Consider the following 138,762-nt stretch of genomic DNA (forward strand, 5'->3'; position numbering starts at 1 on the left):
ACTGGGAGGGACAGTCTTGCAAAAGCCCAGGCAAAAAATATTAAGGATCTCTGACATGGGGATGGTGAGGACAGGATGAGCCAGAAGCATTTAGAAATAATGGGTAGTGGGACCAGCTGAATGTGGGGGATAAAAGAAAACATCTGAGGGCGCATCAGTCGGTTAAGAAGCTCTGGGTGGCTCAGTCGGTTAAGCAACTGCCTTCAGCTCAGGTCATGATCCTGGAGTCCCAGGATCAAGTCCCGCATCGGGCTCCCTGCTCAGCTTCTCCCTCTGACCCTCCCTCAGCTTCTCCCTCTGACCCTCCCCGCTCTCATGCTCTCTCTCTCTCTCATTCTCAAATAAATAAATCTTTAAAAAAAAAAAAAAAAAGGCAACACACTGAAAATAAAACATCCGAGGTCAAGGTTAGAATTTCTTTCATGAACAAAACTTGGGTAGATGATGATGTCAATTACAGGAATACAAGAAGAGGAGCAGATTGGGGGATTCAAAGTGAGGACAAGAGGCTCAGTTTGAGAGTTTTTTAGACACGCTGAGTTTGAAGGGCCTGTGGAACGACCAAGTTGGAAATACTAGTGTGAAGCTCAGCAGGAAGATGAAAGCTTGACATCTGGAAGATGAAAGCTTGACATCTGGACAGAGAGGGCATAGGCAGAGACAAGTAATCCAAGGAGACAGAAGCACAACCCAGGAGACCACAGGAGGACAACAAAAGAGTGTCACGGAAGCTGAACAGAAGAAAGGAAAAGTGGTTATCAGGGAGGTCAAGTTAGAGGAGGACCAAAAAGAGACTGATGGATGTGGTTACAGTTCACAATTTTTAAAAGGTCAAGGGAGAGAAAGGCCACTAAAATCAGCAGTTGCGGGGGGGCACTGGTGACCTTTTTAGGAGCACTGTTTGCTGATGGCTGAGCCTGCTCTAATGGGACACAATCCTTCATTCTGCAATAAGAGACAAATGCTTAATACTGAAGTGCCTCCTGAAGTTAAAACAGTAACAAACTCATCTTTTCTAAAATATAAGCTCTACCTGGCTGCCTCAGTTGGTAGAGCGTATGACCCTTGACGTCAGGGTCATGAGTTTGAGCCCCACATTGGGCAAAGGTTTACTTATAAAGTATAATGAACCGCACAATTTTAGAACTGGAAGGGTGCTTACTGATCATCTATCTGATCGATCCCCCTCATTTTACAGTTGAGGAAACTCTGGTATAGGGCAAGTTTCAGGAGAGAAGCAGACCAGGCCCAGAGCTACTGCAGAGTCCAGACCGCAGAACCCATGAAGCCCCCCTGTGCTTCGCTAAGAAGACAGAAGTGCGTGTTGAGAACTAAACATGACATTGGAGAGTAGAGGCTTTATTTACAATGATACTCAAACAGGACTTAGTAAACGGTATCTCTTCCTCCTCGTATCTTTTCAGCACAAGCTGTACTTCATACACAAAACGGAGACATATCCTGGGGTCGGAAGTGAGCGCTCTCCTCAGATAATTTCTCTAAATCCCGAGTCAGTTCTGAGCTCCCCGGCTCTTAGTAGGGTAGTTGGTAGACACTTGGTTAGCAGCTGGGACCAAATTCCTGCATCCCGCAGGGAAACGTGTTCAGGGAAGACGTCGACACCAGCAGAGAGAACGTCAGGCTTTTACCTCACTCATGGCTTCCATGAGGCGAGCGCTGTTCGTGACCGCCGTCGTTAGAAAAATGAACCTGCACCCTGTGGAGTCAAAAGCACCAGCACACGTGACTAAGAGCAGACCAGAGGCCCCCGCGACGAGCCCCGGCCAGCCGTCCAGTTCCAGAGCCCTGACTGGACCAGAGCAGCAGGTTACAGACACAGACGTGTCAGTGCCACCCTCCCGGGCATGACGACTTGCTGCACGTGGTGGAACTGGGCTCCCTGCACTGGAACCCGCAGCCGGACTACAGCAAGCGGCGCCCAGAGGCCCGCCGGGAAGCCTTCTGAGCACCGCCCTGTGTCCCCCAGGTCCCTCTTTCTGTTCTCTCTTACCTTTCTCTCTGCCCAGGAACCGGAGGGCTGAGATCTCCGAGAACGTGCAACCGCCCAAGAACACCACCAGGATGAGGCGCAACGACTCGCTGGAAGCCTTGTCCTCCTTGGTCATGTCTGCGGAGATCAGGCCAGACTCCGATCTCCCGTGGCGCCCCCAGCCCCCCTCCCGCCCCACCCTGACCGCAGGGCCAGCCGCGCACCTGTGAAGGCCAACTCACTGCAGTTGAGTAGCCGCACCACTTCGTCCAGACCCTGCCAGCTTCGTCGTTCCAGCACCTGGGAGGCCCGGGGTTCAAGTCTGAGACCCTATCCGGCTGAGGAAGGGGAGGTCGCAGCAGCCAGACTGTCACGTCTCTTGTTAGTTACGGGGGTGGCTGAAAGTTGGAATAGGCCAGGGACCAAGAGAAAGCAGAGAGTGAAACAGGAACGGCAGCGGGTCGCTTATTCTCACCTGCTCGATGAGTCGGCAGCTCAGGGGCACGTAAGCGCCACTGAAGACATACGCCATGTCCCGTGGCACTTTCAGATCATACTCGCCATCCACACGTGGGATCTAAAGGGCAAAGGGGACTACGTGAGGCACGTGACAACTCACCTCCCCAGCCTTTTACCCGGTCAGAGAAAAGTACATCCCCCCAAACGGGTCTTATTTCAGCTAAAGGGAAAACCGGCAAAAGCCCTAAAAAAACCCCAAAAAACAAAAAACCATAACCAAAGATTGAAACTTTTGTTCAGTACCCACTGATTCTCCTGAACGAGTTCCCCTGTGCTCCCTATGAAGGGCTGGAAATTAAAGATGCCCTGCTGCCGATCCCCTGGTGACAGGGGACATGTCTGTCACTGATGCGGCACTCAGCCTATCCTCTGGCCTTGGTGGGTGCTTGTTACAGGTTTATTAAGGGAATGCATCTTTTGTGTCTTGTCTCATTATTAAATTAAGCTCATGCTATGATGCTACCAAATGAAAGGATCTTTATAAAAACAAAACAGCAAAGAGATGTTGGGGATTCAAAGTACTCTGCAAAGGACTGGACCCACGGCTTCCCCATCCATCCTGAATCTACGTACCAAATTCAGCTTCTTGCTGATGGCACGGAAATTGCTCCTCTTGGCCAGAGAACTGAAGGCATCAGTAATCTTTCCTGGGAAGGAAATCTGTGCTGGATCTCATCGAAGATTGACGGATTCGTGACCCTAACCCCAGGTGATACCACTCAGGAAATGACAAATAGCAGGACCTTGCAAGTAGCAGGACCGCTCCCGGCTCGAGGCCCTCCTCAAAGCCGTTCCCCTAAGATTCCCTGGAACTGATCAAGACACTTGCCACCCTTCGCCCCACCAGTCTTCCTACAGGGTACCGGCCGTCCACTCAGTGCAATCTACAGAGTGATCCAAGCTCACTGGTGAAGTGTGTGGGCCTCAGAGTCAACCGACCTGGGCTCAAATCTGACTTACTCACGGAGGGACCTTAAACAAGTCACTTAACCTCACTCAGCCTGTTTCCTTCTCTAGAAAATGGAGGTTAGAAGCTTACGTTTGTGAGGATTAGGTGAGAAACTGGTATCTACAGGTCTCAGCACATGGTAAGTGTTCAATAAAGGGAACGTGCCCCTGCTAGCAGACGCGGTAGTAATGCCAGGAAGAGTGAAGGATCACACCCTCCTTCCCCAGCTCGTTCCCTCCCTCCCAGGGAGCTCTGGCTGCTGCGAGGAGAGAGGACTCTGGCCAGGGAAGGGGTTCCCTGCGCTCCCTGCTCACCTGCAGCCTTGTCTGTCACCAGCTTGCTCACTTTACTCTCCACAGCTGTGAGGGTGTCCCCCGGGGCCTGCTCCGTGAGGAGCCCCGCTCGCCGCAGATTGGAGAAGGTCAGCAAGTGCTCAGGGCCGTAGCTCTGAAGAAAATGCAATTCAGTCATTTACTGAGCATCCGCCACACCAAGGTCTAACACTGTCAGGGGATATGGAGGTGAGGGACAGAAGGGCTATGCATTCTGTGCCCTAAAGAAATAACCAAACACCAAACGAAGGAGGAAAAAAAAGAAAAGCATGAAATTATGAGAGAAGAGAGAAAGCCATTGATGGGAGGGTGCTGGGGAGGGCTTCAGAGATGAGGTAAGACTAGAGAAAGACCTGCAAGGAAGGCCGTATCAACCCCTCACAAGATGCTAAAGTGAGGGAGAGCCCCAGGGGTGAGGACTCACCACCTGGTCCGACAGCTCAATGGCCCCAGCGCTCCCAGCACCAGCCGCCCGCCAAGAGAGCAGGGAATGGGGGAGATGGGCAGGGGGAGGGTCTCTGCGTGCTGAGAGGCTGACTGTCCCGAGATGCTCTAAGAGGGAGGCCAGATTGGGAGCAAAATGGGGATGCAGACAGGAAAGAGGCCATTTCTTCTGCCTCTTTCAGAAGTGCCAATGACCTCCCTCCACCCAGTTCCCTCCAGAGTTCATTGTCATGGACTTACCTGCAGATACTGTGTTTTCAGAGATCGGTAATCCTTGGGAATCAAACCTGAGGGTCAGGAAGATAAGACAGGTTCACGCGAACACCAGCTGAGGTGTCCTGAAATCGACAGCCATACCAACCCACCCACCCACCCTCTTGCTCCCCAAACAACCTTTATCAGGAGGAAGGAATCAGTAAATGTTAACCTTGCATCCAGCCAGCTGATTCTAAAGTGACTCCTAAATTTCAGCTTGCTTATCGGCAGGGAAGGTGGAGGGAGGCGGTAGGAGGGAGGCAAAGGGACTTGGGCACGTTCCTTCCTGGCTTGGGGCCGGTGCCCCTGAGTACTGCTTTACAGGCTACCGAGGAACAGGACAAGTGTTCAGAGGAGGTCGAAAAGTGCGGTCTGAGGCGCTTTCCTCCAGTGAGGTACAAAGAATGCGCGTGCAAGTCACGGGGTGAGCAAGTCATGGGGACGAACGGGTACAGGGAGCAGGGCCGATGGTACTGTGCTCGCCGCACTCGCGGGGAGCCCGGGACAACGCACACACTTGTCCCATCCCTGTCCGTACACCTGCAACTAATGTCCCATCGTGTGTCACCTCTACTTCCAATTAAAATTTAAAAAAAAACAGATGAAAGGGTTGCATAACCAAGTTAAAAGTTCTACCACAGGAGGTCGCAGAATCTGAGCTTTTGGGAATGTTTATGAAATCGTTTGGCTGTCCCCTTTTCCTGGACTCTTTATTATGAAAGCTCGTGGAAGGTAGGCGGCCAGATGGAATAGAGAGAGAAATGCCACTCTGCGCTATGCCCTTGTGGTCCTAAGATGTGACAGAGCTTGTTCCACGGGGGGGAAGGGGGGGGCTGAGTGTGGTCCTGCTCAGGGTCGGGACACTAGATGACCCCAGGCCCTCGGGATGTCTCACGCGGAACAAAGACTGCTTTAGCTTCCAGGGGAAAGAATCCATGAAATTACTGGGAAACGTTCTGTCGGCTAGGATATTCTCTTTGTCATTCAAAATGCTTTCTTCTATGCCTAAGGTACAGCTTTTCAGTCTGGTGTCTGGTTCCAGGGGCTCACCGTTCTCCGTGATGGACAAAAGGCACATGAGGCGGAGGCTTTCTATTGGCGACACCTGCATGGGAAGAGAGTCCTAGAGAATTCAAGGTCCAGGACACACGTTCTTTCCTCTTCCTTCTGCTGGAGGCCGAGCCCGCCGCGACACATGGCTCCCAACAACCCCGGCCACCTGCTCACCTGCCGGTCTATGTGTTCCTCGATGTAGCTGGTGCTCTCCCGGATGTTGAAGCCCTCCAGCAGCGCTGTGAGGAAGCAAGAGGAGAGCCCGTTACGGGGGGGAGCAGCTCAGCTCTTGCCATCTATGCTCACAGGTGTCTGTCTCCCCATCTTTCTCCATGCTTGGGGGTGGGGGGTTAAGGGACCCCCAGGACTTCTAGCAGGAACCAGCATTCCACCCAGCCAGCATCAGCTGGAAGGAGCCAGAGAGCATCTTTGCTGGGTGGGACGGTGCTGGGAGCAAGGGAAGCACAGGAAGGAGCCAAGCACGGCCCCCACGGCTACCATGCTCAGTCTTGATGAGCTCCTGGAAGTCCTGCTTGGTCTTCTTCTTCATGATGGATTCACAGGCCCCGATATCTGCAGACAGGACAAAAAGCAAGCTGACATGTTCCCGGTTCTAGTAGGATATGCCTTTATTGTCCAGAAGAATAAAAACTTTTTTTTTTTTTAAGATTTTATTCACTTATTTGAAAGAGAGAGAGAGAGAGCGAACACAAGTTGGGGGAGGGGCAGAGAGAGAGGGAAAGGGAGAAGCAGACTCCCCGCTGAGCAGGGAACCCCACACGGGACTCGATCCCAGGACCCTGGGATCAGGACCTGAGCTGAAGGCAGAGGCTCAACCGACTGAGCCACCCAGGTGCCCCAAGAATAAAAAGTTCTTAAGGCAAAATGCAGAAGTACTTCTTCCCATTTCAGACAAAACAAGATCATTATTTGCTGGTGAACAAAGACCCCCCCCGGGGCAGATCTCCTGTGTAGCATCCCCTTGCCCTCCCCTCAAGCTGAAACCTACGGACACTCAGCAGGCGGTGCTCCTGTTTCAGTCCTTTGAGCTCCTGGGACACGAAGTTCTTCATCTGCTTGATGTCCATGCCTCTCCGGCGCTGGGGGAAGTCCCCATGAGGTCAACCGCTCCCTGCCCTCAGACATGCGCAGCCACCACCCTCCCTCAGGTCCCCCCGATTCCAAGAGAAAAGACGGGGGGGCTGTCGTCATATCAGAAGGGAGCCAAAGGGAAGCCAACAGAGGGGAAACAAAACAGAGGAGCCCGGGCTTGGAGCCTCACGTCATACTGAGCTTGCAAGTTCCGGGCCTTCTGGCTCAAAAAGCCGAAGACGTTGGAGAAGTGCTCGTTACGAATCTCATTAAACACCTGCAAGGGCAACAAGCAGCAACAAGTGACCAGAGAGAACCCTAACTAGTCCCTCCTCCCTCAGTAGTGGGACAGGAGCACAAGAGCGGTGCCCAGCTGTTCTAGCAGAAGCACACAGAAAGCTGAGCTGGTATCACAAGTGTATGTTAAACACCCAGATATTGTGCTCCGGGGTACGCTCACTCCTGGAGGGGGATCCGTCTCCCACAGGCTCAGCCTCCCCTCCCAGAGCCGGGCCCACAGCCTCGGGCCAACAGTGGCCCCCGGGCCATCCACCACCAGCACCCGTACCCTCACCTTGTCCTCAGCATTGAGTAGAACCTTTAAGCTCCTGTCAGAGGATGTGACTTCTGGGCCAAAGTCGACACTCCCTTTGAGAGCAGAGGGAGTAGCTCTGAGGACCTCCAGGGAGGCCTTCCCTCTCCTCCCCTTTCCTGAACTGCCACTCAAAGTCCCCAAACTGTCTGGAAGCCAGCAGCCTGTTCAGAGTCTGAGGCTCTCCCACAAGCCCCGCCCCCTGCGAGAGGCCCCGGGAGCTGAGGAACCCGTCCATCTCGCCAAGACGCCACTTACCACACTTAATGCGGAAGGTGTCATCCACCAGGCCCTCGTAAACCACCTGGGAGCAAAGGGCCGTCACGAAGTCCACGTCTGAAACCGAGATCCCCGGCCGTGAGGGTCCTCCCTGACCTACGCGGCTACCCAGTGGGCGCGGCGTCAGCTCACGTGCCTCCACGGGGCCCAAGTGCCGGGCTCCCGATCAACGCCGCCATTCACAGCCCCGACCTGAGGATCCTAACTGGGCCGCCACGTTGGCCGGATCCCCATGTCTTCGAGGGTCCAGAGATGACAGGAGTGCTGAGCATCATTTACCTCTGTCCAGGAGGAAGATATGTCCAATCTCTGGCCTTCGGCCCTTGGTTTCGCCATCTTCCTCCTCCTCCAGTTTTCTCCACAATTCATATGACATCTGCCAGGAACCAAGATATTCTCAGTCTCGTGTCCAGGTCCCTGCTGCAGCCCACACCTACTGAAGCCAACTCTTTTCCATGCGACACCTCTCCTTGACCCCAAGAGGGGAGCTAATTATTAACACCACTACCCACTGCACTCCCGTCTGTGCCCACCCCGCCCAGCCTTCCCCCTGCTGATGAAGGACTATCTCTGCCCCCGAAGAAAAGACTCAGGAGTGCCATCCAGAGGCCCTGGCTCTTGCTCTTCTGTCAGTCACACAAGTCCTCCTCCTCTCTGAGGAACTCTTCTAGAACAATAAAAGCAAGCTAAAGAATATAGCTCTTATCACAGATGCCCCTGGGCACTCCATGGTGGGCAGAGAACGGGTACAATAGGGGCCATCGGGACCGCAGACCTGCTCGTGCCCACCTTGGTGCACCTGCCAATTCCATAGCAGTTAGGAAAGGGCCCGTAGAGGGTGCCGAGAAGATGCAAGGCCTGCGCCACAGTGCTGATCCAGCGCTGATCTCCTTCCTGCAGGAACCGTATGGGCCACAGAGGTATGGCGCAGCCCAAGAGACCAGTCGGGAAAGGGGCTAGCCCTAGCAGCCCGGGCGCAGGAAGGCCGGGTATGTGTGGGGACTGCCCGACCGCTCTCATTCTGGCCCCAAAGGAAGTCCTGTGGACATCAGCCATTCAGTCTGCAAAACGCTCTTCCTCATAATAAATTATAGGAATTACGGGAAGGTTACGTCCACGTTTCTAGCCCACAGGACCCTGTGTGTGTCCCCACCTGTCGATGCCAAGACCCAAGGACCCTGCACTTACCAGGAAGTAGTCCCTGAAAAATTCTGGGAGCTCCATGCTCAACAGATCCACATCAAGAGGCAGCAAAGAAAAGGCCCATTCGTCACAGCTCACATCTGCGGGTACAGAGAGCATCGGCCTCCCCGCAGAAGGCACAGGGCTCCAGATTGAGAGAGAAGGTCCACCACGGCGACGCAGAAATATCTGAGCGCCTGCCACATGCCCAGCCCTACACTAAGCACGGGACACTCAAAGATGAGTGACAGTCTGTGCCTTAAAGGAGTTCGTGGTCGGATAACAAGAAGAGACATGCACACCACAGGCTGTCATACAATGTGAGAGGGGCGTGTTTTCATTCGAGTGCCAACTGGAAGTGCCGAGGAAACACTCATTCGCTGGTCGACAAACACTGACAGAAAGCCACGTCTGTGCGGGCACTAGGCCGGGTACTGGGGGTGCGGGAATGGAACGGACATGCTCCCCATTTTCTGCGAGAGAATCCCAATCCAGTGGAAACACACCAGACACATCTCATTACAGTTGTGCTGCAGAGAAGAACAGCGGTCTGGGAGCACAAATATTGCAGGGATCGAACCTCAACTACGTGGGGCATAGGAGAAGTACAGAAGCATAGGAAAGACTTCCCTAAAGAAGTGACACTGACGCTTAGAATTTGAGTAAGATTTGGGTATGAAAAAAAAAGGCTGAGGGTAGAGAATATTCTAGGCCACAGGAAAAGCAAGTGGGAAGTGCCCATGGCTGGCAGGTGGAGAGTGAGAAGGAGGGAGCTGCACATGGTGAGGCTGAGGGGCCAGGAAAGGGCCAACTGCAGAAGGCCGCCGAAGATTCTGGCACCAGGGCGGGATCTCCAGCAGGGAGCACGGTGCTCAGGTCAGCGCTGCATGCAGAATGGAGGGAGGGAAGGCACACTTTTTCCTTGTGGGAGTCTCGGAAAGGGAGGAATGGCAGCACCTGGCACCCCCTTCAGCCTTCCCTTTAAGGCGCTGTCCCGCTCCTCGTGGTCAGGAACCTCCCCTCCCCCCAGGCCAACAGGCAGAGAGGAGGCTCCCAGCGTTATTTCCTTCCCTTCTTCCGCATATTTTCCCCTCCCCACTCACTGCCACTTCCTCTCACCTCCATAGACTCCCTCTTCCTCCAGCACCATCTCACACGCATGAAACTGAAAGACAAGAAGAGGGAGTGGTTGCTGACCACCTTCTTCTCTGTTCTTTGCATCTCTCTGGAGTTCCTCCGCAGTCACTACTTAGGACAATACCTACTGAACCCAGTGACAACGACAAGAGAGCGTGGACTCTTTAGGACAACAGGAAGGACCACTGGGACCATCTAGCCCAGCACTTTGTTTCCCTTTATCCGCTTTATTTAGGTATTAAGTCCAATGCTCTTTTCTCCCTGCGAGACTGGAAAGCTCCACAAAGGATCAGCAAAGCATCCGCAAACGGTGCACCCCGCAGACAGACATGGGAGGGAGGGCACAAGCGCACCTCAGAAACAGGGGAAGCGAGGCAGGCAGCAGGGAAGGAGCGGTGGGGGGGGGGGGGGCGTCGGGGTAGGACATGTCCAGGGGACGCCTGGAGTCACTGAGAGAGGTCTGGAGATCCAGCCTGGGGTCCCCGGCACAGGACATTTAAAGTGGGTGGTTTGTCCAAGAGAAAAGAACACAGAGGGACATGACCGCTAAGGACAGGATTGTAGGGGACACCGCAATTAAAAGGGCGCACAGGACAACGCCTGGAGGAGAAGACGGAAAGATGATATGGAGGCAGGAAAGGGGGACTCGGCACCTCTAAAGGCAGCAAAGGTGAGTCTCAGGAGGAATGGGCAACTGTGTCAAATGCAAGGACATTAAGTAGGTCAAGTGGGAACCAGGCATCGCCGAGTTTGACAACAGAGCCCTGGCGGGGGACTCGAATTAAAGACGAAGGCAGGGGTGAGGACACAGGAGCAGTGGCGGAAAGAACTGTTGACACAAGTCTCCACACAACAGAAGGGAGAGCCCCTGACAGGAGAAGACATGAAGCAGGGAGAATTACTAAGAAGGGGTAGACATGGGGCGCCCGGGTGGCTCAATCGGTTGAGCGTCTGCCTTCGGCTCAGGTCATGATCTCGGGGTCCTGGGATCGAGTCCCACATCGGGCTCCCCACTTCACACGGAGTCTGCTTCTCTCTCTACCCCTCCCCCCTGCTTGTGTGCTCTCTCTCTCTCTCCTGCTCACTCTCTCAAATAAATAAAGAAAATCTGTAAAAAAAAAAAAAAAAAAGGGGGGAATAGACATGGTTGAAGACAAAAGAGAAAGAATCTACCCGACAAAGTAAGACAGTAGAAAAGGAACGCGGGCATGGGCCCAGGAACACAGATGAACCGGCGGATCGGGGAGGGGACGAGGCCAGGGTCACTTCCTCCTTTGAGACAAATGGGAAGAAGGCGAAATACTTGGAGGCAATGAGGAAGGAAGGAGGAGCACTCCCGTCTGATAATGACGATGATGGTAAGAGTTGATGTGCATTAAATATTTCACATGTGCTAGGCATCATCCTTAGTGTTTTTTTTAAAGATTTTATTTATTTATTTATTTGTTTGTTTGTTTGTTTGTTTGAGAGAGAGAGAGAATGAGAGAGAGAGAGAGCACATGAGAGGGGGTTGGGTCAGAGGGAGAAGCAGACTCCCCGCCGAGCAGGGAGCCCGATGCGGGACTCAATCCCAGGACTCTAGGATCGTGACCTGAGCCAAAGGCAGTCGCTTAACCAGCTGAGCCACCCAGGCGCCCGGTCCTTAGTGTTTTATAAGGATTACCTCTCGTTGTCCTCATGATGATTCCACGAGATGTGGAAGATTCATGCTACATATTCCTTATTTTACTTAACACAGAAGAATCCTATTCATCCCTAACCCATTTCTTTTTTTTTAAGTAGGCTCTACGCCCAATGTGGGGCTCACACTCATAACCCTGAGATCAAGAGTCACATGCTCTGCAGACTGAGCCAGCTGGGCGCCCCGTCCCTCAGTCAGGTCCGTCAGTGAAACTGAAACTGGAGGCCCACTTTTAGTGCTAACTAATGGAATTCCAGAGCCCAGATCGAAAACTGCCAATCTTCATAATTAACAAAAGGAGTCTCAGAAAGAGAGATTCCCTCTTCCCTACAGCTACTGAGGGAGAGACTGTCCTGCAATATAAAATTAGGTCAAAGAATCTAGTTAGATATGATGTGAGATGGAGAAAATTCATCGAAGTATCAATTTTGTTTTTCTGTATAACATGGAGGCTTGTAGGATTATCTGAAACTGTTACCAACTTGTTCTATTCCCTGTTTAAACAAATCTCTCCTTGGAAATATAATTTGAAAAAACGGGTTTTATAAGACTCCAAAAGCTAGAATTTATTGCCACAGCTCATTAATAACATTTAAAAGTAACCTGTAAGTCCAACCGGTTATCTTAATAATTTCTTGCCCTGGTAATGATGTTATACTTGATATACTTGTATTTCTCAACAGGAAAAATAGCCATAAGATTTTCTATGAATCTTCAAATGATCTTCAAAGGAAGCTCATTAGCTCTTTCTTCTTATTCCTTTCATGTGATGAGAAAACAATATAAGCCTGTAATTTCACTAGATTTCCTAATAAAAGCGGAGTCATTTAAGTTAAAAGGGGTAAGTACTTGCCATTTGCAACAACATGGATGGAGCTAGTGAGTATTACGCTAAGTGAACTAAGTCAGAGAAAGACAAATATCATATGATCTCACTCATATGTGAAATTTAAGAAACAAAACAAACGTACAAAGAAAAAAAGAGGCAAACCAAAAATCAGATTCTTCACTAGAGAGAACAAACTGATGGTCACCAGAGGGGAGGTGAGTGAGGGGATGGGAGGAATGGGTGAAGGGGATCAAGACTGCACTTATCGTGATGAGCACTGAGTAATGCACAGAACTGTTGAATCCCTACATCATGCACCTGAAACTAATATAACACGGTAGGTTAACTATACTGGAATTAAAACAAAAAATTAAAAATTAAAAAAAATGTTCAGCCCTGTTTTGTTTAAAAAAAATAAAAGGTAAGTACTACTGTCAACTCCATTTTATAGATGAGAAAACTGAGACACCAAGAGAGCAGTTAAGTAACCTATCCAAGATCACACAGGTAACAAGTGCTAAAGCAAGGATTCACACCCAGTCTGGCTTCAGAGTCTCAGACTGAGCTACTGCTTCTACTTTCTCCAGAGTTTTTTGGGAAAGATTGAGAAAGAATAAATCCCTATCCTTTCAACCGCTCCATGCGGTGTGCACTCCTTGGTACAGCTTCCTAGGCCTCGGGCAGGCCGTGTACGTAAGACCTCGCACCTTGCTGACATGGGGGTGAGAGCAGAGCCTGATGGAATCCGGGAACGGACATGCTGTGATCACCGAACACTACAACTATCGAGCGAAAATAGATGGAAGAGACCTAGCCTGGCGAGGCTACCTCACTGTGTGACCCTGGGCTTTACTTCCCTCAGAGGCTCAAAGCGGGGCGGGAGTAAAATGGTCTCTCGGCTCCTTTCTTGTGTAAGAAAGGGCCTTTCCAAAGTACAGTGGTATGGTTCTACAACCTGGGGGCAGCCGCCCACATGCCTTGGATGAGCATGGAGGAGTAATGACTTACCGTATTTATTGTTAAAGGGATAAAGGGACAAAATCACTGAAGCCCCAGAACACAGTGCATATTACCATACAGAAATCTGAGTTAGAAGGGACACACAGTAGGTTATGCTTCAGAAGTCTACACAGAGGCCACCTCTCACAACTCCACAGTCTATAACTGGGGCAGTCTGACAAAGGGCCTCTGCTAAACAACCGGGGCCACGGTAATGACAAGACAGTGACAGGCATTTTATTCAGTCACACATAACTTGCTTTGGGGGAGACACAGCTATTGGCCCCCTGCCCCTTCCCAGCCTTCCGTCCTGATCTACCTTCTCCTACTCCCACCAGGACCCAGACTCACCTTCTGAGGGCTGAAGATCACTTTGTATTTTCGAGTTCGGCCAGCCAATTTGTCAGCATTGACAAGACCTACAGACAGAAGGAAAGCAACCCAGAAAGCCATGGGCCATCTGTTAGACTGGATGCAAGGAAGCAGACATCCTCTCCGAGTGGTACGGCCCATTCGAACCATCTTTTCTCATTAAAAGGTCCTTATGGCCTCGGCCCTTCATCTCGGCCACTCTTTCCCAGGTCTTAGTTATGCGTGGCGCCACACCATACTCACTGGCAACATATCGCATGTTCTTGATGCGGGGTCGGACCAAGAAGCACAATCTGTGGGAGGGAAAGTAAAAACAAAACAAAACAAAACAAAAAACCTCAGTGAAGAAAAATCCTGAAGTTGGTGATAGCACCTTAGAAGAAACGGAAACAAGGTCAACTCTTCCAACATTTGCTCTTCTCGCCAGGCCTTTAGCTCTCATCCTAGCCACAGTGATGCCCGCTCTCTCGGCCGACCACATCCCGCGCACAGAAGACTCCCTTCGACGCCACAGGTACCCGGGCACTGCGGGTCCTTACTGGCCCATGGCGGCCCCAGGAGCTCCTGCTCTCACACAATTTACAATCCACTGGGCAAAGTCAGATACACACGTATGGAGTATATTGATAATCAGGTGTTAAAAACAATACAAGAAGTATACAAAACTGTGTTTTTCAAACGGGAGTTCCTGGAGGTACTCTCCATGTATCCAGGAGAATTTTTTCCTCTAAGGAGGCATGAACATTACTTAAGATCGAAAAATATAAAAGATAAAAACGGAGGCTAGACACAGGCTGTCTGTGACAATGTGCCAAGTGACCAGGACAAACACTAAACACCATGGAAATCCAGAGGAGGAGAAAAGCAGCCCGGACCGGAATGGCGACAGAGGGCTTCATGGAGGAGGTGGGGCTGGGCTCGGAAGGCTGGGTGTTTTCTGCAGGAGGCAGGCAGAGTGGGCGGAGGGCAAAGGCATGGGCGCATAGTTGGGCAGCATGAGAAAGTGCGAGTCAGGGTGCCCGGCAGGCTCGGTCAGTGGAGCACGTGACTCTTGATCTCGGGGTCAGGAGTTGGAGCTCCACATCGGGTGCAGAGATTACTTAAAGAAATAAAAAGTAAAAAAAAGAAAAAGAAAAAGAAAGTGTGTGTCAAGCAGAGGCTTGAGGGGACACGTGACAGAGCAGGCTGGAAAGGCAAGGTGAGCCTCACTGGAGGCAGCCTTGGAATCTGTGATGAGCAATCTGGACTTTAGTCAGCAAGTAAAGGAAGCCTTGAAGGTTCCCGAGAAGAGCATAATGAAAATATTTTTGAAAGATTAATCGATCTGGCTAGAGATGGTGGACTGGATTAGAGAGAGAAGAGGACAGGGGAGGGAGAAAGTGCGGAAGGGAGACCAAGTAAGAGGGCAAGCATAACCTAGGCGTGAACTTGCGGAAGTGCAGAGAGGTGAACCACATCACAAACATGGCGCCAGATCCCAGCCAAGGACAGACGGGAGGCAGAGCTGCGGGGACTTCCTCCAGCCTGGAGCCCAGATGGACTCTCCCAGATACTCACTGTTCATTGGAGCTGAGGGCTGGCTTGTTCTCCACTTTGTACAGTTTGTCGACTTCATGTTGCTAAAGAGAGAACCCAACAGGACAATGCACATAAGTTCTTGGAAACCCAAAGCAGGACACAAAGAGGACTTCTGTAAGGGATCCTCTTTGTGCTTCTTCTGGGAATCAAACTGCCCCTGACAACCATCCCGCTGAACTTTCCTCAAACTGTCAACAGAACAAAACCAAACAATTCAAAACCAATCCAAACAACACAATCATCCCCCTTTGTCCACCCAATTCAGCTACCCTGCAATTTCCCTAAAAGGGCAGTCACTCATTAGTAATTTGTACTGTTCATTAAGAGAAAAACTGCTTCGTGAGCAAAGAGGAGCCCAAGTCCACTGGGAAAAGGGGCAGGTACCTTCAGGATGGAGACATTGGCAATCCGATCCAAAGGGCTCATGAGATCTGCCTCAATGAACAAGTCCTTTTTTCCTGGAAGCTGAAGGACACAGTACATTGGGTCACTCCTAGGTCACATACGCTCCCTCAGCTGAGCTCGTCCAGCCATCCACTTAATAAAAGCACAGACTGAGTTGGAAGTGCCCTAGTGCTATCATCTAACCCAGCATCTTATTTATCTGTATCCACAGCAGACGTTTCTTTATATATTCACCTAGTTTGTCTTCTCATTTTCTGTCCCAGTGGAGAACTATTTCACCTTCTTGAAGGTTAAGTCCTCGTCACTCAACCACTCAACGCTTGCCCATGACCTTGTTCTGCATCATGGCTCTGTTCTCCACTCTGCCTCCCAATAACCCCGATCACCTGCTGAACTAATCCAAACCAAACAAAGCCCCACTTTGCATCTGTCAACCCCTCAACTAACTGCCATCTCTTTTTAAGTAGCGTTTTTCTTCTAATTACAAAAATAACCCACGTTCAATGCAGACAACTTAGCCCAGAACAGTCCAAAGCCACCCACCCACTCTCCCATCCAAATCCCTGCCATCTGATTCCTGCATCCCTTCTGATGCTGCTGTCTCATGTGTCCAGGGGAAGGAGGGGTCCCACTGAGTGGCAGAGAGAGGGAAGTCATCAGAAGTTTGCTCTCCAGGGGCGCCTGGGTGGCTCAGTCAGTTAAGCGTCTGCCTTCGGCTCAGGTCATGATCCCAGGGTCCTGGGATCAAGCCCCGCATCGGGCTCCCTGCTCAATGGGGAGTCTGCTCCTCCTACTTGTGCTCTCATGCTCTCTTTCTCTCAAATAAGTAAAAAAAAAAAAAGAGAAGTTTGCTCTCCACTAGGCCTCGACAAATGGGTAGGGTGTTGGCAGTGATAGAAGATGGCAATCCAGCAAAGGCCGGGGCAAGAGAACAGGCTGATTGGTAAGGACAGAACAAGCAATTTGGTTTGCATAAGGTAAGTGTAGGGCAGTCGTTCTCCAGCAGGGATGATTTTGCCCCATGGGGACATCTGGCAGTGTCGGGAGACATTTTTGGTTATTTGACTTGGGGCAAGGGGTTTGACTGCCATCTACTGGGTAGAGGTTAGAGATGCTGCTAAATATCCTGCGATGCTTGGGACAGTCCCACAGCAAAGAATTAACCGGCCCCAAATGTCAGTGGCTGGGAAATCTTGATGTAGGGCAATGGTGGGAAATAGGATTGAAAAAGTTGACTGGAACTGGAGCATGAAGGACCCCAATGTCAGGTTAGGGAGTTTGGAGTTGATCCTCTATGAACAAGGGAAGAGAAAGCTTTCGAGCCTTGAAGAATCCACTCAGCTGGCAATTTTAGTTAGATAATTGGGCAAGCACTGTGAGTACAATGGATTGGAGGCATTGGAAACTGAGGCAGGGAGTCCATGTATGTGGTTAAAGCAACAGTCCAAGCAGCCCAAGCGTGTAGCAATAAATGAGGACCTGATTTAAGCTGGTGGTGCTATGAACAAAAATACGTTAAGGATACATGGAATGTGTAAGAGAATTTTTTAAATAATTGAAAGAAATTAACAGTGTTAACAGCGCTTGTATCTGTTAGTTGAATGTGATTTTTTTCTCTTTATACTTTCCCTCATCTTCTACCTTCTCTGTCATGTGTAAATGTTATTGTATAATCTCTAAAGTCGGGTGTGAGGAAATATCCTTGGGACTCAGCGACTGGTTCAGTTAAATATGAGGAGGGAAGGAGAGTCAAAGATGATTCTGAGGGCTCGAGCCTGAACAGCAGTGCCAGTCAACAAGTCAGGGGCACCTGGGTGGCTCAGTCGGTTAAGGGTCTGCCTTCGGCTCGGGTTGTGATCCCGGGGTCCTGGGATCGAGCCCCACATCGGGCTCCCTGCTTGGTGGGAAGCCTACTTCTCCCTCTCCCACTCCCCCCTGCTTGTGTTCCTGCTCTCACTCTCTCTCTGTCAAATAAATAAAATCTTTAAAAAACAAAACAAAACAAGAATTAAGTCAGAAGAAGTCAGTTTGAAGAGCAAATTATTGCACAGAAACCTGCACCGGCCATGGTAAGTCAGCCTTGTGGGCAGCCCCTCCCGAGCTCCATGTACAAGTGCCTATCCTTGGTCTCATTTACTCTCTTTCATGTGCTTCTCACCTATAAGCAGCCTTAACTAGCATCTCTTTTCAATTCCTCACACGTTTGAGCATCTTTTATGTGCCAATCACTGTGCTACCACTACGGGGCATATAAATGAGATATAAAATATGGTCCCAGATCCCCTGAGGTTCTCCGAGGTTCTTCCAAGCACCCATCTTCATCCCGACTGCAGCTCTATGTTTCTGTCTGCTGGATGTTCCTCCTAGCATCTTCACTTCACCCTTCCCAAACCGAAACTAATCAGCCCCTTCCTCTAATTTTTTTTTCCATTTCAGTTCAATGTTCATTTAAAAAATATTTATTAAACACATGCTATGTGCTTGACTCTACACGAGGTACTCCCTGGGTGCACAGCGCTGAACAAAACAGACATGTTCCCTGTCCTCAAGGACCTTCTAATCTAGTAGGGAACGTGGACATTAAATAAGAAAATATACATATAACACATTACAACTATAGCAACAGCATTGTTTTCCTATTAACATAAGATAAAAATCTCAAACTCAGCTTTGCTTCTCTGTCATCCTTTACAATCAGTAAATCTTTGAGTCTTCTTTCACCATGACTTCAAAATCCATCCCTGCCTTTCGTTCCCACTGTCACTAATTTCACCTGATCTGTGGTCTCCTAACCAGCATTCTTGTTCCCCATTCACCCCACTCCACACATGGCTATAAGAATCATCTTCATTTTTTTTAAAGATTTTATATTTATTTGAGAGAGAGAGTGTGTACAAGCTGGGGGGAGAGGCAGAGGGAGAGGGAGAAGCAGGCTCCCCAATGAGCAGGGAGCCCGACTAGGGGCTCGATCCCAGGACCCCAGGATCATGACCTGAGCCGAAGGCAGCCACTTAACTGACTGAGCCACCCAGCGCCCCTAGAATCATCTTCGAGTATTGCTTCACCCCTTAAGTGGGGAAAGAAAATCTTCAGTGGCTGCCTAATGCCCACTGCGTAACTTCTGATTGCTCTCTTCCCTGTACGGGCCTTCTCCTTCCCTGGTTCCTCAGCTTTGCTTCTACCAACCAGTCCATCTGCCTGGAACATGCTCCCCCTTCTCCAAGGAAAATATGCTTATTCTTCACAATCCAGCTCCTTAAAATTCCTAGATCACTCCAGCTAGAAATGACCGCTTATTCTGAATGCTTCCGGCACCCCAGCTATCACCCATTTACCACACACTACCCCGTGTGTGGTAATCTGTATTTCAGAGGCTCCTACTGGAGTCGATCCTTAAGGACAATGATGTCTTAACCATCCTTCCATCCCCGAGCGATGCGGGGAACGACTGGTGTCTCCCCTCGCCTGTACCAAAAAGAAGTTACTTCTCTGCCAGGTCCCAAGCAGCTCCTAACTGCCCTCTGGTTTTCCATTCTAAATGCTTCATTTTGGACCTGCCCCAGAAGCTCCAAGGACAATACCAAGGGCCTGGAACACGATCAAGGGGACTCCGCAAGGAAGAACTATGCGTCCAGTGAGCGCTAAACTGTTGATGCCCAGAAGGCCCCAGGCGTGGCGGGCACTGACCTGCTCCAGCAGATAGATGAGCTGGTCCCGGGCCAGCCTCTTGAGCATGGAGAAGTCAGGCAGCTCTGGGGCGTCCGGCCGATGGGGAAAAGCCATGGCAGCGGGCACCGGAGCAGCGGGGTGGAAGAAGGGCGACGCCCTCCGCTCAGAGAAGGTCGGCAGCAGCCCGGGGTCAGCGCAGGACCGCGCTCCTTCAGGCCTGGGCACGGTTCGAAAGAGCCCCCGAAGGGGCCCTCGCTCCTGCGCGCGAATGAATGGCCACCTCTCGCTCAGACAGCCGCAGCCTCGGAGGACCCTCGTCCAGATCAGCAGCCGCGGGACCGACCCGCCCCTCCCCGGTCCACTCCGCCTGTAACCAGGATCCCGGTCTACCTACACCCACAGATTTCGCGGCGTGCGGGGAAAACCCCGCCTCCTGCCAGAGAGAGAAGCGACTTCCTAGACCTCCCGGAAGTCCCGTGCGCCCGACCAGCGCTTAGCCTTCCGGGACGGGGACGGCGCGCGGGAAGGGACATCTGAAAGCGGGAGGCAAAGGGTCAGCGTTCCAGTCTCCTACCTGGCCAGAGGGAAGTGTTCCCATCATCACTAATCTTTAAGGGTACACCCAATTCTCCTCGCTCGCTCAAGCGAGGGTTGGGCACTTTTGCTCGATTTCAGAACTTCGTAAAATGGGCGAAAGCCACTCCGGGCCCGGAGGGCACTGATCCCTGGGGATTTGGCTGTCAGTCAAATCTACTCCACAAATTTAGCTGCCAACTGGGAGCTCTCTGGCTTCCCAGCTGCAGGAGGCAAGACGCGGAGAGATGGGACACGGCGGGAGGAAGAAGGGGAACACGTTAGGATCCAGTGGAAGCTAAGTCCCGCCAGCTGTGACCTTTGGATTCAGGAGTTTTGACTCCATATCCTTTGTGGGGAAATGGACAAAATAAACTGTGGCATATTCATAAAATAAAAATAACTGAATAGGGGCGCCTGGGTGGCTCAGTCGTTAAGCGTCTGCCTTCGGCTCAGGTCGTGATCCCAGGGTCCTGGGGTTGAGCCCCGCATCGGGCTCCCTGCTTGGCGGGAAGCCTGCTTCTCCCTCTCCCACTCGCCCTGCTTGTGTTCCTGCTCTCGCTATCTCTCTCTCTGTCAAATAAATAAATAAAATCTTTAAAAAAAAAACTGAATAAATGAAAGAACCCAGATACAGAGTGGCATCTATATGATGCCATTTATACACGGTTCTAGAACAGGAAGAACTAATCAATGGTGAAAAAAAATTTCAGAAAGTGATTGACTTTGGGGTAAGAATTGACTGGGAAGAGAAACTAGGGAATTTTCAGGGGTGATGGTAATGATCTAGAGTCACCTTGTTTAAAAAAAAAAGCCATTATAAGGGATAGATCCGCTGACAATACCTGATCTCACTAATCCATCGTAACATCACATCATCATCTCCTTGTGAGATGCATAGGAAGTACAAAGCTTCACTCATTGCCAAAAATTGAACCAGATCAAGTCTCAAGATGCAAATACCAGTTGATAGGAAATATGGAGGGTAGTAGGAACATGACAATAAATAAACATCGTAGGAATGAAACCTACTATATCCAAAATACAGGAATTAGGGGCGCCTGGGTGGCTCAGTCGGTTTCCATTGGACTCTTCATTTCAGCTCAGGTTATGATCACAGGGTGGTCGCATCCGGTTCCATGCTGGGCATGGAGTCTGCTTAAGATTCTCTCTCCCTCTCCCTCTGCCCCTCCACCTGCGCTCGCACCCTCTCTCAATAAATGAATAAAGTTTTTCAAAAATATAGGAAATATATGGGTCAAATAACCTGTAAAATAGGGGAATAACGTGGAAAGGGAAACCACTTTAGAATATAAGACACTTCTGGGACATAGCTACATCATGCAATGTTGCAATGTGTGGACCTTGTTTGGATCCTAATTCCAAGAAATGAACCATAAAAGTAATTTATGAAATAGTAAGAGAATACGATCAGGATATTAGCTGATACTAATTACTAAAACTTTTAAGGTATAGTAATGGCTTATGTGTCTATGTTAAAAAGGAGTTAAGAGGGCACTGGGGTGGCTCAGTCAGTTGATCATCTGACTTTTTTTTTTCTAAGATTTTATTTATTTATTTGACAGAGAGAGAGAGAGAGACAGCAAGAGAGGGAATACAAGCAGGGGGAGTGGGAGAGGGAGAAGCAGGCTTCCCGTGGAGCAGGGAGCCCAATGCAGGGCTCGATCCCAGAACCCTGAGATCATGACCCGAGCTGAAGGCAAATGCTTAACGACTGAGCCACCCAGGTGCCCCAATCATCTAACTCTTGATTTTGGCTCGGGTCGTGGTCTCGGATCGTGGGATTGAGCCCCATGTCAGGCTCTGCTCAGCATGGAGTCTGCTTGTCCCCCCTCTGCTCCTCACCCCCGCTCTAAAAAAATAAAATCTTAAAAAAAAAAAGTTTGGGGTGCCTGGCTGGCTCAGTCAGAAGAGCATGTGACTCTTCATTTCAGGGTCCTCAGTTCGATCCCTACATTGTGTGTAGAGATTACTAAAAAATTAATAAACTTTTTAAAAAAAAGGGAGTCCTTATCTCTTTCAGATACATAGTATACAGATGAAATAATTAAGTATTTACAGATGAAATAATATGAAGTATACAGGTTTCGCTTCATTTTTTTAAAGAGATTTTATTTATTTGCGGGGGGCGGGGCGGGGAGAGCAAGCGCACAAGCAGGGGGAGTGGCAGGCAGAGGGAGAAGCAGGCTCCCCACTGAGCAAGGAGCCCAATGCCCCAGGACCCCGGGATCATAACCTGAGTCGAAGACAGGCGCTTAACTGACTAAGCCACCCAGGCATCCCATAGGATTCACTTTAAAATAAGCCAGGGGGAGCTGTGGGGCAAGTATGGGAGATAATGAAAAAAGATTGGCCATTTGTTAAATGTTAAAGCTGAGCAATGTGTACACAGGGGTTCATTGCATTACAATATTATCCCTACTTTCCTGTGTTTGAGAAATCCTATAATACAAGATTAAGCAAAAAACAAACAAGAAACTTTTGGGCTTCAAGAGCTTATCTAGTGTTTTATACTGAGCTTTTTCTACCACCTCCCCATTAGATCAAATCTCTGCAGAGGTGGAAACAGCCCTGAGCAGATTGGTGACACATAGACCCTCCAAGGCACAGGGACTTAAGTGTCTTCTGTCTGTAGTTTGCTAGCCTCTTGAGCTTGATCCCAAGGTTGCCAGGAGGTGTCCATTCCACCCACAGCCACTTTATCTCCAATTTTGGCAGGGCCCTGTCAACTGTTGCTTCCTCCACCAGACCCTACACCTATGCCCCAAAGTGCAGCTCACCTCATGCGTTGTGATGTCGTCTTTCATCATGTCATGAAACAGGACTGCCTGGGGATAGGGCACCATAGAGTCCTATGACCTCAGCCCATTGGAACACAGGCTGGGTGAATCTCTCAGCCCCCTTTCCACCTTGGGCTGGGGTAAGGGATGCAGGTTCCCAAAACACTGCAGAGCTGGTGAGTTAGGATCTGAGACATGCTGACAGAATAAAGCAGGAACAGGGGCGCCTGGGTGGCTCAGTGGGTTAAGCCTCTGACTCTTAGTTTCAGATCAGGTCATGATCTCATGAGTTGTGAGATGGAGCCCTGAGTTGGGCGGGGGGGGGGGGGGGGGGGGGCGTGCTCAGCAGGGAGTCTGCTTTAAGATTCTTCCCTCTGCCCCTCCCCCAACTCGCTGAAGCACTCTCACTCAAATAAATAAAAATCTTTAAAAAGGAATAAAGCAGGAACAGGTCAACCTGGAGGAAACTTAGGTCTTGTTGTTGGCTGAGGCCTGGATGGGTAGGCTGGCAAAGGTAAAAGGCAGGGCTTTCTGCCATACTGGACTGGCTGATTGGTGAGCTTCTCCAACCATTTCTTTACTCAGCCAATACTGAAATCTATGTTGGGAGCTGAAACTACAGCAATGAACACAGACAGGTCTCCTGCCCCCATGGGCAAGGTGCGTGATGACAAACAATACAGCAGTAATCTATTTCAAATGCCAGGGAATATTAAACACGGTGTGGTGATAGAATGTGAAGGGCGTTGCTTTAGACTGGGTGATTAGGGAAAGCTTAAGAAAGTAACATTTGATCTGAGGCTTGAATGACATGGAACCAGCCATGTGAAAATCTGGAGACAAAGAACGAGTAGGTGCAAAACCTTAGATTGGCATTTGCAAGACTGGAAAAAAGATTTAAGCTTAGTATGCAATAGGATGGTAGAGGATGAGGTAAATGGAAAACATATCAAAGCCTTTTAACGGCTTCTAATTTTCCATAACCCACTGGGGAAAGTCAAATGACTTGCAAGAGTTAAAAATTAGTCAAACAACATCTTCCACCTCTTAAAATGACCAAAAGGTTCTAATGGCAAATTACCTTGTTTTTTAAATCATAAAAAAATTGATAAGTGTCACGACAGCGACAGAGCAGGGAGAACAGGGCCTTATCTGCCCACTGCTGTATTACCAGCACCTGGATTCTCTTAACTTTGGCATGTGACAGGGCCTTGCCATTCATATTGAACAAATGCCCAAGTTAACAGTAATCAATGATACTGTAATCGCTATTAATGACATTTGAAATAGCAATGAGACTCATGAACAGACTCAATGACGGTTTGGAAAATCAATTATTTTCATTAACCATCCTGCATATATTTAAATTCTGAATAACCAGTTTTTTGCCAGTGACTTGTTAAAATGAGGTATGGCTGAAAACTGTCCTCGGACTCTTCTGTTGCTTGCATGTGTCTCATTTTATTTGTCTATTGATCATCACTTTCTGGTTATAATGAAGTATCTCTAAAAGAATCCATAAATTAAGGAGCCTATTGCCCGTTCTCACCCACTTCACAGCTCCCTTGGAAAAATCTGATGACAACTGTAAAATCAGATGCTATTCAAGCTTTTGAAAGTAGCTAGAGATTATGCTGAGGGCCCTAAAGGCTTTGCCTGCTTTTTTGGGGGGGGAGGGGTCAATCCCCCATACTCCAATCTCTTTCAAAGCCCCAGCAACTGAAGGAAAGAAGACCTACTTTAGACCAGGTGATCAGGGAAGGCCCATTTTTAGCTGTCAAAATCTATTACTAAGCAGGGTGAACTGCATAGGGCCCTTTGTTGGGAACTCCTCAGGCTCCATCTCTCTCCCAGTGTTTAATGTTCAAGGACAAGGGACCCTTTGCCTCTTGCCCTCCCTCACTCCCCAGGTTCACAGGTAAACCCTCCCACCCCAGAGAGCACCAATCAACACAAACTGCTACATTTTACTTTATTTTTGCACATAATGAAAACAACCAATTGACTAAGCAGTTCCAGAATTATTAATGTTCATTAATCAAGAAGTAAATGAGGTCAGAAGGTAAACTTTTCATTTTTCCCCAAACATATATTGCAAGTATCACAGAAAGTCCTAACAATACATGCAACATGGGCTAGTTTCAACATAGAGAGCCCAAGCAAGAAGGGTGAGTACTAAAGATCCACGTGGGTCAGACCAGGAGCAGTGCTCCAGGAAGCTAGAAATCTACCCAGCCAGTCATTAACCCTGCCCTGCCATACACATTTGCCCTGTGAAGTTCACTGCATTTTGTCAGATTCAAATGAGCAGCTCTTTCCTCCCACATTCCAGGCTCATCATTTCCTCCTATCCCAAGGTGGATAATCCATACACAGAAGTCCAGGCAGCTCCAAATATACTCCCCAGCTGTGTTTCACTTGGCATCTACATAAGCCATGCTCCAGCTCAAATTCTGTACAGGAAGTTCCCATTGCTATCGAAGAACTCTCGCCCCCTCTGGACTACTTTGCTGCTGAAGTTCTGATCACCTGGCTCCTGTGACTTCACATCTTCCAGCTTGTCACTTGGCAATCCATAGCCGTCAGTTCCTCTCTTGCCTGCACCGTCACTGGTGGAGTATTTCTGCCGCTCTCGCTGATGACCTACAGCTGCTGCAAGAGGCACGGAGCGCTCCTCCTCCAGGACCTGGATTCCTTTACTCCCTCCCTTCTGTCTCCTTGGTGTATTTGTACCATGAGTGTTTGATTCTATCACGTGCAAAGCTGTGCTGTGACCCCAGCCTTTGAATGAGGATTCACCCCTTTGCAGCAACAAAGAGCCTGATCCAGAGTGGCTTGCAGATAGTGACTTTAAGGTATCCCCAGAGCTGGGGAGCTGCTGGAGTGAGTGGGCAAGCCCAGCTTTCTTAAGGACTTTTTGATCCTGCTTCAGCTTCTGCTCCAATGTGGGTACAAACTTGCTTTTTAAAACCCTTCGGATCACATCCGTGCTGACACCAAAGCCTTCAGCTAATCTAGGAACTGACCAGGACTCTGCAAATTCTTTATGTAAATACCTATGGGAAAAAGGATTAGGTTTTCAAGGTGTGAAGTAGTCTGCTATCAAAGTAGCTAACTGATAATACTAGTGATATTTACGTGAAAAGAGGGCTCGGAAAAACTGCGAATATAGCCTCTACCTTGTGCCACTAAATGGCTGTATTCCATTCCTATGAGCCCATAGCAACACCCAACCACTCCTAAGTCACTTTCTTTCTTTTTCTTTTCTTTTTTTAAAGATTTTATTTGACAGAGAGACACAGCCAGAGAGGGAACACAAGCAGGGGGAGTGGGAGAGAGAGACCAGGCTTCCCGCTGAGCAGGGAGCCCGACTCGGGGCTTGATCCCAGGACTCCGGGATCATGACCTGAGCCGAAGGCAGACGCTTAACGACTGAGCCACCCAGGCGCCCAGGTCACTTTATTTCTGTCAACTAAACTCCTCCCACTGTGCACCAGGCCCCAGGTAGATCCTGGAGATGCATGAAGACTGTCCTTCCTTTCAAAGAACATACAATCTAGGGGCGCCTTGGCGGCTCAGTCATTAAACGTCTGCCTTCAGCTCAGGTCATGCTCCCAGGGTCCTGGGATCGAGCCCCACATAGGGCTCCCTGCTCGGCGGGGAGCCTGCTTCTCCCTCTCCCACTCCCCCTTCTTGTGTTCCCTCTTGCCTTGTCTCTGTCAAATAAATAAATAAAATCTAAAAAAAAAAAAAAAAAGGAACATACAATCTGGTGGTGGAGACAGAATATTAACATATACAACACCAGTGTGATAAGTCCTAGGAGAGGACGCTGTCAGAGCACCCAGGAGAGACCCAGGGATAAGATATCCCAACACCTGAGGCGTGGCTCGGGAAGTGCTTCAGAAGTCCACCTACAGCTGGTCTGAAAGTATGAAGAGTACTAAGCTGGCAGAGGGGAGGAGAGGAAGAAGAGAGCAAAGGTACTGATGATAGCCAGGGCAGCACATCACCATTGCCGGCACCAGCTCAACTTGTCCAACAGTGAGGACAGGAGGAAGATCATGTCATGCTTACGAGTCTGGAGTTTATCCCAAAGCAACAGTGAACCAAGGAAGGATTTTTAAGTGGGTGTATTCAAAAATAGAAGAATTGCAATTCGGAACACGCAAGCTATGGCAAACCATTTGCAGGTACAGGAAGGATTTTAAGCAGTGGAATGCCACAAGCAGCTTTTCATTCTGAAGCTCAATCCAGGAGTGGTTTTCAGTGGCGGGACTACAGATGGAAAAATCGGTCAGGAAGCTGTCCCGGTATCCAGGCAGTCTGAACTGCGGCAGTTGCAAAGAAAGCAGAAAAAGAAGAGAGTTGAGAACTGTTATAGGAAGGCCATACGGTAGAACTTGGTAAGGACTAAATAGTGGGGGTAGAAGTAGGCGGAGATACAGGCTTTCAGCCTGAGTGATTGGTGGGACCATTCAGGGGTAGAGTGAAAAAAGGAGCAAAATAAAGTCAACAGGAACAATGATAAATTTTCTTTTGTTACGCGGAGTTTGCTATTTTATTATGTTGGGTTTGAAAAACATGTGTGACATCCAAACAGACATGGTCTAGTGCGTGGTTGAATATATACAGGTCAGAAGAAAAACACGGCCTGGAGATGACAGATTTGGAAGTCATAAACGAAGAACAGGGGTGGTTGAAGTCACATGAACGGAACAGGTGGAGATAAAATGACAAAGGACACAATTCTAAAAAACGGCAGTATTTAAGATACAGGAGGAACGACAGGAGCCCAGGAAGGAAAGTGAGAAAAGCAGCCCTACAAATAGAAGTGAGTAGTACCCTGGATCAAAGGAGAAGAGAATTAATTTCAAGAAAACACACTACAAGATCAAATGCTGCAGAAATACTAGAAAGGCTAGAGACTAGAGTGTCAGGAATGCCTAGCAATGAGGAAGTCACTGATAAGATTTGTGGACAACGGTTTCACCGTTGTGACAAAACAAACAAGGACAGGCATCCAGGAAGAGCTACCTGGGAACAAAAGGATGAGGGAGAACCTGAAGCTGACAGATGTAGGTCTCTGAGGAATTAGGTACAACTATGACCTAGTGCAGAGGATTGGTCCTAGACAAGTAAAAGGCTACCACTTCCCCTAGTTTGTAAACACTGAGAACGGGAAATAAAGAGGAAGACCAAGAAGCTTTAAAGGGCTCTTAACTAATGGTCAGTTTTTTCTTTGAAGTAGAAGGATATCTATTAACCACAGAAAGGGAGGTGACAGAAGATTTGGAAAAGCTGTTGTTCAAGAAGGGAAAGGAGGACGACACGAAAGACGTGCTACAGGTTCACCAGATCTCCTTGCTCTACAGAATCCCCTTTCTTCTAGGTGTCAACTTCAGAGTCATTCTGATGGGAATGGAAAAGGACACATAACTGCAAAATTCATCAAAATGCAAATCCATATGCCCTTGCACCCAGCAACTCTACTTCTAAGAATGTAAACAACAAATACACCTGGCAGATACGTGGAATCATGTGTATATTCAGTAGAGCACTATCTGCGACAGCAAGTGAATGGAAACAACCCAAATACACATCATGAAAGACTGGTTAACTAAATTATGAATTACTGGGGCCTCTGGGTGGCTTAGTCAGTAAAGCATATAACTCTTAATCTCAGGGTCATGAGTTTGAGCCCCACACTGGGCACAGAGATTACTTAAAAAAAAAAAAAAAAAGTTATGATTTACTATGATTTCTCCAAAAAAAAGAGCTTTCTGTTCTGAAGTGGAAAGATCTATGAAATATGTGAAAAGGGGCTCCTGCCTGGCTCAATCAGTAGAGCACAAGACTCTTGATCTCGGGGTTGTGAGTTCGAGCCCTGTGATGGGTGTACGGATAATTCGAAAATAAAATCTTAAAAAAATGTAAAGAAAAAGAAATATGTGAAAAAGGAAAAGTGTAGAACAGTATTAACAGTATTCTGTTTGTGATTAAGGAAATGAAAATAAAAATCTATATTCATACTCCTATTTGCATAAGGAGACTTGGGAAAAGGCACAAAAATAGTTCCACGGGAGCCTGGCTGGGATTAAAACTTTTCAATGTGTATACCACATTATACTGTTCTGATTTTCTAATTTTGAACCATATGTAATGTATTGTCTATTCAAAACAACAAAAAACTTAAAAAGAAGAGAGATCTCTATGATTTTTAAGATAGGGATTTTCTCTTCAGAAAAACGTGCATAACATAACCATGGAAGCCCCCATCCCTGACCTTTGCTTAAGAATGTCACGATCTTGGGGAGGGTATGTGCTATGGTGAGCGCTGTGAATTGTGCAAGACTGTTGAATCTCAGATCTGTACCTCTGAAACAAATAATGCAATATATGTTAAGAAAAAAAAAAGAAGAAGAAGAAGATAGCAGGAGGGGAAGAATGAAGGGGGGGAAATTGGAGGGGTAGACGAACCATGAGAGATGATGGACTCTGAAAAAACAAACTGAGGGTTCTAGAGGGGAGGGGGGTGGGAGGATGGGTTAGCCTGGTGATGGGTATTGAGGAGGGCACGTTCTGCATGGAGCACTGGGTGTTATGCACAAACAATGAATCATGGAACACTATATCTAAAACTAATGATGTAATGTATGGGGATTAACATAACAATAAAAAATTAAAAATAAAATATTATTTACACTACAAAAAAAAAAAGAACGTCACGATCTATGATTCTGAGGTTAAATGATGTGATGTCTTGCAGCTTACTCTTTTAAAATTTCAGCAAAGGGCGCCTGGGTGGCTCAGTTGGTTAAGCGACTGCCTTCGGCTCAGGTCATGGTCCTGGAGTCCCAGGATCGAGTCCCACATCGGGCTCCCTGCTCAGCAGGGAGTCTGCTTCTCCCTCTGACCCTCCTCCCTCTCCTGCTCTCTGTCTCTCATTCTCTCTCAAATAAATAAATAAAATCTTAAAAAAAAAAAATAAATAAATAAAATAAAATAAAATTTCAGCAAAAACGAACCAACTGTGTCCTAATGTTAAGAACTATTAAATTTAGATGACGAGCTTACGGAAATTCGTTATGCTATTCTACCTGTCATTTAGAAATGTTAAAATGATAAAAAAGTAAAACATAAAAATAACGTTCTAGGCCCCCGTATCCATCACTTCTCATCACAGCAGAGCCCAACTACAACGAGTCTTACCGGATCTGTTCCATGGCTTTCCACGTCAGGGTCCTGGGCGGGGCACCCGGCGCCTCCATTTGCCTCCGAATTTTCTGGAACCGGGCGGCTTTTTTCTGTCGTTTCAGGGTGCTGGGGGAGAGAAGCAATGGCAGAAGCCATGCGTGGGAGCAAACTGGGTGGCTTAAGAGCCTCGGGCTAAATCACAAAGAGCCCAGCCCTCTTCTCTTTGTTTGCAAGGGCAACCAGGCCATGCGTGTCGGCTCAGACCTGCTCCATACACCTCCCCAGAAATCTAATACCTAACACAGCCCGTAAGCATGCCGAACTTTCTAAACGGGTGATGAAATACGTCACTGGTGAAGAAAGCTGTGGTCCCAAAGAGGCCGCACGCCTGCCCCTGCGCCCCTGACAACGGATAAGAAACAAGGGCTGCGGCGGATGTGGCGGCACGACGCCCGGCTCCAAGGGGGCGCGGCCTGGAGCGCAGGGGCGCGAAGCCCTACTTCAGGCTGAGGGCCCGGGAAGGAGCCGGTACCTCTCCACCTCCTGCAGCTCCCGCTCCTCCGGCTCCCAGTCGGAATCAGGGTCCGGCTCGCGGCCGAGAGAGCCGGGGTCTGCCACCCCCCGGGTCGCGAACCCACAGCGAGCAACAGCAGCACGTACACGCACGCCCAGCAAGAGGCTCAGCGTAACCGCCATGTCGACAACAGCCGTCGGCAGCCCGAAACACGCAGTACCGGAAGTCTGGGGGCGGGGCGGAAGTGGACAGGCGGGCCGGAAGCAGGGATGGCCGCGAGCCTTTCCGGCTTCCGGCCGGGGGCGGGATATCTGGGCTTGAACCCGTGTGCGGCCCACCATTCCCGGCAGCGAATGTGGAGAGTATTGAGCCTGAAATGCAAGGGCCGGAATGAGGTAGAGGACGCTCCTGCAAAACGCCATAAACTTTAATAAAAAGACGGATTCATTTGCCAAGAGCCGCCCCTCCGCCCCAACGGCTACCCAGGCCGGCCTGTCTCCGCCACGGCGGCGGAAAGGGCGTCCCCTCGGCGGTCCTCTGATGGCGACAGCCCCGTGCCTTAGGCACTCGGCTCCTGTGGGAAAGGGGCTCCTTGTCGCCAGGATGACCTCTAGCCCCGGGCCGCACCCGGGGTTCAGACCCATCACCTAGCAATAAATCCAGGCTAAGGTTTGAAGGGCGGGGATGAGTACATGGCCGACCCTGGCTCCTCTTCCTCTTTTAGTCTTTACGGATCTGAAAATAATCTTAGGGTATTGAGGAATTCTTGGTGTCTTTGTGTTTTGCCTTGTGCAAACAGGGTTCCTGGGCAGGGCTTTTCAAACTGCAGCTTGGTGGCCGTCTTTCATCTAGCAAAGATTGAAGGCCCTCTGCCCCTTTGGAAACCTGAGGGGGCTCTCCAGGAGAGGCTGAGTGCTGGGCTTCCATCCTGCATTTACCTATGGTGGCTGATGTCAAGGAGGGCAGTGGTGCGCAGCATCAGGGGTGCAGAGGCAGGGCAGAGAGTGAGATCCCGGGTCTTGGGTGCTCTGTGTTCAGAGTCTACCGCGGGGGGCAAGGCGCATTCAGTCCATGAGCCACTTGCCACTCTTTCTGGTTGCAGAAGATAGCCCTGCTTTGGGGTTAAAGAGGATGGCACTGATCCTGCCAGGGCTCTGTTTATGGCTTCTAGCCTTCTGCTGGCTGGGCCTTCTGCAGTGGAAACATGGGTCCCCTGAGTTGGTATTCACAGGAGATTCGCTCACCTCTTTACCAACTGTTGCCCAATTACCAACACAGAGGAGTGGCATCCCATGCTCCCCTCCAGCATCTTTACCACACTGTATTGTAATTGTGTGTTTACTTGTCTGTTTCCCTGTTATGTTTGTTGAGTGCTGGGACTGTAATTCTGCCATTTCTACCAGGGTCCACTACCTATCCCATTCCCACACTGGTGGAAGTGCCATGTTATATTTGGGGAACATCCCAGCTGTGATGTTTGCTAGGGGGAATTTACACAAGTCAGAGTGACCAAAGCTAGTTTCGCATACTTACGGCTAGTGAGCCTGACTCTGGCACTGGAAAAAGAGCGCCTTCCAGATGTCTTCATTGACAATGAACAGGGGCCGATGGCTGCTGGATCTCCTATCCAGTTGAAGTTCTTGGGCTGTAGGTGGCACCAGGAATGATGTGGAATTGCAGCATTCATGGTTGGCAGTGGCCCTAAGATCCTGGGGATCAATTCGTGGGCCCGAACTGGATGCAGGAAATGAGGGCGGCCCTGCTCTTTGGCAGCCCCTCTCAGGAGGACCAATGGGACCAGACTCCCAGATTGCAGTTCTTGACTGCCCAGCCCATCCTGGTGAAATCTAGGCTAGAGGAGAAGAGCAGCCCCTTACCACCTTTCTTGTGAGGCTGGATGGAACAGTGTGAGAAAATAGGTAACTGAAACATCTAGGCTGTGGCCACTATTTAACCTGTTAACTCCTTTGGAGCTCAGCAAAAACTGAGGACCCAATAGGCCTGCTACTAGCCCAGGGAATAGTGAATGCGGCAGCTGTTCTGTTGGCCCAAGTCTGTTTACTTATCACCCATTAGAGCCATGGCACTGGCAGTGCTAGGGAGAGATTCCACAGAAGCCACCGAGGGTGGTGGCCTTGTTCTTTGTCAATCATGAGTTTGGGGTTATTGCAAGACTGGAATATAGGGAACAGGTCTCTTAGGAGAAGGTTGGGAGCTGCACTTTGCCAGATGTCATTACTACAAACAAGGGAGCTTGGGAACAAGTGCAAAAGGAACCCAGAGACCCTCTCCCAACACCCAGCATACTCTGCTTTCCCAGGCTCCGCGCCAGGTACCATCACATTAGCGGCTGGTGCTGTGACCACCACCATGTGCTGCTGCAGCCCTTCCTCCCTTGCTCTGTGAGAGGCTGCGGACGGACCCTCACCCGATACTCATGAAGTTTTTTCTGGCCCTGGTGGCTGGGGTGCAGCATGCGCGTGAGCTGCTCTACAATACCGAGGCTTCGGATGAGATTCTCCCTTTGTAGCAGGGCCTTCACTCGCTCCAGCTCCTCTTCTTCCACAATTTCCTGAGGATGCCTGGTATCCAGGTGTACTGGTAGCAGCTATGAGATACATGAGAGATGAATGCAAGATCTCCAAGGGTGAGCCCCACACCATCAACGGGGATGGCTGCGGGACTCCTGCCCACTCTACCCACCCTCCCATCCCTTCCCTGACCCTAGCGGAAGGTTCTCTTTGCTATCGTTCTCTCTCTCACCTCCTGGTCCACCAGGCCAGATCCAGTGTATTCATTAGGAACTCCTCTCTCTGTTTTACAAGAGGAGGAGAGGACAGCAAAGATTCCCTTCTCTAGGAGTCCCAACCCATTTCCTGCAGAAAGGCAAGAGCTACCAAACCCCTGACACCTCTTTCTCCCGGGTCCGCTTCCTGTAAGCCAAGTGGGTGGAAAGTCCCCGGAGCCCGGCCCTGGATCGGCTCTTCTCCCCTGCTGATTCGCCCTGGTTCTGGTCCCTGTTTTCCTTTCGCCTCTTACTGCCTGAGGTCTCCTGCTGTTCCTGCTTAAGGCGGATCTCTTCCAGTTGCTGCCTGACAAGACACAGCAGCTTCAGATGCTGGAGAAATTGTGTTGGGGAGAAGCAGGGTGAGGGAAAGTGGGGATGGGACAGTGGGGAATTATGATCTGTTGGGGGCACTGACGGGAGAAGAATGAGGGGGAAGATGGGAAACCTCCTAAGTGGAAATGGAGTCACTAAGAGTCTGATAGGATGTATGACTCCATTCCCCTTTGCTCAAGTGTCTGGCTTCCTCTCTACCCTGCTGGGGAGCAATTCAGCTTCAGGATATGCCCCACCCAAGTGGACAGAGGAGAATGAAAGGCAAAGTACCTGGCACACTCCTCTCTGGCCTTGGAAGCAGCAGTCTCCTGGAAAAGGGAGCCATTGTGCTTGAAGAAAGGTGTGTACTTCTCCGTGTCAGGCCCAGGGTAGATCCGCCGGTACCCCCCGAGGTGGGAATCCTCATAGCGCTCCTGGTCCAGTATTGCTGCGTGGGACGACTCAATTTGTTCTCGCCTATGGAAACCAAGCTCAGAGTGAGTCAGGAGGATTGTGAGAACGTTCAGTGAGGAAAGGAAGGCTGGCCGAGGCTTTGAGGATCTCCTGCTAGCTTCATGGCCTTTCCCATGTAGGGAAAGCTGCCAAGGCCATCTGGCCAGTCCCACCTGTGCGTAGCCATGGAAATAGAGGCTTGACTTCCAGAAATCGGGTTTTCATCTTAAGTGCAAAGGGGTCCTGTCATAAGCTAGTACTCCCAAGTTATCACAATCTTTTACGTTTCTGATTATAGAGTAATCTATGTTAATTACAGAAAAAGCAGAAGTGCAAAAAGAAGATCAAACCTCCCATAATCTTACTGTGCAGTTAGTATATTGGTTATGAGCATGGACTCAGGGGCAGGACCCCCAAGTCTGAATCCTAACTTTGCTACTAACTAATTTGCTCTTTCTTTATTCCTTCCTTCCTTTCTTGTTTCAGACAAAAATGGGATCATACAACAATATTTTAAAATGGCTTTCCAGTATTCAAGTGATTCTATGATTGTACTTTTATTTATTTATTTTTTAAGATTTTATTTATTTATCTGACAGAGAGAGACACAGCGAGAGAGGGAACACAAGCAGGGGAAGTGGGAGAGGGAGAAGCAGGCTTCTCGCAGAGCAGGGAGCCCAGTGCAGGGCTCGATCCCAGAACTCTGGGATCATGACCTGAGCTGAAGGCAGACGCCTAACGACTGAGCCACCCAGGCGCCCCTATTTTTTATTTTTTTAAAGATCTTATTTTTAAGTAATCTCTACACCCAACGTGAAGTTCGAACTCACAATCCCGAGAACAAGAGTCACATACACTCATAGAATCGCTTGAATACTAGGAAGCCAATTTAACTATTGGACTTATTAAACAAACATACAGGGCGCCCCTGTATGTTTGTTTAGTAAGTCCAGTAATTTTCAGCCCTTTTCCCCGCTGAAGGACATGATTCATACAGTCACGTGTGCAGTCCCACTGTGGGAATAGCCAGCGTATTTACAGTTATACTTCCCCTCCATTCACACATTTGACTGCCTACTGTGTGCCAGGCCCTCAGGAAATCATGACAAATCAAATACACACTGGCCCTGCATAGTGCAATGCAGGTGGCGAAGAGCAATGTTGTTATGGGAATAATCCTAAATCTACTCCAACTCATTTGTACGTATTATTAACATTATAATTTAGTATCGGCAACAAATCACCATGTTTGTAACCCATCTTAGAATGAAAGCAACAGTGGGTGAAAAAGACTGATTTCAACAATCCCTTATTATTGAATGACTAAACTGTTTTCTGTTTCATTATTACAAACTTTCTAGAGGAGCTTTGTTAAAAAAACAAAAGCAAGAACAAACAGCTGGTCAAACTGCATAAAGCTCCTTATGCGCTAAAATGAAATAGCTCCAAACGACACTGCTAAGCATGGTACAGAGAGTGTGAAAGTTACACTATTGTCTGGGTAAAGGGAGAAGAACAATCTGTATAAATATATATGTATATACGTAGGTATGTACGCATTAAATGTTTGTGAAAGTATACATGTGACCCTAGGAACATAGATTAGCTCCTCCAGGGGGGGATACAGTAGCTGGAGAAGAGTTAAGAGATTATTCACAGTATCTTTTGAATTTTGGACATACTGTCTATGAAAGGTAATATATTATCTATGCAGAAGAAAAGTTATTCTTCATAGCTAATCAGCCCCAGCCCACTTTCACCACCTAAAGTAGCACTCTTCCGCCCAGGCCAGTGCTAACAAGACAGCTCAGACACCTGGAGCACCTGGCTTCTCGTGGCTGCTGGTGGCACTGGAAAAGCCGCTCCTTGACTCGCCGCTTGTCCTCCTCCATCACCTTCCTTTTGTCACAGCCACGGAGGTTGACAAGGGTCATGGCATCACAGAGAAGGGTATCCTTCACTTCTCGATCAAGGCGGGAGTCGGTGGTGAAGCTTGGAGAGTGGTTTACCTGCCAGGAGGAGTCATTATCCACCCCATTCCTAGACCACCCAAGCAGGTGTGGTCTCTTGCAGGCCTGACTGGAGGCTCTAGTCAAGACATCCCAAGGGGGCTGGGTGTTTCTGACTTCCAAGGCTACAGGACTCTGCCACAGAGATCCCTCCAATACACAGGCTGATGGGAGCAAAGTAGACAGCCTGATTCTATAGATACAGTGTCCCTAAAGACAAAGATTACATGAAGAACACTTGGGATCTAAATCCTGGATTCCTATGGTGGAGGCCAGAGACCACTAAGATTTGACTCAGCAGGTGGAAAGCAGAGAGATGATCTTACACCTTCTGCCGGTTCATCCCCACCCAGTGCCACCACGTCCCCCATTCTGTGTTCCACCAACTGAGTGCACTCCTACCCCAGGCATCCTGTTCAGGGCGGCCTCCGGACCTTGGTTTGGCAAAGCCCAAAAGACATTCCTCACCTCCAGCAGCCAGGGCTTCAGCTTGTGGTCCAGCAAGATGTCAAAACCAAGGATCTCAAAACAGGCACATGTACCTCCAGTCAGATATTGGGGAAAACACGTTCGGTAGTTGTGGCGAAGAACAGAATGGGCTGAGATGATGGTTTTGATGATGATGTCCTCAATGTCCCTCCACAGTTCTCGGGGGTCGTAGCCATGTTCTCGCAGCCAGGCGTTGAGCGTTGACAGCTTCCTGCGAGGCCCAGTGCTCAGAGGAGGACACATTTCTACACCAGTGGGTCTGGGCCACAGACAGGAGTGTCCCTACCACTAATCCTACTTCCGGGCGCCTACGTGAGAGCTTGAAGTGGGGCTTATGGTGGGGGGGGGGCTGCACTTAGAGGTCAGGCACAAGACGGGTCTGTAAAGATGGTTTTCCTGAGCAAATGGCCTCCCAAGAGCCAGCTCAGTTTCATGGGCTGCTGAGACTGTAGGACTAAAGAGCAATCAGAGAGGGAGTACCTCTTACTGCCCGCAGCATCATCTCGGACAAAATTCTCATTGTGTTTGTTGATAGCATAGTTGGTCAGGTGCATGCAGACGTCATCCTGGGAAGAGAGTGGCCCTGTGGCTCAGACTGCTTCCCCGCAGCACCCCTCTCCAGCCCTTCGTTGCCTTTTTATTACCCAGGATGGCTCATCTCCTGTCCCTCTTCACCGAAGAACTGTCCCATAAGCTCCCGGGGAAGGATGTAGGCCAGGCTCCTCCAAGGAGGACCTTGGAGCAGTCACCACCCACCAAATGCTCTCCTCCCCGCCAGGTGCCAGGGTGCTCACTGGTTCATTCCCAGTTCACGGATGACAATGATAAGCCTCTCTACTTGGTTTCTCCACAGAACCTCTGTGCTCACAGGAAGAGGTCGCCGCCCTGCCCCCCAGGACTGCTAGCTGGCCCCTTACCAGGTTGCCATGGCTGGGCTCCACGTAGGGCATAGTGGCAAAGCGGGCCAGGCCCTCCTCATACATGAAGATCCGAAGAGGGTCACAGGACGTGATCAGGACATAGATTCGCATATCAAACTTGAAGCCGTCAATGAGGAAGGGCTGAAAGCATGCAAACCCGCCAGGGAAGAAGACCTTTGAAGTGCTTCTTCTATCCCATGCACTGTTGTAAGCGTTTCAAATTATGATAACTCATTTAATTTCCATAGTAACCATATGAAGCATAAAGTAGTTACTGCTATTATTCCCATTCAACAAATGAAGAAACTAAGGCACAGAAAGAATAAGACATTGCCCAAGATCACACCTCTAAGAAGTGGGAAAACTCAGATTCAGACCCAGACAGGCTGGCTCTGAACCATGGCTCGGGACTGCCTCCAAGTTAAGGGGAAACAGCAGGAAGGGTAGGCTGGCTTCCTCTCTGGCACGGGGAGAGACGAGGCGCCCCAGGGCTCGGGGAGGGCCCTGGTGGTTCCGAGGCACCCTTCACCTTGGAGATGTATTGCTGGCAGATCATATGCTCTCCTGGCTTGATCTCCCGGGGATTTCGGGTGATGAAGATGCCCCGTCCCTGGCAGCCACTGTCTGGCTTGCAGATGTAAGTGCGGCTTTTTCGCTGACGACCATAGGACTGGAAGTCCCCAAAGCTACATGCAGAGAGAGGCTGGTCAGAAGGCTTCTGTGCATCACAGCTGAGCCAGGCCCTGTGGAGCTCTGCTCTCCGGTCCACACTTCCTGGAGCCTCCGTCTCAGACCTCCTTTTCTTAGACCAGCTGAAATTCTCATCCCTTGAGACTTTCTAGGTCACAAGGCCAGAGTCTGGAGGGAACGAGATGGTGAAACCTTTCCTCCCCAAGGATATGAGCCTGGGGAGCAGGGGCTCACTCACTCTGCAGGGAGGCACCAGGTGCGGGGGAAGATGTTGTACTCGGTAGGATAGAGTTTCTGCATGCGGTTGAGGTTCCGAGCCAGCAGATCTTTGCGGCAGATTTCTGTCATTCCAGGGAAGTGGTTAATTTTCTGAAACAGAGTCAGTTGGTTATCTAACCCCACCAGCAGAGTAAGCAGCAGTCCCTGGGGCCTTGGGCATACCAGGAGGACTGGGAAGGTCAAGGTAGAAGTCACAGTGGATGGGGCTCCTGGGTGGCTCAGTCAGTTGGGCATCCGACTCTGCATTTCAGCTCAGCTCATGATCTCAGGGTCCTGAGATCGAGCCCCTCATTGGGCTCCCCGCTCAGCACAGAACCCAATGCTTCTCCCTCTCCCTCTGCTCCTCCCCCCTGCTTGTGTTCTCTCTCTCTCAAATAAATAAAATCCTAAAAAAAAAAAAAAAAGTCACGATGAGGGTAAACGCTGTACCCAATACCCTAAGGGAGGAAAGGAAGGTTCCCTAAGGCAAGTGAGAACCTCCTCCTTGGCCTCTCCCAAAACACACGTCCACCCTGAGGTCAGGAAATGAGGGGCAGCAAGAAGGATTTGCCAGGACTTTGGGCCTTCTAGCCACCTTATAACATCCCCCAGACCACCGGAGGCTCGTCCTATAAGAATAATTGGTGCGTCGGGCGCCTGGGTGGCTCAGTTGGTTAAGCGACTGCCTTCGGCTCAGGTCATGATCCTGGAGTCCCGGGATCGAGTCCCACATCGGGCTCCCTGCTCAGCAGGGGGTCTGCTTCTCCCTCTGCCCTCTTCCCTCTCGTGCTCTCTGTCTCTCATTCTCTCTCTCGCAAATAAATAAATAAAATCTTTAAAAAAAAAAAAAAAGAATAATTGGTGCGTGGGAGCACAAGGAAATGAGAAACCATTTTCCAAAAGAGCAAAGGAAGTTGAGAAGCAGTCCCAGGAATGCCCTGCCACAGCCCCCCCCGGATATGACGATGCCAGGGTGCCCGTTGGAACCCCAGTGCCGGGAGGCAGTATCTCGCGTTGGTTCTGGGCTGTCTCACGGGCTTTACCACTCGCTAGCTGCAGAAAATTAGTGTTTCTGAAACTTGGTGTCCTCTTAACAAAAGGGTATCTGCCACTCAGGGTTGTTTTTGAGGATTTAATGAGGTAAGAGTGTAAAAGCACTTAATACAGTGACTGACATTCAGTACATCGTCAAGGAATGCTGTTAATTATTGTCTTGCTCATCTTCCAACTACTCCCTGCGTGTCCCTTCCTTGGGGCTTCTCAAGCACTTCAAGCTCACTCTCTGTCACTCTCTCGGGCTCTTCTCCCATGACTTGTTGTAGGACAAGTTACAGTCTCCTCAATTCCCTCCCTGACTTCCCCTCAAACTAAGCCTGCAGACCTTTTTACATTCTTGTGTTGCTAACCACCACAAAGACCCGTTTAGAGGTCTGGCTCAGTCAGTCGGTGGAGTGTGTGACTCTTGATCTCCGGGTTCTGATTTCAAGCCCCATGTTGAGTATAGGGATTAACTTAAAAATAAAATCTTAAAAAAAAAAAAGACTCAATTAGAGGATAACAAAAATGCCATGAAGAGGTTATATTCTTTTTGAGGACCCATCCTTCCTGACTTTCTTGCTGCCGTGCAGAACCCCACACTGACTCTCAATGGGATGCGGCTGCTAGGCTAAGCTGCTTAGGAGCTGGATCACTCTCCTGGCCCGGCTGTTAGCACCGAAGCTCCCTTCCAGCCTTCCCCTTAGGTGGGCTCACCTGCCCTGAAGGGGGCCAGCTGGGCACAGATGCCTTCAGGCAAACGGTGCCCAGCAGAAACTTCCTTCCTATAATAGAAGTTCCAGAAACCCAAGAGGAGGATTTTTCCAGGGGAGCAGAAGCCCTGGCCGTGGCCTTTCCTGCTCTGCCCAGGGGGACAGCCACAGAGGGTGGCAGCCGCAGGTGCCCAAGCAGAAGGACAGGAGGACTCATTCAGGCAGGGACCATGGCCCCTTTAGGCTCTTGGGTCCGGAGGTTGTACCTGAAACCTCTTCATGTCCATGACTCGTTCCAGTGAGACAGAGCAGTCTGTCCAGTACACAGTCCATTCTTCGTCCTCCCCCACCTCCTTCAGGCCACACATTTGGGCTGCCCGACGCACTGTGGAGAGAGGGAGATCAGCGGGGCCAGCCGAGACATGGCAGCAAGCCTTGGGATTGTAGCTGGGTCAGGTAAGGAAGAGACTCGACCAGAGAGTAGGCTGAAGACGGAGGTGGTTCTTACCTCAGTGCTGCAGCTTAATTACCATGTGACAATTCCAAGGTCATGGGGCTGTCAGGGCCCTTCCAAAATCTGTGACAGAGAAAACTAGAGCCTGGCTCTCTGCTCCTGTCAGTACTCTGTCTCTCAATTGGGATGGTTTCTGACCCGCAGAGCCGACCCTCCGGGGGGGTCACACTGGCACCTCCCACACTGGGTGGCCCCGTGGCGGCCCCGTGGTGATGGCAGTGGGCACAGGAGGAGACGAAAAGATAGATGATCTAGCTGGTCATTTTTTTCTTTTAATTCCTGAAGCCCCCTCAAGGGCTTCCTTGAAAAAAACCCGTATTGACCTGTTCTCATCTCAATTCTGGTAAAATCTGGGAAGGGCAGGGCAATGGTGACCTTCAGTCACTTTTTTTCTTGCTAGCTAACTGGGGGATTTCCACCCTACCACTAAGACTAAGTGTAACCGTGGTAACTCAGCTGCTAGTAGCTCAGTTATAGGCCAGCCCAGCAAGATGCAGGGGCTGGGAGCCTGACTGCGGGACCATCCCCACAGCAAAACCTGCATGTGCCCTCTTACGCGCAGTGGTGTGTGAGTGAGCTGGGTGCTTACCGCTCTCATACTTGCAGTTGGTCAGGTTGATGGCCAGGGGTCTGGAATGGAGGAATAATGGAAATCAGGCAGAGTGGGATAAAGGACAGACCCTGGGCTGCGAGGCACCTGACACATCGACAATGCAATTCATTTTCTCTGAAAGCCACTTAAAGACCAGGATGATAGAAATGTGCTGAAAATGCAAACCAAGCCAGCTCAAATGGTTCAGAATTTTGTGTTTTTGTACTACCAAAAGGTTAATGATGTTCCTGTATTCCCTGTCCTCTTTTGCAGATTAAAGGGAAGACCGCCCAACTGCTGAAGGGAGGCCAAGGGGTGACTCTCTTCTGGAGCCAGGCAGGTGAGGGGGCCCAGGCACCTGTCTGTTACCTGCGTTTCCGCCTTCTCTTTCTCCTGCCAACTTCTAAGTCATCTGAGTCAGCTGGGGCTATGATTTTCTTTGGAATTTTCTTGGCTACAATAGATAAGGGAACTCCATCCCCAAATTCCTTATAGTCAGCCTTTGAGAGTTCCTGCTGAGGAGAGTCAGAAGGGATGGTAGCTTCCCCTTGAACACACTCCTCCTCGGATTCCTCTTCCTCAACGTAGTCTTCCTCCGATTCGCTGGTCTTACAGGGATTTGGCTCCATCCTCTTAGGTTCTGAGGAGAGAGGGGTGAGAGTGAAATATGTATCAGAGCTTCCTTCCTCCAGGCCCAGGAAGGCCTGCAGGAGTCCGTGCAAAGGACCTCCTTCATGGTGTTATAGGGGAACGTTGCTGCCCCCTCAGAACAGAACAATCCCACTGCAGAATGGGATGGTTTCCAAGTAGGCAATGTGGGCCGGGGAATGCCTATGAAATGTTGGATTCTCCGACAATCCCTGATCATCCAAGATCACCCCTCCATACAACACGCTGGGGTGCACGCAGAAGCTGGACAGAGCTGGCAGGCACCACGACCATGGCTTTTTTATTCCTGAATGGGAAGGGGGATGGCTGGGCTCTGGGGGGACCTTCGATTTTAAAATAGAGCTGAAGACCAAAGGTCCCCTAAGCCGGCCCTTTCTCTGTCTCATGACTCAGTTTCTCCATGTGTACACACTGGCACTTGATGGCTAAGACCCCTTGGGCTCTGCTGGCAGAGGGGGAGCCCCTGGCGGGCACTGCCCACCCGAGATTCCGAGGAGAGGGGAGGGGCTGCTGGGTCCGCCCCTAGCGGTCCGAGGCTGGTCTCAGGTGGTCGCTCATGTCCACCCTTCGCCCGGCTCCTGCTCCTTCCCGGGCGTCGCTGGGCCTCCGGGACCGCCTCCTCGTTCCACAGGACTGGCTGTCCCCGCCGATCGCGAGGGGGAGCCCGCTCCCCCCCCTTCCGGGGTTCGCTCCTAGCTCGGAGATCCCGGCGGCGGCGGCGCCTCCTTGAGCAAGCCCGCAGCCGCCGCCGCCGCCGTCGCCATGGACACGAGGGCGGCCCCCATTGGAGAAGCGTTCTGGGGGCGGGGCCTTCCCGGAACCACACCCACTCGGGCGCGGGCCGAGGCCATCTTGCGCGCGGGCGGAAACGCCTGCCCCGGGCGTGGTGGCGTCGCGGTCGGGGCCGCGCGTCTGCGGCGGCTCTCGGGGCGCATCAGCCGGGACCTGCAGTCCCTCCGCGTTCGCGCCGCTTCGCGCACGTCTCCCCGCAGCCTCTTTGGCCAAGCCTGCGCTGGGGACAGACACCTGCTTGCCTGCCTTCAGTGTTTGCGTGACCTGGGTTGAACCCGCTCGGCGCTCGGGAGGAGCCGTGAGCAGCGCTCGGCCTGCTGCGCTGAGTAGCAGAGCGGCCTCCTCGTGGCGCTCCTTCACCGTCGCCGTCACTGCTCCTCCTGCCGTCCTTACCCTCTGACCACCGACTTGTCATTTTAAGACTATCCCGTGTGCCTGAATCTAGAGGACACTTTAAAATCTCCCTCCTTTAAAAACACGTGGGCACTGTTGGATCCATACATTTCTTGCTGTTTCTTCAGCATATATTCTGTTACTCCCTTCTTGAAATGCTTTGGAGTCCCTTGCCTTCCAGGATTATCATTTTTTTCTCATTCTTCGCACAAATATTGAGCGTTCCAGGTACGATTCTGGGACCTGAACCATCACCAATTCTTGCCTGAATTTGCCACCGTGCAGCAACCTCTTAATTGGACTCTGATTGTTCTTCCCTGCTCTACCCCCATCCATGACAGCTTAAGTATTCTTTCTAATGCAAATTGGATACTCCCCAGTTTAAAACTCTTCAAGGTTTCCCAATAGATTAAATCCAAAACCCCTTGGTTATATGGGCCCTCTACCAAAATGCAAGCAGAGGTGGAGAGGTGCTGGGCTAGATCATGCCTTCCTATCTTTCTGTGGTGCTGGAAGGTGAGTATGGAGGGTCCCCTAAGTTTTCCACACTTCAGCTTAGAAATAGCTTCTGAATTCCCTTCTTGACAATTCGTGAGCTATATAAACAGCTGAGAAGTACCACCATAAAGAAAAGCTACTTCACGCCCCCACCCCATCTTTTTTTTTTTTTTTTTAAAGATTTTATTTATTTATTTGAGAGAGAGAGAATGAGAGAGAGCACATGAGAGGGGGGAGGGTCAGAGGGAGAAGCAGACTCCCCGCCGAGCAGGGAGCCTGATGTGGGACTCGATCCAGGGACTCTAGGATCATGACCTGAGCCGAAGGCAGTTGCTTAACCAATTGAGCCACCCAGGCGCCCCTCCCCCCACCCCATCTTATGGAAAAACTTAGTTTGGCCAGAGAAGGCTTTCCTCTGAACAGCAGTCCTGGGGGAAAAACCTGGTATTTGGGCTCATCACCTGGGACACAAAGTCCCCTTTGCTGTAATGGTCATCTGTACTTCCTTCAGACTGAGCGAGCAACACAAAGTGATGCTACTGGAGCTTGTATACGCAAAGGCTCACAGAAGCATGAGCTAAAATTACTGCGATGTGCCAAAAAGAGGAAGTTGACCCCAAATTTTTTATAGGAATTTAAATGTCAAATATATATTTAAATGTAAATGTTAAACTTTTTTTTAAATGAACTTTTTTTTTTTCGTGGTACATATTCTGCCTTAACCCAGTGAGACTTTATAACATCTTCTGGGATATACAACCCTAAAATTCTATGTAAAAACTTCAGACAAGGCCTGGACAGAGAAAGCCAGCTACCCAGGGACCTGACCCTCAGCTCAGCGCCTGTCACCTGTTAAGGACACCACCACTACTATGGGGGCCGTTGTCTAGAGAGGCAGTCACCAGTGCAGAGCCAGCCTCTGGCCGCCGACCACCGGGGCTGCGGTCCTGACCCCAGCACTTGTGAGCTGTCTGGCCTCAGACGAGTTGCCAGACCTCTGCTCTGCCAGCCTGTTCTTGGTAAATGGCGGTATTCAAGTCGTGAAGATGCCTTTTTCACACGAGATGATGCACAGGAGGAACACTCAACTCAGTGCTGGGGGCTGGAGGGAAATTCAAGGTTGGCCAGGCAGGGGGGAAGGTGCCCGAAGAAGGGCCTATGCGGGAGCAAGACCGAATGGAGGGGAGGGTTGAAGAAACGGTCATTGGAGGCAGGCGAGGGGAGAACACGCAGAGAGGAGAGGGCAGAAGAAGTGGGGGCACAATGCCAGAGGCACTTGACCTATTACTTTGTCAAGACTTGATATGAAAAGTCTATATATAAAGTCAGGAATACATCACTCTTTTTTTAATATTTTTATTTATTTATGAGCGAGACGGCGAGCACACACACAGGAGCAGAGGGAGGGGCAGAGGGAGAGGGAGAAGCAGGCTCCCCACCGAGCAGGGAGCCCGATGCAGGGCTCAATCCCAGGACCCTGGGATCATGACCTGAGCCGAAGACAAACGCTCAAGTGACTTAGCCACCCAGGAACCACAGGGTATGTAACTCTTGTGCATTCTCTTTTTTTGTTTGTTTTTTAAAAAGATTTATTTTAGAACACGTGTGCATATGTGTGTGGGGGGTGGGCAGGGGGAGAGGGCGAGAACCTCAAGCAGACTCTGCACTGAGCCCGGTGGGGGGCTTGATCCCACAACCCTGAGATCAGGACCTGAGCCGGCCAGGCGCCCCCCACTCCCTTCTTAGTAACAGGTCTGACATCCCTGAGGCTTGTCCAAGAGGAAAAATGAGAAGCAGATACATTCATGACGGCTCATTCATTCGATTTATTCTAAGGTTTCTTCTCTTTAGAGATCACTTGTCAGTTCTTTATCCCTCCTTAAAACTCTTCAAGGTTTCCCAATAGATTAAATCCAAAACCCCTTGGTTATATGGGCCCTCTACCAAAATGCAAGCAGAGGTGGAGAGGTGCTGGGCTAGATCATGCCTTCCTATCTTTCTGTGGTGCTGGAAGGTGAGTATGGAGGGTCCCCTAAGTTTTCCACACTTCAGCTTAGAAATAGCTTCTGAATTCCCTTCTTGACAATTCGTGAGCTATATAAACAGCTGAGAAGTACCACCATAAAGAAAAGCTACTTCACGCCCCCACCCCATCTTTTTTTTTTTTTTTTTAAAGATTTTATTTATTTATTTGAGAGAGAGAGAATGAGAGAGAGCACATGAGAGGGGGGAGGGTCAGAGGGAGAAGCAGACTCCCCGCCGAGCAGGGAGCCTGATGTGGGACTCGATCCAGGGACTCTAGGATCATGACCTGAGCCGAAGGCAGTTGCTTAACCAATTGAGCCACCCAGGCGCCCCTCCCCCCACCCCATCTTATGGAAAAACTTAGTTTGGCCAGAGAAGGCTTTCCTCTTGGAAAAGCCTTCTCTGGCCAAACTAAGTTTTTCCATAAGAAAAACTTGGGCTGAGACGGGTAAGGTGGCAGTCATGGAAGCCCAAACGACCACGTGCAAAGGGACTTAGACCAGGTAGAAAATAAATACTTCCAGAAGGCTCACTGCTCGTCCTGGGCTATCACGGCCACCAGGGCTGCCCGTACTTCTTCCGCCTGGGCCGAGGGCAGCAGACAGTCTTGAATGAGGGCCAGAGCGGCCGCCTCTGTCAGACTGCCGAAATCCCGGGACGTTTTGACAGGGAGGTGCCCGGCCAGCTCACAGAGGGCGACATTGAACGCCTCGTCTTCCTTTACCCCAAAGCTGGACTTCCGGGCCCACAGAATTACTCGGACGCCTGTGAGAGCGGAGGAGGGTGATGTCTCTCCAGGTGGGGCCCCCCGGGTCACAAATAAATTATGGGCAATCTCGTGGTCGGCCAGGTAGTCAGTGGCCCGACACACCCTGCCTATCAGGGCTTCCAGGTCCGGCCCCGGCCCGCCTGTGTAGAAGAGGAAGCCGGGAGCTGCGAGGGCCCGGAGCAGATGCACACGGCCGCCAGGGTCCAGGGGCTCGCTCGGCGCCCCCTCCACGGGCAGTCTGCGGGCCAGGTAGTAGCCGTGCAGGTGCAGGTGGTTCACCGAGGCCAGGCCCCCCAGGCTGTTGAAGCCGACGCGGAAGCCCGGGTGTGAGCTCAGCAGCACGGCCTCGACGCCGGCCCGCAGCGCGCCCGGCAGCAGGCGCTGGGGGAGCCCGCGGGGGGGGTCGGGCACCAGCAGCACGTGGCCCCACTCCAGGGGGCTGACATTGATCATGACCAGGATGTCCTCCTGCCGGAGAGCACCTGGGACATCGGGCTCCCGGAGCAAACGGAAGAGCACTTCTCCTGGCCGGACCTTGTTGAAGTTAAACTGTTCAGGGTCAAACGCCTGCTTCACACTCCGGATGTTCTGGGGGCGCCTCCTCTGCACGCCTCGCTCCACATTCAGCTGAGCCACCAAACCCACAGCACCAGGGAGGGTCTGGGTCTGCAGCTCCCCCAGGCGGTAGCGGAAGAGCCCCAGGTCCATGCGCTGCCTCCAGGCGGAGCAGAGAGCAGAGTCGAAGCGAGACGGCGGCGGCGTGTCCGGGAGGCCGGGGGCAGTGCTAGGCCACTGAATCCCTTCCAGCACAAGCTCCTTCTGCCCGTAGACAAAGTCAGGGATGCCTTGCTCTTCCCAGTCCTTACTGTTTGGAGGGAGCAGATAGGAAGGCTCATTTGAATCCTGTGGAGCGGCCATGGCGCTGACCTGAAACAGTCATAAGAGGTGAAAAATACATGATGTTGTCCCACTTCTAGAAATTTTATTTTATTTATTTTTACAGATTTTATTTATTTATTTGATAGAGAGAGAGCGCGCGCGTGCGCACACAAGCAGGGCGAGCGGGAGAAGGAGAAGCAGACTCCCACTGAGCAAGAAGCCCTATGTGGGACTCGATCCCAGGACCCTGGGATCACGACCTGAGTCGAAGGCAGACGCTTACTTGACTGAGCCACCCAGGCGCCCCTATTGAGTCAACTTTCTTAATGGAAGAAAAAAATCTTTAAAGATAAAATACAACCCTTATTCCAATGCCCGGAAAAAAATCATTTACATTCAGCTTTTTTTAAGATTTTATTTATTTATTTGAGAGAGACAGAAAGGGAGAGGGAAGGTGAGAGGGAAGGTGAGAGAGAGAAGCAGCCTCTCCAGTAAGCAGGGAGCCCGACACGGAGCTCGATCCCAGGACCCTAAAATCATGACCTGAGTCGAAGGCAGACGCTTAACCGACTGAGCCACCCAGGCGCCCCAGCTTTTTTTTTTTAAATTAAGTAATCTCTATGCCCAATGTGGGGCTGGAACTCACGACCCTGAGATTAAAAGTCACATGCTCCGGGTGCCTGGGTGGCTCAGTCAGTTGAGCATCGGACTCTTGATTTTGGCTCGGGTCATGATCTTGGGGTCGTGGGATTGAGCCCCATGTTGGGTTCCATGCTCAGCTCGGAGTCTGCTTGGGATTCTCTCTCGCTTTCTCCCTGCCCCTCCCCCCACTCACCCTCTCTAAATAAATAAATAAATAAATAAATAACATATAGGTTGTTGCCAGTTTCATATCTGTTTGTTGCAATGAACATCCTGTGTATCTGTTTCCAGACATGTTTTTATTTTTCTTTAAAATAAAATCCCAACCACTGGGTCAGGCTTTTGACACACACTCTATCAAACTGCCCTCCAGAAAACTAGCAGTGTTCCATTGTATAAGAATGGCCGGGGTTTCAAAGCCGTCTACTCCTTTTATGGGAACAGCTTTCCCACTGTTCGGTAGGGATTCCAAATGGCCAGGCAGAGAGCCATTTGGGTGAGGATGGCCCAGTACGTGCGTAAGTGCCACGGCCAATCCTTCAGGGGGAAATGGATGGCTACCTTCATCTCCCACGGGGCCCCTGGAGCCCTGTGGACCCGGAGGTGTCAGGGACAAGGGCCTGCTGTTGGCTCAGACAGGACTTCACAAGGAGGCTCACCTCAGCAGAGCTGCTTTGCTTCACTTCAAGTCTGGGTTCCCTCAGCTCTGCTGGTCCAGAAACTTCACATGAATAAAACAGAAAGGAAACATTAAAAAACATACAAAATGAGCTATCAAAAGTTGAGTTTAAAGGGTATAGAGTTTCAGTTTTTTAAGATGAGAAAGTTGTAGAGATTGGTTACACAATAATGTGAATATACTTATCACTACCGAACTGTACACTTAGGGGCGCCTGGGGGGCTCAGTCAGTTGAGTGTCTGACTCTTAGTTTCAGCTCAGGTCATGATCTCAAGGTCGTGAGATGGACTGAGCCTGTGTTGTGCTCCGTGCTCAGTGGGGAGTCTGCCTGAGATTTTCTCTCCCTCTGCCCCTCCCCCCACCCGGTCTTTCTCCCTCTTTAAAATAAATCTTGAGGCGCCTGGGTGGCTCAGTCAGTTAGCCATCTGCCTTTGGCTCAGGTCATGATCCCAGGGTCCTGGGATGGAGCCCCGCATGCGGCTCCCTGCTCAGCTGGGAACCTGCTTCTCCCTTTTCCCCCCGCTTGTGCTCTCTCTCTGTGTCAAATAAATAAATAAATAAGATCTTAAAAAAATAAAATAGGGGTGCCTGGGTGGCTTAGTCGTTGGGCGTCTGCCTTCGGCTCGGGTCATGATCCCAGGGTCCTGGGATCGAGCCCCGCATTGGGCTCCCTGCTCGATGGGAAGCCTGTTTCTCCCTCTCCCTCTCCCCCTGCTTGTGTTCCCTCTCTCACCATGTCTCTCTCTGTCAAATAAATAAATTTAAAAATCTTAAAAAATAATAATAAAATAAAATTAAAAATAAAATAAATAAATCTTTACCAAAAAAAAAAAAGAAAAGAAAAAGTGGGGCGCCTGGGTGGCTCAGTTGGTTAAGCGACTGCCTTCAGCTCAGGTCATGATCCTGGAGTCCCGGGATCAGGATCAGGCTCCCCGCTCAGTGGGGAGTCTGTTTCTCCCTCTGACCCTCCCCTCTCTTGTGCTCTCTCTCTCTCAAATAAATAAATAAAACCTTAAAAAAAAAAAAAAAGTAACCGCTACGTATGAGGCAATGAGGGCACAGTAGCGAATAAGATGAAAAGGGCCCCTATTGTCATGGAACTTACATCCCGTGGTAGAGTCAGACAAGGAGCGAAATGAACATGTTAACTGCTCATGGTATTGGCATTCTGTGGAAAACAAACATGTGATACGATAAAGGATAACTAATAAAACGTGGGACCAGGGCATTGTACTTCAAGAATAGGGCGGGGTACAGCTCTCTGAGGGGACAGCTGAGCAAAGACATGCAAAATGAGCGGACACCTGCAATGAGGAGCCAAGGAAAATGTGTTCTAGGAAAGGAAGCTCAAGTCCAAGGTCTGAGTCAGGCAGGTGTTTGGCCTGTTCCGAGAACAGGAAGGCCAGTGTTAACTGGAGCATGGCCAACAAGGGGAGGGGGGCAAACGAGGCTGGAGAAGAAAGCAGGGGCCAGATTCGCTGCGGCCCTTATGCATCATGCTCAGGCGCCTGGGTTTTATTCTAAATGGAATAAGGAATCACTGGCAGTTTCTAAGCAGAAGCACCATGTGATACTTCATAAACTTTTTTCAGACTGCTGTGTGGAAGGGGGATGTAGGGGAGCAAAGGGGAAGGAGACCATTTGGGAGGCAACTCTGATGGCCAGGTGAGCGAGAGGGTGACTGGACGGCACAGGTGGGAACGGCGATAGAGAGCAGGGGACGCGGGTCCTGTTTGGAAGGCCAAACCAACAGGGCCTGCTGACAAGCTGGCTAGGGGGACTGAGGCACCAGGAAGACCTGGGAGGGTCTCAGCTTCAGGAACGAGGTACACCGTAGTGGCCTTTAGAGAGATGGAGGAGCTGAGGGCTGGGTGGGGGTGGGAGTAGACTGATTAGAAGAAGGGGGGGATGGAGAGTTCAGTTCTGATTACTGAGCTTGAGATGCAGCCTGAGCATCTGAGAAGTGGTATTGGCAGCTGACAGTCAAACGTGGAGGTCAAGGGTAAGGGGTGGATTAGATACAAATATGGAATAACATTTTAAGCCAAGGGCTAGGACCAAGGACCCAGGACCAAGATGATACCAGGAGGCTAAAAATACGAGTAAAGACATATTGATCAATAGAAAGTGGGCACAGTCATATTTACATTAAAGTGAGCTAGGAGGCACAAAGCATTACCTGTCAATAAAGAAGAATTACCTTACAGTGATCAATCAGCAGTGACCACATGAGAGGATCAAACCTTTCCACGAAAACCAGGAACAAGGGAGCACTGGTCACACGTTTATCTTGTGCCAGGCATGGCTGGGGGCTTTCTAAGTTCTCTCAGGTGACCTACCTTCACAACAAGCTTGTGAGTTGGGTATCATCCTGGGACAAAGGTGAGAGATCAAGCCTTACTGGCTGACCAGGTGTTTGAATTCCTGCTCTATTACTCACTAGGGATGTGACCTTGAGCCCCTAGAATAAAGTCCATAAGGCTTAGGTGTGCCTCCCTCGTTCGCCTCCTCTCATTCCACTCTTCCCCTCGCCTACTCTGCTCCTCACTTACTGAACTTGTTCCAGCTCAGGGCCTTGCTTTCTGTGCTTCCTGCCTACAATATACCCTTTTCCCAGATTTTCTTCACAGGGCTGACCCCTTCAGGTCTCAGATCAAATGTCACCCCCTCGGGGAAACCTGGTGTGGCTCTCCTACCTCATGTCCCAGGGGAAACAGGAAGAAGGAAATAATATTATAAATAGGGAAAAGAGGGGCACCTGGGTGGCTCAGTCAGTTAAGCGGCTGCCTTCGGCTCAGGTCATGATCCCAGGGTCCTGGGATCGAGCCCCACATCAGGCTCCCTGCTCAGCGGGAAGCCTGCTTCTCCCTCTGCCACTCCCCCTGCTTGTGTTCCCTCTCTCGCTGTGTCTCTCTCTGTCAAATAAATAAAATCTTAAAAAAAAAAAAAAAAAATAGGGAAAAGATGTCTTGGGGAAAAAAAAAAAAAAGTGGAATTCAAATCCAAGAGTTGGTAGTTATGAACAAAACTTGAAGAGATCCAACTAAGAAATAAAATAATTTCACAACAAGAAACACTAGAAGCTGTTTTTAAAAGTATATTAGCTGATGCACTGTACGTTGGCTAACTGAATTTAAATTAAAAAAAAAAGTATTTCAGCAACTCAGTTTCACACTGTTTCAAGAGCTGGTCAAGCACAGGCAGGACAGCATGCTAAGCAGACTCAGAATGCCTATTCAACAACGTATATTGAGAAACACGCCAAAGAGCACGAAATGTTCCTATTGGCTAATCAGTATAGTCCCTCCTCTGTACAAAAATCTACCAGGAAGCAAAATTATAACCAGAAGGTTGTTTAATGAAGGGTTCAGCACCGAGTGAGGTGGCGGAGAGATCTATGTCACAGCTGGTCCCCATGGCACAGGGCCAATTCCCACATCTTCACTGCGAAGAGATAGTCTCACCAGAGTCCAGGGACTGGCCTTCGCTGGCCGGTGCTCCCTCCCCTCAGTCTAGTACAGGGGACACTATGACAGCTTCCTGTTCTTTGCCTATCATTATACTAACCGATTTCTTGTACAGAAAGAGCCTGCTGTCAAGAGGATCAGGTTGGGATGGAACCACTCACTTTGACTGGTTTTGGTGTTCTCACTGCTTTGCAGCCTCCATTTCTTGGAACGGAATTATTTCCACAGTGGTCGGACTCCCATGTTGAGACAGTGAGTCTTCCTAAAGCCACTCTCAGATGAACACCTTATTGAGTGCTGGGGAAGCTACGGTCAGTCATTTACTCAACAACTGCCACCTATCAGATCTTGTAGATCACGATTCTCGTAGCTCTTCATGGAGCTTACAGTCTAGCGGGGATGGGGGTGGTGCGGACATTAACCCAATCAACACCCAAGTAAACATAAGTTGCCAACATGAAACAGTGCTGTTAAGGAGAAGCACAGGCTATTCCGGAAGTATAAGATTTCTAATCTACTCTAGGGAACCAGGAAAGGCTTCCTAGAGGCTAATATGGAAGAGGAACAGAGAGCCCATTGTGGCGGGAACCCAGAAAGCCAAGAGGAGAGGGCAGAGAGAGGCTGAAGTCAGATTTCAGAGGGCCAGTATATCGGTTTTTAACCATTTACTAGTTTTAAGCTCAATTCACCATGATCAGATCTAGACTTTACAAAGATCAGCAAGTAGAATGAATCAGGAGAATCAAGAACTAATCCCTACAACGTTGTCAATTATACATCAATAAAGCTGAAAACAAAAGAATTAATCTCACCTCCACCTCCTCTCTCAGCTTGGGATCCTCAACTTCTGGAACAGTGGAGGTTCGTTCATGCATTCATGCATCCAGTTTGTTGAGAGCCTACTCCGGGCCAAGCATTGTCCCAGGGGTTGAGAGGCGACAAGAGCGAACAAGAGCTCTGGGCGCGGGGTCGGCTCGAGTGAGGTCTACAGGATTGGGAAGCCGTGAGAAGAACCTTAGACCGGGGTGACCGCTCTCTAAATGCCGGAGCCTAAACAAGCCAGTCGAACCCTTCCCCCGGACCTGTTTTCCACATTTGTAAAATGGGAACCTACCTTGCAGGGCTCTTGTGAAAATCGAAGATCACTATGCACGGCTCCCGCAGTCTGCAGACCCTCAGCGCACAGCCTCAGTGGGCCGCAAGGTTCCGGTCATTTCTGGAGGTGGCATGCGGGCTGCAACACGTGCGGCGCGGACGCAGTGGCAGCGTCTGGGTGAAAAAGTCGTCGCCGCGCCAATGCGCGGCTTGGCCGCCTTCGGCCACGTAGCGAGTCTCGAGCTTTCCCGGATTTCCAGGCTCCAGGTACTTCCCTTGGGCCCCTATCGCGCCCAAGGCCGCCGCCACCACCGACAGCAGTGGAGAAGGACGCAACGCGACACTTGCCGCAAGCTCGTACCCGGGCCATGGCGAGGCTGTGGCGTCCCGAACGCATGCGCAGCCAGTCCGCTCGCACGCGACGGGGCTCGTCCCGCCCACTCAGGAGGCGGGGCCGTGCAGCCTGGGCCCCGCCCCGGAGCGTCCGGCCCCGCTCCGGGCCCCGCCTCCAGCTCGCCGCGGACAGCCCGGAGCGGGGAGCCGGCCGGCGGAACCGGGCCGGGAGCGCCTGGGCACTTTAAGGAGGGGGGCGGGCCCGGGGGCGGTGGCCCCAGGAGCGGTTGCCGCGGGGACGGGGCGGTGACGCGGCCCGAGGGCGGAAGTGAAAAAGTTGCCGGCGCCCCGAGGCAAGTTGGCGGAGCTGTGCGCGCGGCGCGACGATGGGGGGCTCGGGCAGTCGCCTGTCCAAGGAGCTGTTGGCCGAGTACCAGGTGCGCGGGACGCCGGTCCCCGGGGAGTTTGCGCGCGGGCCTGCGCTGGGGAGCGGGGTCCCGGGGCGGGCGACAGAGCTGGCGCGGCCTCCGGGAGGCTCGCTGAACCCCTCCCGTTTTGCCTTCCAGGACTTGACGTTCCTGACCAAGCAGGAGATCCTCCTGTAAGTGCCGTGTCGAACCTCAGCTCCCGGATCCTCTAGCGGCGGCGTCGGGGGGGGGGGGGGGAGCTCTGTCCACAGACGGGCAAACTGAGGGCCCCGCACAGGGAGTGACAGGCGCCCGCCTGCGGTCCGCGGCCGAGCCGGAGCTGGCGTCCGGGCCCCGAGCCCCGGGCAGTGCCCTCCGCCGGTCCCGCCCTCCCTGCCGGCTCGGGGGCCCCGCTGCGCACCGCGGGGGCCACCTAGCAGCCTCGGCCCGGCTGGGCGCTCCGGGGCCTGCGCTCCGCGGGCTTCTGCGTAACCGAACTTCCTGCCCCAGCCCGGCAGGGGCTGCTGTGGCTCTCCGCGGACTTCGCCGACCCGGAGCCTGGCTCCCGGTAACTTGATCTGAATCAACACGGTGACCGTTAACGCTCACTGAGCACTCTCCGTGCGCCAGGAACTGTGCGAAGTGGTTGCCTGCGTTACCCAATTTAATCCTCAGGAGGGAGGTGCCGGGACAATGAAACAGGTTTCAGAGAAGTTTGGTAACTTGCCTAAGACTACACTCCAAGGGAGAGGATTTGAACTCGGGCCGGAACCCCCTTCCTCGCCGCGTGCCAGCTTTTTGTGGTCAAGGCACTTGAGAGAGGAGATTCCTTGGCTTCCCTTGGCAAAAATAATCCCAGTGGGAAGGAGGTGAGGGCTGAGGAAGAGATCGTTTAGGGTAGTTGCTACAAAGGGGGAGGCTTTGCTGGAGCTTCCTGGAGTGAAATGGGAAAGAGATTTCAAACTCTTTTCTCCCTGTTTTTCAGGGCCAACTTCTGGCTCCTTTTGCAGCCTCTCCATCCCTCAGGGAGCTCTAGAACCAATGCCCAGTACAGTGCCTGGCATGTTTTAGGCCCTCAGTAAATACCCATGGCATGAATGCACTCTCAGCCCATAGTCTTGTGACATACGGGCTTCTACATACGGGACTACACGGGTAGTCTCCCTTTGGCTTGTGCCTGATGCCTGAGAAGTTCTGTGTATGTGCCTTAGCTCCTCACCGGGTTTATAAAGGGTAGCAAGGCAAGGAGTGGGGATGTAATACACACAGGAAGGTTTGCCAACAGGTTCCTCTCCTTCTGCCAGAGCCCACAGGCGGTTTTGTGAGTTGCTCCCCCCAGAGCACCGGAGCGTGGAGGAGTCACTGCAGATGCGAGTGTCCTTGGAGCAGATCCTCAGCCTTCCAGAGCTCAAGGTGCCAGTCCCCCACCCTCCCTCTGCAGTTTGTCTCGGAGATCATGTGGTCGCTGGTCCCCATTCTGGTCTTCTCTCCATTTAGCCCTAATTTCCTGGGGACAAGGGCTTTACCAAAATCACCCAGTGGAATGAACTAGAGTGGTGTTTTGCAAACTGGGATTCTTGGACATATTCTTGGAGAGTCAAAGAAGTTTTGTCCTTTAAAAGGAGTTGAGCTACCTTATTCAAGTTTGAGAAACCCATTCCAGAGGCTGATTGCCTCTCCATAGGGTTGCTGTGAAAAAAATTTTTTAAAGATTCTTATTTATTTGGGAGAGAGAGTCGGGGGAAGGGCAGGGAGAGGGACAAGCCGACCCCACACGGAGCCTGACGAGGGGCTCCATCTCACCACCCTGAGCGGAAATCAAGAGTCTGACAGCTGACTGAGACACCCAGGGCGCCCGACTGCGAAAATTTTTATGCAAAGCGCTTGGCCTAGTGCCTATAACACAGTGAGTGTTCAAGTAAATGTGTTTTCAAGTAACCAGCCCATCTTGTTCTCTTTGCTTAGGATGCTTTCATCTTCCTTCTCTGCCCCTAGGCCTGCCTTTGGGTTAAACTGACTCACAGGAAGCCATCCCTGTCCCTTCCCCAAGTCAGGTGGTCCTCCTGCCCTCCATGCTGGCCCTAAAAGACTGATCCTTCTCTCCTGTGAGCCTGAGCTCATGGAGCGGGTACTGTGACCTGCTTCCTCCAGTTCCTGGTAGGGTGTGAGGAGTGTGTGACCTGGGCTGCACCTGTGGCCTTCACACAAGGCTCTCTTGTCTAGGCCAACCCCTTCAAGGAGCGAATCTGCAGGGTCTTCTCCACATCCCCAGCCAGGGACAGCCTGAGTTTCGAGGACTTCCTGGACCTCCTCAGTGTGTTCAGTGACACAGCGACTCCAGACATCAAGTCCCACTATGCCTTCCGCATCTTCGGTGAGAGCCAGGAGCAGCTTGGCGGGACACAGGCCTGTCCCCGCACGGTCTTGGTGGTGGTGTACCGCTCGGGACCTGGGGGCCTTCTGTGGAGCCTGGAGGCTCCCCCTGACCACATTCTTTCTGGCTTCCTGTGTCTGTCTCTAGACTTTGATGATGATGGAACCTTGAACCGGGAAGACCTGAGTCACCTCGTGAACTGCCTCACAGGACAGGGAGAGGACACTCGTCTTAGTGCTTCAGAGATGAAACAGCTCATTGACAACGTGAGTAGCCGGGCCGGGCCGGGCCAGGGAGCCAGAGGGAAGGGCTGGGACTAGGCCTGAAGCTCTCCCTTCCCCAGATCCTGGAAGAGTCTGACATCGATAGGGATGGCACCATCAACCTCTCAGAGTTTCAGCACGTCATCTCCCGTTCACCGGACTTCGCCAGGTAGGACGGTCGCGGTCCCCCCTCGTTCTGGGTCCCCATCTGCTGCACCTGGGTCTGGGATGTCAGGATGGGCGGCAGCAGCCGGGCCGGGAAAGCCCCAGTTCCTCTCAGGGTCTCAGGGTGGCTCTTCCAAAGGGGAGGGACAGACGTGGGACAGCCCATTCCAAAGGGTCTTAGGGAAGATGTGGGCAAGTTTGGGGTTAGCCCCTCCCCTCCTCTTTCAGCAGAAAACCCGACCCACTCTTCTCTTGTTCAGCTCCTTTAAGATCGTCCTGTGACAGGAGCCACGGCGTGTGTCCCAGCGAGCACCCCGTCAGAGAGCCTTTCCACTGCTGAGCTGTGGCCGAGGTCGTGCCTGTGTTGCCAGGGCCGGCCGAGCTGGCCTAGCCCAGAGCTGGCACCGTGTGGTCCTGCTCCAGGCAGGGAAGGCCCCTCCAGACCAGGGCCTCTCTCCTTCTGTCGCTGTCATCGCTCTGTTTGTGTTCTACTGATCTATAATAAAGGTTTAGACGTTTTGACCCTTTGCGTGATACTAGAAACACTGGTATGAGGAAGGACTGGACTTCCAGAAGCCTTCGGTCATACTGGAAAGAACAGGATCTAAAGGGCCAGCAGGAAGTCAGACTGCAGCCCAGCCGGCCCTCCCCTCGCGAGGGTGGGAGCAGGAAGGGACAGCCTGACGGATGGAACTCTGTATCCTGACGCTGGTGGTGCTTACAGAATTTCCACACATGTAAAAATTTAGACAACTGTGTGCCAAAAGAAAAACCCACTGCCGATTTCACTGTATGATCATTTAAAAAAATAAACATTTTTTAAATTAAAGAAAAAAACAAAAACCAAAAAACATGACAAAACCTCTGGTCCTCTGTGCTCCCACCCTGAACCGAACTGGGGGAGGTGCAGAGTAAAGGGGTTGAGGGAAAACGAACGAATTCCTTGCCCCTCCCATCAGTGCATTAAACTTCCCACCTTTAGGACCACACTCCCCTGGGAGATGGGAGTCGGCCAGGCCAGCATGGCTCTGGCCCACTAGCCCCTGGAAAGTGGAGGCCCAGAACTCCTCAAAATTCAGACCACTGGGCCAACCTCAAAAAAGGAACAGTCTTTTGAGAGGAAGGGCCATGATTCTGTTTCTGTTCTTTAGATTTTATTAAAAAAAAAAAAAAAGTAAAGTGCCTCTTATAAAAAAAAATATAAAACCCACATAAACTCGGGGTTCCTGTGTAGGGCAGTGTCAATACCCCTTAGAGGGGGAGCAGGCAGGTAGAGGGGATGGACCGGGGGCTGGGCTCTGGGGAGGAGTCCTGGGTGGATGGGTTCGAAGGCTGGGCTGGAGGAAGGCAGGCAACAGTCTCTTCCTTGACTTCAAGGGAAAGGCGTCCATCGTCCTAAACTCTCTCCTGGGCTCACGCTGCCCCTCGCACGTGGCCACAGCCTGATACAGGCCGGAAAGGTCCAGCAGGTGAGTCTGAGCCCAAGGCCTTGTGACAGCTGCGGTGGCAGCGTGGCCCTCGGGTCCCTGAGGTGACAGGATGATAAATGTAATGAGTCGGCCAGCCGGCAAGGCAGGACCCACGGAGCCCGAGCCGGCCCCTGCTTCTGCGGGGACGAGGGGCAGCCGGTGGCAGCAGGGTAAGGCAGAAGGTGGAAGAGGCCAGCTGGTGGGGATGGCCAGCTCTGTCTCCAGCACTCTGGGTGAGTCGGCCATGGCCCTGAGGCCCCGCGGCGCGGCTGTTCGCGCCCAGGGAGCTCTGTGATGTGTCGTTCTTCTCAATCGCTTCACATTTGCAATTGTTTTTTAAACAAAGGGCTCAGTTTTACACAAGGAGCACTGTTCCGCCCTTCCAGGCAGGCCCCCATCTGCAACCGGGCCCTCCCAGGCCACGGCGGTTGGTCGGAGGGGACCGCGCTACTTGGCCGAGGAGCAGCAGGCCCGCGGGCTCCATCAGCCCCGACCCCGGGCGCCACGGTCATGTTCCCCGGGGCGCAGCGGTCCGGCTGGCCCCCTCTGAGCACTCACGGCCTCGGAAGCCAGGGTGGACTCCTCGAGAAGTGTGCTCTCACACCACGGAGTCCCGGATCTCAGAGCCCAGGCGGACCCGGGGCCGGGGGCACACCGGGGACACCTCCACGAAGCTGTCCTGGATGCTGAGCGGCCGCTTCTCCGACTCTGTGAAGACGCGGGGCGCCGGGGAGCTATCTGACAGGGCCTGGTAGCCTCGGTGGTCGAGTGGGGTGCTCGGGGGGCCTACGCCGTTCAGCGGCCGGGTCTCAGGTGGCAGTGCCACGGGGCGGGCCTTGGGGTGCACACTGGTACACTCGCCCTGCTTCAGGAAGACCTTCATGCCACCCCGGTGCCGATAGAGGAAGAATAAAATGAAGAGCACCACGGCGAACACAAACAGCGTGCACATCACCAGGAACTCGGTCCAGTAGGACTTGTCTACACCCCAGCTGGCCTTGCCGCCCGCTGGTGCGCTCACCCGGGACGTGCTGATGACGACGGGCACGCTGCCGCTCCGGTCGGCTCGGTCTGCCAGCACGTCGTCCACCACCTTTGGGTAGTAACAGGCCACCAGCTGCCGGAAGCCCTCCTCCAGGGACCAGCACTGGAACAACCCCAGTTCCTGCTGGCTGCCCACCAGCAGCAGGTCCCCAGTGGGCAACACACGGCAGGAGGCTGAGGCATTGACAGGGAGACCATTGTGCAGCCAGAGCCGGGTGGCTAGGTTGGAGAGGAGGGGGCAGGCCAAGGTGTTCACCGTGTTGGGCTGGAAGTAGACTTGCTCACATCGCTTCTCACCTACGGACAGACGAGAGAAGCAGCCCAGGGTAACGGGGGGCGGACCGGCATCCACAGGAGCCCCAGGCTCACCCCACCTCTCTCGGGACTGCACTCCTTGCGCCATGATGCGCAACTCTGGCGACTCGGAGTCTGGGACGAGGTCGTGAGGAAAGGCACTTACACCCACCACTGCCTGCGGGGGCCTTCTCAGCAGACCCGGCCCCCCCCCTCAGCTCCAACCCTTCTCAGGGCGACTCACCTGTTAGTACAGAAGACCGGGGCCCGGGGGAGGAAGTATTGCAGAGATCCCTGGTGTTAGCCCCCTCAATGTCCTGGATCCATGGCCTGAGGACCAGAGAGACTCAGAGGGAGGCCAGGAAACCACCATGCACCCGCTTGGCCCCATCCCCAGTGCAGCACATGGCGCTTCTCTGGCCCTGCGGCCCCGCAAGGGCCTGGGGCTCAGGGAGTGCCGGGCCCGAAGCCGGAGTAAAAGGCAGGTGGTTTCCCCAGGCTGACTGCCCTGCAGGGTCTGAACCAACATCTCCTCTGTCTACACAGTATTTATTTCAAATACAATTCACTACAATACTTCCCTGCACTACAAAAGCAACATGGACCTTTCTGGAAGGACAGCTGGATCTATACGCATGGCTCTCTTTTAAAGCAATGCACGTGCACGCACTTGCTTAATAAAACATAATAAAGAATAAAAGTAATCCGTGATACACTCACAAAACCTAAAAAAACTCAACCAAGTACAAACGCTGAAAACACTACAGGAGTCCACACCATCTACCAGCCGGTGGTGGTCGTGACAGGTGGCAGTTTGGGCGTGTCCTTCCAGGTGCACACGCGTGTGCTCAAATGGGATTCTCTGAAATATAAAACTGGCACCAGGTCTGTGTGTGAAGCAAGGACGCTACGAATGGGACAGAGTCCATTTTTATTTAAAATACATGTATTTTTGTTTATCACACATATATATAGAAAAACCCGGGAGGGTATGTATCAAAACCTCACTGCAGGGACGCCTGGGTGGCTCAGTCGGTTAAGCGTCTGCCTTCGGCTCAGGTCGTGATCCCAGGGTCCTGGGATTGAGTCCCGCATCGGGCTCCCTGCTCCGCGGGGAGCCTGCTTCTCCCTCTGCCTCTGTCTCTCTCTCTCTCTGTCTCTCATGAATAAATAAATAAAATCTTAAAAAAAAAAAAAAAAAAAAAAAACCTCACTGCAGTTCTCTCTAGGTGGTGGGATTCGGGAGAGTTTTTGTTTTGTTTACCTCTACTTCTCAAGTTTTCTATACGAACATCTTACAAACCCAATTTAGTGCTTCTGAAAGCGATTTTTAATCGGTTTGTTAATGGATTGTCACGTAGCTCTTATTTTTCGTTGAACACATGCACACGCCAATCCACAACCTCCTGCAAAGCTTTTCAGAGCCGTGCCACTTCATACTTTAGCAAACGAGGTCCCCGGCTCTACAGCCGGGTAAGGCAATCATCATTTACGGCCCCAAGCGGAACGCTTCTGAGAGTCAGAAGGGGAGCCGGTTCCTGATCGTGCCGCCCGTGGGGCTTCTACAGAGGGCCTAGGGGAGGTGCGCCGAGGCCCAGCGCGCAGGGCCGGGGGCTCTCACCTGGAGGCCGTCTCAGGCCGGTCGAGGCTGACGTGCCTGCACCTGGAACTGCTCCAAGCGCAGTAGGGGTCCCGGGCGAGGACGCAGTCCCCACAGCTCTGGTATAGGCTGCAGTTGGCGACGGGCACCTGGACCACGCCGGAGGACGCGGCGGCGTAGAGCAGTCCCTGTACGGACACGGACACGGGGCTGAGGGGCAGGAGCGGGAGGCCAGGGCCACCACCCACAGCCGCACCCGGCCACTCCCCAGGGAGCCTCCTCTCACGCTCCCGGCACCCCGCTTTGTGCTGCCTTATGCCACGAGCCTGGATCTTTCCCTCCTGCTGGCGCCAGGGAGGAAAAGCTGGCCGGGGCCCGCCAGTCCATGGCAGAGGGGCAGCCGAGCACGCTCCCCTGGCTCTTCCTCCAGCTCACCCTGCTGGCGTCCAGGAGCAGGTTCTGGACGGGCTGTCCCGGTGGGAAGATCTGGAGCTCCTCAATGATGTGCACCCTGGAGCCCACGGCCACCGCCTTGTGCAGCCGGCCATCACCTGGAACACGGACGGCACTCAGACCCACATCCCAACAGCCGGGGCTCCTCGACCCCGAGCCTGCCCTGCTGTGGGCACTCACCGGTGCCCAGGAAGAGCACGTCATAGGTGCGGTGCAGGCCAGGCACCCGGTGGACGGCCACACGCTGGTAGCGGGCCCGGGGCTGCAGCAGCAGGAGGCGGCTGCGGACCTGCCCGTCCATCAGGAAGTGGTCCTTGAGGAAGTTCAGCACACGGTCTGGGAGTTGCAGGGATGAGGTGATCCTCCTCTCCCGGGCACTGTTGGTGATGCACTGAAGGAAGAGGCGGCGGTGTGAGGTGGAGGGCTGCTTAGGGCAGCACGCAGGAGGGGAGCCTGGAGACGCGGCCAGGACTGCTGGCCCTGCCCACCCCGGTGCACAGGATGGGTATCTGCCCACCCCCCCGGAAGCCATGGCCCGTCACTTGGTTCTGCATGGAGCCAACACACCGATCTGGAGGCCCAAGGGCAAAGCCTGGATATGGGGCACCCAGGGGCCCTGGCTGGCAGGGTTCCCCCTTCCTGCCCAGGCCCCTCACCCTCAGGCCTCAAGAAGCATGACCACCCTTCATGCTCCTTTTGCCAGTGCTCGAAGGAAGCCCTGGCTGGCCGGGTTTCCTAGTGCAGGGGTCAGAGGGTGCTCTCTCGGGGCCGCAGGGAAGTAAGGCCCAGATGCCCATGACGAGAACAGCTCAGTGACACTCTTCTTTGGCTCTGCTCCCCCCTCTCACTTTCCTGTTCCCTCATGGTGCTTCCTGGAGTCACCTCCCACATCAGCTGCTGACACTCATATCCTTGTTTCAAGGTCTGCTTTGGGAGGGAGTCCATGAGGCTGGAAGGACAGAAGGAAGATGTCCCCATGGCCAGGCCACTCCGTCACTCCCTAGATAAGGAGCCCACAGCTGAGTAGGGGAGAGGCCCGAGCGAAGGGACAATGACAAGAGCGCACACTTAAGTGCTGGGACGGGAGCACACCGGCTCACCCTGAGGCAGGTTTCGGCCATTCCAACATTCACAGCCACGTCCAACCCAGTAAGACAAGCAGGCCGGGGCTTTGGCCCCCACTTCCAGGATGAGAAAACAGACGCAGAGAAGCCAGCCGGGCGTGGGGAGCCATGCTGCCAGCAGCCAGCAGCCAGTACTCACCGCTCCGGGCCGGGGCGTGGGCACTGGGTGGGTCACCGTGTACCACTGCTGTGTCTCGCGGTTCACCTCCTTGTAGAGGCCGCTGAAGGCATTCTGCACGTCCTTCATGGTGAAGACGCACACGGCAGAGCCCTCTGTGGTCCCCCTGTGCCTACAAAGGAAGCGGCTGGATGAACCCAGGAGCCCTGGGGCGCGGGATGCGGCCAGGTCTTGGGCCCCAGTCCCAGGCACCCCCCGCCCTCCCATCTCCAGTTAGGTCCCGGGGGGCTGTACCACTGGGATGTGAAGACCCCATAGAACAGGGTGTCAGGCCAGTCCTGCGGGCTGGGGCTCAGCGTGAAGACATCCTGCAGCACATTGAACGGGAAGCCGTCGTCTGGCCGCGAGCACAGCAGCTGGGCCTTCAGGAAGGACGTCCAGCGCTGCTGCAGGACCCGCTCACCGCCCTCGTCCCCCTGGGGGAGGGAGAGAGAGGCTGGGCGTACGCACGGGCCGCCGGGGGGAACCTGGGGCTCCTTGCGGCCCCTCCCCAGTGGTAGCTACACAGACACCCGGAGGGGCAAGCCACAGCCAGGGCGGAGTTCCATTTAGAATCAGGAAGACATGAAGGTGGGGTCCAGGTCCCATCACCGGGAGGCTGGCCAAGTAAACGAGGGTGCCCTCCTTACTGCAGAGTACCCGGAAACGGACAGACGGGAGCCTGCCTACACACAGGGAAGGAGGTCATGATTCCCCAAGAGCAGGGAACCTGAATACCCACACTGCAGAACTCTTGCTTGTAAATAGCTTTTTAATTCTATAAATACCTACCTATTTACACATATACCAAAAAAAGGAAATAGATTATCAAGGAATATTCTAATCATCTGTGGTGCGGCAGGAGGATGCTGACACTAACAGTCAACATTTAGTTTTTGCCTAGCACACTCCTAAAAGCTTTCTGGGGATGGATTTAGCCCACATAAGTCTGAGGCAGGTCTTATTATGCCCACTGAACAGATGGGGACGCTAACTGAGAGGGCACGGGATTTGCCCAAGGTCACAGGACCGGTGGGGTCGGAACTGAGGCAGCCTGGCTTGAGTCTCTGCTCTCTGTCGTGATATTACACTGCCTCTTTCTATTGTAAGTGGTTTTTGTGTGTACTTTTCTGTACTTTCGCATTTTCTTAAATAGGAAAAAACATGAGAGCTATTTTAATTTAAAAGGACAGAGAGAAAAGCAGTTAGCCAAGCTGTTCCTCCTGGAGGACAGAGGAGGCCTCCTGGTGTTTCCTGATCCTGCATCGGGGGAGCCTTCGGGGTGTCTGGGGCAGCCCGGCCCCCTCACCTTGCAGATGCGGGCGATGCGGGACACGATGGTGTTCTCAAAGAACTCAAACTCCTGGCCAGTCTCGCTGAAGAAGAAGTAGATCTTGTCATCGTCCCCTTCCAAGCTGCCCAGGCTCTCGGGAATATAGGCCGAGGCCACAAACGCTGGGTCTGTGGGACCAATGAGGAGTGTAGTGAGCCTGGGAATCCCAGACAGGAGAGAGATTGTTCTTGGCCTGGCCCTGAGGGGAGAGCGTGCCCCTCCCTGGGCTCTGGGGACTGCCCACTGGCTGTGTGGGGAGGATTTCACCTTGGAGCCAGTTGAGGGAGCTCTCGGTCTTGGTGGGGCGGAGGCTTTGGCTCCGGGAGATGGCCGGGTCGTTCCCTTGGAAGCTGCTGACTGTTCCAGTATAGAGCTCACCATCTGCCAAGAGAACATTCCCATGGGAATGGCCCCTCAGCACAGGGCCCTGAGTGACCCCAGCACTGCCTATCTCGCCTGAGGTGGACAGGGAAGGGAGTGGGAACTGGGAAAAGCCAAACCCAAGGGCAGCCAAGGGTCACTCTGTGCCCCCTGGGACTCAGCATGGCGGGGACCCACCAGCTCAGGCCTGGGACCTAGGCTGCCCACCTTCCCACCCCCACACGGAGCCTTGCTGAACTCATTCTGCCACTCTGCCCCCAACACTCACCAACCACCAGGGCCGTGGACTTGAAATTGGGGTCAAAGGGACAACGGCCCTTGCCATCTTCCAGGAGGATGTGCCCCACCTCGTCCTGTGCCAAAGTGAAGTTCTCCACATTCTGCAGGGAAGCAGATGGAAGAGGTCAGGCGCACGCCAGGAAATGTGTGGGCTTGGAGGGAAAGGAGGGGGGTGTGCCAGAGAAGGCTGCTCCGTGGGGGGCGAGAGGGGAGGCAGGCCCTCCTCCTCATCTCTGCACCCAGGGCGCAGTCGCGGGCACCATCTGGCAGGGACCCTCTGCGGTGGACATTACTAGTCCCAGTGACCACAGGAGAGACACGACAGGACTCAGAAGGGGTGGCAACATGATTCACGCCCGGTCTGACTGACTCCAAAGGCAGTGCTCCAACCCACTGCCTCAAAACGCCACCCTCTGCTAAGGTGTGGGTAAAACAGAAACCAGGAGTGAGTGTGTGCGAGGAGGGGTCGGGGAGGTGGGCTGTGGAACTGAGTGAGGGCAGGGGAGAGCTCGAGGAAGCAAGAGAGGGTGTGAGTCCTGGGCTGGCCAGGACCTTGGCGCCCGGGGGTGTTCTCTTGCACCCCTCTCCGCCCCCTGCCAGCCAACCCGGCCACCAGATCTGGGGCTGGGCCTCAGGGCTCTCAGACCTACTGCCCCCTAGAAGCTGCGCCCTGGGCCCTGCCCTGGGCCCGGGATCAGTGCTGGGGAACAGCGCCTGGTGTGGAGAGGGGCAGCCGCCAGGCCAGCCCCAAGCGAGCCTGGGCAGAGGGGGGCACTCACGATGTAGGTGCACACGGGGCTGAAGGCCGCCGTGCCGCAGGTGAACAGGTGAGTGCTGTTGAGTGGCAGGAGGATCTTGACGTAGTTCTGACAGTCGCGCTGGGGAAGGAGGGAGGAGGCTGTCAGGCCCAGGCAGGCCACCAGGGGACACCGCCAAGCCCTCACCACCAGTGTGTGCGGGGCGCGTGGGGCAAGCTGCTGCTCTCTGGAGCTCCTCATATCCCGGGGCAAATGAGAACCCAGCAGCGTCCCGGGGCAGAGTACGCTGAGGACCAAGGGGCATGTGCACTGGAGGGGGGCCTGGGGCTCGGCTAGTTCTGCGTTCCGGAAACTTCCTTTCAGTCTGGGAGTGAAGGCACAGAATCCCTCCCCTTAGGTGGTCTTTGCCCCCTGAGGGTCTTTTTCGGAACCTCAGTGAAAACCTCTGGTCCTCCCCACCTGCCTGGTGAGGTAAGCCACAGCCCAGAGCAGGACCCTGGACCCCAGACTCATGGATCGCCTCTGCAAGGGCGTCTAGCGGTGTCTCCAACCAAGCATCTGACTGTTTGCCCAAAACTTTATCCTCTGAGACCTGTCCCCTTTCAGCTGCTCAGGCTCCAAACCTGGAGGTCAGCCCCGACTCCCCTCTAACACATCCCCCATTTCCCATCAGGAAGTCCTGGTGGGCCCACCCTTAAACTACATCCGGAATCTGGCCATTTCTCACTCCCTTGACTGGGGCCACCCTGGTCTGGTCCCCCTCACTGGGCTCCCTCCCTGTGTCCCCACAGAAGTCACCCTCCGCCACGGCAGCCAGAGCGACCCTTTTAAAACACATGCCAACCATGGCGCTCCCCTGCCCAGCCCTCCGGTGGTTCCCCAAACACCTCGCTCAGAGTCAGTCCAGTCCTGCCCGTTCTCCAGGTATCCCACGGCCAACTCCCTCAGCAACGTCTAGTCCTGACGCAAATGTCACTTTCTTAATGAGGTGTGGCCTGACTACCTGGTTCAAGTGGCTGCGTTTGGCCTGTTGTTCTTCCTTCTTTTTCACAACCGTATTGCCAGTGTCTAAAAGGACTTGAGCACAGAGCACGTGCTTGATAAACGTTTGTCCATTAAGAGGTCGGGGAAGGCAGGACTCGAACCTGCGTCTGACCTCAAGTCTGGGGCTCTTTCGCCTTCGCCTCAGCCGCCTCCTGCTACATGCAGGACAAGAGGTCCCCGGGGACAGGGGAGAGTGCTTCACACTCTCCAGCAGAACCCCAGGCTGGACCAGAACCCCACACCCAGCGGTCCGGCCAAAACCACCCCAGGATCGGTCAGACCTGCTCTAGCACCCCATCCGCGGGGGGATACCCAGTCATTGCTCTTGCTGGAAGCCGGCTTTATTTGGTTCTGATTAGGCGCCAGGTGCCCTACACGTATTAGCTCACTGAATCCTCACCCCAAGTCCTGTGAGACAGGCATCATTATCCCCATTTTACAAGTGGGGACACTAAGGCTCCGAGAGGCCAATCTACTTGTCCCAGGTCACAGAGATAGGTATAGGGCCAAACGCAGGCGTGGCCATCTCTGAAGCCGCAGCTGGCTACACTCCTCCCACATCCTGCCTCCACGCCAGGGCCGGGGCCCCTCTCTCCATCCCTCGCTCGGCCCGAGCGGCCTCCAGGCGCTAGCTCACCCGCGGGTCCTTGCCCTTGAAGCTGCACTGCTGTCTCCTCTCGGCGTCCGCGCTCCATGGCAGCTGCAGAACGGGAGAAGGGGGTGCGCAGGTGGGAATGGGGGGTGCGCCCGGCCCCTCTTCTCCCCTTTGCAGCATCTTCACACCCAGAAGGTCGGTCTTTCCATCCATCTGCCCCTCTGCCATCCTCTGCCCAGCCTAGCCAGCCCCGGGCACCTTCTCACCTCCTGGTACACCCCGCCAGGCAGGAAGCTGGTGCTGGTGTTGAGAGCAAAGAGGGCCTCTCGGGCGCCCACATACAGAGTCTTGCCATCCCTGCTCAGCAGAAGGGCCGTGTAGTTGGAGACGTTTTCCGCTCCAAATCTGAGGAATGGCCGCTCTTGGGAGCCTGGGGAGAGGAAGATGGACATTCCCTGGGGCCCACGCCTCCCACCAGACACGTCTCCCACCAACCTCAAGGACGGGCCGATCTGAAGGGAAGTGAGGAAGGCAGCGCACGGCAAGGAGCTGGGGATGGGCGGATTAGGCTGAAAGGGGAACAGCATTCCTGGACTCTCAAACATTATGTTAGAGACAAATGCACAAAGATGAATGTAAAAGAACATTTATTATAGCGCCATTCACATTAGTGAAAAATGGGCAACAACCTAAGTGTCCAACCATAGGGGATGAGATGAAAAGACGCCATTAACACTGCACTCCATGGGATATGATGCAGCTGGTAAAAATGATGTTGTATTAGAAACACCAGGAAAACAAGCAAACAAAATTAAACAAGAAAAACATGGTCAAATATGAAGCAAACTAAAATATAAAGTGGTGGGTCTTGAGCATGTAAGAGAATAAAAGAAAAGAAAGGACATTTAACACCCTCCTTGAGTAGCATCAGATCCAAGGAGAAGGACCTGTGAGGATGGCCCACCCCACCCTGGTCCCGCAGCAAAAGATTTACGATGGCCGAGGGAAGCAAATGCAGGGCGCTGGTCTTTACCTCGCAGTACCAGCTCACAGTCACTCATCGAAGATTTATGGTTATAAAACAATGCAAACTTGACCTCAATGTACAACAGAGAGACGCTGTGATGCTGGGTACCAGGGTTGTTAAGGAAAAAATGGAGTCTCTATCTCCTTGGGAGAGCAAAGAGGGCCACAAGATATTATCAATGGTTAATGGAATAAGAAACTGAGGTTTAAGTATAAAAAAAATTTTTTTTTAAGTTTCTTTACTTTTTTAGTAACCTCTACCCCCAACGTGGGGCCTGAACTCATGACCCCAAGATCAAGAGTCACATGCTCTACCAACCGAGCCAGCCAGGCACCCCTCAGGATAATATTTTAAATTACAGAGGCAACCCAATATAGTGGCAGAAAAATGTCTGCAGGAGGTGGGGAAGGCTGATGGACGTGATGGAAAGCCTTCTTTTTCTCAGCAGCAAATCAGTATATCAGGTAAGCCAAGCAATGGTAGTGCAAGCATTTTACTTAAGTATACGGAGGAAACCACTGTACTAACAAAAAGTCTGATTTAAAAGCCGTCCCTTTAACCAGGCCTGGGGCTGGGGATGACAGAGGCATTGGTCACTTTTCACAGTAAGTACTTTCACGCTTAAAAACGAATTACGTGCGTGTATCCTGGATATAAACTTGAAATACCTTTCATTGTTATAAAATACATAGTAACAGGGAAGATTCTAATTACCACCAAGTGAAGATGGTTATAAAACTGTATGTCTAGGGGCGCCTGGGTGGCTCAGTTGGTTAAGCGACTGCCTTCGGCTCAGGTCATGATCCCAGGGTCCTGGTATCGAGCCCTACATCAGGCTCTCTGCTCAGCGGGAGCCTGCTTCTCCCTCTCCCTGCCGCTCCCCCTGCTTGTACTCTCTCTGTCAAATAAATAAATAAAATCTTAAAGGAAAAAAAAAAAACCAGTGTCTAGTTAGATCTTATTTTTTGTGCGAAAAGTATAAACAGAAAAAGGAAAAACAAAAAAAGGGAAAAAAAATATCCAGGAGGGTGAATCACAAAATGCTGAAAACTGGTATCCCTGGTGGGAGTATAGGTAATTTTTTTTTTCCTTTTTACTTATCATGTTTGGATCCTATAATTAGCAGGTTACTCTTGTGTAATGCGAAAGAAATAGAAGGAAAAAAAAGAAAACGCACATTATCTGTCCAACCAGCGTACCATCTGTGCCTTGAGCAACTAATGGGTTTGAAGAAAATTATTTAAAAAATTCAAAGCAGCTGATAAGAAAAGAAAAACAAGCAGAAATGAGCCACCCTGCCCAGCCTCAGGTATCTCCTATCTGACCAATAGATTATGACCACGCAAACAGACACGGTCTCATGAAGCTAAGGGAGCAAAAGGAGCAACATGCCAACAAAGCACTTGTGAAGACAGCTTCGTGTGCTTTTACATGGTGAGTGTTTTTACGTACCCCCAGCCTGGTTCCACAAAGGGCAAGAAAACAAAGAAAAGAACGTAGTGAAACATAAACACTAAAATCAAGAACAGAGGAAAAAAAAAAAACCCCACAAATCCAAGGAAAACACCTAAACCGGAGAGTAAGGGCATATTCACACAGGCAGGTCAGAAGAGATCTTCACACAGCTACTAGAGATGGGCTGTGCCTTTAATGCCGAGCCTCCTGGTGGCTGAGGAGAAAAGGGAAATGAAGTGACCCTGTTCTTGCTGTCCAAGAGAAGGAACACACGGCAGCCATTCTGGAGAAGCTAAGCCTTTTGCCTAGCCACTAATGCTGAAGGAAGCCCGCAGGTGGGACGTCCTAGCAAAGCCAATGGGACATGGGATGGATAGCATCCCTCCAGCAAACAGGATGACAGAGCTCCCAAGGCCGCTCCCCACGATATCCCCTGGTGAGGGAAGATGAGGATGCAAGGTGACCAGTGCAGCAATCAATGGGGGAATGTGTGTGGCTCTGCAGCTGGGAGTCTTGTCATGCTCTAGAAGCAAAGTCAGAACTTGGGCGGGAGGGCGCCTGGGTGGCTCAGTTGGTTAAGTAACTGCCTTCGGCTCAGGTCATGATCCTGGAGTCCCGGGATCGAGTCCCACATTGGGCTCCCTGCTCGGCGGGGAGTCTGCTTCTCCCTCTGACCCTCCTCCCTCTCATGCTCTCTGCCTCTCATTCTCTATCAAATAAATAAATAAAATCTTTAAAAAAAAAAAAAAAAGAACTTGGGCGGGGGCGGGGGGCGCGGGAGCACTGGGAATTCATGGGGAAAGTCACGCCTAACATCCAGAGCCCAAACTGCGGTACTGAAACCATAGGGGTCGAGGCCTCTCTTTGAGCTATTAAGTCCAGAACTGCATGAGACTCTAGGTCTTCTGCCCCCAGTTCCCAACTCCTCACCACCTATCAGCACTCTACACGCTGGGAAGCCCAAAGAAAGTTTCTAGTTCTAATCCCCCACTTCTGTCAACCACAAAATTTCCAAACACAATGGGGCCGAATCGTGTTGCTTGCACTGTGTGCTGATGACCTTTTGGAACAAGCAGCCTGACCTTTTCATGCTCTGCTCCTAGGAAGTCACCCCCCTGAAGAGACCCCTCCAGCCGGCCAGCACAGATCCACACCCAGGAGGGTATTAACCCCTGCAGGCCAATGACTGCCCTACAACGGCTTACAAAGCCTTACAGAGGAAGAAACCAAACTTTAGAGAGACCAGGCAACTTACACAAAACCCCACAGCACAAAAGCAGCTGTGGTGGAAGGCTGGCTCAAGAGGTCTCCTTCCCGAAGAACCCCTGGCCGGCCACCGGCAGGATGCAGCAAAATCACCCAAAAGGCCTGATCCCCGTCCGGGTCCAGGCCTGCCCTAGGGGTGCTGCCGCCGCCGACCCAGGATGGCCTGACAACGTGCCATCTGACGAGCTCCCAGGTGATTCTCAAGCGGGAGGCCCACGGAGCACCCTCTGAAGAGCACCACGTAGGTCCTCTGGAGGGCGGTGCACGCCGGGTCACTGACCTTTGGCTGTCTCACATACATCCCGGGGATAATGGGGAAAATACAGCCCCCAGCGGCCTCACGAGGAGGAGTCCCGGAGACGCAGGCCAACGCCTTCCACGGCCCCTTCGTGGGTCTCCGAAAGCAAGGGCGGGCTCAAACTTGCCAATGCTTATCTGCCCGCACAGCAGGGGCATCTCCCCAGGGTGGGCTGGAAGTCTAGGCAGGAGGCCGCACTTGGAATCCATCCAGACACAGACATGCCGAAGGTCAGAGATAAGGTGCCGTCCAGGGGGCCGCTCAGCCCTACTCAGGCCTGGGAGGGAGTGGAAACCTGCCAAGGGTCACGTAGACAGAGCACAGCCAGGCTGGAAGGACAGCCGGGGCGTCAGTGGCCCCGGTACCCGCCCCGCCGCACCTCCTCCGGTCATACTGCGAGTACAGCCAAGGCAAGGGCAAAGGGACGGAAGGGGGCGAGGGGCCCCTGGCACCACACCTTCCCCTTCTGCGCATTCTCCCCCTTTGTCCCCCTGCCCCGCGCCTCTCAGACCAACGCCGTGGCGTCCTGAAGGCCTTGCTCCCCCGTGGTACCCCCCGGCCCGGGGGGCTGGCTTCCCAACTGGGAGTCTTGACGAGACAGAGATTAAGAGTACAGGCTCCGGAGTCTGAGACCTGGGCTCAAAGGCTGCCTCTGTCACTTACCGGCTGTTTGCCACCAGGACAAGCCACTTAACATCTTAGAGCCTCACTTTCCTTATCTGTAAAATGGGGATAATAGCACCTTTCCTCATAGGGTTGTTATGAGAAGAAATTAGATTATGTATGTAAATAACAACGTACATAATAACCCACATTTACCGAGAGCTTTACTCTGAACAACTTTGCACACGTTAGCCAAGTGCTGGCACGGGGTCTGGCACACGATCAACACTTGAGTGGATCAAAAACAAAATCCAAAAGCCCTGCAGGAAAATCCAGCCCAGCGAGGGCTGCCAGCGGAGCAGGGCTGTTTGGAGGAGCTGGGCCGCCCTCGTCCTCAGGGTTAAAAAAAACTGCCGCAGGGCGATTCCTAACCCCGGTCTGCACCTGGTCACGCGGGGCTCCCCGGCCAGAGCGCATCCGCTGACGCCGGACGGGTGTCGCAGGCACGTGCTGTGTGCCTGAGCTGGATCCTGCCCCCCGGTGTTCTGAGTGGCGTTCCAGCCCAGGTGCCTGGGGTCACCTCCAGAGTCACGGCACAGACGTCTGGGTGGGCCCTGCCTGAGGTGCGTGCGTGTGCGTGTGCGTGTGCGTGCATTGCACACCCTACCACGAGGCCTGTCCAGGCTTGTGGGTTTGCTCCGGGCTGCTTTTTGTGTAGAGGTGACTGGGAGGGGGTGTCAGCACACCTCGGGGGCAGTCTTAGCTTCTAGGCTGCTCTCCGTGTGGCAGAGAGGGCGACTCGTGTGCCCTCCTGGGCAGCCTGTCTGTGCTGCTCACACATCCCCCACATCCCCCACCCAGCGGGTTGGGCCAGTAGGGAGCAAACTGGTCTGCCTGAGGCTGTGGCCGGTTTTCCCAGGCGGATGAAACCTTTCTATCCACCCTGGGCAGGCCTGAGCTGGTGGCTTCCCCGGGGCGCCAGGGAGGTAGCACAGGGGCTGGCCTGGGGCTGCCTCCTTGGAGAGGGCACGTCAGAGCGACCTGCGGGGCCCCACTCCCCCCCACCCCCCGGGGCCTGGGGCTCTCTCTGCGGGAAGTGATGCGGGAACAACTCAGCCCCCAGCCTCAGCTAGAGCTTCTCCCCTTCCCTGTGACTCAGCCGGAAGCTTGGAGCTCTCTGGGGTGAGACAGGAATCGGGCTCAGCAGGGTCCCCACCCAGCCGAACCAGCGAGCTGCAGCAGGGCCGTGACTCAGAGCACCACCCCAGCTTTCTCTCCACGGTGGCTCCTGGCACCATGGCTGACGCTGACCTGGCCCTGACATCCTGCCCCCCGCAGGCCCCAGCAGGATGAGGCCAGAAAATGCCAGCTTCTCTGTGAAGAGCCAGGAAGGTGCCCCCAAGGCAGGGAGGCAGCTGGCTGCCCCTCAGCTCCAACCACAAAGTCCCCAGAGAGGGGTCTGGGCCCCAGGACAAGTCCCTGGGAGCCTCCCAAGAGGCTCCGTGAGAGCACCTCTTCCTCCCCAAGGCGTCACACTGGACTCCTGGACCCACTTGTACCTGTAGGAGCACCACTCCTAGGGCAGGACTGCTGACTCAGCAGCAAATGAGGGCACGTCAGCCGCCCGGGACGCACATCCTGCTCTACACCGCCCCGCCCAAGTGCTGGGGCAGGGCGGCCCGAGGGGCCAGAAGCGGTGGGCCCAACTGTCACCAGGCCACTACCGGGCCGAGCCCCCAAGCAGGGAAGGATTACTCTTTGCAGGGGAAGAGGGGCTGTGGGCCAAAAGTCCTCCCTATGCTGGGGTAACCAAGAAAGAGGTAAGAAGTCAAAGGAACCCAGCCTAGAAGCATCCCCTGTTCCTGGGGCAGGCACACTTAGGGAAGCCCACTTCCCAAATGGCCGTGCCTATGGCTTCCAGCGAGTGGGCCAAGAGCTCCTGCCAGAATCACCAGGTGGCCCCTCGCCCCTCAAAGGCACCCCCCCACCGTGTACCCTAACCCAGGACCTGTCATGAGCTGTCATCACCTCGGCAGCGTCCCCTCCACCAGGACCAAGGGCAGCTCCTCTGTTCCCTAATAACCCCTCTCCCGACTGCCCAAGAGTCCACCTTCCTCCTCTCACAGACGTCTCCTGTTTTCTGAAGAAACTGGGACCAGGGGCACCTGGGTGGCTCAGTTGTTAAGCGTCTGCCTTCGGCTCAGGTCATGATCCCAGGGTCCTGGGATCGAGCCCCGCATCGGGCTCCCTGCTCTGCGGGAAGCCTGCTTCTCCCTCTCCCACTCCCCCTGCTTGTGTTCCCTCTCTCGCTGTCTCTCTCTCTGTCAAATAAATAATAAATAAAATCTTTACAAAAAAAAAAAAAAGAAACTGGGACCATCAGGTATGGACAACCTCAATTTCCCACTGCCTCCCTATCTCCTCTGAGGCCAAGTACCGTGTTGTCAACCTCTGCCTCTCAGAAAGCCGTTTTTTTCCTTCAATATTCAGCCTAGAAATCTATGTGCCTCCCTACTCTCCTTTGCAGCCAAACTCCTGAAGAGAAGAGCCGCCCAGAGCTGTCTCCATTCCTCACCTCCCACTCACCCCGACTGGGAGAGTCAGGCCTCAACCAGCCCCACACTCGCCAGCGGCCAGGCATCACCTCACTGCCAACCTTCAGACACTGAAGGGCATGGCCTCTGCAGCACCGGGCCTGGTGGAGGCCCCCTGTCCCCCAGGTGTGGGCCACAATGGCCTCAAGGGTCACTTCCCGTCTCCCTGCCACTCCTTCTGGGCCTCCATCCCTCCAAGAGCTAATTTACCGGAGCATCTACTACACATTTTCAATGGATTGAATGCATGGAGTCCTGGCAAGGTGGTTGTGAAGGAGGCCTGACCACCTGAGGTTTTCAGGGGAGAGCTGCCTGCAATCAGCCAGTTAGGAAGAGTGGTGGAGCCGGGATTGGAACCTGGGCTGGCAGCTCTGGCGTCTGTGTCATTAACCTAACTGCCGTCGCTCTGGAGTCTGCTCTTTCATGTTGTTCCCTGGGGTCTGCCCTTGGCCTCGAGATCACACACCCACACCCATCGCTTCAACAATCCAGACACTGGCGAACCCCAAATCTCGCCATCAGTGCAGATCTTCCATCCAGCGGGAGACTGGCCATGACCACTGCCCACCACTGCCCCCTTCGGCTTGGGCTCTCATGCCCTGCGTCACCCACTGGAAACCTGGACAGGTTCCTTCCTCCCTCTCCCTCACCCCACGGACATCCCATCCATAATCAAATCCTGCCAATTTTCCCTCCTTAATACTTGCCAAATCTATCCCATTTGCTACGACAGTCCTGAGCCAGGCCACCACCCGTCCCGCCTGGGATACCATGACAGCCCCCAACAGGCCCCTGCCCCCAGCCCGGCCTCTGTGCTGCAGCCACAGGGCTCTCGGGGAACTGTCCTGGTCCATCAGGTATGGACAACCTCAGTGTGCCCCACTGTCCAAGCCCCTAACTCGCCAGCCCTCGCCACATCTCCCTCCCCTGCTTCAACGGAGAGACACCAAGCTGCAACTCAAGGTCCTATTTCTCTCACCTTTACTCAAGGCCTGGAACGCCCTTCCTTCTCACCAATTCCTACTCATCCTGAGACTCAGCTTGGTTTCACCTCCTCCAGGAGGCCTTCCTGAATCCCCAGCTGGGCGAGGGCCCCCTCTCTGCGCCCGTCACTTCCCCTTCACACCTCTCACGGTGCACCGGCCACGTGGTTTGCTGATGGCTTTCTGTGTCTGTCTCCTCCACCCAGTCGAGAGCTCCTTGAGGAGCAGGACGCGCTTATTCATATTTGTATCATCTGGCCAGGTAAGGTCCAAGGAACATGTCATTGAATGCTAAGTCCCAATTCAGGGTACTCTGATCCAGGGAGGGGTCTGAGATTCCAAGAGGACAGCCTAGAGGTCCCGAAGCCTCTCGCTCACAAGAGCGTGTCTGAGAAGCACTGCCCTGCTCAGCCCCCTCCCCAAAGCACTGAGCACTCAGTCCCGCGAGCTCCGGGCCCAGACAGAAGCGTGACAGCTGACAGACAGGAGAGAGGTCACAAGGGCTGCAAAGGGGAGCCGCACTGCCCACATGTGAGTCCTGACTTATCACTGACCAGCTGTGCAGCTCGGAACAGGGACCTGCTGTCCCTGAGAGGGAGCCCTCACCGGGCTGCCGCAAAGACCAGATAAATGCAGTGTGGAAAAGTGCCAAGTCCTGCTCCCAGATTAGGGGGCCACCAACAATCAGGACTGACCCTATCCGTACCCGCCCCTGCTCCTCCTGCCGCCCTCCTTCCTCCCCACCCTTGCTCTGAGTAAATACCCACACTCTGGCCACCTCAGCAGCCCACTCATGCAGAAGAGAGGGGACAAGGGCAGGTGGGGCTCCAGCCGCCCGGAGGCAGGAGCCCCTTTGAAGAGGTGACTAGTGCTCAGCCCCAGATGCATGTTGCCAAGTTGACCGGGGGCCCAGCCTTGCCAGAACTTCAGAAGAACTGGAAAATTGGATTTTTACCTTACATTTCCTGAGTTTTAAATATCAGCAACTAATTAAGATTTCCTAAAACACTTGGAGGCCAAAGAAAATCTACTTCCGTGCTGGCTCTGGCCTGCCATCCCACCCCCCCGCCGCAGGGTGCAAACCTGTGTCCGAGACGTTTGCTCCTGGTCTCCTGAGTGGACCGTACTTCCATCGTGGCCACACCATCCGGGGCCTCAGCCGGATCCCGTTCCCATCCAGGGAGTGACCTCCGTATGTCTCTTTACCAGATGGACAAACGTAACCTATCAACTATTCCAGGGCCAAGCTGGGCCATTCTGCTGCTTCCCCGCACTTCACAACTGAGGCTGGAAGCAGCTGTTCTAACGGACACAATGTGGTTCTCGAGTCAGAGAGCTGTAGCCCACAGCTTGACCCCAAACCTTTCTAGTCGCATGACCCTGACCGCGTGAGTTCGCTTCTCCAAGCCTCGGGCCCCCCACAGGATGCAGCGACCCCACCTCCAGCGCCCGGCACACGGTGGGTGCCCCAACCCGGGCAGCTTTCTTTCCTGTCTGTTAGCACCCCTCAGAGGATGAGCAAGGGGAGGCCAAAAAGGAGAGGAGTCTGCTCATTTGGCCCCCGTTTAGTAGCAGTTATGATAAAATGAGAAATTTCTGTCTACTGGACCCACTGAAACCCCCTCCCCACAGCCCCACCTCTCTGAACCCTACTAACCGTCAAGATGGGCTTTTCAGAGGACCCATCAGTGCAGAGCAGAGAGATCCCACAGAGAACACGTTGAATGCTAAGTCCCAATTCAGGGTACTCTGGTCCAGGGAGGGGTCTGAGATTCCATTCAATCTCAGGGAGGCAGAGCCATATGCCTTGGACAAAATACTTCACCTCTCTGAACCTCAGCTGTCTTATCTGTAAAATGGGGATAACTTTACCCACCGTGTAGGGGGAAACAAGACAACTAAGCCTGGCGCCCACAGTAGCTCTATACCCACTACCTTACTTTCTACCTTCTTCTAGACACGAAACACTGCAACACAAACGCGAGGACACCGGTTGTGCCACCTCAGGGCTGCAGGTGGTCCTGCCCCGAACCGGAGAGGCTCACAGAGGAGTGGCGGCTAGAAAAGGACCAGGGAGACTGCATAGGGCTAGGCACAGAGAAAAGGCTCGCCTATGGCCTTGAGGATGGCGGGAGATGGGGTGGAGCCTTTACGGGACCTCGGGCATCTGTCCCAAGACGGCAAACTCCATGTGAGCCACTCTCCACCCTGGACACAGCGGAGCCTGGCCGGGAGGACAGAATGCAAGGAGGAGGGGCAGGGGTCCACGGGGGGGGGGCCCCATCAGAGGCCTCTCCACCCATCCTGAGCACCCACGGCAGGGTGGGGGTCGGGCCACAGCCTCTAGAAGGGGACAAAGGAAAGAGCGACTACATAAGCCGAGTCCAGCCTTTTCCCAGGCTCTGTGCCATCTTCTGTCTCCCTTGCGTGGAGGATGAACGTGCAGGTGTATCCAGATGTGCCCCCAAACTTGTGCAAGCTTAGAGTTTTGCTGGGCTGGCTTACAGGCATTTCGACACCCAGCTGAATGTGGGTTATGCACAGGGCAGAGTGGAACCAGTGAGGGGCAGGGCAGAGGGAGAGGTGCGGTCCACCCCCAGGCAGAGGAAGTTCTTAGGGGGAAAGAACAACTTCAAAGAGCTGAACCAGGAGCACTTAAAAAGTGCACTAAATTCAGCAGGACCCCTTGGGTGACTTGCTTTGTCTTCCACCCCAGAGCAGGGGGTGGGACCTGCACTATGCCATTCTCTGACCTGGCAGGTCTTGGCAGCTAGCAGCGGGCCTGCCTACAGCCAGCGCTCAGTGTCACCCAAATGGATGCAAATAACCTCACCAAGCGAGGCAGGCAGGGAATTTCCACCCGAGAGAACGGAGGCCGCTACCTTTTACTGGGGACGGAGCACGTGCCAGGCACTGGGCCAAACACTTTCCATACATTATTTCCTGTAATCCGCTCAGAGCCCTGGGAGATGGGTCCTGCCATTATCCCCGGCTTGCCCCAGGTGGTGCAGCTAGGGGGCGAGTGAGTCTTCAAAGCCCGGCTAGTAGCGCCCATAGTTCACAGCGCTTTCCACTTGGCTCTGAAGGGGCCACGAAGATGCCAGGCCCTGGGACAGAGCTGAAGACAAACGCTCATGTGGAGCTGAGGCCACATTCAGGAGGAAGGCCTGTCCCCAGCCAGCAAGACTCTGAAAGCGGCCTGCACTGGGGGCTTCTCGGGGCAGCCCTGACCCTGGGTGTCCACTCCGGGGTCAGAGGACAGGCCGCTGATTTGTCCAATGCCCAGTTCCCCGGCTCAATGGGGTTTTGTTGACTGCAGTTCGCAAGGCCTATGGATTTATTTCCAATCTGGTTTGGAAACACTGTGTCCAGACCTTTCCAGACAGGCACTTCTGGGGCAGGGGGAAATTAATAACTCCTCTTAATTGCCCAAATAAGGGAACTCAATAAGACTTTCATGAGCCAAAGGAGGTTTGCTTTGTTTCTTTCTACACAGCCCGGCTGGGGGGCAGTGGCCTTGCCGCTCACACACCCGGCGCCATTCTTTCCACTCGGCAGCCCTCCTCTTCTGAGCCTTTGGTCCTGGAACGTCAAACTACGCTTTCCAGCGCAAGAGAACCAAAATTCCACACACTTCTTTGAAGCATTCCTTCCACAGAGACAAGTAACTTCCCTTTAAGGCCTCTCCTTGTCCAGCTGGCCCTGGAGTCCCCAGTTCCCCTCCCCCTCTTGGCCACTGGACGAGACCACAAATGGGGGATCCCCTCCTTTACGGTCCCAGGAATCTGCTGCGGATTAACAGCAATGAGGAGAGTTCCCTAGGAAGGACCCCACACACGAACTGGACGCTCCACTTCCAGAGACTTTGTTTCAAACCACAGACACAGCTCACTGTCCCTAGGCATCCGGGCCCTTGGGGAGCTTGGGTGGGAACGCAGTAGGGGAGGACAGGTAGCCTGAAAGGGAGGTGCAGTCTCTCCCTCCATGCCTCTCTCCCTGTTCTGTGAGGGAGGGGCCACGGGCCCTTGTGCCCAGAGTCCCCATGGTCCCCTCAGGCCTACGCAGGATAGGCACGCTGCCAGGAACATCTAACAAGCCCCCAAAGATGAGGCAGGAAGCTGCCTGCAGCCACGCTCCAAAGGTGAGCCTGCCCAGTCACCAGGGCATTCCCCTCTGGGGCTTCCAATATCAAGGGCCAGGAGGAAGTCTAGGGAGGCAGGCCCTCTGGGGTGTGGTCCATATCAGTAAAGTATGGGTGTGTGCTCACAAGTTCAGGTGCTGGGTGCTGCTAACTATTCCAGGGCTTTGGGGGGACTAGAGAAAGAGGCTCCCTCTGGGCAGACCCAGTCTCAGGAACACAGCAGAAGCTCTGTCTTCTTCTAGGAGCCACAGCTTGGAAAGCAGAGTATCGACTGCATTTCTAGGCCCTTTGAACCTCTCAAGGGACACCTTTGTGCCGTGCATCTGTGCCAGTCCTAACAGGGGAACCTGTGTCTCAGTGCTCTGGGAGTGTGGATTTTCACCTAAGGATCTGGGAGAGGGGAATGCACAGACATCCAGACCAGAGTACCAACTGACCTGTGCGGGGGACGCCGGTGTGCGACAGAGCCCGGCAACAGTCACAGATTTGTGGAAGTGGGCCAGGTCTGAGAGCTATGTGGGTAATAACCCAGTGTTCTAGCCGCTCTCAGGATGCAGGCCCTCTCGGTTCCCCCTCACGGCTCCCCAGTTCTGCCTTTCAGTTACCCTCTGGGTGGTCCCCGTCCAGTTCCAGAGCTGGACTCAAGATGAGCTGCGCTTGCGATGGCTCTGTGAGCTAGCCCAGGGCCATAAATGGAGTCCTCCAGAACATTTGTTCCCACTTCACTGCCCTCCTGCCAGAGCTAAGAGGGTCTAAGGACAAAGGGAGTTGTGGCCACAACCGAGAAAGTGGCAAGGCAGTAGGCCCGGGTCCGGATACACTTGTTCATCCTCACTCAATGAGATGGAGCAGCACCCAAGGGACTGTGGTCGAATGAACACACCAGCACCACCCCCACCCCAGGCAGTCACCCTGGCTCTGTGCAGGATTGCGGGAATGAAGCCTGTGCTTCACACTAACGATAATGCCAGCTACCACTTATGGAGCGGTTTCCATGTACCAAGCCCTGTCCTAAGGACTTTTCAAACATAAACTGATTTAATCCTCACAACCTTGAGGTATGTGCTATTATTATCCCATTTTAAAGATGAGGAAATCAAGGCCCGGGAAGAGTTAAGTAGCTTGCTCAAGGTCACATGGTTACTAAGTGGTGGAGGCAGGATTTGAACCCAGGCTATGTTCTCAGCACGGTCTTGCAATGTCTCAGACAGGGTTATTCAGGGCCACAAGCACCCTGAGTTAATCTAAGTGCTGATTCTGCTACTCTTCCCTTTTGTACACAGAATGTTTTCAGGGGTGGGGATGCAGTAGAGAGAAGGAAGTCCGGTCTCCTTTCAATATGTAACCTCTAATTCATACGTCTTTTATTCTAATTCTCCCAGTGTGACAACAAGTTAAAGGGCTTGGAGAAACAACATCTACCGAGCCCCTATAAAGCTTGTGCCCACAGAACTCAGCTAGTTTCATGAAATCTCCAAGACAGCCTTGCAAGGTACCTACAACTGTGCCCATTTTGCAGATGAGCAAACCAGGGCACAGGGAGAAGGGAATTACTAGCCCAGTAGTAGAAATGGGCTTGGAATCCGGGTCCCTCTGATTTCAAAGAGAAGCTGGAGAAGCAACAAGATGTAAAGGGGTAGGGACAGGGGAGAGCCAGGGGCCACAGTAGCAGGCATGAGCACCAGGTGAGGGACCTCACCAATGAGGATGGTACTCCCAGGAGGATTCTCTCTCAGGGCCTAGGAGTCACAGAGCAGCCCCCATCCCTGGTAGGATCGCTCTCGGGCCCCGGAGGGATCCCACCACGTTCGGGCCGGGGCAGCGCCGATAGGCCAGGGTGAAGGGCTGGGAGGGAAGATGGGACTCCTGTCCCGCTGCGGCTCGGGAGTCCTGCTGCGACTTGCTGGAATACCAGAACCCCAGTGTTTATGGGACGGCAAGCACGGTCCCCTCCACCCCGAGACGCCCTCGGGGGCGGCACCGCGGCTGGCTCTGGTCAGCATCAAAGACAAGCAGATGGGCAGGCGGACCAGCGGGTAGCCAGCACCGGGGGGGGGCGGGGGCTGCCACCGCCGCAAAGGACGCCCTACCGAGGGGCGAGCTTGGACGCTGAGCGGGCGCGAGACCCCCCCCCGCCCTCTAAAGGAGGGGAAGAAAGGGGCCCGCGGCCCCACAGTTGCCCTCTCCTCTCTCTCCCTCCCCGCAGCGCTCTGAAAGAAGGAGGGGTCCTAATGGACCCCAAGCCTCTGACAGGCCCCCTCCTCCCTCCTTCCTTTGTCACGGCAGCCTCCGCACAGGCACCTCCCGGCCGCCTCCCCTCCCCCCGACCCCAGCCCGCGCCCCCGCGGGGTCGCCCCAGCGCTCACCCAGAGGCAGGCTGATCCGAGGGGCGAGCGCCGGAGTCGGCGGCGGCGGCAGCAGCAGCAGGAGCAGCAGGAGTAGCGGCGGCGGCCGGGGCGGCAGGGCGCCCCGCGGGGCGCACGGTCGGCTCCCCCGGCCCATCGCGGAGCTCCGGACAGCGGGGAGCGACGGCGTCCTCCGGGCTCCGGCTCAGGTGGCTCAACTTGACTCGCGGGCTGCAGCCCCGCCCGCTAGACCTGAGGGGGGGTGGGGGGAGCTACTGTCACGTGGCCCTCGGTGGGCGGGGCCGAAGGAGGAAGTCGGCGGCTAGCCCTGCCTCTCCCGCTCCGCTCCCGCCCCGCCCCCTGCTCGCTCGGGGCGCCGGAGGCCCGAGGGGTGGCCGCGTGCTGCGCGCGCTCGGTGCGCGCCTGGAGGACGCCAACCAGTCGCCGCCGAGGCCGCAGGAGCACGCGGGCGCGGAGAGCGGACCCGTGGTTCTTCTCCCCCGCCTCGCAGGCCCTCCCACCGCCTCCCCGACCCCTTCCGGCTCCTCTGCAACCCCCTGAGCGCGTGCCGTGGGGAAAACGTGTGGGTCTCTCTCCCTGGGCGCCTCCCGAGGGTCGGGCCTTGGTCTCCACCCCTTCCACCCCCCACGCTGGTGCTCCTGGCACCCACTTGCCCGTGACCAAATGAATCGGCCAAGCCCGTGCTGGTGACGAGGCTAGTTGCTTCTGAGTCTCACTTCTGCACGGGTCAACCCACCTTAGGTCTTGGCTGGGCGTTCACTCCAGGCTCAGAGCTTGATCTAGGTACCCTGCGGGGTCATCCCCGTCTAGATGTCCATACGAAGCCAAACCTTGGAGGGGCGGGCGGGGGGGGAGCGGGCAAGATTTGCTTAAGTGGGATAACTACATGTAATGTACTGTGAAGGACGACTGACCTCCTCCACAGGCTGCACGTTGCCCGGCAGGTGAAAGTACTCCCTCAGGCCGGAGTGGAATCCCACAGGCACCCACCACACTCCTCCTGGCTCCTAACATCCTCAGGGATGGGGCTTAGTTCTGCTGAGACTGGACGGGGCGGGGGTCAAACTGCAGACTGGACCCCCTAGTGGGTCCCTATCAGCATTAAAAAAGCAGAATAGCCTAGGTGGCTCAGTCCCGTAAGCGTCTGCCTTCTGCTCAGGTCGTGATCCCGAGGTCCTGGGATCCAGCAGCAGGTCTGGCTCCCTGCGGAGGCCGCTTCTCCCTCTCCCTCTGCTGCTCCCCCTGCTTGTGCTCACGCGCGCTCTCTCAAATAAATAAAATCTTAAGGAAAAAGGCAGAATAGCAAATATCAAAGTGCAATGATCACGGAAGATCAGAAAGTGTTGGGAAACGTGTTTCAACTTTTCCTAAAGGTGCACAGGATCGCAGTAAAATGTAATTCTTCCTGTACTTCAAGTCAAAGGTAGTTTGAAAACCTCCGCTAGGCTAGTCATTTCCTGGCAGTGGTGATGGTTTCTCCAGAAACTGGCTGGAAAGTTCCTCTTCACCCCCAGCCATAACTAGCCTCCTCAGAGCCACCACCTGTTGCTTTCACCCCACTGCCAGGGCCTGCCACTTCCTCTCCCACAGGGTGGCTGTCAGGAGATGGGCACAGCACCCACATGGTCCCAGGTCTCCTCTCCCAGTCAGGGTTCCTCATGCTCTGTGATTTCTGTACCTCCACCATCCTAACACCCTTCTGTGGACACGGTCCAGGCTAGTAGCACCCTTTTTATAAAGGGGCTCCCAGCACTGGACACACAATTCCACACAGGATGTGGGCAGCACCAACCACCAGAGGTTCTAGCATTGCAGGCCCTGGACACTTTCCCTCTATTAATGGTGTCAATCTGTTTCTTAGCCAATTATACTCAGGCTTCTCTCTGCAGTCAGGACCTCTGTCCCGAACTCCAGATGGCCTCAACGTTTCTACCGGGCTGTCTTGTCCGACAGGCATCTCATATCCAACATGTCCTACACTAAGCTCCTGATCTCTCCCCTCTCCCTCCCCAAAATGGGTTCCTCCTATGTGAGCTTTCTCCATCTCATTTAAAGGCAAGTCCATCTTCAAGCTGCTTAACTACTTTCTTTCATTTCCTCACATCTGACCCACTAGGAAATCCATAACCTGACCACTCACCACCTCCCCGTGTGTGTGGGGGGTCACCATCAGCACCCTCTTTCTCCCGGTTACTGCAAGTTCCTCCTAACTGCTACCTCTGCTTCCCTGCAAACTATTCTCAACTCAGCAACCAGAATCTTTTTTTTTTTTTTAAACGATTTTATTTATTCATTTGAGACACAGAGATACAGAGAGAGAGAGAAAGCATGAGCAGGGAGAGAGGCAGAGGGAGAGGGAGAAGCAGGCTCCTCGCTGAGCCAGGAGCCCGATGTGGGGCTCGATCCCAGGACCCTGGGATCATGACCTGAGCCGAAGGCAGACGCTTAACCATCTGAGCCACCCAGGCGCCCAACCAGAATCTTTCAAAACCAGTAAGGTCATGGCACTCCTTTGCTTGAAACCCTCCAAGGGTTCCCTGTCTCACTCAGAATAAAAGCCAAAGACTTACAGTGGTGTACAAGGCCCTGTGTCATCCTCACCCCACCACATCCTCCACTGCTCTCCCCCTACTCACTCTACTTCAGGCACACCCCCAACCACTCCTCTTAGGACCTTTGTCCTGGCTACTCCCTCTGCCTGGGGCACTCTTCCCCCAGATAGCCACATGATTGAGTCCCTTGCTTCCTTCAGATCCTTGCTCAAAGATCACCTTCTTGAAGAATCTGAACTTCCACCCATATCCCCTTACCTGGAGAAAATTTTTCAAAGCACTCATCACCTTTGCTGTGGTTTTTCATTATTGCCTGAAATCCCCACCTGACCCCACTCCCCAGCACCAAGAATGTTGACTGAGGAGGGCAGGGATTTTTTTTTTTTTAAAGATTTTGTTTATTTTACAGAGAGAGAGAGAGCACAAGCAGGGGGAGCAGCAGAGGGAGGAGGAGAAGCAGACTCCCCGCCGAGCAAGAAGCCCTATGCGGAGCTCGATCCCAGGACCCTGGGATCATGACCTGAGCTGAAGGCAGACGCTTAACCGACTGAGCCACCCAGGCGCCCCAAAGGAGGGCAGGATTTTTGCTTATTCGGCTAGTTAACTAACATGGCCCAAGCTTCTAGAACAGTGCCTGGCATATGGCAGACCCTCAATAAGTACTGGCTACACGAATGAATGAATGGATGGATGTAACCCAAGAGTCATGGAATACTGCTGGCTCATGTCAGCTAACAACCAGAGCTACTTTTCTTTATCAACTTTCATCTAGTAAAGAGTTCCCCCAAACCTCAAATTATGCAATTAACATTTTCAACCTAAGCACAGGACTTCATATTGATCTCCTTTAAATCTACTAGTTCTGGTCCAACTTTCATCCTATTGAGGTCATTTTGAGTATTCATTCTATTATCATAGAATTTGACTTCCCTTCCCAGTTTTGAATCATCAGTAAATTTGGTAATCATTTCTTAGCCTTTATCCGAGTCATTGATAAAAAATATTGGGTGTCAGGGGTGCCTGGCTGGCTCAGTCGGTAGAGCGTGAGGCTCTTGATCTTGGGGTTGTAAGTTCAATCCCCATGTTGGGTGTAGAGACTACTTAAAATCTTAAAAAAAAAAAAAAAATACTAGATGAGCAGACCTATTACCCACTCCCCAACAAAAGGTACCAGGTGTCCTGGGGAAGGCAAGCCTGGGACATTTTGTTGGGCCAAAAAGCAAGGAAGTGATGAAAGACTAATGGGGTCACGTCAAAAGGACATGGGCCCAGCTTGATGACTAAACCTGAGATAATTTGAGACTCAAAAAGCATACTGAAGTAATGGGTCCTAATGTATCAAAATAAAACAATCCATTAGTCTGCAGTGAAACTCAGGAAAACACACAGAGAGAAAGAAAAGAGGTAGAAAGGAAGCTTTTCTTTATAGAAGAATGTTGGCTGATGAATGTAGAAGAAAGAGTAGACTTCAGAAAGCCTCGATTCAAGCAAGGGTAATCAGTGGATGCTAAGCCACTGGGTAGAAGATTTTTGGGAAACTGTATATGAACAAGGTCTCAAAGTCTGTCCTACAAGTGACTTACTAATTACCAAAAGGAAAATGTATCTCTGGGGCAGAACTCTGGCAGCCACTACCTTAACCAAGTGGCCTAAAGTAGCATCACCAGGGGCGCCTGGGTGGCTCAGTCAGTCAAGAGCCTGCCTTTGGCTCAGGTCATGATCCCAGGGTCTTGGGATGGAGCCCTTTGTGGGGCTCCCTGCTCGGCAGGGAGTCTCCTTCTCCCTCTCCCTCTGCCCCTCCCTCTGTTCATGCTGTCCCTCTCTCTCTCTCAAATAAATAAATAAAATCTTTAAAAAAATAAATAAAGCAGCATCACCAGTAATGCAAGTGCCTGATGCATTTACCTCCTGGTATGATGCAATAAGAAATACACAACATCATCGGTCCTTGGAGCACTTCTGGCAAACCCAGATCTAATGATAAGGACACAATCAGATACCAAAGAAAACTAGCTTGGACTCTTCAAAAAGCTCAACCCGGTGAAAGATAAAAAAGACAAGGGACTATTTTAGGTCAAGAAACGAAAAGAGACATGATAACCAGAAGAAACATGTGAACATTGATGGAATCTTGAAAGAAAAAAAAGAGAAAGCCATTCAGAATTGGGGAAAATGTTACGATGCACCGTGTCTTAGGTATTACGGCGCTATTGCTCATTTTCTTTGGTATGATAATGGCACTGTGGTTTTAGGGGAATGTTATCATCCTTCAGAGATGCCTGCTGAAGTTTGTAGAGGTGAAGTGTCATGTCTGCAACCTACTTTCCAATGATTCAGCAAAAATGTGTGTGTGTGTGTGTGTGTGTGTGTGTGTGTGTTAGAGTGAGTGTGACTGTCACAAAGTTTTAACAATTAGTTGATACAGAAAAGTTCCAGGTGTTTCAGGGGTTTGTAAGTTTTGGGGGGGAAAAATCAGATAGGAGGGGGACAAAAGCAGAGCCCAGGGCCACTAGAGACCTCTATCAGGGTGGAAACTGATCAATATCCTTTGTAGGTTGAACAACCAGCTATGTGTCCTCCGACCTGCACTCCTCAGCCCACATTTCTCCGTATTATCCACAAGAATATTATGAAACAATTGTGAGAAACCTTGTTGAAATCAAGGTACTAGCTACCGCATTTCCTTTGGGCTTCTCCTTACCGTTCTTAACCGGAACAGGGGCTGGTGAGTGGCACGTGCTCAATTAGCAGCTGGTGGCTGCCCGGATCTCTGCATCAGCTCGCTCCCCAAATGGCAGCGAGGCTGGTGTGCCCCAGTGTCTTGGCAACACACGGGTCGTCTGGCTGCTCTGCTCATCCCTGAGGAGAAGAGGCAGAGGCTGATGCGGCCTCGCTTGGTGGGTAATTACACCCTGTTCGTGGTTGCTCAAATGCTTCAAGTATGTCGTATGCCAACTGGGTAGCGAGTCTCTTGAGGACAGTGACTAGTCATATCTTTGGAACCCACACTGCCTAGCCTGGCACTCTAGCAGGGCTGACAAAATGAGGGACCTGGAGGACTACCCTCCAATCCATGCCCCCAATATGGCAACCTCGGCCCTTGTGGGCTCCTCTGTCTTCCGTTAGCATGCTAATTTGTTCTCCCCCAGACTAGAAAAAACAGGAGGATGACTGACTGAGAGAGACCTCATTTGAGCTGACTTCCTGTGGGATAAAGAGTGGTTCCCAAGCCAACGCTGTGTGCCCTGCTCCCCTCTGCCACTCTTGGATGTAGGCAAGTCTTTCTTGGCCAGAACATCGGGGTTTATAAAGAGCTCAGGGGCGGCTTGGAAAGGCAGCATAAGAGACGAAGAGAAAAGCAACGCTTTTGTGCCCCCAGCCAGCAAGATGAAGTCGTCAAGCCTGGCCCTCTCTTTCCCCATTCACACTCACACAGCCCTTGCCCTTTCCATCCTCCCATCCTCCCCTGGGTTTCTTCTCTCATCTCTCTCTGTCTCTCCCTCCCAGTCTCTCCTTTTCTCTCCCTCTCTCTGGCACAGACACAGACACACGTAGAAGGAAGACAAAAACACAAAAATGAGAGATAAAATGTGTACGAGAATGTATACAAAGGGGCCAAATGAAACTTCTCGATGGTGAGAGATGTTCAGACTAGGGGGCACATGCCTAGTAGGCAGAGAAGGAAACTTTAGGGATGACCAGAATATTCTCTATCTTGATCTGGGTGTTGATTTCACAAGTGTATACAAATGTTAACATGTTTTGAGCTGTACACTAAAGATCTGTGCATTTTCCGGTATGTAAATTCATATCTTATACCTGTTATCATGGGAAAAACAAAAAACAAAAACAAAGAAGCCAAAAGGTTAAAAAACAACAACAACTCACCTGTAGGATCAGGTGGGAGAAGAACAAAATGTGAAGAACTACAGGGGCACCTGGGTGGCTCAGTCAGTTAAGCATCTGACTCTTGATTTTGGCTCAGGTCATGACCTCAAGGTCGTGGGATCGAACCCTGTGTCGGGCTCCGGGCTCAGCATGGAGTCGGCTTGGGATTCTTCTCTCTCCCTCTGTCCCTCCCCTACTCATACACTCTCTAAATAAAATCTTTTTTTTTTTTTTTTTAAGATTTTACTCACTTGAGAGAGAGAGAGAGCAAGCATAAGCAGGGGGAGGGGCAAAGGGAGAGGGAGAAGCAGACTCCCGGCTGAGCCAGGAGCCCGACACAGGGCTCGATCCCAGGGCCCAGAGATCATGCATGACCTGAGCCAAAAGTAGACGCTTAACCACCTGAGCCCATCTGAGCCACCCAGGCGCCCCAAGTAAATAAAGATTTTTTTAAAAAGATGAGAAGAGCTACAGAAGAGGGAGAGAATGAAGAGAAATAAGAGGCAAGAGGAGAAGAAGGGTAAAAAGGTAAAGCACACAAACTCATGTGCCCATTGTCTCTCTAACCTGCTTAGCACAGAAGCAGATGGCCCGGGCCTAGGCCGGGCAGAGTGCTGGCAGGGCCATGGCCAGGACACTGCCAGCTTCCCAAGCAATCACTCAGCGTTCATCGTCTGCAGGTACAGGCCCTGCCCAGGTGCAGGCCAGCCACGTCCTCGGGCACGGATGGCTCCTGCCAGGCAGCCCCTGGCCAGGCCCGCCTGCTCTCATTCCCACCCAGGGCAACCTTGCTTTCCAGCTCCCACAGTTCTACTCTGGGAGTCACTGCTTTGTTTGTTGGCCACGGGGGAGGGGCCTCCTGCCAAAGCCCGGTGAAGCCTGAACCCAGAGGTCCCATCCACCCCCGCTCTGGAGTGGCACCGTGCTCCTCCCCGTCCCGGGCTCTGCTGGCAGGCTGCCTGGCCAGGCCTCACAGACACGCACGGGCTGCGGCCCAGCTCCCCGGGCCTTGGCCCCCTGCCACCATCCCCTCGTAGCCCTGGGCCGTCCTCTGATGGCAGGCTGCAGCTGCAGCTGCCCCCCCACGCCCTGGCTGGGCACGCTGCTGGTGTCTCCTCCCCAGGGGCTGGGCAGCGGCATCAATACATTTTGATGAGGAAGCGACACCAGCTGGCACACTGTGTGTGCTTTTAAATCGGCCAGTGACTTCCAGATCCTGGGGGCTGGGAGCCTCCCGGGGGCAGCGCCCTCCGCAGCACAGGGCCTTCACGGGGGCAGCACCAACGCTGCCTTCAGGCCTCGTGGGCAGCTTTTAACCAGCGTCTGGCAACACATGGGAATGGCCTCATCCCCGCCCCCCACTCTGTTCTGACCCCTCCACGGGTCCCTGGGTTTCTGGCTCTGGTAGGTGGTAGGATGCAGCTGCGAAGCACGCCAGTTCTGTCCAAAGAATGTCAGCACCATCCGTTACTCTGTGGGCTGTGAGGCAGCCACACGATGTCCCTGAGCCTCAGCTTCCTCATCTGTGAGATGGGCACGCCAGCAGTCCCTCCCGGGGCTGAGCAGAACTGAGCAGAGTCCCTGACATCTGGGCACCGGTGGTGAGGCCCCCGGTGAGCGCCCCCCAAGCAGAGCCAGGCTTCCTGAGGCGGCGGCTCGCCTCCCCTACCCGCAAGTTGCCACGACCTCGGTAACTTAACCGTCTTACGCGCCCGGCCCCGAGGAGCCCCTTCTGGCCTCTCCCCTCGGGTTCAGCTGCCTCCTGCAAGCCCAGTGCTGAGTCTGCAACTCTCCAGGGCAGAAGGAACCGGCCTGCCCAGCCCGGGCCCCGCCGCGCTCCCTGTGGTGAACAGCCTACCCCCCGCCCCAGTGCCAGCCCCGCCGGGGCCTGTTGGGGCCTGAGTTGGCCACTCCCTGGGAGGGGACCCCCCTGCCCCACAGGGCTGGGGTGCAACCAGCAGGGCTCAACCTGTCCCAGTCCTGACAGGGTAGAACATGACGTTACCACTGTCACTCCCCTGCCCCCAACACCAGTTGCGGGGGGCGGTGGGGGGGCCTGTCTGCCTGGGCCTGCAGTCCTGCTCACAGGGGGCGCCTAGGGGGCCTGGGTGGTTGGCCTGGCTGACGCTTGGCACCTGCCACCCGGAAGAGGCGCAGTGACTGCTCAGGGACTTTCCTTCTCTGACACCACAGCACCCACTCTTAGGTGGGAGGTAGATGTTCTAAGGATCCAGGAAAGCTTGGTTTCCATTTTGGCTTATCAGGCCTGAGGCCCCTCCCTTCCCAAGATGCCAAGAAATCAGGAATCCATTGCCCCCTTTGCCACCAAGTTCTTCCTCCTTGAATCCCACTCTGAGCTCCAGACTCCTGGCCATTGCCCCATGAAGGGAAAGAAGGCCCGGGTCAGGGCCCTTCCTCCACCCCAGGAAACTAACCTCCTTTCCAGAAGCCCAAGGCTCTCCCTTCACAAAGATGAGGGGCTCTCTGATCCCTGTAGTTTCCTGGTCACCTCGGGTCACCCGGTGGCTGCCAGAGAGATCACCTTGCTCTTGGTTCCACTGCTTCCTACAGAGTGGGCCAAGACAGGCGAGCCCATCAGGGTGGTGGGGATAGACAGGCAGGGTCCACAGATTTCCTGCAGCTCCAAAGAGAGGACTACTGTCCTGTCTGGTCATGGTGGAGGGAGGTGTCCCCACCTGCCACACCCTAAAGCAGTGGTATTAAGAGACAACACTCACAGAGCTGGTGTGGGGACACCAAAGATCCGTGCTGTGACAACTGTCTTGCACACAGGCACCCTGGCCCAGGACTCCCGGCAGCCCCATCAATGCGTTGTGAGGAAGCATCAGGCCGGAGGACACTCTGAGGCTCCAAGTGGGCCCAGCTTGTCCGAAGCAGAGGAGGGTCTCTAGGGGACCTGGGCCCGGGGCCTGGACCACCCAGCTGCCTAGGCAGAGCTCCAGCTCCTCCAGCTGTGGTTTCTGCAGGGACCCCACAAACCCCCTGAATGAGAGCAGGCCCACCTTGCTCTTCCCAGGCTCTTCCTCTGTGAATTCTGCCTCAGTTCTTTCATGACAGCATGAGCAGCAAGGGCGGGCTTCAGGGAGCTATGAACCCTAAGAATGATATGTGGTCTCTGGTGAGAGCAGAGCTTTCATCTGCTTTCAAAAAGATCACTGTTCCCTTCCCCCTACAAAAAAAAAGGTAAAGAACCGGGGCACCTGGGTGGCTCAGTGGTTAAGCATCTGCCTTCGGCTCAGGTCATGATCATCGAGCCCCGCATCAGGCTCCCTGCTCCCTGGGAAGCCTGCTTCTCCCTCTCCCACTCCCCCTGCTTGTGTTCCCTCTCTTGCTGTGTCTCTGTCAAATAAATAAATAAAATTTTTAAAAAAAAAAGGTAAAGAACCATTTCTTTGAGGTATGCTAATCTGCAGACCCAGGCACCTTTCACAATTAGCCTTTATCAGGTAAAAAGAAATTATTTATCTCATTTTTGGAGTAGTTTTATAACCTTGACATGAATTGCTTGGCAAACTATTTCACCTAAAGCAAAGTTGACGTTTGTAAGGCTATTACTGAATACTTACTACTCACTGAGGCAGACACTGTGCTGAGCTTTTTCTGTTCAATCTTTTATGTAATTCTCACAACAGAGAGAGATAGGAATTACTATATCCCCACTCCCGAGGTGAGAAACTGGGGCACAGAGAGGTTCAGGGACTTCCTAAGGTCACACAAGCAGTAAGTCAGGAGTAGCACCAGAACCCAGATCGGACTCCAGAACCTGTAGTTAGAATTTCAACCAGGGTTTTGTCTCAACTTACAGCCATCCTCTTCCTAATCATATAAACTGCTGTCCCTTTCCTTCCTTCCTTCCTTCCTCTTCTCCCCCATTCCCTCCCTCTTTTATTCCCTTCCTTCCTTCTTTCATCCGCTCAACAAATCTTTCTTGTCCACGTGTTACCTTGTAAGCGCTGCAGAAACTGAAGGAAACAGACAGGTCGCTGCCTTCATAGAGTTTACAGTTTATCTGGGTCCCTAAAACTCTTCTTTCCCGAGAATCCCCATCCTGGGCCACATTTGTCTAGACACTTTCAGTCACTCATTCCTTTGTCTCCCAACAAAGGTACTGGCCAGGGCCCCCTCGGCAGAGCCCCAGAAGGGCTCCCAGGCGGTGCAGGCTAGACTCACGCTGTTTTCAGCTGATTTCCGGAGCCGCTCCTCTGGGCTCCGCTGCCCTGTGCTCAGATTTCCATTAAGGCACGCATTGTGCTCTAGTGACATGCTCATTTACACGTCACATTTCTCTCTGGCCATCTCTTTTACAAGCTTCTTGAGTGTGGGGACCAGACCTGCCTAACGCAGGTTTTTAATCTTCTGCCCCAGTGCAGAGCTTGCAAACAGTGGGTACCCAGTAAATGTTTAATAAATGAATACGTGAGTTTTCTGCTCTAGCTGACTGCCTCGAATCATTTCCAAATGATTCATTCAAGTGTTCCTTCCTGGATCTCTCTTCCCACCTCCCTCTTAACTTTTTCAAAGGAAAAGGCACCTCACTGATGGGGGGAAGTCCCACTTCCCTGCTTTAGGGCAGCCAAAGGGTGCTCATACAGTCTGAACAGATCTGTTGGCTTCAGAAGAAACGGTATTTTGGAGAGCTGCTGAATGCGCGGCTCCTGGGGCTTTATTTAAGGCCATCCTGTCAAATATCATATTAAAGCAAGAGCCCCAAGGCACAGGACTGACGCACAAGGGAGAGGGGTTCTTTCAGCTCTCCCCAAGGCTCCAGCCTCCACGGCCCATCTTTAGGTCACCTGTCACCAAAAGCTTGAGCCCCAGGGTTGCCAGGGGACTTATGCCAGACTTCCCTGAGCTTCAGTAAAATAACCAAAAAGGCAACAGCCATAGCCTTTAAGTCAGGATACTGGCCTCAAATGCTGACCTTCCCAACCCACTGTCATCTTGGGAAGTAATTTAACTTCTCTGGGTCCAGTTTCTCTTATGAAAGTAAGAAGGTGCAACTAGGTGGATTCCTAAACCTCTTTCAGTTCTAAAGCATCAATGGAAAAAAAAAAAAAAAAAACAAACCACAATTTAAAAAAAAAGTATGCCCTTCACCGTTCTTGCAGCATTTGACTCTTAACAAGAATCCTATGATTCCTAAGTCAAATTACTCACAATCAGGTTGGGAAATATGAGCAGAGGGCTGAAGACCTTCCCCGGGGGATGTAGGGATTCTGAGTCTTTTGGCCAGACCAGAACGACTCCAGAGTGGCCACTAGATCAGCCTCATTTCCAGGATCCCAACGTCTTTCCTTCCTAACCCCTACATCCACGTGTCACTCAGACAGAAACAGCCAGGACAAAAGCCTAATTCAAAGGCCACACCACGACCATTACGAGGAAGGGCCCAGGCTTTTTCCAAATCCCAGATGATTTCCCCCCCGCCCGGGCCAGGATTCCCGCCTCTCTCTCCGTTCCAGATCTGCGAGTAAGGAGTAGGTTTAAGGCACTGCTAGAAGGACTCCGCGCCGAGGCCTCGGGTGGCCATGGGAACGAGCGCCCAGCCTCCCGCGCTGCCATGGCAACGAGCTCCCCCAGTGGCTGGCGCCGGTGCCCATCAGAGCGTGCAGGTGGCGCCCTCTCGGGAGAGGGGCCCGGCGGGAAGCGGGGGCGGCGGCGGCGGCCTCGGCGGCCTCGCCCTCGTCCGTCCCTCTCCCAGGGCCTCGGCTCCCGGCCGCCCTGCCCCCCGCGCCTACCTGCGAGGGTCACGGCCCCCGCGCGACCACCGCCCCCGGCAGGGCCACCTCTCCGGCGCGGCTCCTCTTCCCGGGCCGCCCCCAGGCTCGCCCCGCCTGCCTGGCCGGCCCGACGCACTCCCGGGGGACGCAGTGTCCCCGCGCACACCCTCCGTCCCGCGCGGCGTCCCCGGAAATGCGGGGCCGCGGCCAAGCCCCGCCCCGCCCCGCCCCTGTTTATGGGAACTGTCCGGAGGCGCCCTCGGGCTCGCCCGCTGCCCAGCAGGGCCCCGCCGCTGCCACCCGCCTCGGGCGGGGACGGCCACTCCGCACTCGCCGCTGTGCCCGCCTCCCCCAGTCGGGACGTGGCCGCACGACAGCTCGCCAGCCGCAGGAGGCCGCGGGGTCTGCGGGGCTGCGCCCTCCCCGACCTTGGGAGGCCCGGCCTCGGCGGTCCAGGGCCCCGTAGGGGACAGGCTCACTAGCTGGAACCGGCGCGCGGGGGTTGGAATCCTTCCTACTACCTACTCTTAGGTGGTAGATCTACTACCACCTAATGGGCTGTGTTACCTAGGGCGGGCTCCTTAACCTCTCTGAGCCTCCAGTTCTCTATCAGCAAAGTGGGCATCAGAGCAGTAGAGACCTCACAGGGTTGTGGTGAGAAATGCAATTATGTAGGCATGCAACTGGCACATGGTCAGCGCTCAATAATGGCAGTATTGTTTCCAGTACGAGGCAAGTGAGAGCCGAGCTCAGAGCTACCGCCACGAAACCACCCACGTCTCCGCCCGCGGTGAATACTGCTCACCGCATCCCTTTAACCTGCAGTGGGCCACGCGGTGAGAGTGAAACCCAACGAAGAGATCTGCGGGAGGGGTGAGAGAGATGGTTATAAATATCCAGCATTTATCAAGGGACCTTGGCTCGTCCCTCTCCAGGCCCTACATCCTGGCTCTATCTTCCAGGAAAGCAACAGCCGCTCTCAGGGCGGTTCCTGAAACAACCAGTTCTGGGCGTGTTCGTGGCTGAGCCGGCCCGAGCTGGCTGGTCCAGGGGATGGAGAAACCGGAGGGCAAGTGTCAGCCTTTTCCCCCACCTGGCAGGCCGGGCCGGGCTTAAGTGCCTCCGCACCGGTCCTCTGCCGCCTTCCCTCCAAGGCACTGCCAGACTCCCCCACATAGTGCTCCCCCATAAATAGATAGAGTGGTCTGTCTACATATTTACTACCAAAATGTTGGAAAACAAAACACAATGAAGAATACCCATAATTAGGGGCGTCTGGGTGGCTCCAGCTGTTTAGCCTCGGACTCTTGATTTGGCTCAGGTCATGATCTCAGGGTCGTGGGATCCAGCCCAAGTTGGGCTTGGGGAGTCTGCTTGAGATTCTCTCCCTCTCTCTCTGCCCCTCCACCCTGCTCTCTCTCTCTAAAGTAAATAAATAAAATCCTTAAAGAAACAAACAAACAAACCCATAATTTCACCTGCCAGACCAGAATGACTCCAGAGTGACCACTAAAGCAGCCTGGGTCAATATTTTCTAAAACTTCTTTTGAGAAATAATTTATATGTAATAAAGCTCACAAATCTTAAGTGTACTGAGTTGATATTTTGGTGACTATCCTGTCTCTTTTCTATGCATAGTTTGCATTTAAAACTTTTAGAAAAAGGGGCTGCCTGGATGGCTCAGTTGCTGGAGCATACAACTCTTGATCTTGGGGTGTGAATTCAAGCCCCATATTGTTCATGGAGCTTACTAAAACAAAAACTACCCCCAAACCCCCAAACAAACAAACAAACAAAGAAAAAACTTTTAGAAAAAGGATTATTCAGTGCGTATTCTTTTAGCACTTTTCCCCAGGACAGCAGTATATCACAGCACTTTTCCATAACATTAAAAATTCTCGGGGCGCCTGGGTGGCTCCGTCGTTGGGCATCTGCCTTCGGCTCAGGTCATGATCCCAGGGTCCTGGGATCGAGCCCCGCATCGGGCTCCCTCCTCAGCGGGAAGCCTGCTTCTCCCTCTCCCACTCCCACTGCTTGTGTTCCTGCTCTCGCTATCTCTCTGTCAAATAAATAAATAGAAATCTTTTTAAAAAAAATTCTCGCATACCTTCATTTTTAATGTATTCTATCACAGGAGCGTAGCATACTTTTTTCTTTTTTTTTTTTTTGCGTAGCATACATTTTTAACCAGGTCTACTACTGGGCATCTCTCTTGTTTCTAATTGTTCATTATGGTAAGTAATATCCCTATGAGCATCCTTATCAATAGGCTTTTCCATACTCCCTCAATTATTTCTTTTTGTGTCCGTATTCTTCCTTCCTCCTCATCGTCCACACTTAGGAGTAAAACATGCTGCATTTATAGCCAAGGTAGTGCACTTCATTTGTGTAAGACTTTAAAACTGGTCCATTAGTTTTATTAGCACTGCCTTCTCAACAATGGGGGGAAGGGACAGGAGCAGATGCTAAAATTCAGCACCCTCGAGTTCCCACCACAGAGCCCATTGTGTCTCTCTGAGCCAGGGCTGCTCAGAGGAGCTCCTGGAACCTAAGCCTCCCCCATGAGGCCTCAGAGCTCCAGAGGGCTTAGGCAACGGTGACCGCTTCCGTCCCCAGACCAGCCTCAAGCCCTCAGGAAAAGAATGCTGTCCATGACCTCCCCTTCCTTCTCTCCCTATCAACCTTTCTAACTTCCTCTCCCCCCTCCCTTTTCCGCCCCTTCTCCCAGTCCCTCTTTCCTGCCTCCCCAGCTCCAACCTTCTTCCAGCCTTCTAATGGAGAAAGGGAAAAATCTTTAATGCATTGAAAAAAGACCTTACCTTTAATGTTATTGATCCCCCTCCCCCACTCTCACCCCCTTTCCTGGCTGTGGGACCTCAGGTGCAGAAAGGCTTGAGTTAATCACCTCAGGTCCCAGCACAGGGTCCCTTGATTAATGTAGCTGTTCATTTCCTTTTATCCACTCCACTCCTCCTCCCTCTCCTTCCCCCGTAGGCTACCATTCTAAGATGTTTAATATACATGCCTTTGTTCCTACACATTCTTGCAGAATGCATTGTAGAACTGCATGCATATACTTTTAAAACACTTCTGTATTTTGAAATAATTAGGGACTCCCAAAAAGCGACAAAAATAGTACACAGCATCCTGAAAACACTCCCCCTGACTCCTCCCAATAGTGATATTGTATAGCTGTACTGCAATAGCAAAACCAAAGAAACTGACATTCGTATAATATTGTTAAACAGAAGACAGACTTTATCATTCAGTTTTCACCAATTTTTATAATGCCCTTATTTGTGTGTGTGTGCATAGTTCTATTTGATCCCATGAACACATTTGTGTAACCTCGGCCATAATCAAGATACAGAAATGAGGGCGCCTGGGTGGCTCAGTCGGTTAAGCGACTGCCTTCGGCTCAGGTCATGATCCTGGAGTCCCTGGACCGAGTCCCGCATCGGGCTCCCTGCTCAGCGGGGAGTCTGCTTCTCCCTCTGACCCTCCTCCCTCTCGTGCTCTCTGTCTCTCATTCTCTCTCTCGCAAATAAATAAATAAAATCTTTAAAAAAAAAAAACTTAAAAAAAAAAAAAGATACAGAAATGTTCCAATACCACAAAGGGTCTCCTTCGTGGCATCCTTTCATAGTCACACTCCCCCCCCCTTTTGATCCCCAAGCCCTGGCAACCACTAATCCCTTCCCCATCTGAATTGTTTTGTCATTTCGAGAATGTTATATAAATAAAACCTTTTAAGATGGCTTTTCTTACTAACCATAATGCCCTTATGATACATACAGGTCGTTTGGGGCTATTACAAATAAAGCTAATACGAGCATTCATGTAAAGGTTTTGTATAAACGTAAGTTTCATTTCTTTGGGATATATGCCCCAACGCAGCCATTCATTGTCTTGTGGTAAGAGCATGTTTAGTTTTATAAGAAATCACCACATTATTTTCCAGAGTGACTGTACCGTTTTACATTCCCATCGGGAACACAGAAAAGATCCAGTTTCTCTACATCCTTGCCAGCATTTGGTGTTATCACTGTTTTAGTTTTCAGCCACTCTAATAGGTGTTACAGTGATAGCTCATTGTGGTTTTAATTTGCATTTCCCTGATGGCTGATGATATTGAACATCTTTTCTTTTTCTTTTTTTTTAAGATTGATTTATTTATTTGAGAGAGAGAGAGAGAGCTCATGCCCACAGAGGGAGAGGGAGAGGAGAAACAGATTCCCCGCTGAGCAGGGAGCCGATGTGGGGCTCGATACCAGGACCTTGGGATCATGACCAGAGCCAAAGGCAAATGCTTAACGGACTGAGCCACCCAGGTGCCCCTGAACATCTTTTCATGTGCTTATTTGTCATCTGTATCTCTTTTTTTAATAGGTTTTATTTTTTTGAAAAGACTTTATTTATTTATTTGAGAGAGAGAGAGAGTGCACGCACAAGCAGGGGGAAGGGCAGAGGGAGAGGGAGAAGCAGGCTCCCCACTGAGCAGGGAACCCAACTTGGGGTTCCAGGGGCTCGATACCAGGACCCTGGGATCAGGAACTGAGCTGAAGACAGATGTTTAACTGACTGAGTCACCCAGGCACCCCACCACCCGTATCTCTTCTTTGGTGAAATGTCTGTTCACGTCTTTGGCCTGTTTCTTGGATTGTTTTGTATATTTAATTTACATAAATGACATCTTGTTATATACCTCATTCAGTTCTTTTTTTTTTTAAGATTTTATTTATTTATTTGTCAGAGAGAGAGAGAGACAGGGAGCGCACAAGCAGGGGGAGCGGCAGGCAGAGGGAGAAGCAGACTTCCCGCTGAGTAGGGAGCGCGATGCGGGCCTCGATCCCAGGACTCTGAGATCATGACCTGAGTGGAAGGCAGATGCTTAACGGACTGAGCCACCCAGGCGTCCCTCATTCAGTTTCTTAGTGTTTTATTTCTCAGACCCGTCCATGCTGTTCTGGGTACATCTAACCTACTGCTCCTAGCTGCCTCAGGGTGCGCCCCCAGGGTGTACATCCGCATTTTATCTATCTACTTCCCCAGGAATGGACACCCAAATTGTTTTCAACTCCCCACCCTGGTAAATAACTCTACAGTGAATGTCTTCTTGCCTCTCTACCTTGTAAGAGTTTTCTTTGAGATTATTCACAGGGTATGACTTGCTCTGGAGTCACAGGCCACCCTCTCCACAAGCCCACCAGCCGTGGACCCCTGTACTCTCCCAATTCCTGGCATTATCCAGCTGTCTCATTTTAACAATCTAAATGATATAAAGCTATAACATTGTTTTATCTATCTATCTATCTATCTATCTATCTATCTATCTATCTATCTATTTATCTGTTAAGTGGGCTCCACACCCAGCGTGGAGCCCAACGTGGGGTTTGAACTCAGGACCCTGAGATCAAGACCTGAGCCAAAATCCAGAGTCGGATGCTTAACCGACTGAGCCACCCAGGTGCCCCTATAATGTTGTTTATCGATCAACTTTACCTGCGTGCCTGGGTGGCTCAGTCGGTTAAGCATCGGCCCTTGGCTCAGGTCGTGATCTTGGGTTCCTGGGACTTAGGGTCCTAGGATGGAGCCCTGAGTACTTCTCCCTCTCCCTCTCCCCCCCGCTCCCACTCATGCTCTCTCTCATTTGCATGCTCTCTCGCTCTCAAATAAATAAAATCTTTTAAAAAATTAAAAAGAAATAAATCTTACCAAGGCACAATTTGCATTCAGTAATATTAACACATTTGACATATATGTACTTGTAAACACAATCCAAATAAAAATGTGAAACATTTTCATCACCCCAAAATGTTCCCTGTGCCCCTTGCTCTCAATCTCCCCTCCCTGCTCCCCACAGCCACCAATCTGATTTTTATCACTACAGATTACTTCTGCCTCTTCTAGAACTTCATATAAACGCAACTCTACAGCATGTAGTCTTTTGTGTCTGGTTGCTTCCACACGGCAAAATATTTCTGAGAGTTGTGTCAACAATTCATTCTTTTTTATCATTAAATAATATTTATTGCACGAATACCGATTTGTCTCACCTATTGATGAACATCTGGGTTGTTTCCAGTTTGGGAAGTTTGGGGGTCCTATGACTAAACCTGCTAACAACCGTTTTAATTTGTATTTCTCAGATTTCTAATACATCTTAACGTCTCCTACGTTCATTAGCTTTTAAATTTCTCCTTGTGTAAATCACCTATTCACATCTTTGCCCATTTTTTCCCCATTTGAGTTCCATCTTTTTCTTATTGACTTGCAGAAGTTCTTAGCATATTCTGAATTTAGATATTAGTCCCTTGTCAGCTTTAAAGATTTTATCATTAGGTAATCTCTACGCCGAAGATCGGGCTCGGACCCACACCCCTAGATCAGAGTTGCGTGCTCCACTGACTGAGCCAGCCAGGCACCCCTCTTATCAGCTTTAGATATCACAAATATATTCTCCCAATTTCGTCATCTGTTAACCTTATCAATGTAGCCATCCTTGGGCAGAAATCTTTAATTCTAATTAATCAAATTGATGGATCTTTTTGCATTATAATATGTGTTTTTTTATTTTTATTTATTTTTTTATTTTTTAAAAGATTTTATTTATTTATTTGACAGAGAGAGACACAGCGAGAGAGGGAACACAAGCAAGGGGAGTGGGAGAGGGAGAGGCAGGCCTCCCGCTGAGCAGGGAGCCCAATGCGGGGCTCGATCGCAGAACCCTGGGATCATGACCTGAGCCGAAGGCAGATGCTTAATAACTGAGCCACCCAGGCGACCCTATGTGGTTTTTTAAAAGATTTTATTTATTTATTTGAGAGAGAGGGAGCACAGAGGGAGAGGGAGAGAGAGAAGCAGACTCCCCGCTGAGCAAGGAGCCCAATGCAGGACTCGATCTCAGGACCCTGGGATCATGACCTGAGCCGAAAGCAGATGCTTAACCACCTGAGCCACCCAGGCACCCCTAGTATGTGTTTTTGAAATTTTGTTTAGGAAGTTCATTCCTGGGGCGCCTGGCTGGCTTAGTGGTTGAGTGTCTGACTCTTGGTTTCGGTTCAGGTTGTGATCTCAGGGTCATGGGATCGAGCCCCACGTCCGGCTCTGTGCTCAGTGCAATCTGCTGGAGATTATCTCCTTCTCCCTCTCCCTCTGCTCCTCCCTCTGCTCTCTTTATCTTTCTCAAATAAATAAATAAGTAAAATCTTAAAAAAAAAAAAAAGGAAGTTCATTCCTGCCCCAAGGTCACAAAGATATTTTTCAACATTTTACATTATTAACTTCATAGTTTTCTGGACACATTTAGGAATTAATCCATATGAAATCCACTTTTCCATGTGATGCTAAGTTTTTGGTTTTTTTTTTAAGATTTATTTATTTATTTATTTGAGAGAGAGAGCGTGCGTGCGTGCGCACGGGGTTGGGGGTAGGGGCAGAGAGACAGGGAGAGGGAGAGGGAGAGGGAAACTCAAGAAGATTCTGCACGGAGAGGCATGGAGCCTGACGCATGGCTTGATCCCACAGCCTCGAGATCACGACCTGAGCTGACACCAAGAGTCCAGCGCTCAACCGACAGCACCACCCAGGCGCCCGGTGATGCTAAGTTTGGAATTCCATTTTATTTTTTTCCACAAAGTGAACCACTTTTCTCAATACTATATTCCTGTGGGTCTCAGACTTGAGCCTCTATGAGAATCAGGAGAAGGCTTGTGAAAGCTGATGGCCGGGCTCCACGCCGCTGAGTCAGTAGGTCTGGGGTGGGACCTGAATATCTGCATATCTAATAAGTTCCCAGGTAATCAGCTGATGCCACTCATGCAGGCAGAGAAAGCACACTCTGAGAACAATTGCCCTCAACAATAAACCTTGAACCTCATGGATTTTGTTCTCTAGCTCACTGGCGTCTCCATAATGGCCTGTATTTCTTGGCTATGCTCCATCCTACACTCCTCCCCTGCCTTCCCCAAGTCTCCCAGGACCTGGGGCTCCAAGCACACCTTTTATGATCACGTCCCCATGCCCCTCCTGAACCACACAGTCTTCCAACGTCTGGTAAAAGCCTTAAGGTTGTCCACCCTCCTGGCCACTCCCCCCGTAGTCAATGGAGACTTTTGGCACATGACTCCCCATCCTTTCTTCCACCTAAAGCCTTGTCATCGTCTTGGGTGACTTCAGCAACCACATGGAAGACGCGTCCTACATCTGGTTTCTCAGGTCTCCAGGGACCTCCCCTACCCCAACCCAACCCCCACCCCCCTTTGACTATCAATAATGGCTCATCACCAAGATCCCAAATTCAGGCATCTCTCTTCCTGGCCACAATTTCTGTTCCTTCCAACTTTCTGGTTTACCAAGTTCCCTCTGACCTTTTTGGGACCTCACCAGCATCTCCACCTTCTCCCCACCCATTAGCCTTTCTTCATTCCTTCCCGACCCAACTTAGATGCTGTGATTCACCACTGCAACAACCTTTCCTGAACTCCCCTGCTGCCATATTTTCACTGCGGGATGAAAGCTCTGCATGAGCTCTGGGCTCTACATTCCCACTACCTCTTCCTGAGCAGTGGCTGGGAGCTTCACTCAGGGGGGAGGGCTCCACTGCAAATTCAGCTCACCACTTCCCACAGACCCTCCACACTGCCTGCTGACCTACTGGGTTCTCTGCTCACTTCTCGGTGCCCACTGTCTGCAACAACACCTTTCCCTCCTCTCCCAGCTTCCAAAACCCTCCCTTTACTTCACATGCAAACCACGAGTCAACAGAGGGGGTCTCCCTTATCTTTTTCCTATTTGCATTGAGAGAGAGAGACCCAGGCCACTTTCACCAACAGGGTGACAGTCTTGGGACAGAGAGCACGTCAAAACCAGTTAATAAAAACTGTAGCTATTTTAACTGTTCAGGCACAATAAAGCTGTGCTTTTTGACATGAACACAATGGCTATAGGTACAGATACACTTGACAATAATATCCAAAGTCTAAAGCTGAGGCCCTGGGGCGCCTGGGTGGCTCAGTCAGTTAAGCGTCGGCTCAGGTCATGATCTCAGGGTCCTTGGATTGAGCCCCACATCGGGCTCCCTGCTCCGAGGGGAGCCTGCTTCTCCCTCTCCCTCTGCCCCTCTTCCAGCTTGTTCTTTCTCTCTCTCTCAAATGAATAAATAAAAATCTTTAAAAAAATAAATAAATAAAGCTGAGGCCCTTCCTGAATGGGAGACCCAGCTGAAGAGCCCTCCGGGGCCCCTGAAAGGTCCCATCTTCTTCCAACCCGTTACCTTTCCCCTCCTGGCCTTTTTTCCATCAGAGCAGAGGGCCCCCACCCTGGCTGCACCATTGCCATCATTGGGAAGCTGGCTTTACCTGCAGACTATCTATCTATCTATCTATCTCTCTATCTCTCTATCTCTCTATCTATCTCTCTATCTATCTATCTATCTCTCTATCTCTCTATCTCTCTATGTCTATCAGTAAGCTTTAGGGCCAACCTAAGGCTTGAACTCAAGACCCTAAGATCAAGAGTTGCATGCTGTACCAACTGAGCCAGCCAGGCGCCGCACCTGCAGACCATTTAAATCTGAGTCTTTGGGGGCAGGCCCTGCATCAGTATTGTTTTAAGCTCCCAGGTGACCCCAGCTGGCATCAGGGATGGAGAAGCTTCCCTGTAGGAACTGCCCCTCCTCCCGGCGTCCCCTCCCTGGTACTTTGTGTCGCACACCCTCCCGCTTCCCTGCTTTATTCCCAATAGCTTTTAAACATGCTCAAATCTCTCCCACTTAAAAAATAAATTACACACACACACACACACACACTGGAAGGTTTTCTTCCAGTTTCCAGCTGTACCTAGATTGGTAACTCTATATTCAACCCTGAGCACTGCTTGAGTGTGTGTATAGATCACATGGGGGATTCATGTTAAAATGCAGATTTAGGGGCACCTGGGTGGCTCAGTCGTTAAGCATCTGCCTTGGGCTCAGGTCATGATCCCAGCATCCTGGGATCCAGTCCCACGTCAGGCTCCCTGCTCTGCAGGAAGCCTGCTTCTCCCTCTCCAGCTCCCCCTGCTTGTGTTCCCTCTCTCACTGTCTCTCTCTCTGTCAAATAAATAAATAAAATCTTTTAAAAAATGCAGATTTAGATGTTGCAGGTCTAGGGTGCAAGATTCTTCATTATACTCGGTCTTCAAGCAGCAAAGTTTTAAACCCTTGCTCGAACCTCTCCTCTGGAAAAGCTCCCAGACCTTCCAAAATCACACACACACACACACACACACCCCGGCCAGGCGCACTCAGCACTGCTTGTCTGTTTCTCCCAGCGCTTCACTCAACCTAATCTGCTCTCTGCGCTGGTGACTGGTCCCAGGCTACTCCCCCATGAAATGAGCGTTTCCTGACACGTGGCAGGTGCCCTACAGTCATCTGTCGGATGAGTGAAGGAATACATTAACCAGTCAATCAAAGGAGCGGTGTCTGCTCCTGTCCTGATTGGGGCGGGGCGGGGGGGGGGGCTCCAGTACGGCTTCACCTCGGGGCTGGTGGGGCTGCCCTGTTTCCAGCATCTTTCCTGCCTCTGGGCCTCCTGTTCTTGAGACCAGGAACGGAGAAAATGGTGCAGGAAGTCTGTGGGTGAAAAGTTTGTGTCTCCAGGGGTGATCTACCCGCTGCCCACCCCACTCCGCCGCACCCCCCAAAACAGGAAAACAGGTGCAACAAATCCTTCTAGTTCCTTGAAAACTGATCTCTTTTTCGTTGTTGTTGTTGTTAAGGGCTGTGCGGAAAGGGTTAAAGCATTTACAGAAATGGAGGGACCTCCCTCTGGCCCTCCCCAACAACCCTTGAGATGCTCTGCAAAAGGTCAGATGTTTCCAGAATCTCAACAGACAGCTTGTGTCTGTTTAAAGGGAAGACAACGAGTTCTCGGCCCCCCGCCAGCCTTCGTGGGCAGTTCTTGCCCGGTTCTGCAAGGCACCCGGCCAGAAGCCTGGCCAAAAAGCCTTCCTCCCCCTGGAGATGGCCAGGAGCAGGCCAGAGTTCTCCAAACCCAGCCTGGATTCCTGCCAGCCTGGAGAAAGCTGCCGTCTGACAAACAGGGCAGACACACCAACTGCTAGGGCCTATGATGCACCAGGAATGATGGGGGCAGGGAGGCAACTTCCTGTGGACATTGAATATTGTCAGTGGGAAGGGACTGTATTCTGACCCTGTCCTTTAGAGAAGAGCAGTGGCCGTCATGTAGTGTGGAAAATCCTGGACTGGGAATCAGAAAACCTGTGTTCAAAATCCAGTTCTGGGACCACGAGCGATGGGATCCTGGACACAGAGTGGGTCTTTTCTGTGTATCTGTGTCCCATCTGTAAAAAGTGGGTACAAATACCTCTCACCCCTGGTGGCTTGCTGAAGGTCACATATAGTACAAACCAAGGTTTCCTGACTCCTGGCCACTGGCCCCAGGACCCTCTAGAGGTGAGCAGATTACCTTGAGCATTGATCGATAGTAAAATGTAGCTGAAGACACATTTAAATAAACTTTGGCTTTTATTACTTAATTGTGGTCTTTGTAGAAAAATTAACACATGAAAAATTCATATCCCCATTCCCTAGAGTTAATAGCTGCTAATAATCTGCCATTGATCTTTTCATATATCTTCATATAAGCATATATATAAGTATATACTTTATACTTACATACTTATATAAGTATATATATGCTTTTTTTCAACAATGAGATCATAGGATATACAGACTTTTATATACACATTGCTCTTTTCTATCTAACATTTCATTGGATGATTTACACCCTTTCATGTCCAGATACAATTAGATAAACTGAGCACTCTATAGTTTGTGTAATCCCCTATGGCTAGACATTTAGACTGTTTTCAGTTTTTTGTTATGAGCAAGAAAAGTCTATCTTTATTCACTTGTTTTATTTTCTCAGGATACATTCCTCTCCATGGGCACTGGAATCAAAAGGTCTCTCTCTTTATTTTTTTTCTTTAAGCCATCTCTACACTCAACATAGGGCTCAAACTCATGACCCTGAGATCAAGAGTCACACACTTCTCTGACTGAGCCAGGCAGGCGCCCCAATGATTATTATATCTTTTTTTTTTTAATTTTTAAAAAAGATTTATTTATTTATTTTAGAGAGAATGAGAGAGAGAGAGAGAGCAAGAACACAGGCAGGAGGGGCAGAGGGAGAGGGATAAAAGAATCTCAAGCAGACTCAGCACTGAGCACAGAGCCCGACGCGGGGCTTGATCCCAGGACACTGAGATCATGACCTGAACCGAAAACCAAGAGTTGGATGCTTCACTGACTGAGCCACCCAGGGGCCCCCAACAACATATTTATATATGAAGACGGTGTTCCTTTCACTAGAAAGCTGTTCTCCTCAATGAGGCACTCAGCTTTGGGAAGACAAAGGGTGGGAAGGAGCAGAGCCTAGCTCGGTTGACGTGGGGCGGTGTTTTGCACCTGATCCACTGCTCCATCTCACAGGTCAGCTCCGGCCTGGCTGTAAAGACGCCCCCCTCTCTCAGCCCACAGCACCGCTGGGGCTCTGGGCTACAAGAGAACCTGGTCCAGATATCACCTAGAAAACTCTGAGAGAGGAATGAGGCTTTGTTTTCCATATTTATTTGTGCACCCCATCTCCAGTCTTCTGAACAACTACCTTGAAGCACTCCTTATTTCTGAGCTAGATACGACTACTTTTATAAGCTACCACCTACTAAGGGTTTGATTTACACGATAGCATTTCATTGCTACCTTCGCCCAGGAAGCAGATACCAGTGAGAAAACAGAGTCTTGGGCAGATCAAGCATCTTATCTCGGGGAACACAGCAGGTAAATAACCTATGGAGGATTCAAACATAGGTCTAGGGGCGCCTCGGTGGCTCAGTCGATTGAGCGTCTGCCTTTTTGGCTCAGGTCGTGATCTCGGGGTCCTGGCATCGAGCCCCGTGTTGGGCTCCCTGCTCTGGGCACTCCGGCTCGCTTCTCTTCCTGGTACTCAGGAGGATCCTACTTCCTCACCCTCTGGAAGTTACGTGTAGCCATGTGACTTGCTATGGCCCACGAAATGGGAGGAAGAGGGACAGGTGTCCGTTCAGTGGGAGGCATCTGAGAACCAGTGTGAGATACTCACACTTCCTTCCCCTGCAGTGGTGAACCCCGAAGCCTCAAGTTGGGACAGTGGCACTCAGCTGATTACGAAGAGCTGAGCTCTTGTGAGCCCTGCCGGGAAGGAAGCGTGGGCAAGAAATAAATCTTTATTTTAAGTCACTGGGATGTTCAGAGGTGTTTGTTACTACGGCATAACCTGGCCTGCTAAGCATAACCTGCAGGTCCTGATGGGAGTGTTTCCTGTCTTTGTCTAAATTTTTCTGGAGTTTTTATCCTTTCACAATGAGAAGAGATCCACTTATAATTTTTTAAAGAGATTGTATTTATTTATTTGAGAGAGAGAGCACGAATTGGGGGGAGGAGCAGGGGGAGAGGGAGAAGCAGACTCCCCTGTTGAGAAGGGAGCCCGACGCGGGACTCGATCCCAAGACCCTGGGATCATGACCTGAGCCGAAGGCAGACGCTCAATGAACTGAGCCACCCAGGCGCCCCGAGATTCATTTATAATTTTTTTTAAAAAGTCATAATACACATTCACGCAAACGGGAACATTGTGTCTACACTGCTGTGCAATTTCCCTCCTACTCTTAAAACTGAACCATTTTCTGTCACTTTACATAGATCTACTTCATTCTTTCTAGTACCTGCATGGCATTCTAGTCTCTGGATACACCATAACCGTATTATTATAACAGACCACTAACGCCAGACGTGTGAGTCTGTTTCTGCTGCTTCACAAAATACAGGCTCTAAGCTACAGCTAGACTATTGTGACATTCAGGGGAAAGGAAGTACTAATATTTTTTCTTCTCTTTTTTGGTTCGTCTCTGGCAGTTTCCAGCCTGAGCTCAGCACTCAAGAGGGTTGTGCACACCTCCGGGGGATGAATGAATAAGCCAAGCGTGCCCGCACCCCTCCCAGGCTATCTGGCTGAGGAGGTTGGCCGGAGCCCGGGTGTGTGCATGCGTGAAGGCCGGGAGCTGGCCCCCGAAGAGCAGGGCAGAAGAGCACGTAGTCACAACTCGGGCGAGATGATCCTGACTCATAGGTTCAGGCATGTAAGTTAGCGGCGGGGAAACTCCGGGGTTCTGGAGGAGTGCTGACTCACGGACGGCTCACTTCTCCGTTTTCCTCCAGTGCTGCACATGTGGGTCCCTTTGTCCCTCTTTTATAGTGTAAATAGTAAAGTCTATTCTGTGGTTCCTGCCCGCACTTCACTGGGATCTTGAGAAAGAGGAGGGCCGCTCACAGAGAGGGCCAAGAAAGGATTATAATGACTGGCCTCATTCATAGGAGATGTCTGGTTAGTCCTTGTTACATGAATATTCGGAATGCCCCGCAAGTAGAGGGCCCATTAGCGACTGACCCAGATGCTGGCTTGCTGCATCCCATCCCCCGAGCGATCTGAGAACACGGATCCCGCACAGAATAAGAACTCCTCCCGCTCCTTTATTTCTGTGCACTGGCTTTCTTCAGTTCCTTTTCAAGATGAAAATGGCTTTATTATTTTCTTTTCCTGATCATAAAGGAAATTCTTGCTCATTGTAAAAAAAAAAAAAAAAGGAATTTCAGACAATTCCGAAAAGCGTAGAGACTGAAGAGCACCCCCAAGGCCATCGCCAGAGAGGCCACTATTGGCATTCGGAAGTACATCCTTCCAGAAGGAATCTCTGTGTGCCTGCCCACCCATACATGCGTATATTTATGAAGTTCCCAGTAAGTATAGATTTCTGCCGTCCCTTGGAAGAGCTGCTGTGTATACTCCATCATATGGGCGCAGCCGGGAGCCTCAGCTCCTCCCCCTCTCTGGCTGCAAGATGGAGCAGAAGGCCATGGCAAGACTTAATAAGCCCTTAATGAGCTTAATAAAGGCACCTAAAGATGGCGGGATGATTTTGACAATTTACACCGGGAAGAACTCCATCTCCCAGGCAGCTGGAAGCGAATTCACATGCAGATGAGCGTGGTGAGAAGAACACCCTGCTCGGAGTCAGACTGGCTGGTTCTACGGCTGAGCTCTAGACCCGCCTTGGCCACTTTCCTGGCCAGCAGGTCCCTTCACCTGCCAGCTTTACCTGCAGCCGAATGTACGTGAAACTGCCCATACAGAGGACTAAGGACTAAGTACCCTGTGCAGTTTAGAGGCACAGCTCTGGTTTCAAGGCAGAAGACCAGGAAAGAAACTGGGATTTCCCAGCCATGGGAATTTTGGAGTTTCCCTGGGTGAGACTTAACACCTGCATCACAAGAGTCCCAGAAGAATCTGGAGCAGAAAAGAATCTCGGAGATTAGAGTACTACCGCACCCCCTGCAGCGATTCAGAATATCTGTCCATCTGTAAGCTAACTAAATGGAAAAATGGGTTTGAAATGTGGATTTTTCTCTTTGAAGACGTTCCTGTGTCTGGCCTGGAGTCCTGGAAAGAGTTGCCTAAGACTCCAGTTCTAGTCTTTGTTTTGCACCTCGTGACGCATACGACCTGAGGCAAAGCTCCTTAAGCCTCTGGGCACCTCAATTTTCTCATCTACAAAACAGGGCTTCTGATGTCGCCCTACCTGTCCTGCAGGTCGTTGTGACAAGAGGTACCAATGCGGCAGAGCATGTGAAAGTGTTTCGGGAATCTGGAGTGTTTTCGTACCCACAAAGCTGCCTCCTCAGTAGCCCAGTGCCCAGAGCAGGGAGGCCTGATGGGGCACAGACGCCCAAACCCTCGTTCTGAGGTTGCCCCCTGCCCCCCGCTCCCCGGCCTGGGAGGGCTCCAGAGAACACCCGTCTGCCTCAGGCCAGGCACTGCTCTGGGGCTGAGGAGACCCTGGAAGGAAAGACAGACGGGTCCTCCCCTCAGGGAGATTAGATTCCAGTGGAGAGGCAGATAAGAGAAAGGGAGAAAAATCAGAACAAGAAACTTGGAGAGAGAGGCGAGCGCTCTGAGTGGAAGGAAACAGGATGAGGTTGATAGAGAGGGCCGAGGCGGGGGCTAGCGGAGAGGGTGACAAGGCCTCGCTAAGAGATAACAGCTCAGAGCTCAAGCCTGAGTGACAAGGACAGTCCCGTGAACACCGGGGGCACACGGTGTTCCAGTGCAAGGCCACGGCAAGTGCAAAAGCCCCGAGGCAGGAACAAACTCCTGTCTGAGGACCTTGAAGAGGCTGAAGGCAGCAGGGGAGGGAGGACGGCGGCTGGAGGAGGCGGCCCAGGGCCTGCGGTGGGTTTGAAGCAGTTTGTGCGGTACTAGGATCACCCTGCATTGGGTCTGAAGTTTCATCTCCTCCAGGCCGTGTTGGGGGCCCCTGGGAATTGTTAGGGCTTGCAAGGGTTTTACCCATGACCCGGCCCAACCTTCCGAACATCCATGCCAGAAGAACTGCAGAGAGAAAGGCAGCTTGCCTTAGGTTGCTGCTCCGTTCTTGGGCCGGCATTCAAGCACCCCCCTCCCCCGCCTCTACCCCCGGAGCCACCCCACCTAGGGGGGCAATGGGAGGGGGTTCACTGAGACCACAGAGCCGGAAGGAGGGCCCGGTGCCCCAAGGCTTCCTGCTTCAGCCAGTGAGACTCCAGGGCTGGGCTCCAGAAAGGAAGTGTGTTGCCCAGCTGGGCTGGGTCCTGCATCATCAGGCCCGGCCCTCAGCCCGCAGCTGGCAGGGCCCGGGGTGGTGGGGGGGGTCAGCTCCGGGAGCCCAGCCCGCCCAGAGCAACCTGATAGAGCAGGAAACAAGCCTTCAGCCAGACAAAGCATCAACCGAGCACCTGGAGCCTTTGTTCCCTTTATCCCTGTTGCAGACTTTCCCAGGCACCTGCAGCGGGGCCTCAGGAGCACCTGGGCCAGGAAGGGGCTCCCACGGGATCTGGTTCTCCTGCCACAGGGAGGGGTCCGACTCGTGGCCCTCAGGGAGGGCCTGTAGAACAATAACAAAACAACCACACTAGCCTCCGCTTACGGAGCTCTTAACTGCGGGGCCAGTGTCATTTCAATTAACCGTCACCACAAAGCCAGGAGGTACGTACTAGTATCCTCCCCATTTTACAGATTAGGAAATGGAGGTGCCCAGAGGCAAAGGGACCTGGGCAAGTTCACACAGTGTAGGGAAGTGAAAACAGTAGGGGCTCGGGAATCCACAAATCCCAGCCCAGCTGGCATCTGTAACCTGGGGTGAGGCATTTACATTTTACCAAGTCCCTCCTGTGATTCTGACCGCCCAGGACTGCCGTGCGGAGTTAGGGATCGGAGGGGGCATGCAAAGCCTCTGGTGCACGGCTCCCAATCCAGACCTGTCCTGCTGTTCTCCCCACTTCCCATAGCTCCGTGAGCTGGGCATGTTCCTGGGCTGAGCCTCAGTTTCCTCATCCAAGAAAATAGGTAAATAGTATTACCTAAGAGCACCGGTGAAAGCCTGAGGCTCCTCTGAGAAATGCCTCATTTTTCTTTTCTTTTTTTAAAGATTATATTTATTTATTTGTCAGAGAGAGAGAGCACAAGCAGGGGGAGCGGCAGGCTGAGGGAGAAGCAGGCTCCCCATGGAGCAGGAAGCCCAGGCTGAATCCCTGGACCTGGGATCACGACCTGAGCTGAAGGCAGACGCTTAACCGACTGAGCCACCCAGGCACCCCGAATGCCTCATTTTTCAAAACGGCCACACTCCTGGGACCATCCAAGGAAGATGCCATCTTACAAAACTGCCTTCTTTTGCTCTCTGCCAAAGGAAACAGCAACAACACCACAAATAGAAAAACCAGTCTTAGAGCCATTCCCCACTTGAAACAAAAAGGCAGGATTACACTGCTGGGCTCCGAAGATTTTCTCAGGAGGGAAACCAGAAGTGACAGCTCAAGCCATAATGTGGCTACCGGGATTCTGTCTAGTTCCATGCCCTGAGACAAATGACCCCACCCACAGCACGAGGGACAGCCAGTTGCATGTTCATGAAAAATGTAGGGAAGATCCACCAGGGATTTCAGCCAAACACACACACACACACACACACACACACACACACACACACACCACTCCTTTCCTATAAATCAGCCTATATTTATCAAGGGCTTATCTTCAGTGAAGGCCCTCATGGGCATAGATGATCTTTGTCCTCAATAACAGGGAATAATCATGAATCATTGTGCATATACAGCGAGGTGGTGGCCCCAAGTCTTCGGAGTGACCACGTCTCTTTCTCTCATCCATCTTTTGGGGTTCAACGGCTCCTTCTCTGGTTGAACTCTGCCATTCAAGTAGGGGCTGCCAATCATCCTACATCACTGCCCCTGGCCACAGTGATTGGTGCAAGAGAAGGGCATGAGACCCGGAAAAACCACACCCATCAGAGCTTTTGTCAGGATTTTAAAATTGGAGCTGAAGGGGCACCTGGCTGGCTCAGTCGGTGAAGAGTGCCACTCTGGACCTCGGGGTTGTGACTTCGAGTCCCACGTTGGACGTGGAGATTACTTAAAAAATAAATTTTTTTTTTTTTTTTTAGATTTTATTTATTTATTTGAGAGACAGAGCACGAGCAGTGGGGACAGGCAGGGGGAGAGGGAGAAGCAGACTCCCCGCTAAGCAGGGTGCCAGACATGGGGCTCGATCCCAGGACCCTGGGACCATGACCTGACCCGAAGGCAGAAGCTTAATTGACTGAGCCGCCCAGGCACCGCTAAAAAATAAAATCTTTAAAAAAAAATAAAATAGGGGCACCTGGGTGGCTCAGTCGTTGGGCGTCTGCCTTCGGCTTGGGTCATGGTCCCGGGGTCCTGGGATCGAGCCCCGCATCGGGCTCCTGGCTCAGCGGGAAGCCTGCTTCTCCCTCTCCCACTCCCCCTGCTTGTGTTCCCTCTCTCGCTGTCTCTGTCAAATAAATAAATAAAATCTTAAAAAAAAAAAAAAGTAAAATAAAATGGGAGCTGAAGAGGAAAATCCTATTCCTCTTGGACTGGTGAACTCAAAGGATATGACTCTGGACTAACTGAAAGCCGTTTTCTGGGTGGTGAAAGCCTGTTTGCAGAAGCAGGGGTGAAGCCATCAGAGAAGCCAGGATGTGTAGCCTGATACTACAATCTAGGTTCCTGTTGTCCCTAAAGCAGGCTCAACCCTTTCTGCCCATCCCCCGGTGGTATGGTTCAATGAGCCAATACATTCCTTTCTGTCCCCTGCCTAACCCAACCACGAGCGGGGGTAATAAACACAACAATTCAGTACGACAGATGTCACAGGCAGGACTTGATGACTTGCCAGGTGAAAGTTTTAGGCAATCAAGTGAAGTCAGAGACAGACAAGAGGGCCTCATTCATTCAAATCAACAAATGTTTGTTGAGCCCCCACTGGTGCCCCGCACAGGATTGGGCACTCGGGGTATAACAGCGTATGGGACGGATTAGGTGCTTTTCCTCACTTTGGAGTCATCGGAAGGGGCTTCCTGGAGCCGGTGAGACTTGAGGACCTCACTGAGGGATGGTAAAACCTGGCGAGGCTGAGAAGGGTGGGGAGAAAAGCGGGAATAAAGAAGACACGGAGGTGGGGCGCCTGGGTGGCTCAGTCCGTCCAGCGTCTGCCTTCAGCTCAGGTCATGGTCCCAGGGTCCTGGGATCGAGTCCCACATGGGGCTCCTTGCTCAGTGGGGAGCTTGCTTCTCCCTCTCCCTCTGCCCCTCCCCCCATGCTCTCTCTCTCTCTCTCTCTCTCAAAAAAAAAAAAAAGACATAAGGCATAAGAGCGGTGTCGTGAAGGCACGATGTCTCGTATCTCCAAAGTGCCTGGCTCCCGTGGGCACTCAGCAGTGTTTGCTGCATGTGCGAGTGAGTGAATGAACTACAGGACAAGTCATCTGGGGGAAGAGCGGCTGGGCGGGCCCGGCTGCAGAAGGTGACGCGGAGGAAGGGAGACCACAGCGGACCCGGCGGGAAGCGTGGACTCTGCCAGGGCCACAGCACACGATGCCCATTCCGGCAGGGCTGGGAAGAGCCGGCCAGGCAGCCCAGCGGATCCCACAGGCCCCGGGGGGCCCCCATCTCTCTTGTGGTTGCCACACCCACGCTCTCCCCGGCCTCGCGGGTGGGACTCTGCCCAGCACCCGACCCAGCGCCACAGCCACCCGAGGTCATGCCCCAGACACCACCGCCTTCCTGGCTCCTGGGTGAAGCTGCCAGCACAGCACTCCTGCCCAGGCTGTAATTTCACAGGGCCTCCTCCCAGCCTGACCGCTCCTGGCCTTTTGCACCCCACGCATACCCGCTGCAGGAACTGCCCAAAGAGGAGAAGAGGTCCGGTGGCCGCCGGACCCGGGCTACTGGGAGCGAGCCGCACGCTGGGTAGACTGAGGCTGAGCACGGCTGTGGTCGCCGTAGTGGGCTCCGCAGCCCAGGCCTGGGGAGACCGCGCCCCCTGGTGGCCAGGAGCCGCCCAGCACCTTGGTCTCCCGGGGCATCGACAATCCCCACGCTTACTTCAGTGTTTGGTTTTTTGTTTGTCTGTTTTGTTTTGAAGAAATGCCTTTCTGAAAAGCTGACAGCACAGAGAAATCATTTAAGTTAGGTTGAGATCTCAAGGACTCTCGTGGTAAAGACTTGGAAAAAGCTGTTTTAAGATTTTCCCAAGCCATAGCAAAATTTTCTGACCCTAATTTCCTGTGCATGTATCTGCTATGGCAGGATGGAGTGATGGCTGCAAACTGTTTTAGGTATTGGACAGCTCTGTGAAGAATCTTCCCAGGTGGGAATCCTGGGTGGCTCAGTTGTTTAAGCGTCTGCCTTCGGCTCAGGTCATGACCCCAGGGTCCTGGGATCGAGCCCCGCGTCCGGCTCCCTGCTCAGTGGGGAGCCTGCTTCTCCCTCTGCCTCTGCCCCTCCCCCTGCTTGTGCTCTCTCTCTGTCAAATAAATAAGTAAAATCTAAAAAAAAAAAAGATATTTCTCTTAAAAAAAAAAAAGAATCTTCCCGGGTGAATATGTTCCATGAGGCTTTGGAAGACACCTCCCACTTCTTTTGTAAAGGTGACAGCCCTCTCAGGGAGAATAGACACCTAGTCTGTTAAGTGAACAGTGAAAGTAAAGGGCCCCACTGTACACATTCCTCAGCTCTGAACCTCAGCTTTTCACCCCTATCGTGTCCGTTTATAGTGGGGGCAAACCTCTGAGCGTCAGTAATGGTAGCCTGTTTACAAGCATTTTTGTCTGTTATGTAATGCCCCGTATGAGGTGCAAGTTATCATTGGTGGTGGTGTTTGTGGAGGAGGAGGACGGTGATTCACAAGAACTAGAAGACAGACCCTGATCTCAGGGTCCCACATAGACAAAACATACACATATGACACAATGTGCAAAACAATCACAAATTAACAGCCGAGTACACGCTAAACATACACGTGCTGAGAAGAGTAATCAGAGCGGGTATGAGGCTGGTGGCAGGACACTTGCTGGAAATGAGGCTTGTAGGGAGTCTGAATGATTGCCAGGCCCATACACGGAGGCCTTCTGGGGGCTAGAAAGATGTCAAGGAAGAGGCCAGCATCTATACATCTTTGGAGATACAAACAGCATGCCCCCAAGGCATGGTGGCGCATTTGGCACCTCCTTTCTGTTTTCCCCTTGCCAAAGATCCTAAACTCCTTCCCACCTCCCTGCTCCTACCATTGGGCTGCCCCGTAATCAAACGTGAACCCCACCAGGGATACCTGGCCCACTTAAACACCTCTTACTGCCCTTGAAGACCCAAGGCTGTACCTGTGGGCATCAGAGTATCCCTTGCAATATAATCTCAATGAGGTTCTACTGGTTATGCCTTTGTCCTGGCCTTGCTCCATCTTAGAAGGGAGCAAACCAAGTCCTTTGGATCCCCAGGGCCATGAAGGCTCCCAACCTCAGATAGCCAGATATTCTCACTCTCACCTGCCCAACACTTGGGCAGAATTGGCGTGGGCCTACGCATGAATGGGGCCACACTGCAAGTGGCAGCCATGTTCTGGAATATCCTGGAAGTCTGTCCCATGCATTGTGTTCAGTATAGAGGGCATGTATTTTGAAATGCAGCTCATGAAGGGGTGTAGCCTGAGGGCAAGAGTCATCTGTCTTTAACCACATCTCAGACTAGGAAGGTCATTAGTGAGGAATGTTCGATGTGAGGATTAAGGGATTCCACTGCGCCTGTCCATTCTTCACTAGCAATTTTTCAAAAGACAAACTGAATACTGATTTACTCCTTTACGGTGGGGTATGCAATTGCCACACAGTTTGGGAATATTCAGGAACCAGGAAGTTGCTCAGTGAATAAGAAATTCAAATAAAGGGGAGCCTGGGTGGCTCAGCTGGTTGAGTGGCCCTTGATTTGGGCTGGGGTTGTGGTCTCATGGTCCTGGGATGGAGCCCTGCGTCAGGGCTCTGCGCTCAGCGGGGAATCTACTTCTTTTGCTCTCTCCCTGCCCCTCCCCCCCATATGTGCGCGCGCTCTCTCTCTTTCTAAAATAAATAAATAAATCCTTAAAAAGAAAAAAAATTCAAATAAAGACAATCAAATAAACGATATACATAGCTAGACATCAGGATATTGGGTCAAGCAAGACCAAGGCAGCCATCTTACCACTTCAAGATCTAACACCTTAGGATCATCTCTACATTTGGATTCCTACAGGACTTTCAACCACTCAAGATGCAGCCCCCTCTCATGACCACATGGGTTAAATATTACCCTAGGCAGTTACCCACCCACTGATTTTGGAATGGGCTCACGGCCCATTCTCTGGGAGGGATCCTTCTGTCAGCAATGATCTCAGCTTTTGGATCTGTACCTGCTTGGCTTTGGCTAGTCACTGGGTGACCCAGTGAGATTCCATGATCTGGCTTCTGGACAGAACAACTTTGCTCCTGGGCTTCAGGTGGGAGGCAGGGGCACCATTTGGGATAGTTTGGGTTCTAGGTAACAAAAACTCTACTCAGGGGCGCCTGGGTAGCTCAGTCGTTGGGCGTCTGCCTTCGGCTCGGGTCATGGTCCCAGGGTCCTGGGATCTAGCCCCGCATCGGGCTCCCTGCTCCACGGGAGGCCTGCTTCTCCCTCTCCCACTCCCCCTGCTTGTGTCCCCTCTCTCGCTGTGTCTCTCTCTGTCAAATAAATAAAATCTTTAAAAAAAAAAAAAACAAAAACTCTACTCAAACTGGCTCGATGAGTGAGGAACTTAATAGGAAGTCCCACAGGAGGCTGGGCTCCAGGCCAGTTGATGTGGCATCTTGGTGAGGACATAAAGACCCCAGTTCATGTGTTCCTCTCTTTACTCTTTCCCCACCATAGGAGATTGTGTCATTTTGCCGTTAACGCCTGTTTCCCCACAACCTCATCAACAGAATGTGTTGTCAAACATTTGGATTTTTGCCAATCTGATAGGTGAAAAGTAGTATCGTGGTGTTATTTCAGTATTCATTGCTCTTACGATGAGTGAAGTTGAACATTTTCTCATATGCTTAAGGGCTACTTGGTTTTCCTTTTTCTGTGAACGTTGTCTTTTTTTTTTTAAGACTTTATTCATTTATTTGAGAGAGAGTGATAGTGAGAGAGATCACAGAGGGAGAAGGAGAGGAGAAGCAGACTGGCCACCGAGCAGGGAGCCCAATGCAGGGCTCAGTCCCAGGACCCCAGGATCATGACCTGAGCCAAAGGCAGTCACTTAACCGACTGAGCCACCCAGGTGCCCATCTGTGAACGTTGTCTTTACCTACTTTGCTCACTTTTCATCTGGGCTGTTGGCCTTGGATGCAGGTTCTTTCTATCTCTCTGCTCTGCCAGAACCAAGATGGCAGCCACGGTTCCAGACACTCAGATGTCTGGAAAATAGGAGTGTTGTTTCCGGTGTGTAGCCAACCTACTTCCATTTCCCAATCCCCTTTTCTCTTTTGTGTTTCTTCTACAAACAAGAAGAGTCAAAAACTCACTTTCCCAGGCCGCTTTGCAGCTAAAAATGGCCACGTGACACAGTCCTGTCTAATGAGAGGAAAGTGAAAGAAAACCATGGCATTTCTAGGAAATCTTTGATTAGAAAAGAGACAGGTGTTGATCACTGGCAAAGTTCCTCTCTTCCCCTGCCTTACCATGGACATAATGGCTGGAGTGGCAGCCTTTTTGACACCATAAGTGAAAGACAAAGAGAATCACAGAGATGTTGATCCTTTTTTTTTTTTAAGTTTTATTTATTTAAGTAGTGTCTACACCTCACATGGGGCTTGAACTCATGACCCCGAGATCAAGAGTTGCACACTCTTCCAACTGAGCCAGCCAGGCGCCCCCAAGAGATGTTGATCCTGATATTATTTGAGCCACCAAACCAATGCCAAGAAACACCTACCTCCAGACTTTTATACTGAATTCATTAAATATCTTCACTCTTGAGAGCCTGGGTGCCTCAGTTGGTTAAGTATCTGCCTTTGGCTCAGGTCATGATCCCAGGGTCCTGGGATTGAGTCCCACATCAGGCTTCCTGCTTGGCAGGGGTCTGCTTCTCCCTCTACCCCTTCCCCCCGCTTCTGAGCTCTCTCTCTCAAATAAATAAAATATTTAAGATAAATAAATAAATAAAACCAAAACAAACTTTCTAAAAAGAAAAATTACAGTGGGAAATGAGCTGGAAGGTCAGCGAGGGTCAAAAGGCCATTTCCCCCCACCCTTCCCCCCCACCCCCACTACCACCCCCCATTTTTGAAAGGGAAGGAAGTAGAGACTTCAGATATTGGATCAGATGCTTAACTGACTGAGCCACCCAGGTGCCCTTTCACTGCAATTTTTCAAAGACCACCAGCAGTGACTCAGCATCCTTTTCTCAGTAGTTGGGATATAATTAGCCCAGACCAAAGGACCTGATTTCAAGAAGCCAGGCGCTCATTTGCAAACTCTTCAACCCACCTTGCACCAGCTAAGAGCTAGTTCCTCCCTGGCAAGGATCGCTCATGCACACTCTTCTCTGCCAGGTCTGAAAGGCAAAGGGCCAGTCACCCCATGGGTCTTCCCTTGTGGCCCCCACCTCAGCAGCGCCTCCCCCCCCCCCCCCCCCCCCCCCCCGCTCAGCTCCGTGGCAGCTGGCTTGCTCTTTCTTTCATCTTCCTGCTCTGAACAGAGCTCAAATTTCCTTCTAATTGTCCCTGTTGGCAGTACTCTATTACAGTTGTTCATTTCCCCCATTACAAAAAGTAATATAAGCTCATTAAAGAAAATGTAGAGGATCCAACTAAGCAGGAAGACGAGGTGAGAAAAATAACTTTCTGCCCCATTACCTAAACTCAAGACTGGTTAACGTATCAGAAGCCCTTCTGACAAGTCTCATTCACTTTTATGTGCCTTTCTAGAATTTCCTAACCCAACTCATGGTGAGAAAAGAGAGCAAGAGAAGAAAGGAGCAGAGAACTACAAAAACAACCATAAAACAACAAAATGGCAACGAGTACCTCACTATAGAATTTCCTTTTAGGGGCGCCTGGGTGGCTCAGTCGTTAAGCGTCTGCCTTTGGCTCAGATCGTGATCCCAGGGTCCTGCGGTTGAGCCCCGCATCGGGCTCCCTGCTCCGCGGGAAGCCTGCTTCTCCCTCTCCCACTCCCCCTGCTTATGTTCCCTCTCTCGCTGTGTCTCTCTCTGTCAAATAAATGAATAAAATCTTTTTTTTTAATAACTAAAATCTTAAAAAAAAAATTTCCTTTTAAATCTGAGCTCTAGGGGCGCCTGGCTGGCTATGTTGGAGGAGCACGTGACTCTGGATCTCTGGGTCGTGAGTTCAAGTCCCACATCGGGTGTAGAGATTACTTTAAGTAAATAAAAAACTTCAAAAATAAAAAACATTCTGAGCTCTAATTGTTAACATTTTGTGTGGCCTTCAACAGAACAATTCTAGAGTCAGTGTGAAGGTGCACGAAGATTTAATTCATAGCAGGAGCAGTGTGTTCTTTAGGACAGCTGCATGAGCGGGTCGAGATGTGGGGACAAGGACGTTCCAGGAAGCAGCTTGTGCAAGCACAGAAAAGATTTGAGAGGACATGTCCCTATTATTACAAACCAGTATTATGGGTGTTCTTTGGGGAGGAAGGAGAAGTGGAGAAAGGGGTGTGCTTTCACTTTTTCCTTTATATGCTTAAAGAAAAAGAATGATTTTTGCAGAGATCCTTTCATTAATTTCTCCATTTCTGAAGTTTCTGTATTTTCTATGGAGAATATATGTGATTTTTAGAATCACAAAAGTATAACAAAGTTTTTAGCAGCGGAATGGTGTCCCTCCCAAATTCATTAGTTGAAGTCCTAATCCCCAGGAGCTCAGAATATGACTGTATTTGGAAAGAGGGTGTTTAAAGAGGCAATTAAGGTGAAGTGAGGTTATTGGGGTGGGCTCTAATCCAATTTGACCAACGTCCCTATAAGAGGAGATTAGGACACACACCGAGGGAAGACCATGTGAAGACCGGGAGAAGACAGCCATCTGCAAGCTAAGGAGAGAGGCCTCAGATGGAAGTAACCTTGCTGACACCTTGATCTTGGACTTTCAGAGTCCAGAACGGTCAGAAAATGAATTTCTGCTGTTTAAACCATCCGATCTATGGTTCTTTGTTATGGCAGCCCAGCAAACGAAGACACTACGTAATTAAAAGGGAAGAAAGGCAAGCAGATACAAGCACTTGGTATTTCAAGTTTTCACACTGAAAGTTTTTGCTGGTCATGAGAAACCCAGGGGTTCAGGAAGTCATTTGTAACTTTTTTTTTTTTTCCTTTTTTGCAGCTAGAATTTGAGCCTCAGCCTGTGGGGCCGGGAGCAAGCAGAGGATCCAACAGAGCCAAGGTGAAGCCTCTCTGCTCTAAGCTGCCACCAGCCACCACTTAACACACACGAAGGCTCACGGAGCCTGGAAAGCAGGTCTTTCTGATGAATGGTCTTCAACGGAAAGCCAGCCTGCTGCTGGGCTGGGAAAGAGAAACGGAGGAGTCCAGAAGCCGTGGTTCTTGGCTCGAGAAGTCTGCAAAGGATCAGACAGTGCAGGGCCCGATCCGGTGGCCACTCGGACCCACCATGTACTCTAGGTGGGTCCCAGGCCCCTTGGGAAATTGAATGAAAATAAGCCACGTCTCCCTACAAAGATGCACACACACAGATTTTGCACACTAATTTGGGGGTTTGTGTCTTCCCCCTTCCCAACATCATTTGGGTACTCTAATTAAAAACCCCTGCTCGGGGTGTGGGGGTGGCTCAGTCATTAAGTGTCTGCCTTTGACTCAGGTCATGATCCCAGGGTACTGGGATCGAGCCCCCCATGTGGCTCCCGGCTCCGCTCTCTCCCTCTCCCACTCCCCCTGCTTGTGTTCCCTCTCTCGCTGTGTCTCTCTCTGTCAATAAATAAATAAAATCTTTAAAAACAAAAACAAGCAAAAACAAACAAACAAAATAAAACACACCTCTGCTCTAGTTAAAAACATAAGAAGTTAATTTCAGGAACTGAAGCTTTGCGCAGTGGCAGTATCGTAGCCAATGAGGTTTATCCGAGGCGCGATTATTGCTAATTGAAATTTCAGGAACTGATGTTTCAGTTGGACTTCTGCTTTGCAAAAACCCGCCCCCAAGTTAGAGATAAGACCAACCGAAAAGGTAAAAGGGCGGTCAGATACAGCCTGGGCAGAAGCCAGGAACCTGCACAAACATTTCCACAAAGCAGAACGGTGAAGGCTCCACGTGGCTCTAAATAAATGCAACTTGCCTGAGAGCAGGGGCTGGAAGCATCTTTCTGCATAATGGGCACAGCTGATGGCGGGCTCCAGAAAGGTGTCTCTCTAGCTGAAGTTCATCGGAGAGCAGAAGGATAGGTGGAACCAAGGGTCGGATGCAGAGGAAACTGGCCTGTGTGACGAGAAAGTGAAGTCATGAACGTAAGCACCAGGGTTTAGGTAGACACGTTCGGGGACTCTTGGGTGCAGTGGCAACACGTCAGGCTTGGGGTATTTGCACGGCTCTCACCTACACTCTTTGAACCCCAGACGATGAAGTGGCAGAGAATAAAAACTTCTGGGCTGCACATTGGATGACTGGAAAAAAAAAATTTGCAGGAATGTTCACTGTAGGCTATCTATATTAGTGAAACATTGCCCTCAAATAGGGACTGCTGGAATAAATTATGGTGCGTTACTTGAAAGACGACGGGTGGGCTCCTGGGTGACTCAGTGGACTAAACATCTGCCTTCAGCTCAGGTCATGATCTAAGGGTCCTGGGATTGAGCCCCGAGTCAGGCTCCCTGCTCAGCGGAAAGCCTGCTTCTCCCTCTGCCCCTCCCCCTATTCATGCTCTCTCTCTCTCTCACTCATTCTCTCTCTCAAATAAATAAATAAAATCTTAAAGAAAAGAAGGAAGGAAGAGAGAGAGAAAGGAGGGAAGAAGGAAGGAAGGAAGGAAGGAAGGAAGGAAGGAAGGAAGGAAGGAAAAGATGGGGCTCCTGGCTGGCTCCGCCAGTGAAGCATGCAACTCTTGATCTTGGGTCGTGAATTCAAGCCCCACATTGGGTGTAGAGTCTACTTAAAAAAATAATAATAAAATAAAAATAAAATGCTGGTGTAGAAGATGGTGCAAACACCTCTTTCCCTCTCAGTTCAAACCATGGCATCATTGTTCCTTTGAACTTTTTTTTTTAAGATTTTATTTATTTATTTGACAGATAGAGACACAGCAAGAGAGGGAACACAAGCAGGGGGAGTGGGAGAGGGAGAAGCAAGCTTCCCGCTGAGCAGGGAGCCCGATGCGGGGCTCGATCTCAGGACCCTGGGATCATGACCTGAGCCGAAGGCAGACGCTCAACCCACTGAGCCATGCAGGCGCCTTGTTTGTTTGTATTTTAATAAATAAATAAAATAAAATGCAGCTCCTAGAATACCTACAATGACATACGTGGCTTGCACTGTGTGTTTACTAGACGGTGCTGGGTCAGGACGATGCCCGGCATGCAGGAACAGTAATTGCGGCTACTCTCAGCGTTGAGTGCCTGGTGCATGGTAAGTGCTTCTCTCATGGCCGCTTTTGTTCTGAAGACTTCTCGCCGTGCCCTCTCTCGGCTCCGCTCTGCAGATCTCTGCCTAGAAGGCATTATCTGTTTCCCTGGCCACCTTGTCATATTTCTTCATCCACAGGAAGAGCTCCTGGCCTTCCTTTTCATCTTCCCCACCTCTGAGACCTCTCCAGAGGCATCACACCACACCCCCACACACTCACACACGCGTGCATGCACACTCACACTCGCACACACGACTCAGCTTTCTGTGCAGGGGCAAACTTTCTTCACATCCAGTCCACTGTCACCTCCTGTCTCCCAGCAGCTCTGGACCCCAAGCACCTCCGCTCCACTGAGGTCACCTCACCTCCGTGCTGTCATCCTTCTCGGGTTTTCTCCTCGGGCCCCGCACATCTGAGGCTCGATCTGTGCTGCTCAGACAGATGGAACATTGCCAGAAGGGGCTGCTGGCAGGCTGCCAAGAGGCTGCCCCACCGCGGCCTTGACTCTGACAAATTCACTCCTGGGGCCCCGGGTCTAGCCTCAGCCTGGCAGCTGGTGGAGAGATCTGAGTCTCAGCTGGGAGCTTGGACTCCTCGATTTCTCAGGAGACCAGCGTATACACCAGATGGCACGTTTTCCATGCAGTTAGCAGGGCGAGGACAGTTTTGTTTAGGAAAACATCTCGATCAGCCACTTTGGTTGAGGAAGGGGAGGGCGGTGCCAGGGACATGGTTGAAGGGACACGGTTAAACACACGAGGGACTAAACAGCTTTACCGGCGTCTTCACGGGAGCTTAGGGAAAAGCGACCCCAAGAAAAGAGAAGACAGGGAAGGTCAGAGAAATGAAATGGGGGGGCGGGTGCGGTGCAAAACAAAATGGCAGGAGCCACAGTTCTGGGATGGATTCCAGTGAGAAATTTCCAGTGGCAGGGACACCAAAGGACGGATGGGCGGACTGACTGATTTTTTTTTTTTTTTTTAAGTAGGTTCTATACCCAATGTGAGGCTTGAGCTCAGGACCCTGAGATCAAGAGTCACATGCTCTACTGAGCCAGCCAGGCAGCCCCAAAAGAATTAAAAGAAAATTGTGGTAAAATACACAGAACAAAATTTACCATCTTAATCATTTCTAGCTGTGCACTTCAGTGGCATGAGGTACATTCTCCTTATTGTGCGGCTATTACCACCGTTCTTCACCTTCCCAAACTGAAACTCTGTACGCATTAAATAGTAACTCCTCCTCCCCCCCAGCGCCTGGCAACTGTCATTCTTTCTGTCTCTATGAATTCAACAACTCTGGGCACCTCGTGTAAGTGGAATCATATGGTATTTGTCCCTTGGTATCCGGTTTATTTCACTTAGCATAATGTCCTGAGGGTTTATCTATATGGTAGCACATGACAGAATTTCCTTACTTTTTTTTTCTTTTAAGATTTTATTTATTTATTTGAGAGAGAGAGCACAAGCAGGGAGAACAGCAGAGGGAGAGGGAGAAGCAGACTCCCCACTGAGCAGGGAGCCCAATGCAGGATTGGATCCCAGGACCCCGAGATCATGACCTGAGCGGAAGGCAGACGCTTAACCGACTGAGCCACGCAGTTGCCCCAAGAATGTCCTTTCTTGTTAAGGCTGAATAATATTCCATCATACGTGTCTACCTCCTTTTGTTGATCCATTCATCCTTTGGTAGACACTCTGGCTGCTTCCACCTTTTGGCTATTGTGAATAATGCCGCTATGAACAAGATGTCCAGATTATCTCTTTGAAACTCTGTTTCAATTCTTTTAGGTATCTGACCAGAAGTGGAATTTCTGGATCATATGGTAATTCTACTATTTTTCATTTCTGAGGAACCACCATACTATTTTCCACACTGGCTGCACCATTTTACATTCCCACCAACAGTGTACAAGGATTCCAGTCTCTCCACATCCTGGCCAACATTTGTTATTTTCTGGGGGTTTTGTTTCTTCTTTTTAAAAATAGTAGCCATCCTGGTGGTCTTGGCATCCTTGTTGAAGATCAACTGACCACACACACGAGGGTTTATTTGTGGGCTCTCTGTTCTATTCCATCGGCTTATATGTCTGTCTTTATGCTAGTAACACACTGTCTTGATTACCGTAGCTTTGTAGTAACTTCGGAAATTAGGAAGTGTGAGACCTCCAACTCTGCTTCTTTCTCAAGATTGTTTGGCTATTCAGGGTCCCTTGAGATTTCATATGAATTTTAGGATGGATTTTTCTTTTCTTTTTAAAGATTTTATTTTTTATTTATTTATTTTTTTTATTTTTTATTTTTAAAGATTTTATTTTATTTATTTGACACAGAGAGAGAATGTGAGAGAGGGAACACAAGCAGGGGCAGAGCGAGAGGGAGAAGCAGGCTTCTCTGAGCTGAGCAGGGAGCCTGATGTGGGGCTCGATCCCAGGACCCTGGGACCATGACCTGAGCTGAAGGCAGACGCTTAACGACTGAGCCACCCAGGCGCCCCTAAAGATTTTATTTTTTAAAAAAGATTTATTTGTTGGGGCGCCTGGGTGGCTCAGTTGGTTAAGCGACTGCCTTCGGCTCAGGTCATGATCCTGGAGTCCCAGGATCAAGTCCCTCATTGGACTCCCTGCTCAGTGAGGAGTCTGCTTCTCCCTCTGACCCTCCTCCCTCTCTCTCTCTCATTCTCTCTCTCCCAAATAAAATCTTAAAAAAAAAAAAGATTTATTTATTTATTTGAGAGAAAGAGAGTGAACAAGCGGAGGGTGGGGAGAGGGAGAGAATCTCAGGCCGACTCTCCGCTGAGAGTGGAGCCCAATGCAGGGCTTGATCCCAGGACCCCGAGATCATGACCTGAGCAGAAATCAAGAGTCGAACACTTAACCGACTGAGCCACCCAGGTGCCCCTTAAAGATTTTAAGTAATTTCTATACCCAACATGGGGCTCGAACTTACAACCCCAAGATTAAGAGTCTCATGCTGTACTGACTGAGCCAGCTGGGTACCCAGCAAAAGATGTCATTGGGCTTTTGATACCATAGGACTTTTTTTTTTTTTAGAGAGAGAGAGCCTGTATGAGTGTGTGGGGGTGGGGGTGGGGTAAGGAGGGACAGTGGGAGAGAGAGAGAGAGAATCCTAAGCAGGCTCCATGCCCAGCACAGGGCCAGGTGTGGGGCTTGATCTCATGAACCTGCCAATCTCATGACCTGAGCCGAAATCAGGAGATGAACACTTAACCGACTGAGCCACTCAGATACCCAGGTACTATAGGACTTTCAAGACCAGAATCTGTAATATTGCATTTTGAATGACTTGTGTTCCTGCTAGATGACTCCTCTTTTGCCCCGCACTGTATCTTGCGTGAGCAGGGATCTCAGAGGAGAGGCTCACTCTGAGTCCAGGATGGGTGCACAGCAGGGGGAGGAGCTGGGGCCTGGAAGTGAGAGGCAGGGTCTCAGGAGATCAGCAGCACAGGACTCTGGCCAGAGGTACTGGAAAACAAGCCCCTCTGAACCCTGGGGACAGCAAGGAGGATGCTGGGGGTCCCACTGCCTGTGGGACAGGAGCGGGAGGAGATTGGAGGAGATGGGGCCCAGGCCAAGGGAGGAAGGCCTGGCAGGCTCAGATCATGGCAAGGGGCCACCTGAGGCTGCATACCCTGGTGACTCTGGCTGCCATTGGAGAGGGACACCTCCACAGCCAGGGGCCCTGCCCACACCCCTCCCTGGGTACACACTGCCACCTTCTGGCTCTTTGTTGACCGACTGCCCCACCCCATCCCAAGAAGAGCTTTCTCCGGACCAAGAAACAAGAAGATGCAATGAGGTTTCCTTTACCGGCAAACAATCCTGTTCTCCTGGGGCCCCACCCAGGTCACCTGTGGTAGAATCGGGCTGGTCCCAACCTTTCATCTTTCCGTCTCCTCCCACTGATGGCTTAACACAACCCTCACCATTCTACCTCTCCACAGATAGTTTTACTTGCCTTCATTTTCAGTTGATTAGGGGCAGGGCCTCACTGTGGAGTGCTGTGACCACTGGACCACTGGGATCCACAGGACCCCTGGGATAGAGGCGTCCAGGCCACGACACAGCTGAGGCCCTTCTCCGTTGTCTCTCAGTCTGATGGTTGGTTGGTTGTTTTTGCTGGAAATCCCTAGCACCTTCCAACTATTGTTCCCTCTTAGGCAGGCCTGCTGGGATCCCTGTAACCAGTTAACCAGTTTCTCGAGTTTGTCAAGGTGCTTTTCTCCCCCCTCTTCTACAGTTCATTGCCTCTCTTTCTCTCTGTCTCTCTCTCTCTCTATTACCTGAACTGTGAGCACTTTCCTCCTGCCCGCCCCCCACCCCCCAATTTGGCCCAAAGCCCTTTGTTTTGATGTCTCAAACTCAGTGCTGAAACTCAAACTCCACCAGCAGGCACTACTGGGAGACCCAGCTCTTCTTAACTTTCCATCTTCCCATTCTCAAGTCCCAGACAGAGAAGCGAACTTGGGCTACCATGTTGATTGGCCTGGGGAGGCCCTTAGTTCCCTCAGATTCAACAGGAGATGGGAGGAGGGGGAGTGGGGAGCTGGTGGAGGGGCCACGTTCCATCCCTCCTCACTACTCATCCCCCACAGGCCCCCATCTGCTCTCCTTTCCCTGGGCTTGAAGACCCTCTTAATCCACGTCTCCCTCCGCCCTTCTCCACAGGGCAGACCTACTCATTGGGCACCTCCAGCAATACAGTTCCTCCTTCTTCTCCCCAGCCCCTGCCCCATACCACATGCTTCTCACTAGAGGTTGGGGCACCTCAGAGGTTCCCATGGAGATTAGTCTGGAGACCAGTCTTCCGGAGGCCCAGAACTTCACAGCCTGAGGAGGGAGCAGACCACAGAAAGGCACTCACCTTCCTTTCCACCCCAAGTGTGCCTGTTAGATATTCTGGAAACAGGAGTGCTCATTCCCGGGGTCCCTAAGGTTGCTAAGGGCACCTTGAGTCTGTCTGTATCCCATGGGTTTGGCCTGGAACTTCCAAAGCGGCCCAGAGCCATGAAGTCTAGCAGTGCAGATATGGATTGGCCCTTTTGTTCCCAAAGGGCTCTGTGGGGTGAACTTGAGTAACGCTGGGAAGCTCTGTAGGAAACGAGAAGAATGCCCTCTCGTCCTGATGACTGTCCTGACCATCAGACCTAGAAGGACCAGGTTCTGCTGACACACCCCCACCTCCACTTGCCACTCTCTTTTTGGAAGTTTGTGCAGGCCATCCCAGTTACCACTATAATGCTCTTTTCATAGTCAGCTTCACTTAAAAGGCCTCAATGACTTCCCACAGATCCTGGAATAATGGTGTCCTTACCATGTCTTCAAGGCCCAATGTGGACCCTGCCCATTCCTCTGGACTCACCACCTCTCCCTCTCTCCTGACTCACTATACTGCAGGCCCACTGATCTTCTTCTCCCCCCCCCCAACCTCCCACCAATCTTCTTGGGCTGGTGGCATCCCAAGCCTGTCTCGACCTCAGGGCCTTTGCACTTGTTGTGCCTTCAGCTCATAATGTCTTCACCCTGATCTCCCCATGACTGGCTCCTTGTCATTTGGTTTGCAGCTCAAAAGTCCACCTTCCCTGACTACTCCAGTCTAGAGCAGATGCTCCTTTCCCTTGTGTCCTGTCCCCTCATCCTATTTTATTTTCTGCTCCACATATATCACTTTCTGAAGCTTAAGCTTCTGGGCCTCCTCCAAGGGTCAATACCTAATTTTGTATTCTTTTCTTAAAAGGAGGCCCCTGCCTAGCTGACCCAACCGTGCAAGCTTAAGGTCTCCCAGAATGTGAATCCATTTGTAGCCAGAGCAAAGGACCGGGCTGCACTGGGGACGTCCTGTGCCTGTCTCTGGCAGGGAGACAAACTCAGAATTCCCTCTGCCAGGCTATTTTGACCGGCGCTTGGCCTCCCCATCTCCTCAGGCCTGGGTGCCAAGAGTAAGCCTTGCCCAGAAATCTTGGTAACTGTCCTGCTCACTGGGCCCTGGATTCAACAGGCGGTAGGACGAACAGAGCTGCTGTTTGTCCTTCTCTTCCTGGACAAGCCCTGCCTTGACACCCCTGAGAGACATAAACATTCTCAGTCGGCAGCCATACAGCGCCAGACTGCTCAGCAGGGTGACAGAAAACAGACTTTTATGGAATCTTTCATGTCTTCCCTTCCCAAACTTTTCTGCAAAGCTAAACCTTCAGTCTGCCACCTACCCCATCTCTTACCAGCTTGGGCAAATATTTAGCAGACAGGATTAACCCTCCCACGGCCTTGACCTTGGCAGACCTGGCTAGTTGATCACAGGGCTCTTTCCAGAGGGCTCCTGTGTAGCCCCTACCCATAGATCAGGGAGGAAACCTATTTGCCTCTTCATGAAAGTCAGGTCCAAATTATCAAAGAGGGGGACACCTGGGTGGCTCAGTCGGTTAAGCATCTGCCTTAGGCTCAGGTCATGATCTCAAGGTCCTGGGATCGAGCCCCCCATGGGGTTCCACGCTCAGCGGGGAGTCTGCCCCTTCCTCTCCCTCTGCCCATCCCCCCACTCGTGCGCTCTCTCTCGCTCTCTCTCTCTCTAATAAATAAATAAAATCTTTAAAAAAAGATTATCAAAGAGGTAAATCTGTGTCCGAGGAAAAGGGCTGGTGCTTGCAATGAATTCCTCCTTCTAGGCTGAGCCCAGGGAGGCCAATTCCAAGGACGTATTTTCTGTTGGATCAAGTAAGGGGAGACCTTGGAGACCACAGCACCTTGTGGTACATCCCGTGACACAGTGGAAAGTCACTGGCCCAGAGCTAGAAGTCCTGCCCTGTTCTGGGCAAAACGACTCACTTCCTCATTCTACACATGGGGTTACAACTCAGGCTGCTGGAGCAAATTACCATAGACCGGGCGACTGAAAAACCAAATATTTAATCCTGACAGTTCTGAAGGCTGGGAGCTCCACGATCAACGGGCTGGCTGATGCTGTGTCTGGCGAGAGCCCTTTCCCAGGCTGCGGACCACCAACCTCTTGAACCTTCACATGGTGGGAAGAAATCCCTCACCGCTTACTGGACGGCCTCGGTGAGCTGTCCTTAGAACTTGGAGAGTGTCACCTCCTGGGGACAGAAGCAGTAAGAAAGGAGACGATGAATGAGTTTGATGAACTTACTGACCATAGACATAACCAGCTTCCGCAAAGAAGTCCAGGTATAGGGCTGCTGGGCCATGACAGCTAGGGGACTGTCCCACACGTACGTTACCTCCTACTTCAGCTGCGTCTCCAGGCAACCTCCCAAGCCGCTGGTTACAAGCCCCACCACGCCCCTTGGTGCCCCCAACTATTCACCCCCCTCACTCTCCACCTCCTATTTATCCGAAGGATTAGAGGCCACCAGGCAATGCCCAGCGCAGCTCACTCCTCGGGCCCCGAGGCGGATGTCCGCCCACCCCACTGTCTGCAGCTCAGACCCCTCAGCCCGTGGCCACCGCTGCCTCCTGTCATCACTCTCCTCTGTCACTGGCATCTTCAGCCTCACCAAGGCTAAGGACATTCCCAGTTTAAAACACCAACAAAGTAAAAGCTACACCGCAAAAGCCCTCCTTCCGTCTAGCATGTGCCTCCTGCGTTCTTACCGGAAGAGAGGTCTACACTGGTAGACCCCACTCTGCTACCTCCTGGCCTTTCTTCAACCCACTGGGGTTAGGTTCTTCCTTGGCCTGCTCCAGCTTCCTCATCATCTGGCTAAGAAATAAAGAAAAGGCCCCTGCCAAGATCACTGATGGTCTCTGGATCGTCCAATCCAGGGGACACCTTTGGTGTCCATTTACTCATCCACTTTGTAGCTTCCCCACTGCGGACCATCACCTGGACAGCTTGCACTTTCTGTGACAGCCCTCGGGGGCCCTTAAGTTCTGGTGTTCCCCCCAGGGTCTCATCAATTGTCCCTCCCAGCCCCGTTCCACAGCACACCCTCTCCTGAGCAATCTTCTCAGACCCATGGCTTCTACAACCGTCTCTATGCCCGAGAACGCTTAGTAGGAAGCAACGTGTTAAAGAATGCAAAATAACTGTGCATACACTGAGGATACCACATGAAGAGACATTTGAGGGAGAAAGGAAAAATACCGGGTCCTTCCCATACACCGTGGGCAACTTAGCACACTACCCCAAGCCCTGGATTTCTCAACCACAGGACTTGGGACAAGAATAGTACCTACTTCATAGGGTTGCTATGGGACTTAAGTGGGGTAATTCTAGAGCAAGCTCCCAGAGCATGTAGTTGTCAACACGGCAAGTGTCTCTGTGACTTGCAGAGGTAGCATGCAAGGGAGAGAAGAGAAGTCAAATGAGAAATAGTAGTTTGGATCCAGGCTTGGAAACATACGAGGACAGTGGACTGGTGGGGTCTGTTCGTCAAGGGCACGCCTAACCCATGAACACAGAGGTCATGGGGCTGAGAGCCCAGGAGCAGGTGGCTGCTCTCCTTCTGGCCGTCTGGATGACCTTGTGAGCACCTGACAGGGGTTCAGCGAATGTCTGGCCATGGTGTCCCGTGTGCACGTCCCAGGCATTCCCGAGATAGTCTGTCCTGAAGTGTGTGTGTGTGGGGGGTGGCGCGTGCGTGCTGGTGGCTTGGGAAGATAAATAGCCTAGAGCCAGGAAAGGAAAAGGTCACCTTCTGGGCTGTGTCATGGGGGAGGGAACACGGTTCCCAGGGGAATGAGCACTGGTCCTTAAGAAGTACATTGAGCCTGTCCTTAGCACTTGTCCCGGTGCCAAGTGCTGAACTAAACATGAATGTTATTTGCCCATGATTACGGGCTCCAAATGAGGACCTGAAGACTAATTCAGTGATGGCTAGAGCCAGTTTATACAGGTTCGTGAGAGTCAATTATTATATTTTCAGGAATTTTGCAAGCCAGTTGTTAAACCCAGCCATCATTAAAAATTAAGTTATAGAGGGGCGCCTGCCTGGCTCAGTCAGAGGAGCGTGCGACTCTGGATCTCGGGGTCGTGAGTTCGAGCCCCACATTGGGTGTAGAGATTATTTAAATGAATAAGTAATCTTAAAAAATTAAGTTATATAAACCTATAAATAAATTATATTTAAAAACTCAAAACTCATCACTTCTTATTTAATTATTTTTTTGTTTTTATTTATTTATTTTTTACTTTATTTTACTAGTATCTCTTCCCTTGAGGATATTTACACCTATTGTATCCATATGATAGAAATACTATATAATAGAAACACTATACAACTCTGTTCCGTGATGTTCTGTGGGTAGTTTGAGATTGGCGGGGGCTGAAGTATTTAGATCAGGAAATCAGCACACGTACACAGGCACACATCTCCACGGAGCTGGTTGTTAATAACATTTACCAGCACCTCACTGGACAAACTCATGTCAGGAATTTGGTCTTTAGCCACGTCTCATCAGTTCCAGTAATCCCCATCCGGCCCCCGTAAACAAGCCTTTTGGGTTTCCCCACTCCACTCGGATCCAGAGTCCGCTGCCTCAAATGGCCAACTCTCCCCCATGTCCATACCACCAGGGCTGAGAATACTGGTGGCCACTACGGATCCCCACACTTGCTGCGTCCTCCCTCAGCTGAGCGCTCCTTTGACTTTGACAACATCACTGAGGGGTGGGTATTGAACATTGACTCTGCCCATTTTATAGATGCTAGAGTGAGCCATGGAGAAGTCAGGCAGCTCTCCCCTGAGGCCGTCAGCTAAGATCAGGTTAGAATCCTTTCAGAACCACTAGCTCTACAGATAAAGAATAATCCCATGATCCGATAAGGGAATGTGAGTAAGTCGCTCAGTTGTTATTCCTTCAGGCCGCCAAGGCTGGCTTTGGTTTCAACTATCACAGGGCATTCATTTTGCTGTAGTTTGATTGTCCTTGGTCACATCCAATAAAACTGTGGACTCGCAACACGAGGCCTATCCCAGGTCTTTAGGAGACTTTCACGAGTAAATAAGACTGTTCTAGAGTTAATGATCCACAGTTTCAGTTGATGCAGGGCTTCTAAGTCAATCAATTATTAATTAGGAATTGAGGAACTACATAACCAACTCAGTTCAGGATCTGGCCACCTCCCATGAAAGCTAAAACCTGGAGTATTTTATTTTATTTTTATTTATTTATTTATTTTTATTTATTTGTTTGACACAGAGAGAGAGAGCACAAGTAGGCAGAGCGGCAAGCAGGCTCTCAACTGAGCAGGGCACGATGTGGGGCTCCATCCCAGGACCCTGGGATCATGACCTGAGCCGAAGCCAGCTGCTTAACCGACTGAGCCACCCAGGCTCCCCTGTTATTACTATTATTATTATTATTATTATTATTTTAAGATTTTATTTATTTGACAGAGAGAGCGAGAGCAGGAACACAAGCAGTGGGAGTGGGAGAGGGAGAAGCCGGCTTCCCGCCGAGCAGGGAGCCCGATGTGGGGCTCGATCCCAGGACCCCGGGATCATGACCTGAGCCGAAGGCAGACGCTTAACGACTGAGCCACCCAGGCGCCCCCCTATTATTATTTTTTTAAAAGATTTTATTTCTTTATTTTTGTGAGACACAGAGAGAGAGAGTGAGAGAGCACGAGAGGGGGCAGGAGGGTGGGGAGAAGCAAACTCCCCACTGAGCAGAGAGCCTGAGGGAGGGGCTCCATCCCAGGGTCCTGGGACCACGACCTGAGCTGAAGGCAAACACTTAACCAACTGAGCCACCCAGATGCCCTAAAACCCAGAGTATTTAAATAACTTGTTGAAAGTTACACAGTTCGGAGGAGATTAGGACAAGATATTCACCAGCCTTTTCTGAGTCCAGAGCCCCTGTGCCAGGGAAAGGCATGTGATGAATATTTGGCAGCTATTTTAAAAAAACCTTTTAGGGGCACCTGGGTGGCTCAGTTGGTTGGGCGACTGCCTTTGGCTCGGGTCATGATCCTGGAGTCCTGGGATCGAGTCCCGCATCAGGCTCCCTGCTCAGCGGGGAGTCTGCTTCTCCCTCTGACCCTCTTCCCTCTCGTGCTGTCTCTCATTCTCTCTCTCTCAAATAAATAAAGAAAATCTTTTAAAAAAAGAAGAAGAGGGGTGCCTGGATGGCTCAGTCAGTTAAGCATCAGCCTTCAACTCGGTCATGATCCCAGGGTCCTGGGATGGAGCCTCAAGTCAGGCTCCCTACTCAACAGGGAGTCTACTTCTTCCTCTCCCTTTCCCCATTCCCCTCCACAAGCCCCCACTCATGCTTTCTTTCTCTCTCAAATATATAAATAAAATCTTTAAAAGAAAAAAAAAGACATAATAAGAGAACGAGAAGGTAAGCCACTGAATGGGAGAAAACTTTTAGTGTATGTGTCCAAAAAGGGGACTTATATCAGAATGTATATAAACTCCTACAAATCAGAAACAGGAAGAATCCAGTGGGGGGAAAAAAATAAGCATAAGAAACAGGCACTTCATAAAAGAGAATAATCAAATAAATATTAAACATATGAAAAGGAGCTCAGTCTCATCCGTTTCCAGGCAAATGCAATTTAAAACCGCCATGAAGGGCACCTAGGTGGCTCAGTCCGTTAAACCACCGACTCTTTATTTCAGCTCAGGTCATGTTCTCAGGGTCATGGGAAGGAGCCCAGCATCTGTCTGGGCTCTGTGCTCAGCAGGGAGTCTGCTTTAGATTCTCTCTCTCTCTCTCCCTCTGCCCCTCACCCTGCTCACACACACACACTCTCTCAAATAAATAAATAAATCTTAAAAAAAAAAAAAACTGCCACGAGATACGTCTACACGCTCAGGAGAATGACCCAAACCCAGAACGACAACGCCAAGTGTCAGCAAAGACGTGGAGAAACTGAAACTCCCATACATTGCTGGTAGAAAATAAATGAGACAATCACTTGGAAAAACCATTTAACAGTGTCTATGAAAGCCGAATGCTTATGCAGTAACCTATGAGCCACTAACTCACTTTTAAGTGTCGTCCAACGGAATTTCCTACATACGTGCAGCAAAAGACAAGCGCTAGAACATTCATACAAGCCTCATTAATAATAGCCCCAAACCAGAAAAAAAAACAATGTCCATCAATAGTAGAATGGATACATATATTGTGGCAGATTCATAACATGGGATTTTATATAGCAACAGAATAAATTATAGCACGTTATGCAAAAGCATGGATGAATTTCACAAATGGAATGTTGAGAAGACACAACAGAGTACATGCTGTCTGATTCCATTTACATCCAAAATGAAAATAGACAAAACCAGCCCATTTTAGTAGAATTTAGGATAGCAATTATTTGGGGGGAAGTTGGGAGAAAAACAGGGCCTAGGAGATGGCCTGAGGAGGTTTTCTGGTGTGCTGGTGAGGTTCTGTTTCCTGAGCTGGGCAGTAATGGGGTGAACATTCATAAGCTGTACATCAATAATTTGTGTACTTTTCTGTATATGTGTATACATATATTATGCTCCAGTAAAAAGTTAAAAAAAAAGGATGGAGGATGAAGTTGGACAATTTGAGACAGAGGTTGTTAATTACTCAGGACGCTTGTTGAAAGACCCGTTCACTGATGCCCTTCAGTTAGGAAGTGGGATGCATGATGCCACGCCGAGCTAAGAAATGGGCGAAACGTGCTGATGAATCTATTTGAAAAACGAGGGAGCTCAGAAACCCCGCTGGAACTAGAATACTATGGAATAATAACATGGAATATAGGAGAGGAGAAATTGGACAGAAATCATCTAAGTTTTTTTTTTTTAAGATTTTACTTATTTATTTGACAGAGAGAGACACAGCGAGAGAGGGAACACAAGCAGGAGGAGTGGGGGAGCGAGAAGCAGGCTTCCCACAGAGCAGGGAGCCCGATGCTGGGCTCGATCCCAGGACCCTGGGATCATGACCTGAGCCGAAGACAGACGCTTAACGACTGAGCCACCCAGGCACCCCAGAAATCATCTAAGTTTTTCACATTTTTAAGAACGATAAAGAAAATGATGAGTTTTAAACTTTAAGTCACGTTAAGAACTTAATTTCTGGGGCGCCCGGGTGGCTCAGTCTGTTAAGCGTTAGCTTTCGGCTCAGGTCATGATCCAGGGGTCTTGGGATTGAGCCCTGCGTTGGGCTCTTTGCTCAGCAGGGAGTCTGCTTCTCCCTCTCCGTCTGCCGCTCCCCCTGCTTGTGTTCTCTCTCTCTGTCAAATAAATAAATAAGATACTAAAAAAATAAGAATTTAATTTCTAAATGAGTAGAAATAGATGTATAACTTCTAAACCAGTAAAGGGGGTGGGGGGAGCATAAAGAAATCTTGGTTGACCCAACAGAAAACTAAAAAGGATGTGGAAAGGGGCGCCTGGGTGGCTCAGTCTTTAAGCGTCTGCCTTCGGCTCAAGTCATGATCTCAGGGTCCTGGGATTGAGCCCCGAATCGGGCTCCCTGCTCCACGAGAAGCCTGCTTCTCCCTCTCCCACTACCCCCTGCTTGTGTTCCCTCTCTCGCTGTGTCTCTCTCTGTCAAATAAATAAATAAAATCTTAAAAAAAAAAAAAATAAAAAGGATGTGGAAAAAAAGCAAACGAAAAGCATGGCAAGCAGAAAATGCAAAACAAAGTGATAGAAGTAAGTAAATAATCTTCAGGAATCTCTATAAATGTGAATAGTTTAGATGTGTCTTTTATAAGACATGGACTTTCAAGTATGTTACAAAAATAAAATTCAGCTGCATGTGGATACATGTAGAACCTGGTGACAGAAAAGATGAGTGTAAAAAAGCATGAGAAAATATGTAGCAGACAAATACCAACCAAAGTAAAGCTGGGTGTGGCAATATTATATAACGTAACATAACACAACATAATATAATATAATACAAATCTTAAAGCAAAAAGCAATATTAGGTATACGGATGGTTGTTATTTAATGATAAAAAGAATAATTCACTAGAAAAATAGAACAAGCATGAACCTACACTTAACATAGCTTCAAAATATATACATCACCATGGACGGAATTGCAAAGAGAAAAGAACATCTACAACCACAATGGGAGACCTTAATACTTCTCTCAGAAACTAATAGATTAAACTTATAAACATTTGTAAGAATATAAGTTCAAGAACACAATGGAGAAGCATGTTCTCAAGGTCAGACGTAGAACTCTCTACCTTACAATTAGGGGCCATATTTTTTGTTTTCAAGAACACGTGGATCATACAAATATAGCCACATATTGGACCACAAAGGAAGAGTCAGTAAGTGCCAAAGAAGACAGAGCATTAGACCTAGTGCAAAAAAATATAAAATCACAATCAAGGGGTGCCTGGCTGGCTCAGTCGGTAGAGTGTGCGACTCTTTTTTTTTTTTTTCCAAGATTTTTATTTTTAAGCAATCTCTACATCCAACCTGGTGCTCAAACCTACAATCCTGAAATGAAGAGTCATATGCTCCACCCACTGAGCCAGCCAGGCACCCCAAGCATGTGACTCTAGGTATTGGGGTTGTAAGTTCGAGCCCTAGCCCCATGTTGGGTGTAGAGACTACTTAAAAATAAAATCTTGGGGTACCTGGGTGGTTCAGTCGGTTAAGTGTCAGCCTTTGGCTCAGGTCATGATCTCAGGGTCCTAGGGTCAAGCCCTGAGTTGGGCTCCCTGCTCAGTGGGGAGTCTGCTTCTCCCTCTGCCTTTGCCCCTCCTCCCTGCACCCCTTCCCCCCTTGTGCGCGAGCTCTCTCTCAAATAAATAAAATCTTAAAAAAAAAATCTTAAAAAAAAAAAAAATAAAATCACAATCAAGAAGAGAGTCCCCAAACATAGGGGGGACTTTCTAAAATAGGACACACGAGTGGGCCTGGCTGGCTCAGTTAGTAGAGCATATGACTCTTGATCTTGGGGTTGTGAGTTCAAGCCTACGTTGGGTGTAGAGATTACTTAACAAACAAACAAAATATTAAAAAAAAAAAAATAGGATACACAGAGATCAAGGGCTTCCTAATGTGAGGCAATGAGAATGACATAATGTAAAATTCCTGTTAACGATTTTTTTTTTTAAGATTTTATTTATTTGACAGAGAGAGACACAGCGAGAGAGGGAACACAAGCAGGGAGAGTGGGAGAGGGAGAAGCAGGCATCCCGCTGAGCAGGGAGCCCAATGTGGGGCTCCATCCCAGGACCCCGGGATCATGACCTGAGCCGAAGGCAGATGCCCAACGACGGAGCCACCCAGGCGCCCCCTGTTAAAGGTATTTAGTGTGAATACAATTATAAGGAAACCATCAGACAAAAGAAACAATGCAACTGTTAGGATGTTCTGCAAAACAGTTGACCCGGCTTTTAAAAAAAAATAGCAATATAAACACCTCCCACCCATCTGCCCACAAAAGAACAGGGTATTGCTTTAGATTAAAGAAAGCTAATGAGGGGGCTCCTGGGTGGCTCAGTCGTTAAGTGTCTGCCTTCGGCTCAGGTCATGATCCCAGAGTCCTGGGATCGAGCCCCACATCAGGCTCCTTACTCAGCCACAGGCCTGCTGCTCCACCTGCTCGTGCTCTCTCTCTCTG

General features: G+C 51.5%; 6 protein-coding genes and 1 pseudogene across 16 annotated transcripts; 2 read left to right on the forward strand and 5 right to left on the reverse strand.

The window, feature by feature from the left end:
- Positions 1-388: 388 nt before the first annotated feature.
- VPS33B (VPS33B late endosome and lysosome associated) lies at positions 389-19,829 on the reverse strand. 4 transcript variants are annotated; one of them, XM_078078858.1, is made up of 24 exons: positions 19,376-19,829; positions 15,668-15,748; positions 15,263-15,324; positions 13,949-13,998; positions 13,685-13,752; positions 9,807-9,852; positions 8,694-8,788; positions 8,295-8,399; positions 7,785-7,881; positions 7,485-7,562; positions 7,209-7,282; positions 6,825-6,911; positions 6,552-6,642; positions 6,041-6,115; positions 5,717-5,781; positions 5,540-5,612; positions 4,475-4,521; positions 3,773-3,905; positions 3,083-3,156; positions 2,466-2,567; positions 2,215-2,290; positions 2,012-2,128; positions 1,650-1,717; positions 389-731 (listed from the first exon to the last, which is right to left on the reverse strand). In XM_078078858.1, the coding sequence occupies exons 1-24, from the start codon at positions 19,469-19,471 to the stop codon at positions 723-725; spliced, it is 1,869 nt and encodes a 622-aa protein (XP_077934984.1). In that variant the 5' UTR covers positions 19,472-19,829; the 3' UTR covers positions 389-722. The 4 variants fall into 4 exon arrangements, with proteins under 4 accessions (XP_077934984.1, XP_077934985.1, XP_035951515.1 ...); XM_078078859.1 differs by lacking the exon at positions 389-731 and having other exon boundaries at positions 1,344-1,717; positions 2,233-2,290; XM_036095622.2 differs by lacking the exon at positions 389-731 and having other exon boundaries at positions 1,344-1,717; positions 19,376-19,827.
- Positions 19,830-24,686: 4,857 nt separating this feature from the next.
- Positions 24,687-30,670, reverse strand: NGRN (neugrin, neurite outgrowth associated). The gene is made up of 3 exons (XM_036095646.2): positions 30,461-30,670; positions 29,944-30,054; positions 24,687-25,787 (listed from the first exon to the last, which is right to left on the reverse strand). Exons 1-3 carry the CDS (start codon positions 30,622-30,624, stop codon positions 25,178-25,180), a joined length of 885 nt encoding a protein of 294 aa, XP_035951539.2. The 5' UTR covers positions 30,625-30,670; the 3' UTR covers positions 24,687-25,177.
- A 72-nt stretch (positions 30,671-30,742) lies between these two features.
- On the reverse strand, positions 30,743-42,585 carry TTLL13 (tubulin tyrosine ligase like 13). Its single transcript, XM_078078860.1, has 15 exons — positions 42,366-42,585; positions 41,585-41,855; positions 41,213-41,253; positions 40,376-40,494; positions 38,342-38,472; positions 37,943-38,099; positions 37,411-37,554; positions 36,974-37,059; positions 36,473-36,704; positions 35,820-36,004; positions 33,834-34,019; positions 33,354-33,534; positions 32,871-33,050; positions 31,976-32,087; positions 30,743-31,633 (listed from the first exon to the last, which is right to left on the reverse strand). Exons 2-15 carry the CDS (start codon positions 41,842-41,844, stop codon positions 31,377-31,379), a joined length of 2,271 nt encoding a protein of 756 aa, XP_077934986.1. The 5' UTR covers positions 41,845-41,855; positions 42,366-42,585; the 3' UTR covers positions 30,743-31,376.
- A 3,439-nt stretch (positions 42,586-46,024) lies between these two features.
- Positions 46,025-53,635, reverse strand: GDPGP1 (GDP-D-glucose phosphorylase 1). Of its 3 annotated transcripts, XM_036095649.2 has the most exons (5): positions 53,143-53,635; positions 52,841-53,013; positions 49,667-49,729; positions 48,542-48,603; positions 46,025-47,288 (listed from the first exon to the last, which is right to left on the reverse strand). In XM_036095649.2, exon 5 carries the CDS (start codon positions 47,277-47,279, stop codon positions 46,122-46,124), a length of 1,158 nt encoding a protein of 385 aa, XP_035951542.2. In that variant the 5' UTR covers positions 47,280-47,288; positions 48,542-48,603; positions 49,667-49,729; positions 52,841-53,013; positions 53,143-53,635; the 3' UTR covers positions 46,025-46,121. The 3 variants fall into 3 exon arrangements, with proteins under 3 accessions (XP_035951542.2, XP_035951541.2, XP_035951543.2); XM_036095648.2 differs by lacking the exon at positions 49,667-49,729 and having other exon boundaries at positions 53,143-53,631; XM_036095650.2 differs by lacking the exons at positions 49,667-49,729; positions 52,841-53,013 and having other exon boundaries at positions 53,143-53,631.
- A 32-nt stretch (positions 53,636-53,667) lies between these two features.
- On the forward strand, positions 53,668-57,187 carry CIB1 (calcium and integrin binding 1). The gene is made up of 7 exons (XM_036095654.2): positions 53,668-53,893; positions 54,023-54,057; positions 55,168-55,276; positions 56,087-56,237; positions 56,385-56,503; positions 56,581-56,669; positions 56,926-57,187. Exons 1-7 carry the CDS (start codon positions 53,843-53,845, stop codon positions 56,945-56,947), a joined length of 576 nt encoding a protein of 191 aa, XP_035951547.1. The 5' UTR covers positions 53,668-53,842; the 3' UTR covers positions 56,948-57,187.
- Positions 55,702-94,288, reverse strand: SEMA4B (semaphorin 4B). 6 transcript variants are annotated; one of them, XM_078078861.1, is made up of 19 exons: positions 94,129-94,288; positions 91,393-91,485; positions 90,805-90,934; positions 87,183-87,340; positions 82,666-82,759; positions 81,930-82,160; positions 67,463-67,626; positions 67,239-67,301; positions 65,579-65,677; positions 64,789-64,900; positions 64,407-64,520; positions 64,116-64,267; positions 63,062-63,243; positions 62,789-62,939; positions 61,706-61,916; positions 61,508-61,623; positions 61,094-61,260; positions 59,717-59,802; positions 55,702-59,475 (listed from the first exon to the last, which is right to left on the reverse strand). In XM_078078861.1, the coding sequence occupies exons 6-19, from the start codon at positions 82,063-82,065 to the stop codon at positions 58,733-58,735; spliced, it is 2,496 nt and encodes an 831-aa protein (XP_077934987.1). In that variant the 5' UTR covers positions 82,066-82,160; positions 82,666-82,759; positions 87,183-87,340; positions 90,805-90,934; positions 91,393-91,485; positions 94,129-94,288; the 3' UTR covers positions 55,702-58,732. The 6 variants fall into 6 exon arrangements, with proteins under 6 accessions (XP_077934987.1, XP_077934989.1, XP_077934990.1 ...); XM_078078863.1 differs by lacking the exon at positions 87,183-87,340; XM_078078864.1 differs by lacking the exon at positions 82,666-82,759.
- A 27,380-nt stretch (positions 94,289-121,668) lies between these two features.
- LOC118537889 (U4 spliceosomal RNA) lies at positions 121,669-121,740 on the forward strand (annotated as a pseudogene).
- Positions 121,741-138,762: the final 17,022 nt, after the last annotated feature.

This window comes from Halichoerus grypus, chromosome 8, assembly GCF_964656455.1.
Source record: "Halichoerus grypus chromosome 8, mHalGry1.hap1.1, whole genome shotgun sequence".
NCBI lineage: Eukaryota > Metazoa > Chordata > Mammalia > Carnivora > Phocidae > Halichoerus > Halichoerus grypus.

Bases quoted from the DNA above. Each gene is read 5' to 3' on its own strand.
- VPS33B (XM_036095622.2), bottom strand. From the start codon at position 19,471: ATGGCTTTTCCCCATCGGCCGGACGCCCCAGAGCTGCCTGACTTCTCC. The intron at 5,613-5,716 runs GTGAGCAGGTGG...TGAATTCTCTAG, and splicing joins AGGAACACATAGACCGGCAG to GACTCTCTTCCCATGCAGGT. The intron at 2,129-2,214 runs GTGCGCGGCTGG...TGATCTCCGCAG, and splicing joins CAGTGAGTTGGCCTTCACAG to ACATGACCAAGGAGGACAAG.
- NGRN (XM_036095646.2), bottom strand. From the start codon at position 30,624: ATGGCGGTTACGCTGAGCCTCTTGCTGGGCGTGCGTGTACGTGCTGCT. The intron at 30,055-30,460 runs GTACCGGCTCCT...TCTCTCCCCCAG, and splicing joins GAGCTGCAGGAGGTGGAGAG to CACCCTGAAACGACAGAAAA. The intron at 25,788-29,943 runs GTAAGACTCGTT...TTTTTCCCATAG, and splicing joins AAAGCCATGGAACAGATCCG to GTATTTACATAAAGAATTTG.
- TTLL13 (XM_078078860.1), bottom strand. From the start codon at position 41,844: ATGGAGCCAAATCCCTGTAAGACCAGCGAATCGGAGGAAGACTACGTT. The intron at 41,254-41,584 runs GTAACAGACAGG...CCTCCATTCCAG, and splicing joins AAGAGAAGGCGGAAACGCAG to ACCCCTGGCCATCAACCTGA. The intron at 38,473-40,375 runs GTACAACCTCCG...ACTCTGTTTCAG, and splicing joins TGGACATGAAGAGGTTTCAG to AAAATTAACCACTTCCCTGG.
- GDPGP1 (XM_036095649.2), bottom strand. From the start codon at position 47,279: ATGGCCGCTCCACAGGATTCAAATGAGCCTTCCTATCTGCTCCCTCCA.
- CIB1 (XM_036095654.2), top strand. From the start codon at position 53,843: ATGGGGGGCTCGGGCAGTCGCCTGTCCAAGGAGCTGTTGGCCGAGTAC. The intron at 53,894-54,022 runs GTGCGCGGGACG...TTTGCCTTCCAG, and splicing joins AGCTGTTGGCCGAGTACCAG to GACTTGACGTTCCTGACCAA. The intron at 55,277-56,086 runs GTGCCAGTCCCC...TCTCTTGTCTAG, and splicing joins TCAGCCTTCCAGAGCTCAAG to GCCAACCCCTTCAAGGAGCG.
- SEMA4B (XM_078078865.1), bottom strand. From the start codon at position 82,065: ATGGGCCGGGGGAGCCGACCGTGCGCCCCGCGGGGCGCCCTGCCGCCC. The intron at 67,302-67,462 runs GTGAGAAGGTGC...CCCGTTCTGCAG, and splicing joins CTGGCGGGGTGTACCAGGAG to CTGCCATGGAGCGCGGACGC. The intron at 65,678-67,238 runs GTGAGCTAGCGC...CTCCTTCCCCAG, and splicing joins TCAAGGGCAAGGACCCGCGG to CGCGACTGTCAGAACTACGT.